Consider the following 144179-nt stretch of genomic DNA (forward strand, 5'->3'; position numbering starts at 1 on the left):
GTATGGAGGACTATGTGGTGTCCATTATACTGTATGGAGGACTATGTGGGGCCCATTATACTGTATAGAGGACTATGCGGGGCCCATTATACTGTATGGAGGACTATGTGGTGCCCATAACACTGTATGGAGGACTATACTGTCCGGTCTGCACTGTGCGCTGTGACGATTCGCCGGTTTCTGAGCTATTGTAGAATTTACAATAGATATCACTCATGTAATGTAAGAAGTGAAATCTTAGCATTGTACTATCCTTATATTTCTCTTCGGTATCTGTGCATCATGAATCGTGGTATGTGTTAAAGGGGCCCACTGAGACTCTTTCGCCCGGGGCCCACGAAAACCTGGAACCGGCCCTGACACTGCGCTTATGGCCCAGGGGAAAAATTACTTAAAGTGACTGTTCTGCGTTAGAATTCAAGTCGGCAGTCGCTCTATGTGACTGCAGACTTGTGAATCCTCACATCGTGTGCACTGCACATTGATAGGATTCTTAGGTGCCGGTGCCATGCGTGTAACCACAAGTATGCGATTTGCATAAATGCAGTCATGCTCTAACTAGACTTACACGGCCTGCAAGTGTATTGAGCGAGGCCGCACACGTCTAGTCAGAATGTGGCCGGAATTATGCAAATCACATACTAGCGCTCACATCTCCGCCCGCTTTCAGCGACGGCATCAGAGAATTCTCACAGCGTGCACTATGTGAGGATTCACAAGTCTGCAGTCACATAGAGTGACTGCAGACTTGCACCCCAAGTCTGGACAACCCCTTTAATCGTAGACAATCTTTTAACCTTACATTTGCAAAATGTATCCTTTCTTCTTCCACATTGTCACTCTGTCCGTGATGTCAAGCGCGTGTCTGGAAATCCCGCGCCTGTGCATTCCGCCTGCTGTCACTCCTCTCCAGTGTTCCACCCCTCTATGGGCATTGGCTTCATGTAGCTTCTGTGCAGGCAAGTCTGTAGTACTTCCGGTCGGAAGTTCTACAGGTATCCTAATCTTATCAAGCAAGATGAGCACTTTTCTACTTAAAGAGAATATGTCAGCAAGTTTTTGCTATGTAATCTGAGAGCAGCATGATATAGAGGCTGAGACCCTAATTCCAGCAATGTGTCACTTACTAGGCTGCTTGGTGCAGTTTTGATAAAATCCCTGTTTTCTCTGCTGGAGATGTAGCAGTTGTCAGAATGCTGAGCTTTATATAACCCTGCCCTCAACCCTGATTGGCAGTTTGCTAACAATCTAAATAGAAAACTGCCAATCAGTGTTGGGGGCGGGGTTATACTGATTAGCTGGTTTCCTGGTATGTGAAACCTAGTCCTGCAGTGCTAATCTCCTTGATAAAACACTGATTGTATTGAAACTTCAGCTAGCTGCTGAGCAAGTGACATATCACTGGAATTAGTGTCTCAGCCCCTACATCATGCTGCTCTCCGAATAAAAAAAAACAAAAACCTGCTGACAAATTCTTTTTAATATGACCACGTTTATTGCCTTTCACCGAACTACTTAACCTATGTAACCCCTTTTCTTTTTTTATTTTCATCCAGATTATGTTGGGGGGAAGAGAAGGATCTGTGCTGTTAAATTTCAACAGCTGATGCTTGTGTTTGCCAGAAATAAGTGTTCTCTGGCAGCGGTTCTCTCATAGAGGACAAAGGAGTATTTGATCGAGCATTCCTGCGCATGGTGGAGTCGGGAGAGAAAGCTGTTGATCAAGAAGACAGGAACGCTGTCGGCTGACTGTTATCCCATGTGTGTAGCCAGCTTTAGCCTATTTGAGCATCTATTGACACAATATGACGATATAAAAGACAAAAGACAGTAAAACAGTAATACAAAGGTACATTTATTTAATTAAAATAATTCTTTCATAGAGCACAATTTAGAAACTAGAATTCTTGTGTAATGGAGAAGATCATTTGGTATTTGTATTTCACATCACAAGAATAGCATTCAATCACATTGGTGTGAAGGATCTGATAAATGATGACTTGTGTCTAACAGTCTATACGTCATAGATACATTTTTGGCAAACAAACAATATTTAAAGCAGGAAGGGACATTTCTTTTTCCCATATGGGATTTACTTTTGTGCAGTCCGAGTTAAGACCCTTTTATGCGCTCCCAATTATCAGCCCATGTAAAAATACAGCCGGATACCCGACAAATGAGCAAAATAATCCTTTGTCATGGGATCAGATAGTTTATGCATCAATGGCATAAAAATCATAGTTGTCGGCAGCACAATGCCCATCTAAGTGGGGAGTGTTCTTCTGATGAAATTATGCTGTAGAGAGACAGAATGATTGTAGTAACAATTGTTCTCCCTTATACAGTTTTTGTTGGCCCATCTGAACGAGACCGTAAATGAGCATCGACTGACTTGTACAAAGTTGATCTATGCTTGTAAAAGGGCCAAAAATTTTAGGCAACCTATTTAGGAACAGGCACATGTGATAATTAAAGGACACTACTAATTTTTTGCATAAGATGTAGCAGTGCCCCCATAACAGTGACTGCAGGCACAATTACTAGATGATGTTACAATTAACACGCCTTCCTTATACATGACTGAGCTTCTATTCCTGTGCACTAGAGTGTAGTTTGTATATATATATATATATATATATATATATATATATGATCTAGTCCAGGGTTTACTGGGGGATTAACAGCAGCTGGGTTAGCTCAGCAGTGTGGAGTCTCTTGAGACTGGAGAAAGGCAGAGCTGCTGGTTAGTCTACACTGCAAAGAGAAGTATGCTGGAGACAACAAGAGGTGTTTGTTTGGTGAACACATTTAATACAAATGTGAGCTGCTGCTGGGAATATCGAGGTTGGTGACGCCTTCCTTATACATGACTGTGCTTCTTCTGTGCACTGGAGTGTAGTGTGTGTATAAATATATATATGATCTAGTCTGGGGTTTACAGGAGGGATTAACAGCAGCTGGGTTAGCCCAGCAGTGTGAAGTGTGTGGAGACTGGAGAAAGGCAGAGCTGCTGGTTAGTCTACTCTGCGAATAGAAGTGTGCAGGAGCCAACGAAAGGTGTTTGGTGAACACATTTAATAAAAATGTGAGCTGCAGCTAGGAATGTTGTGGTTGATGAGACCGCTACATTTATATTGTTTTATTCTGCCTGAAGAAAAGGACTGTTTATGTTATCCATTGATACTGAAGGAGCTGTAAAGCTAATGATGGACAATAAATTACATGCCATTTAGATGATAAAGCCCTGTGCTACATGGATCCAAGCGGCCACCCGAGAGCGTCAAACCCCTAAAATGTATAAACCTATCAGGGTATATGTCATACTTACATCACCTGTGGGGATTGAGTCACAGATGTTCTTATGTAATTTGCCAATGGTTATTTTACTAGAACCTACAGTGAAATTCACTCTGAAACATGAATCTATGAAGAATCAGTTTTCTTATTTCTGTGATGTTCTGTATTTCGTGGAGTTTTTTTTTGGAAGTGGATCCTCTCCAAAATTCTTTTCAAAAACTGCTTAAAAAAACTCTTTCAATTGTATGGGAAATCCATTTTGCTGTTCATATGAGAACTTTTTTGAGTTGTTTTCCTGAAGAGGTGGAAAAAATAAAGTGCATGTCACCTCTTTGAAGAGGATTCTGAAGGAAACGTCTCCAAATTAGGCTCTGTCCAATTAAAAGGATGTAAAGAACGCAACAGGTAAAAAAAAAACAATTCCAAAACTCTTCAAAAGGAGAACTTTTCCAAAAACTTCCCAAGCCAAAGGCCACATGGGGTATGGCGAGGAATTTTTGGAGCAGAAACACTCCAAATCTCAAAACCTTTAAGTTTCCACTTATTTTTTGTTCAGAAAAAAAAGTCACTGTGTGCACTTACCCAGAATCACGAGAATTTCATGAAGTGGTTTTGGCATAAAAAAAAATTGCGGTTTATGACCGCCTAAAAACTCTGTGTGCACATACTCTAATAATAGTGAATCCATCAGTAATTTATGACCAGATGAAAGTAGAACTTTGATGTGGTCATAAATCAGCTTAAAACAAAGTTCAAATGAAGAGAAGAATTATAATCTCTGCCACCAGAACAAGCTCACTGACAAATTCACTGTTAACTCATTCTGCAGTCCGCTATGTACTATACATAAACACAGGCTAATTTTTTTTTTTATTGAAACCCTAGCACAAAAAAGATTTCTAGCCAAAAGGTGTCTACATCCTTCAATTCAAATCCATACACACAGTTAGAAAACAAGGGTGCCCAACTTTTTTTTTAGCCAGAGGGACTCGAGGTCAGATGGAAATGCTTGAAGGAGTGGTCAATAATATTTCGACACAACAGGGAGAAATGATTACAACTTTTGTATTGTTTTTTTTTTTTTTTGCAGTCAAAAAGTTTTGATGAAAAACGTGCAACTTTTTGAGATTTTAAAACAAACTTTTTAAAAGTGGGCAGGGCTAGCTATACAAATAGTCCAACTGGTAATGGTGCCCGGGTAGGATGCCACTCCTTGGGACAAACAGAAAAGAAGACCTCACCCTTATGAATCTTCCTTTTAGGATTTGGAAATTGCAAACTTTTTAAAAAGTTGCAAAAACCTCACTCCAGTAGCGTGTGAAGTAGAAACTGAAGAAGGAGCTCTAGATGGAAAAGTTAGATTTATAGATGCATTTACCGTAATTGATATAATTTTGATAAATTTGGAGCATAAAAAAAGGCAACGCGGCAACAAACACAACTGACTTAAAACTTCCCGTTGTGATAAATTCTGCATGAATATTTCGCTTTCAGTTAAAGTTAATATACGAACTCCCAAATCCTTCAATTCTCATGTGTTCTATACAGTAAATGTATTAAATATTTTGCCTTAAAAATCCAATTTTACCAGATTAAATGACGGCAGCTTCTACTCCTTTCTAAGGATCCTTATATGAATTATTGCAAATTTACTAGAAACGCCGGTCACATTATCCTTAGCTATGAGCTTGAATCAACGAACATTATCAGCAATGTATCAAGCACTTTCCTAGTGAATCTTCTTAGCCTGCACTTAGTAGGAGAGGATACATGAATAATGTAAAATTGTAAAAACTAAATGCTAACATAAGTAAAGAAAAGTGATGACTGAAATGGCCAAATATTCTAATAATTCCCAAGGGGCACGTGAAAAGAACATTTAGATGATAAGTAATTCAGTAGTATTGAGTATTCCCTGCACTAGTCAGAATGCTACGACCAATGATTAAAGATCTCAATCTCTACGGTCCTGTTCACATCACTTTATACAACCTCTATTGGAGGTATACATTGAGCGGACTCTACATACTGTATACTTTCAATGAAAAACTACAACCTATTCCCCTATATAACAAAAAAATTGTGCACAGTCTTCGGTTAGTTGTGCAATCTCTTGTAGGGTAGTAGCCAAGAAAATACTTAAAAATAAAAGCAAAAATGGAGGCAAAACACAACGGGTCCAAGAGAAAAAAATGTGGCGTTTTGGGTACCCATCTAGGTGCAAGGTTTAAGTTTCCCAACCGAAACCTTTATCAAGCTTCAGTTGGGAAACTGCAACATTGCACCTAGATGGGTGCACGAAACGCCACAATTTTTCACTTGGACCCTTTGAGTGTTGCCCCCGTTTTTTGCATATTCCACTATATAGGTGTATAGTTGTATATGTTGCCCATGCAGTCCCTTACCCCTTTCTATAAAAACTCATTTCTGCACAGATTTAGGCCCTGTTCACACTGCTTTTATAAGTTTGGGGGTTCCATCTGAATCCTCGAAACATGAGATTCAGACAGAATCCCGTAGAAAGCAGTTATACAACTAGACTTCTAAGGCTATGTTCACACACATTGAGTTTTTCAGCGTATTTTGCTGCAGATTTTTGTGCAAATTTTCAGCTGAGCTTTTCCAGTAACAGCAAAGTCTACGAGAGACCGGAATTCTCTGTTCACACATCAAGTTTTTTTTTTTTCTGCATATTTTGTGCTTTGGTTGGGTTTTTGGAAAATAGAGCATGTCACTTCTTTCAGCGTTTTTTATCACCCATAGGAAGTAATGGGTGGAGAGAAAAGAAAACGCACCAAAAAACGCAGGCAATTTTTTTCAGCGTTTTTGATGGCAAAATAGAATGGGGTTCTTTTTCTTTCACATAACTTTATGTACATGCATAAATAGAGACAGAAGGAGAGTGAAAAAAAAATGCTGGAAAAACGCATCAAAAAAACGCATTAAAACCCTGCGTTTTTGAATCAGCTGATTTCCTGCCAGAGATCAGTTTTGCTGCAGATTTCTGACGTAAAAAAAAACACAACATGTGGGAACATAGCCTAAAAGTAAGGAATTGGGAATGGGGCTACTGACTCCAACATGTGGAAAGTCATTTAATGAGGATGTAATTAATTTCAACACCATGTTGGCGTCTTCTTTAAAGTCAGTCACCTCATTCCCACTTTTCTCACTTCTGGAAATAGTTATCTTTGGGATGGGTTCGGCGTTGCAGTTCAGTAATTTCGACTTAAATGGCAATACCACACAAGAGGCGCTGGTTTATGAATAAACAGCCATGATGTTCTAATTCGGCACAAAATGTTTAAAGACCAAACTTGATGGTTTTATTTTCGGCAGATCGCCATGATCCTCGCTTACTAAATCTAACTTGCTTTTTAGTATTTGTATATTATCTGATAATCTTTTTTTCTTACTAATGGTTAAGTTGCTTGAAAATGATAATTGATTAAATCCTGCACACGACGGATCTTCTCGTACGAGTGCTATCCATGGTTTTCACGGACAGCACTCGTACCAATGATAATCTATGGAGCTGTTCACATGTCCATCTTTTTCCTCAAATGTCCCCGGTCAGATATAATTTTTTATGATCTGATAATAAATAATGGTGCTAATGTAAAGTACAAAAAAGCGCTAGCAAACTGTAGGAATGTAACCTTTTGTATTTTCTTTATTAATAGGGTATATGTAAAATATGTTTTGCATTTTATTCATCTTCCTTGTTATATACATGATTGTGTTGTAAATGACAAAAAGCTTGTTTAATATAACTGAACTCGATTTAAAAAAAAAAAAAAAAAGAAATCTGGCATAAAACATTTTGAAAAGAAGCAAAATTTTTGCTCAATGAGAGGTTGCGCAGAAATGTTGCGCCTTTTTATGATTCAGGAGCCTCTGACTTCGCCCGGCCCACTCATCAAGACTGGCGTGAATAATGCCTGTGTAGATGAATTGGGGCCCTAGTGTGTGATCAACAAAGGTACTAATGCCTCTGCTGACGTATGTAGGCTGCAAATACACAGAGAAAGACAAGAATCACACGCACAAACAATGAAGTATAGTGTATTGTTGAACGGTCATAATTGAAGCCCTTACCCTGCATAACATTTAGGAGATAATTAGAAATCATTTGTGGTACAGTTAATTGAAACAATATTAATCCAATAGCCTTCTGTGCACTGCAAGAAAAAAAGATAGCAATATATATAAGTTATAGAAATAGTAACTGTGTTAGTGCTTATAATAAAAGAAAAGGTGTAATAGAACAAGGTGTAGTAGGACAAGGGGTAATAGGACAAGGGTAATAGGGCAAAGGGTAATAGGACAAGGAGTAATAGGACAAGGGGTAATAGGACAAGGTGTAGTCGGACAAGGGGCAATAGGACAAGGGGTAATAGGACAAGGTGTAAAAGACAAAGGGTAATAGGGCAAGGTGTAGTAGGACAAGGTGTAGTAGGACAAGGTGTAATAGGACAAGGGGTAATAGGACAAGGTGTAATAGGACAAGGGGTAATAGGACAAGGTGTAATAGGACAAGGGGTAATAGGACAAGGGGTAATAGGACAAGGGGTAATAGGACAAGGAGTAATAGGACAAGGTGTAAAAGACAAAGGGTAATAGGACAAGGTGTAGTAGGACAAGGTGTAGTAGGACAAGGTGTAATAGGACAAGGGGTAATAGGACAAGGAGTAATAGGACAAGGAGTAATAGGACAAGGGGTAATAGGACAAAGTGTAGTAGGACAAGGGGCAACAGGACAAGGGGTAATAGGACAAGGTGTAAAAGACAAAGGGTAATAGGACAAGGTGTAGTAGGACAAGGTGTAATAGGACAAGGGGTAATAGGACAAGGTGTAGTAGGACAAGGTGTAATAGGACAAGGGGTAATAGGACAAGGTGTAATAGGACAAGGGGTAATAGGACAAGGTGTAATATGACAAGGTTTAATAGGACAAGGTGTAATAGGCTATGAACATCTCGAACATAAAATAAATTTTTAGAAGTATTTACGTGCTTAACACCATCGGTTTGTAGCCTTAGTTGACGCAAATGTAGAAATGTAAAGTGACAAGTAATGGAACGTCTGGTCTGAGGTCAGTAAACAAGTGCCGAGAGACTAGGTGAAATAATTTAGAAGGGGCGATTCAGGTCTGAAATGTGTAAATAAGGGGGTCTAGTTTGGGATCTGTATTTAAGGTGGCTTTGAGACTGTATCTAATGCGAGTCTAACCAAAATTCTGTAGGTCTAGTCGGATCTCTATACTATTATTTAAAGCATCCAGTGTGTTATCATTGCAGGATGGGGCCTATGCAAAAACGTTGTGAGTCTCCCTGATGTCATTTCTCAAAAGTTGGGAAGTATTTGATATGCAGCCTAGGTGACTGGTTCCTCTGCTTCCATTTCCTCCTACAGCTTGTGTAAGTTCCCTCCCTGAAAACATCCGTGCTTTCCTCCCTCTCCACTCTCCAATTTGGCTTATACCTCTTCCTACCCTTCCCTGCTGCCATCTATAACACTGAGAGAAGGTAGAGTGGAGCAAAGAAGAAAAGATTCAGCAAGACAGTCAGCTATGTAAAACAGTTATGCAAACTCTACAGCAGCAAAATGGCGGGAAATTTTTGAACAATATTATCTAGAAAGTTGTTGAGCTTTGCATTTAGGCAGAAAATGAACATTAATGAAAAAAAAGACAGTGAAAATGTGAAGATAGCCATAATAATAATAATAATAATAATAATAATAATAAGTGAGTTAGAACATAGTACTATGCAGAAACCAATAGTGAGTGGTATAACATCAATATAGTTTATAGTCAGGTGTGCTCTAGGACCTAAAAAAGGTGCACAAAGCAACGCAAATACACCACTCCGATTCCAACATGAATTCCTTCCAAACAGACAGAAATCGGGGAATGCAGCTTTTCTGAGGATAAGGCAAGTAACATCAAAGATGACAGTATTGCAGCTGTATGACAGTATTACATGATGGTGAAGCAATAATACAGCCAATACGGATAAAACTGGCACCAGTGAAAAAAGTTAAAAGTAGAAATAAAATATTATCTCAGTAAAAAAAAAAAAATAATTATATATATATATATGTATGCAAATAAGAGCTAGGGATGCACCGCCTTATGTGTTCCGAACTCTCAAAACTCCTTAGTCACAGGAAATAGGACTATATGACCAGCCATGTTCCTGAGATTAAGGACTCCTGCAAGTTTGAAACGCCTGAATCGGTCATATGTATCTCTAGCTCTTTTATATACTGTATTTCTGAATGACAAGACGCACTGTTTAATAAGAAAAACTCTAAAAAGTGTGTGTGTCTTCTAATCCGGAGGCAGCTTCCTATGATAGAGGAGAATGATGACACTGCATCCTTCCCTATCACTTTAAACAACTGCCCTCTCTCCTTCTGCCCCACACTGATCTATGTGATCGGTGCATGGCAGGAGAGGAAGTTTGTTTCTATATGTGCATATGTAGCAGGGCTGAGTGTGTCTGTAAGTGATGAAGCAGAGCTGTGTGGGTCTATATATGCATATGTAGCAGAGCTGTGTGTATGTATATTTCCATATATAGCAGTGCTGTGTGTGTATGTATATGTTCATATGTAGCAGAGCTTTGTGTGTCTATATGTGCATATGTAGCAGAGCTGTGTGTGTCCATATGTGCATATATAGCAGAGCTGTGTGTATATGTTTTCATATGTAGCAGACCTGTATGTGTCTATATGTGCGTATGTAGCAAAGCTGTGTGTGTGTATATATATGTGCATATGTAGCAGAGCGTTGTGTGTATGTATATGTGCATATGTAGCAGAGCTTTGTGTCCATATGTGCATATGAAGCAGAGCTGTGTGTGTATAATACACACTGCAGACAAACACTAACAAAAGATCTATTAAATCCCTATTTTACCCAAGCGCATTACAATATGTGATAATGACCCCTTTACTTTGCGCCGCCAGGGAAGTTTTAATTAATAGTTAATTTTTTTTTTCCTATTTTCTGCTGTCTAATCCTGGGATGCATTTTATAGTCCAAAATATACAGTATATATTTTGACTGCGATGGAAATAAAGAAATACTATTTTTAACTTTTTCAACTGGTGCCGGATTGCGTTTCCCTCCCCCACTATTTCGCCATTACTCAAAGAGACCGGCCTGGAGTACTCCGAGCATCGGTGAAAAATAAGTATTTCTCTACATAGCGGCGAGACAAAATTACTTTTATACGTGTTTTAGTCCACGACCGATGAACCAGAGCCATGTAAAGCTCCTCCTATTAGCCGTCATCCCAGGTAGTTCTTCTGATGAATAGGCATGATGACAGGATTATAATGTGACGCAGGCCTGACACCGCCATGCCGAGCCTACTAATCAGAATAGGAGCCATAATTATTTATTTTTTGTACACTGCCACAACCAAAGCAGCCGAGCTGCTACACAAAATGCCATTAGTTGCGATAGACTTCAGAGTTGCTGATGTGCTACTACGAAGGTCAGACCGGTCACAAATGCCCTTAAAGGGAACCGGTCGGGTCAAGATATTCCATGTAAAGCGGAGCAAGTTTAGCATCCAGAACGCTACGTCCTGCTCTTTTCCAGTCCTCAGGTGCAGCACGGAGAGATCACGGCTGTCCTCCAATTGTGGATTAATGTCCCCGCTAAGCGAGACGTCAATCCGCTGAGCAGTGGGAAGGATTGGAGAACAGCCGTGGACTCTCTGTGCTGCCCAGATCCCTCCACACTGCACCGATGACTGGGAAGGAGCAAGACATAGCGTAATTATAACATTTAGGAGAATCACCCGCGTAAAAAAAAATATAATGTTTTACACTTTCCCCTTAATTTTCATTTGCAATATTTGTACTTCAATCTGATTTGCAGTATTATATAATATAATATTAAAGATCTTTTCAGTAATTCTCTTTTCCCACAAACTTTATATAGAATGATGACGTAGACGCCTCCTTCCATAGCCGGAGAGATCACCTTAAAAATATATATATATATATATATCGAGCGTATAAGGATCACAAGAGAAGCCCTAGATTCTATCCGCCAGGGACCTTTCTATGTCCGCGTCTTCTTCGTCAGCACCCCTATATCCATCCCGGAAGACTCGAATAGGTTTGAGGGATCCAGAGATCAGGTCAGATTTTATTTCAGGGCTTCTTCATCTTCTGGGGAATGGTTTCCGGCAGGAGTCTCTGATGAAGATGCCACCTAAAACATAAAAAAGGTCAAAATAAAAAGTAACGTCATATTCCGTCTTCTGCATAAGAGACACACGTCGCATTGTAGCAGAGATAACTCTGTTTCCAGTACGTTAAATGTGTATTTCCATCTCCAAGATCCTATCCCAATATGTAGTAGATGTAACAATAATAATACTAGCAAATAACTCCAATTAGAAATGTAGTATAGTTCTTATGATTAGCTATGTCGCTTACCTCATGCAGGGCATTGCAGTAGCTTAGGTATCCATGGTTATGACCACTAAAAGCTGTCTAACTGTTACTATATGAGTGGACATAAACCATAGATACCCAAGCTACTGCAATGCCCTGCACATGGGGTGAGTGACATAGCAAATCAGAAGAACTATACTATATTTCTAATTGGAGGTATTTGCTAATATTATTATTACACCTACTGATTTGGTTGCATTTACCACGATGGGTACACGCAAATCCTTCTTAATTGCTGCTGTCAAATTAATTATAATAATGTGTGCACACAGTGAGAGAATCAAAACACTTGAATCTAGTCAGACCAAATGCAGAAGTTCTTCTAATTTATGGAGGAAGTACATAACATTTATAGCAAGTCTCTTGGAGTATTTCCAAGGGGGCGTAATCTTTAATACAATTGGTTAGCTGCAATTATTGCCTTTTATGATCACAAGCAGAATATAAAGTAAGTTCCTTAAAAGTCACATAGCATAGGTGTGGTACAGGAGGCCAGTGCCATTTTGGATATTTCCATATAATATTGATATCCATAACACTACTACATATTGGGATAGGATCTTGGAGATGGGAATACTCCTTTAAGGCCCCATACACATTCATCGAGGGAGATAACTGTCGGCTGAATGATTGTTAAGCCAACAGCTACAGTTGTGCTCAAAAGTTTACATACTCCGGCAGAATTTTTCCTTTCTTGGCCTTGTTTCAGAGAATATGAATGATAACAAAAAAACTTTTTCTCCCCTCATGGTTATTGGTTGGGTGAAGCCATTTATTGTCAAACTACAGTGTTTTCTCTTTTTAAATCTTAATGACAACCAAAAACATCCAAATGACCCTGATCAAAAGTTCACATACCCCAGTTCTTCATACCCTGTATTGCCCCCTCTAACATCAATGACAGCTTGAAGTCCTTTGTGGTAGTTTTGGATGAGGTTCTTTATTTTCTCAGATGGTAAAGCTGCCCATTCTTCTTGGCAAAAAGCCTCCAGTTCCTGTAAATTCCTGGGCTATCTAGCATGAACTGCGCACTTGAGATCTCCCCAGAGTGGCTCAATGATATTGAGGTCCGGAGACTGAGATGGCCACTCCAGAACCTTCACTTTGTTCTGCTGTAGCCAATGACAGGTCGACTTGGCCTTGAGTTTTGGATCGCTGTCATGTTGGAATGTCCAAGTAGGTCCCATGCGCAGATTCCAGGCTGATGAGTGCAAATTTGCGTCCAGTATTTGCTGATAACGTGCTGCATTCATCCTTTCTTCAACTTTTACCAAGTTTCCTGTGCCTTTGTAGCTCATACATCCCCAAAACATCAGCGATCCACCTCTGTGCTTAATTGTAGGAATGGTGATCCTTACATCATAGTCCTAAGTTCTGAATTTCAGCTGATGTTATTTATGGGTTTTTCTTTGCATCCCGAACAATTTTCCTTTCAGTTGTGGCCGAAATTTTTGTTGGTCTACCTGACCATGGTTTGGTTTTTACAGAGCGCCTGATTTTCCGTTTGCTAATCACAGTTTGAACGCTGCTGACTGGCATTATCAATTCCTTGGATATTTTTTTGTATCCCTTTCCTGTGTTATACAATTATACAATTTAACTACCTTTTCCCGTAAATCCGGTGACAATTCTTTGGCTTTCCCCATGACTCACAATCCAGAAACGTCTTTGGCTGGATTAAGGATGCAAGAGTCTGTCTGGATCCCAGAAACTCACTCAGCTTTTATGCACACACACTGATTACAAGCAAACAGGTCATAGGTGAGGATGTTACATTTAGTAGCCATTTAAACCTATTTGTGTCAAATTCTGTGCATGTTATCAGGTCAATATCACCAGGGTATGTGAACTTTTGATCAGGGTCATTTGGATGTTTTTGGTTGTCATCAAGACTTAAAAAGAGAAAACACAGTAGTTTAACAATAAATGGCTTCAACCAACCAATAACCATGAGTGGAGAAAAAGTTTTTTTGTTATCATTCATATTCTGTGAAACAAGGCCAAGAAAGGAAAAATTCTGCCCGGGTATGTAAACATTTGAGCACAACTGTATCTCTCCTGACTCCCCCATACACAGGAGCGCTTGGCTTATCTTATGCTCCTGTGTTCTCCAAGATAGGGCTTCTGCCAGACTCTTCTGGCGGCGGCTTATGTTCCGGAGTAAAAAAAAGGATCAGCCATAGGAAATCTAACATGCCAGGTCTTCCTTTGCCCCCAACATAATCTGTCGGAGAGTGTGTGCACAAGGTCCTACACAAGATCCTCTGACACAAATTTCAGACTCGAAACACGTGGTTTTACTATAAAGAGCAGCGGGACAGCAATGCAGTTTGTTGCCACTTTTTTCAAGTGTAAAAACTACATAGAAAAAAATGCATTGCACCCAGCCAAATCAGATCTCATACTATGCACTGATGAGTGGCAATACTCTGAAACACTGTGTCTGCAAATTGAGATTCTTATTGGGCTTTTATCCTAGGTCATATGGCAAGACTCATTAAAGGGTTGATAGTGACTTGTAGGATCGCTGCTTCCAACAGGTGGCGCTATAGAGTTCAAGTCCTCTTCCCCTCTGAAGAAGCAATTTGCATTGCAAAACCTTGGTAATTTGCAGTAACACTAGTCCTGTTTTCAAATGGTTTTTGTCTGTGGTCAAAATAGTCAAATGTAAATCTACCCTTGTAATGCTTTTGTAGAAATTAAAGCCTCATTCAAACATCAGTGATTTTTCCCCTGCAGAAAAAAAAAGAGTCCAATTTTCATCAGTATTTGGTCAGTGTTGACCATCAGAGTTTTATCAGTGATTTTCTCACATAAAAATAAATTAATTGCAAAGTTTCTCCCACCCATCACAATGTAAAAAAAGGAGAGTACACAGATGACAAACGGATGCGTGACGGCCTAAAGGCACAAGCTCACTACTTACCAAGACACCGGCACAGAAGCAGAACAAGCAGATAACAGCAACTACCAGAGCTAAAAAGATATATTCGAAGATCAGGATTCCAAAGGCAAATTTGTAAACGAGATCGTTACAGCGTCTTGGATTTTCTTGGTAAATTCTGAACACCCAGACGCTGCCTGAGAACAAAGAGCAAAAATGCATAAGAGGGAGAAATACAGCCCCTGGCAAAAATTATGGAATCGCTGGGCTCGGAGGATGTTCATTCAGTTGTTTAATGTTGTTGAAAAAAAGCATATCACAGACATGGCACAAAACTAAAGTCATTTCAAATGGCAACTTTATGGCTTTAAGAAACACTAAAAGAAATCAAGATTAAAAATGTGTTACTCAGTAAGGGTAATTTTTTTCAGAGGGGAAAAATTATGGAATCACTCAATTCTGAGGAAAAAATTATGGAATCATCCTGTAAATTTTCATTTCCAAAACTAACACCTGCATCAAATTAGATCTGCTTGTTAGTCTGCATCTAAAAAAGAGTGATCACACCTTGGAGAGCTGTTGCACCAAGTGGACTGACATGAATCGTGGCTCCAACACGAGCGATGTCAATTGAAACAAAGGAGAGGATTATCAAACTCTTAAAAGAAGGTAAATCATCACGCAATGTTGCAAAAGATGTTGGTTGTTCACATTCAGTTGTGTCTAAAATCTGGACCAAATACAAACAACATGGGAAGGTTGTTAAAGGCAAACATACTGGTAGACCAAGGAAGACATCAAAGCGTCAAGACCGGAAACTTAAAGCAATATGTCTCCAAAACAGGAAATGCACAACAAAACAAATGAGGAACGAATGGGAGGAAACTGGAGTCAATGTCTGTGACCAAACTGTAAGAAACCGCCTAAAGGAAATGGGATTTACATACAGAAAAGCTAAACATAAGCCATCATTAACACATAAACAGAAAAAAACAAGGTTACAATGGGCTAAGGAAAAGCATTCGTGGACTGTGGGCGACTGGATGAAAGTCATATTCAGTGATGAATCGCAAATCTGCATTGTGCAAGGTGATGATGCTGGAACTTTTGTTTGGTGCCGTTCCAATGAGATTTATATAGATGACTGCATGAAGAGAACATGCAAATTTCCACAGTTATTGATGATATGGGGCTGCATGTCAGGTAAAGACACTGGGGAGATGGCTGTCATTACATCTTCAATAAATGCCCAAGTTTACATTGATATTTTGGACAGTTTTATTATCCCATCAATTGAAAGGATGTTTGGGGATGATGACATCATTTTTCAAGATGATAATGCATCCTGCCATAGAGAAAAAACTGTGAAAACATTCCTTGAAAGAAGACACATAAGGTCAATGTCATGGCCTGCAAATAGTCCGGATCTCAATCCAATTAAAAATCTTTGGCGGAAGTTGAAGAAAATGGTCCATGACAAGGCTCCAACCTGCAAAGCTGATCTGGCAACAGCAATCAGAGAAAGTTGGAGCCAGATTGATGAAGAGTACTGTTTGTCACTCATTAAGTCCATGCCTCAGAGACTGCAAGCTGTTATTAAAGCCAGAGGTGGTGCAACAAAATACTAGTGATGTATTGGAGTGTTCTTTTGTGTGTTTGTTTTTCATGATTCCATATTTTTTTCCTCAGAATTGAGTGATTCCATAATTTTTTCCCTCTGCTTGGTCTGAAAAAAAATTACCCTTACTGAATACCACATTTTTAATCTTGATTTCTTTTAGTGTTTCTTAAAGCCCTAAAGTTGCCATTTGAAATGACTTTAGTTTTGTGCCATGTCTGTGATCTGCTTTTTTTCAACAACATTAAACAACTGAATGAACATCCTCCGAGCCCAGTGATTCCATAATTTTTGCCAGAGGTTGTATATATTCAAGGTGCTTTTATGAAACAACTGACAGTTCAAAACATACCAGACACAGACATATACATACCAGTAAAACAACAAATAAAGGGGTAAATGGCACATTGGAAACCACAGGCTTGTGTGGTGCACAGAGGTGTGAGAAACACGACTTCTCTACAGATTCTGGATGACATTAATTTGTACTAAAAGAACCTGTATACTGTTTTAGGTCTCCTTCATACGTCCGTATAAAACACGTACGCGAAAAAAAGTATCGGTGTCATCAGTGTTTTCCATCAGTGGGTCATCAGTTTTTTAGCATCCATGTGTTATGCACGTGTCCATTTTTACCATCCCCATGTCAGTGTTTTGCATCAGTTCTTCGCATCCGTGTGTCATCAGTGTCTTGCATCCGTGTATCATCAGTGCTTTGCATCCGTGTGTCATCAGTGTTTTGCATCCGTGTGTCATCAGTGTTTTGCATCCGTGTGTCATGAGTGTTTTGCATCCGAGTGTCATCAGTGTTTTGCATCCGTGTGTCATCAGTGTTTTGCATCCGTGTATCATCAGTGTTTTGTATCCGTGTGTCATCAGTGTTTTGCATCCGTGTATCATCAGTGTTTTGTATCCGTGTGTCATCAGTGTTTTGCATCAGTGTGTCATCAGTGTTTTGTATCCGTGTGTCATCAGTGTTTTGCATCCGTGTGTCATCAGTGTTTTGCATCCGTGTGTCATCAGTGTTTTGCATCCGTGTGTCATCAGTGTTTTGCATCAATGTGTCATCAGTGTTTTGCATCAGTGTGTCATCAGTGTTTTGCATCCGTGTGTCATCAGTGTTTTGCATCCGTGTGTCATTAGTGTCTTGCATCAGTGTGTCATCAGTGTTTTGCATCCGTGTGTCATCAGTGTTTTGCATCCGTGTGTCATCAGTGTTTTGCATCCGTGTGTCATCAGTGTTTTGCATCCGTGTGTCATCAGTGTTTTGCATCCGTGTGTCACCCGTGCTTTGCATCCGTGTGTCATCAGTGTTTTGCATCCGTGTGTCATCAGTGTTTTGCATCCGTGTGTCATCAGTGTTTTGCATCCGTGTGTCATCAGTGTTTTGCATCCGTGTGTCATCAGTGTTTTGCATCAGTGTGTCATCAGTGTTTTGCATCCGTGTGTCATCAGTGTTTTGCATCAGTGTGTCATCAGTGTTTTGCTTCCGTGTGTCATCAGTGTTTTGCATCCGTGTGTCATCAGTGTTTTGCATCAGTGTTTTGCATCCGTGTGTCATCAGTGTTTTGCATCCGTGTGTCATCAGTGTTTTGCATCCGTGTGTCATCAGTGTTTTGCATCCGTGTGTCATCAGTGTTTTGCATCCGTGTGTCATCAGTGTTTTGCATCCATGTATCATCAGTGCTTTGCATCCGTGTGTCATCAGTGTTTTGCATCCGTGTGTCATCAGTGTTTTGCATCCGTGTGTCATCAGTGTTTTGCATCCGTGTGTCATTAGTGTCTTGCATCAGTGTGTCATCAGTGTTTTGCATCCGTGTGTCATCAGTGTTTTGCATCCGTGTGTCATCAGTGTTTTGCATCCGTGTGTCATCAGTGTTTTGCATCCGTGTGTCATCAGTGTTTTGCATCCGTGTGTCATCAGTGTCTTGCATCAGTGTGTCATCAGTGTCTTGCATCAATGTGTCATCAGTGTTTTGCATCCGTGTGTCATCAGTGTTTTGCATCCGTGTGTCATCAGTGTCTTGCATCAGAGTGTCATCAGTGTTTTGCATCAGTGTGTCATCAGTGTTTTGCATCCGTGTATCATCAGTGTTTTGCATCAGTGTGTCATCAGTGTTTTGCATCCGTGTGTTATCATTTTTTTGCATCAGTGTGTCATCAGTGTTTTGCATCCGTGTGTCATCAGTGTTTTGCATCCGTGTGTCATCAGTGCTTTGCATCCGTGTGTCATCAGTGTTTTGCATCCGTGTGTCATCAGTGTTTTGCATCCGTGTGTCATCAGTGTTTTGCATCAGTGTGTCATCAGTGTTTTGCATCCGTGTATCATCAGTGTTTTGCATCAGTGTGTCATCAGTGTTTTGCATCCGTGTGTTATCATTTTTTTGCATCAGTGTGTCATCAGTGTTTTGCATCCGTGTGTCATCAGTGTTTTGCATCCGTGTGTCATCAGTGTTTTGCATCCGTGTGTCATCAGTGTTTTGCATCCGTGTGTCATCAGTGTTTTGCATCCGTGTGTCATCAGTGTTTTGCATCAGTGTGTCATCAGTGTTTTGCATCCGTGTGTCATCAGTGTTTTGCATCAGTGTGTCATCAGTGTTTTGCTTCCGTGTGTCATCAGTGTTTTGCATCCGTGTGTCATCAGTGTTTTGCATCAGTGTTTTGCATCCGTGTGTCATCAGTGTTTTGCATCCGTGTGTCATCAGTGTTTTGCATCCGTGTGTCATCAGTGTTTTGCATCCGTGTGTCATCAGTGTTTTGCATCCATGTATCATCAGTGCTTTGCATCCGTGTGTCATCAGTGTTTTGCATCCGTGTGTCATCAGTGTTTTGCATCCGTGTGTCATCAGTGTTTTGCATCCGTGTGTCATTAGTGTCTTGCATCAGTGTGTCATCAGTGTTTTGCATCCGTGTGTCATCAGTGTTTTGCATCCGTGTGTCATCAGTGTTTTGCATCCGTGTGTCATCAGTGTTTTGCATCCGTGTGTCATCAGTGTTTTGCATCCGTGTGTCATCAGTGTCTTGCATCAGTGTGTCATCAGTGTCTTGCATCAATGTGTCATCAGTGTTTTGCATCCGTGTGTCATCAGTGTTTTGCATCCGTGTGTCATCAGTGTCTTGCATCAGAGTGTCATCAGTGTTTTGCATCAGTGTGTCATCAGTGTTTTGCATCCGTGTATCATCAGTGTTTTGCATCAGTGTGTCATCAGTGTTTTGCATCCGTGTGTTATCATTTTTTTGCATCAGTGTGTCATCAGTGTTTTGCATCCGTGTGTCATCAGTGTTTTGCATCCGTGTGTCATCAGTGCTTTGCATCCGTGTGTCATCAGTGTTTTGCATCCGTGTGTCATCAGTGTTTTGCATCCGTGTGTCATCAGTGTTTTGCATCAGTGTGTCATCAGTGTTTTGCATCCGTGTGTCATCAGTGTTTCGCATCCGTGTGTCATCAGTGCTTTGCATCCGTGTGTCATCAGTGTTTTGCATCCGTGTGTCATCAGTGTTTTGCATCCGTGTGTCATCAGTGTTTTGCATCAGTGTGTCATCAGTGTTTTGCATCCGTGTGTCATCAGTGTCTTGCATCAGTGTGTCATCAGTGTTTTGCATCAATGTGTCATCAGTGTTTTGCATCCGTGTGTCATCAGTGTTTTGCATTCGTGTGTCATCAGTGTCTTGCATCAGTGTGTCATCAGTGTTTTGCATCCGTGTGTCATCAGTGTTTTGCATCAGTGTGTCATCAGTGTTTTGCATCAGTGTGTCATCAGTGTTTTGCATCAGTGTGTCATCAGTGTTTTGCATCTGTGTATCATCAGTGCTTTGCATCCGTGTGTCATCAGTGTTTCGCATCCGTGTGTCATCAGTGTTTTGCATCCGTGTGTCATCAGTGTTTTGCATCCGTGTGTCATCAGTGTCTTGCATCAGTGTGTCATCAGTGTTTTGCATCAATGTGTCATCAGTGTTTTGCATCAGTGTGTCATCAGTGTATTGCATCAGTGTGTCATTGGAGTGTCCGTTTTTACCATCCGTGTTTTGCATCAGATTTTTGCATGTGTGTGTCACCCGTGCGACTAGTTTTTACCATCCGTGTGTCATCCATGTTTTGCATCAGTGTTTTGCATCAGTGTGTCATCAGTGTTTTGCATACATGTGTCATCAGTGTTTTGCATCCATGTATCATCAGTGTTTTGCATCAGTGTGTCATCAGTGTCTTGCATCAGTGTGTCATCAGTGTTTTGCATCCGTGTGTCATCAGTGTTTTGTATCCGTGTGTCATCAGTGTTTTGTATCCGTGTGTCATCAGTGTTTTGTATCCGTGTGTCATCAGTGTTTTGCATCCGTGTGTCATCAGTGTTTTGTATCCGTGTGTCATCAGTGTTTTGTATCCGTGTGTCATCAGTGTTTTGTATCCGTGTGTCATCAGTGTTTTGCATCCGTGTGTCATCAGTGTTTTGCATCCGTGTGTCATCAGTGTTTTGCATCCGTGTGTCATCAGTGTTTTGCATCCGTGTGTCATCAGTGTTTTGCATCCGTGTGTCATCAGTGTTTTGCATCCGTGTGTCATCAGTGTTTTGTATTCGTGTGTCATCAGTGTTTTGCATCCGTGTGTCGTCAGTGTTTTGCATCCGTGTGTCATCAGTGTTTTGTATCCGTATGTCATCAGTGCTTTGCATCCGTGTGTCATCAGTGTTTTGCATCCGTGTGTCATCAGTGTTTTGCATCCGTGTGTCATCAGTGTTTTGCATCAGTGTTTTGCATCCGTGTGTCATCAGTGTTTTGCATCCGTGTGTCATCAGTGTTTTGCATCCGTGTGTCATCAGTGTTTTGCATCCGTGTGTCATCAGTGTTTTGCATCCGTGTGTCATCAGTGTTTTGCATCCGTGTATCATCAGTGCTTTGCATCCGTGTGTCATCAGTGTTTTGCATCCGTGTGACATCAGTGTTTTGCATCCGTGTGTCATTAGTGTCTTGCATCAGTGTGTCATCAGTGTTTTGCATCCGTGTGTCATCAGTGTTTTGCATCCGTGTGTCATCAGTGTTTTGCATCCGTGTGTCATCAGTGTTTTGCATCCGTGTGTCATCAGTGTTTTGCATCCGTGTGTCATCAGTGTTTTGCATCCGTGTGTCATCAGTGTCTTGCATCAGTGTGTCATCAGTGTTTTGCATCAATGTGTCATCAGTGTTTTGCATCCGTGTGTCATCAGTGTTTTGCATCCGTGTGTCATCAGTGTCTTGCATCAGTGTGTCATCAGTGTTTTGCATCAGTGTGTCATCAGTGTTTTGCATCCATGTGTCATCAGTGTTTTGCATCCGTGTGTCATCAGTGTTTTGCATCCGTGTGTCATCAGTGTTTTGCATCCGTGTGTCATCAGTGTTTTGTATCCGTGTGTCATCAGTGTTTTGCATCCGTGTGTCATCAGTGTTTTGCATCCGTGTGTCATCAGTGTTTTGTATCCGTGTGTCATCAGTGCTTTGCATCCGTGTGTCATCAGTGTTTTGCATCCGTGTGTCATCAGTGTTTTGCATCCGTGTGTCATCAGTGTTTTGCATCAGTGTTTTGCATCCGTGTGTCATCAGTGTTTTGCATCCGTGTGTCATCAGTGTTTTGCATCCGTGTGTCATCAGTGTTTTGCATCCGTGTGTCATCAGTGTTTTGCATCCGTGTATCATCAGTGCTTTGCATCCGTGTGTCATCAGTGTTTTGCATCCGTGTGACATCAGTGTTTTGCATCCGTGTGTCATCAGTGTTTTGCATCCGTGTGTCATTAGTGTCTTGCATCAGTGTGTCATCAGTGTTTTGCATCCGTGTGTCATCAGTGTTTTGCATCCGTGTGTCATCAGTGTTTTGCATCCGTGTGTCATCAGTGTTTTGCATCCGTGTGTCATCAGTGTTTTGCATCCGTGTGTCATCAGTGTCTTGCATCAGTGTGTCATCAGTGTTTTGCATCAATGTGTCATCAGTGTTTTGCATCCGTGTGTCATCAGTGTTTTGCATCCGTGTGTCATCAGTGTCTTGCATCAGTGTGTCATCAGTGTTTTGCATCAGTGTGTCATCAGTGTTTTGCATCCATGTGTCATCAGTGTTTTGCATCAGTGTGTCATCAGTGTTTTGCATCCGTGTGTTATCATTTTTTTGCATCCGTGTGTCATCAGTGTTTTGCATCCGTGTGTCATCAGTGTTTTGCATCCGTGTGTCATCAGTGCTTTGCATCCGTGTGTCATCAGTGTTTTGCATCCGTGTGTCATCAGTGTTTTGCATCCGTGTGTCATCAGTGTTTTGCATCCGTGTGTCATCAGTGTTTTGCATCCGAGTGTCATCAGTGTTTTGCATCCGTGTGTCATCAGTGTTTTGCATCCGTGTGTCACCCGTGTTTTGCATCCGTGTGTCATCAGTGTTTTGCATCCGTGTGTCATCAGTGTTTTGCATCCGTGTGTCATCAGTGTTTTGCATCCGTGTGTCATCAGTGTTTTGCATCAGTGTGTCAACAGTGTTTTGCATCCGTGTGTCATCAGTGTTTTGCATCAGTGTGTCATCAGTGTTTTGCATCCGTGTGTCATCAGTGTTTTGCATCCGTGTGTCATCAGTGTTTTGCATCAGTGTTTTGCATCCGTGTGTCATCAGTGTTTTGCATCCGTGTGTCATCAGTGTTTTGCATCCGTGTGTCATCAGTGTTTTGCATCCGTGTGTCATCAGTGTTTTGCATCCGTGTGTCATCAGTGTTTTGCATCCGTGTATCATCAGTGCTTTGCATCCGTGTGTCATCAGTGTTTTGCATCCGTGTGTCATCAGTGTTTTGCATCCGTGTGTCATCAGTGTTTTGCATCCGTGTGTCATCAGTGTCTTGCATCAGTGTGTCATCAGTGTTTTGCATCCGTGTGTCATCAGTGTTTTGCATCCGTGTGTCATCAGTGTTTTGCATCCGTGTGTCATCAGTGTTTTGCATCCGTGTGTCATCAGTGTCTTGCATCAGTGTGTCATCAGTGTTTTGCATCAGTGTGTCATCAGTGTTTTGCATCCGTGTGTCATCAGTGTTTTGCATCAGTGTGTCATCAGTGTTTTGCATCCGTGTGTTATCATTTTTTTGCATCAGTGTGTCATCAGTGTTTTGCATCCGTGTGTCATCAGTGTTTTGCATCCGTGTGTCATCAGTGCTTTGCATCCGTGTGTCATCAGTGTTTTGCATCCGTGTGTCATCAGTGTTTTGCATCCGTGTGTCATCAGTGTTTTGCATCCGTGTGTCATCAGTGTTTCGCATCCGTGTGTCATCAGTGCTTTGCATCCGTGTGTCATCAGTGCTTTGCATCCGTGTGTCATCAGTGTTTTGCATCCGTGTGTCATGAGTGTTTTGCATCCGTGTGTCATGAGTGTTTTGCATCCGAGTGTCATCAGTGTTTTGCATCCGTGTGTCATCAGTGTTTTGCATCCGTGTGTCATCAGTGTTTTGCATCCGTGTGTCATCAGTGTTTTGCATCCGTGTGTCATCAGTGTTTTGCATCCGTGTGTCATCAGTGTTTTGCATCAGTGTGTCATCAGTGTTTTGCATCAGTGTGTCATCAGTGTTTTGCATCAGTGTGTCATCAGTGTTTTGCATCCGTGTGTCATCAGTGTTTTGCATCCGTGTGTCATCAGTGTTTTGCATCCGTGTGTCATCAGTGTTTTGCATCAGTGTGTCATCAGTGTTTTGCATCCGTGTGTCATCAGTGTTTTGCATCCGTGTGCCAGTGTTTTGCATCAGTGTGTCATCAGTGTTTTGCATCCGTGTGTCATCAGTGTTTTGCATCCGTGTGTCATCAGTGTTTTGCATCCGTGTGTCATCAGTGTTTTGCATCAGTGTGTCATCAGTGTTTTGCATCCGTGTGTCATCAGTGTTTTGCATCCGTGTGTCATCAGTGTTTTGCATCAGTGTGTCATCAGTGTTTTGCATCCGTGTGTCATCAGTGTCTTGCATCAGTGTGTCATCAGTGTTTTGCATCAATGTGTCATCAGTGTTTTGCATCCGTGTGTCATCAGTGTCTTGCATCAGTGTGTCATCAGTGTTTTGCATCAGTGTGTCATCAGTGTTTTGCATCCGTGTGTCATCAGTGTTTTGCATCAGTGTGTCATCAGTGTTTTGCATCCGTGTGTCATCATTTTTTTGCATCCGTGTGTCATCAGTGTTTTGCATCCGTGTGTCATCAGTGCTTTGCAACCGTGTGTCATCAGTGTTTTGCATCCGTGTGTCATCAGTGTTTTGCATCCGTGTGTCATGAGTGTTTTGCATCCGAGTGTCATCAGTGTTTTGCATCCGTGTGTCATCAGTGTTTTGCATCCGTGTGTCATAAGTGTTTTGCATCCGAGTGTCATCAGTGTTTTGCATCCGTGTGTCACCAGTGTTTTGCATCCGTGTGTCACCCGTGTTTTGCATCCGTGTGTCACCCGTGTTTTGCATCCGTGTGTCATCAGTGTTTTGCATCCGTGTGTCATCAGTGTTTTGCATCCGTGTGTCATCAGTGTTTTGCATCCGTGTGTCATCAGTGTTTTGCATCCGTGTGTCATCAGTGTTTTGCATCCGTGTGTCATCAGTGTTTTGCATCAGTGTGTCATCAGTGTTTTGCATCCGTGTGTCATCAGTGTCTTGCATCAGTGTGTCATCAGTGTTTTGCATCAATGTGTCATCAGTGTTTTGCATCCGTGTGTCATCAGTGTTTTGCATCCGTGTGTCATCAGTGTTTTGCATCAGTGTGTCATCAGTGTTTTGCATCCGTGTGTCATCAGTGTCTTGCATCAGTGTGTCATCAGTGTTTTGCATCAATGTGTCATCAGTGTTTTGCATCCGTGTGTCATCAGTGTTTTGCATCTGTGACACCCCAGGGGTCTGGTTGCCACAGTGATAGAGATATTACGTCTGAGAGCAGGTGGGAGGTCTCTTGGTCAGGGATCCTATGCATGCCACACCTCCTGCCCAGTCCTGGGAGGGGAAGATCTTCCCCTATATAAACCTAGGGCTGAGGCAGGGTTAGTGAGTAGAGAAGAAGTAGAGACAGAGAAGCAGATATAGGAAAAGAACATCAGGAGCTCTGTGGGAACAGTGCTACAAGGAGTCAGGGGCTGGCAGCTGCAGAGCTCGCCCTGACTGAGAAGTATCACCTGACCCGGAGTCCGAGGCTGTGGGGACTAATCTCTACCCAGCAGCAGAAACCGACCGGCAGGGGATTGCAGGTCCTCTGGCCCAGAAACCCGAAGGCACGGTCACACGCGTGGGACCAGCACCGCCATCGTGGAGCGGAAGCCATTAGAAGGCCCCGAGTCACCGGTCATACGGGTGAGCACCACACGGTACACTCAGGGACGTGGGCTACTTTTACCCGCCTCTAGCAAGGTAGCCAGAAGAGTACAGTTAGTTGGGAAGGCCTACAACTCTGCCTGGCCAGGGGAGATCCCATCTGCTCAAGGACTGACCAGGCCCCGATTGCTAGCAAGTACTCCGGGAGGGTCTATCTTTGACACCAGTAAAGACCCTGAACTACACCGCATCGTCTCTGAGTGGTTCCTGCTACCCCCATCATCCACGTCGGCTGCCCGGAGGCCATACCCCTCCCGTTGGGGGTTATACCATCCACGCTGCACCATCCTTCCACCGGCCTCAGCGGTCTGCCCTGCAGCGGCAGCTCCATAGCTGCATTCAACGGGTGGCGTAGTCATCCACCATCTACTGCTAATAGACTGCCACTTAGTCTGACTCCCTGGGCACGGACCGGGTCACCGCCACGAGACTACTACCCCCATCTGATTCGGCTCCGGGTAGGCTCCCGCGTGCGCAACGCTGCGCGACTCAGGCCCAGGGGCGCGTCAACTTTTGGCGTAGTCGGCAGGATTTCGTGCCCGCAACCACCGGGTACTGCGTGCCTGAAAAAGAGACTTTTAAAACTTACCATCCGTGAAGATTCCCGCCATCCGGCGCCATCTTCAGCCTTCTTCCCGCCATCCGTGAGGTTTTCCCGCCATCCGGCGCCATCTTCAGCCTTCTTCCCGCCATCCGTGGAGTTTTCCCGCCGTTGGCCGCCATCTTGAAGACGCCAACGGGAAGAAGAGGGGCGTGGACTCCGAAAGCGCGCGAGAACTGAAGCCCCGCCTCACGTCCGGACGTTGCGTAAGGTCCTGGAAGGAGCCCAGCAGACGCCGACGTCACAGGAGCGCGACGGAAGGTCCTCAACCCTGACGATCCACTGCGGAGCCGCGGCCTACGGAAGAGGATCATCGCAAGGTAGGCCACGGTCCACTAGGGGGGAGAAGGATGTCGGATACGGAGGAGAGCTTCACCGCTTCAACCCCCGCCAGCGCCACCGCTGTTGCGGTCATGCCTTTCACCATGCCCTATATCCCGGGGGCAGCCTGGCTACCCCAGTACTCAGGGGAGTCCCATACCCTGCATGACTTTAGAGAAAAGCTGGATAGCCTCTTCCAGGTGTACCCCCTCACAGAGGAGCAAAAAGTGAGCATCCTGGTGGCCCAACTAACCGGGGCAGCCCAAAGGGAGGTAAAGTCCTGGCCACCTGGGGGGAGGACTGTCGCGGGGATACTAACCCGGCTGAGGGACACCTTTGATACCCGCACCTCAGCCGAGATCAAGCTTAGATTCTACGGGTGCAAACAGCGGGCACATGAGAGTATAAGGGACTATGCCCTGAACCTACAAGAGGCCCTGAGAGCCATTAAGCAGACCGACCCTGACGGCGTGGGAGACGAGGACAGGCTGTTGACTGAACAATTTATAGAGGGTTTATATTGCAATGCCCACCGAACCCAGTTGCGGGCAATGGCCTTACAGGACCCTCATCTGGGATTTGCACAGTTCAAGGACAGAGCCATCCGGGTGCTTCGAGAACCGGCACCCGGTGGCGTTGTGACCCACAGACGCCCCACTACCACTTACCACCAGGAGGCGGCGCCCTTGTCGGCAGGGCCTGTGGGAGCTGATGCGCAGGCTTTGAACAATGACCCGGCTCCAGACCTGCACCATCAGGTCCAAGAGCTAGCTAAAAGCGTTGCTGCGCTAACCCGAACTGTGCAGTCTTTACAGGTTTCCACTCCAGGGAAGATCCAGCTGGCATCCGGACCGGAGGACATCCCGTGGCGTCGACCAAGGAGGACCCCACCGGCCAGAGGAAGACCCAGCGACCGATACAACGAGGACGGACGACCCATCTGCCGCCGCTGCAATCAACCCGGACATATGGCAAGGTACTGTCCTTTAAACTGGCACAACCTGGGGTAGAGGGCCAACCCCCAGGAAAAAGATCACCAGGCCCATCGAACTGGCGCGACAAATATGTGGGAGGACGTCCAGTCTTACCCGTGGTACTGGATGGCATTCCTATGAGTGCCCTGCTGGACACCGGGTCACAGGTCACCACCATCCCGTACGTGCTCTTCAAGCAGTACTGGAATGACTCGGATATCACCCGCTACCCTGACGACGACTTGAGTATCATCGCCAGCAATGGTCAGCCCGTGCCACAGATTGGATTTAAAGAGGTGACCATTAAAATCGGTAGAGTCGAATTGGCGGCACAGGGACTGATCATTGTAGACATTGACAAACACGAGAGTCACCCAAAGATAACTCTAGGAACTAATGTAATTGAAAATTGTCTTGCAGAGGTGATTTTCCTTTTACAGCAGGTTGCCAAGAACGCCAGCTCCGGCCAGCAGCGAGTGCTCCAGAAAGAGATCCGGGCACTGATGCGACGGCAACAGCTAGAACTCTCCGGTGGTGAGATTGGTAGCGTGCGAATGTGTGACCCTTTCCCTATTGCCATGCCCCCAAAAAGTGAAATGATGATTTGGTGCCAGGCAGCTATTGGTCTGAGAGATAGAGATTACCAGGCAATGGTAGAACCAGTTTACTCAGACAGTAGGCCCACCATTTTGACAGCACGGGGGGTGGTCAATGTACGCCATGGGAGGGTGCCCGTTCGCATAATAAATATCGGGAAGAGGGAAGTGTACCTGCCCCGGTATGCCACGCTAGCCAAATTGTATACCATCAATCAAGATTCCATACAGTCCGTAGAACCCTTGCCTCCATCTTCCCCGGAGGAAGGTAACGGCTCTAAGAAAACGATGGAGGACTGGTGTCAGCAACTACATTTGGGTACTGACTCCACTCCCTCACACCAGAAACAGGGAGTCTATCGGGTGGTTCAAGAGTACGAGAGAGTGTTTAGTAAACACCCGTTAGACTTCGGGCGAGTCAAGGGGGTAGAACACCACATCCCCACGGGAGACCATCCTCCCATAAAAGAGAGGTATCGACCCGTACCCCCTGCACACTACCAACACGCCAAGGGGATGCTTAGAGACATGAAGGAGGCTGGGGTGATCAGGGATAGCTGTAGCCCCTGGGCAGCTCCACTAGTCTTAGTCAAAAAGAAAGACAACACCATGAGGATGTGTGTAGATTACCGGAAAATCAACCGTATCACACACAAGGATGCGTACCCCTTACCAAGGATAGAGGAGTCTTTGGCTGCTTTAAGATCTGCTAACTTCTTCTCTACCTTGGATCTCACTAGTGGGTACTGGCAGGTTCCTGTAGCAAAGGCGGACCGGGAGAAGACCGCATTCACCACCCCGATGGGACTTAGCGAGTTTACCTGCATGCCGTTCGGACTCTGCAACGCACCAGGAACCTTCCAACGATTAATGGAGTGCTGTCTGGGCCACAGAAACTTCGAGACGGTCTTGTTGTACCTGGACGATGTCATCGTATATTCCAAGACGTATGAGGACCACCTGAAACACCTGGCGGAAGTGTTCGAAGCTCTGGCAAGCTACGGCCTAAAGGTGAAACCCTCCAAGTGCCACCTCCTGAAACCAAAGGTGCAGTACCTGGGACACGTGGTGAGCGCTGACGGAGTGGCTCCCGACCCTGATAAGATCACCGCAATTAAGGAATGGCCAAGTCCCTCCAGTGTAAAAGAAGTGCGGCAGTTCCTCGGGTTGGTAGGCTATTACCGCAGATTCATCCCCGGTTTCACCAAAAAGGCAGCTCCTATGCAGGACCTCCTGATAGGCCAGTCCCGGAAGGCCAAGAACCAGAAGCCACCCTTCAGATGGGAGAAGTTAGAAGAAGAGTCCTTCCGCCAGCTGAAGATGGCCCTCACGGGGGATGAAATCCTGGCGTACCCTGATTACAGCCAGCCCTTTATCCTCTACACCGACGCAAGTAACATCGGGCTAGGAGCCGTGCTGTCCCAGATCCAGCAGGGGAAAGAACGAGTAATCGCTTACGCCAGCCGAAAACTGCGACCCACCGAGAGAAACCCTGAGAATTACAGCTCATTTAAGCTAGAGTTCCTGGCAGTGGTGTGGGCAGTCACCGAACGCTTTAAGCACTACCTCGCTTCTTCCCGGTTCATCGTGTACACGGATAACAACCCGTTGACACACCTGGACACGGCAAGACTCGGTGCCCTAGAGCAGAGATGGATGGCCTGTCTGTCCAACTACGAGTTCACAATCAAATACCGGGCAGGACGCTCTAATACCAACGCGGACGCCCTGTCCAGGATGCCAAACCTACCGGACGTAGGAGAAGATCCAGAGGGACTGGAAGAAGTTGAACTCCCCGCGTTCCACCGTCATGGGACTATCCAGTATTCCCATCGGGTAAAGAGTAAGCAAGCCGCTACGTTTAACCCCTTGCCTCACTACAACTGGGAGGAAACGCAAGACAGTGACCCTGCCGTCCGACTGGTGAAGGAGATGCTGACTCGGCCAGAGGCTCGCCTTGACCCAGACGCTCCGGAGGAAGCCAAGCAACTATGGGCTGAGAAGAGTCGACTGTTCCTTTACAAGGGGAAGTTGTGCCGCAGAATGGTTAACTCCCGGACGCATGAACTAATCTGGCAAGTAGTGGTGCCACGAAGAGACGCAGCCATGGTGATGGAGGCATACCACGACGGGGCTGGACACTTCGGATGGAAGAAGCTGGAGTTCCTGCTGCGCGAGCGGTTTCACTGGGTAGGCATGAGGGGAACCATCGAGAGGTGGTGCAGAGACTGTGGCCCGTGCAACCTAAGAAGGAAGGACCGTGCCAGCCAGAAGACTCCCCTGCAGTCCATCGTCACCCGGCAGCCGTTGGAACTGGTAGCCTTGGATCATGTAAAACTGACCCCAAGCAGAAGTGGCTACGTCTACGCACTAACCATCGTGGATCACTACTCCCGGTTCTTGGTTGTCGTCCCCGTCAAGGACTTAAAAGCTCGAACAGCAGCTAGAGCCTTCCAGCAGCATTTCTGCCGTCCACACGGGTAACCGGACCAAGTGTTGACAGACCAGGGACCTGCCTTTGAAGCGGAGGTCTTCCAAGAATTCTGCACTCTGTATGGCTGCCGGAAGATAAGGACAACACCCTATCATCCGCAAACTAATGGACTTTGTGAGAAAATGAACCAGGTGGTAATGGATCTTCTGAAAACGTTGCCCCTGGAAGAACGCAGTCTGTGGCCTGAGAAGCTGCCCGATCTGGTGGACCTATACAACCACATCCCGGTAGGTTCCACCAACTGTACCCCGGCTTACCTAATGAGGGCGAGACCTGGTAAGTTACCTGTTGACCTGGAAATGGGAGTCCTGACACCCGAGGACACTTCACCAGAAGCAGACTGGGACACAGAGAGGCAGCAGCAGTACCGGAGAGTACAGGAGAGTGTGGAGCGAAGTCTCTGTCAGGCTAGGGAAAGACAAGAGAAAACTTACAACCAGTATGCTCCCGCTGTTCCCCTGGTACCCGGAGAGCAGGTCTTGAAGAGAAAAAGACGGCTCCACAAGTTGGACGACCAGTGGGAGAAGGACCCGTACACCGTACTGCCCTCAAGCCACGACAACCCAAAGGTCTGTACCATCAGTAAAGACGGAGGGGAAACCACGACCATTGTATCCCGGGATCACCTGAAGAAGTGTCCCGAACAGCTACGGAACCCTGAAGAGGAACAAGAAGACCCTCGACCCGTAGAGGAAAGGGAAGACATGGTTAGTACTGTGCTCGGAGACTTCCCTCGGTCTTGGACTCAAGTCAATGGCGCAGTTGTGGTACCCGTACTCACCTTCCTCCAACCAGCATCCCAAGCACCTACGGAGCGACAGGTAGAGCTGGAAGAGCAGCCGGTCCAGGAGGCAGAAGACTCCACACAAGCAGAACAGGAGGATCAACCCTCTGCTTATAGTGAGCCTGCCGTACCCCTAGTGAGCCAAGGAGCCGGTAGACAGCTGCCCAGTTTACCCTTGACAGCTCCTACACCCTGTAGTTCAGGGCTAGACAGTCAGCTCCGTAGGTCCACTAGGGCCACTAGAGGCCAGTTACCCTCACGTTGGAGGATTTGAAGTGTATAAATTGTTTTATTTGTGGTTACCTGTTTTTCTTGTTGCTTGTGTATAATTATGTGTTTCTAGTTGTTTATAGGAGTCTTTGGTGGATTTACCGGGAATCCTGTGTACATAGTTAGAGCGTAACCCAGGACGGACTAAAGACTGTTAAGGACTCGGGGTAGTATAGACCCCTACCTGGTTACGTCTCCCTGTTTTGGTGAAATGGACACCTTGCTTTTCTTCAAAAACTGCACCCGGTTGCGGACACGCCGTGACCATCTTTATATGTTTTTCTTATTGTACTATTATTGTTTATACCTTGTTATGTTTTTCCAAAAATATGTTTAGTCCCGGAGTACTAAATTTCACTAGGGGGGAATGTGACACCCCAGGGGCCTGGTTGCCACAGTGATAGAGATATTACGTCTGAGAGCAGGTGTGAGGTCTCTTGGTCAGGGATCCTATGCATGCCACACCTCCTGCCCAGTCCTGGGAGGGGAAGAACTTCCCCTATATAAACCTAGGGCTGAGGCAGGGTTAGTGAGTAGAGAAGAAGTAGAGACAGAGAAGCAGATATAGGAAAAGAACATCAGGAGCTCTGTGGGAACAGTGCTACAAGGAGTCAGGGGGTGGCAGCTGCAGAGCTCGCCCTGACTGAGAAGTATCGCCGGACCCGGAGTCCGAGGCTGTGGGGACTAATCTCTACCCAGCAGCAGAAACCGACCGGCAGGGGATTGCAGGTCCTCTGGCCCAGAAACCCAAAGGCACGGTCACACGCGTGGGACCAGCACCGCCATCGTGGAGCGGAAGCCATTAGAAGGCCCCGAGTCACCGGCCATACGGGTGAGCACCACACGGTACACTCAGGGACGTGGGCTACTTTTACCCGCCTCTAGCAAGGTAGCCAGAAGAGTACAGTTAGTTGGGAAGGCCTACAACTCTGCCTGGCCAGGGGAGATCCCATCTGCTCAAGGACTGACCAGGCCCCGATTGCTAGCAAGTACTCCGGGAGGGTCTATCTTTGTCACCAGTAAAGACCCTGAACTACACCGCATCGTCTCTGAGTGGTTCCTGCTACCCCCATCATCCACGTCGGCTGCCCTGAGGCCATACCCCTCCCGTTGGGGGTTATACCATCCACGCTGCACCATCCTTCCACCGGCCTCACGGTCTGCCCTGCAGCGGCAGCTCCATAGCTGCATTCAACGGGTGGCGTAGTCATCCACCATCTACTGCTAATAGACTGCCACTTAGTCTGACTCCCTGGGCACGGACCGGGTCACCGCCACGAGACTACTACCCCCATCTGATCCGGCTCCCACGTGCGCAACGCTGCGCGACTCAGGCCCAGGGGCGCGTCACATCCGTGTGTCATCAGTGTCTTGCATCAGTGTGTCATCAGTGTTTTGCATCAGTGTGTCATCAGTGTTTTGCATCCGTGTGTCATCAGTGTTTTGCATCAGTGTGTCATCAGTGTTTTGCATCCATGTGTCATCATTTTTTTGCATCCGTGTGTCATCAGTGTTTTGCATCCGTGTGTCATCAGTGTTTTGCATCAGTTCTTCGCATCCGTGTGTCAGCAGTGTTTCGCATCCGTGTGTCATCAGTGTTTCGCATCCGTGTGTCATCCGTGTTTTGCATCCGTGTATCATCAGTGCTTTGCATCCGTGTGTCATCAGTGTTTTGCATCCGTGTGTCATGAGTGTTTTGCATCCGTGTGTCATGAGTGCTTTGCATCCGAGTGTCATCAGTGTTTTGCATCCGTGTGTCATCAGTGTTTTGCATCCGTGTGTCATCAGTGTTTTGCATCCGTGTGTCATCAGTGTTTTGCATCAGTGTGTCATCAGTGTTTTGCATCAGTGTGTCATCAGTGTTTTGCATCCATGAGTCATCAGTGTTTTGCATCCATGAGTCATCAGTGTTTTGCATCAGTGTGTCATCAGTGTTTTGCATCAATGTGTCATCAGTGTTTTGCATCAGTGTGTCATCAGTGTTTTGTATCAGTGTGTCATTGGAATGTCCGTTTTTACCATCCGTGTTTTGCATCAGTTTTTTGCATCTGTATGTCACCCGTGCGACTAGTTTTTACCATCCGTGTGTCATCCATGTTTTGCATCAGTGTTTTGCATCCGTGTGTCATCAGTGTTTTGCATCCGTGTGTCATCAGTGTTTTGCATCCGTGTGTCATCAGTGTTTTGCATCAGTGTGTCATCAGTGTTTTGCATCAGTGTGTCATCAGTGTTTTGCATCCGTGTGTCATCAGTGTTTTGCATCAGTGTATTGCATCAATGTGTCATCAGTGTTTTGCATCAGTGTGTCATCAGTGTTTTGCATCCATGTGTCATCAGTGTTTTGCATCAATGTGTCATCAGTGTTTTGCATCAGTGTGTCATCAGTGTTTTGCATCCGTGTGTCATCAGTGTTTTGCATCCGTGTGTCATCAGTGTTTTGCATCAGTGTGTCATCAGTGTTTTGCATCAGTGTGTCATCAGTGTTTTGCATCCGTGTGTCATCAGTGTTTTGCATCCGTGTGTCATCAGTGTTTTGCATCCGTGTGTCATCAGTGTTTTGCATCCGTGTGTCATCAGTGTTTTGCATCAGTGTGTCATCAGTGTTTTGCATCCGTGTGTCATCAGTGTTTTGCATCAGTGTTTTGCATCAATGTGTCATCAGTGTTTTGCATCAGTGTGTCATCAGTGTTTTGCATCAATGTGTCATCAGTGTTTTGCATCAGTGTGTCATCAGTGTTTTGCATCCGTGTGTCATCAGTGTTTTGCATCAGTGTGTCATCAGTGTTTTGCATCAGTGTGTCATCAGTGTTTTGCATCCGTGTGTCATGAGTGTTTTGCATCCGTGTGTCATGAGTGTTTTGCATCCGTGTGTCATGAGTGTTTTGCATCCGTGTGTCATGAGTGTTTTGCATCCATGAGTCATCAGTGTTTTGCATCAGTGTGTCATCAGTGTTTTGCATCAATGTGTCATCAGTGTTTTGCATCAGTGTGTCATCAGTGTTTTGTATCAGTGTGTCATTGGAATGTCCGTTTTTACCATCCGTGTTTTGCATCAGTTTTTTGCATCTGTGTGTCACCCGTGCGACTAGTTTTTACCATCCGTGTGTCATCCATGTTTTGCATCAGTGTTTTGCATCCGTGTGTCATCAGTGTTTTGCATCCGTGTGTCATCAGTGTTTTGCATCCGTGTGTCATCAGTGTTTTGCATCAGTGTGTCATCAGTGTTTTGCATCAGTGTGTCATCAGTGTTTTGCATCCGTGTGTCATCAGTGTTTTGCATCAGTGTATTGCATCAATGTGTCATCAGTGTTTTGCATCAGTGTGTCATCAGTGTTTTGCATCCATGTGTCATCAGTGTTTTGCATCAATGTGTCATCAGTGTTTTGCATCAGTGTGTCATCAGTGTTTTGCATCCGTGTGTCATCAGTGTTTTGCATCCGTGTGTCATCAGTGTTTTGCATCAGTGTGTCATCAGTGTTTTGCATCAGTGTGTCATCAGTGTTTTGCATCCGTGTGTCATCAGTGTTTTGCATCCGTGTGTCATCAGTGTTTTGCATCCGTGTGTCATCAGTGTTTTGCATCCGTGTGTCATCAGTGTTTTGCATCAGTGTGTCATCAGTGTTTTGCATCCGTGTGTCATCAGTGTTTTGCATCAGTGTTTTGCATCAATGTGTCATCAGTGTTTTGCATCAGTGTGTCATCAGTGTTTTGCATCCGTGTGTCATCAGTGTTTTGCATCAGTGTGTCATCAGTGTTTTGCATCAGTGTGTCATCAGTGTTTTGCATCCGTGTGTCATGAGTGTTTTGCATCCGTGTGTCATGAGTGTTTTGCATCCGTGTGTCATGAGTGTTTTGCATCCGTGTGTCATGAGTGTTTTGCATCCGTGTGTCATCAGTGTTTTGCATCAGTGTGTCATCAGTGTTTTGCATCAGTGTGTCATCAGTGTTTTGCATCCGTGTATCATCAGTGCTTTGCATCCGTGTGTCATCAGTGTTTTGCATCCGTGTGTCATCAGTGTTTTGCATCCGTGTGTCATCAGTGTCTTGCATCAGTGTTTTGCATCAGTGTGTCATCAGTGTTTTGCATCCGTGTGTCATCAGTGTTTTGCATCAGTGTGTCATCAGTGTTTTGCATCAATGTGTCATCAGTGTTTTGCATCAGTGTGTCATCAGTGTTTTGCATCAGTGTGTCATTGGAGTGTCCGTTTTTACCATCCGTGTTTTGCATCAGTTTTTTGCATGTGTGTGTCACCCGTGCAACTAGTTTTTACCATCCGTGTGTCATCCATGTTTTGCATCAGTGTTTTGCATCAGTGTGTCATCAGTGTTTTGCATACATGTGTCATCAGTGTTTTGCATACGTGTGTCATCAGTGTTTTGCATCCGTGTGTCATCAGTGTTTTGCATCAGTGTTTTGCATCAATGTGTCATCAGTGTTTTGCATCAGTGTGTCATCAGTGTTTTGCATCCATGTGTCATCAGTGTTTTGCATCAATGTGTCATCAGTGTTTTGCATCAGTGTGTCATCAGTGTTTTGCATCAGTGTGTCATCAGTGTTTTGCATCCGTGTGTCATCAGTGTTTTGCATCAGTGTGTCATCAGTGTTTTGCATCAGTGTGTCATCAGTGTTTTGCATCCGTGTGTCATCAGTGTTTTGCATCCGTGTGTCATGAGTGTTTTGCATCCGTGTGTCATGAGTGTTTTGCATCCGTGTGTCATGAGTGTTTTGCATCCGTGTGTCATCAGTGTTTTGCATCAGTGTGTCATCAGTGTTTTGCATCAGTGTGTCATCAGTGTTTTGCATCCGTGTGTCATCAGTGCTTTGCATCCGTGTGTCATCAGTGTTTTGCATCCGTGTGTCATCAGTGTTTTGCATCCGTGTGTCATCAGTGTCTTGCATCAGTGTTTTGCATCAGTGTGTCATCAGTGTTTTGCATCCGTGTGTCATCAGTGTTTTGCATCACTGTGTCATCAGTGTTTTGCATCAATGTGTCATCAGTGTTTTGCATCAGTGTGTCATCAGTGTTTTGCATCAGTGTGTCATTGGAGTGTCCGTTTTTACCATCCGTGTTTTGCATCAGTTTTTTGCATGTGTGTGTCACCCGTGCGACTAGTTTTTACCATCCGTGTGTCATCCATGTTTTGCATCAGTGTTTTGCATCAGTGTGTCATCAGTGTTTTGCATACGTGTCATCAGTGTTTTGCATCCGAGTGTCATCAGTGTTTTGCATCCGTGTGTCATCAGTGCTTTGCATCCGTGTGTCATCAGTGTTTTGCATCCGTGTGTCATCAGTGTTTTGCATCCGTGTGTCATCAGTGTTTTGCATCCGTGTGTCATGAGTGTTTTGCATCCGAGAGTCATCAGTGTTTTGCATCCGTGTGTCATCAGTGTTTTGCATCCGTGTGTCATCAGTGTTTTGCATCCGTGTGTCACCCGTGTTTTGCATCCGTGTATCATCAGTGTTTTGCATCAATGTGTCATCAGTGTTTTGCATCAGTGTGTCATCAGTGTTTTGCATCAATGTGTCATCAGTGTTTTGCATCAGTGTGTCATCAGTGTTTTGCATCCGTGTGTCATCAGTGTTTTGCATCCGTGTGTCATCAGTGTTTTGCATCAGTGTGTCATCAGTGTTTTATCAGTGTTTTGCATCCGTGTGTCATCAGTGTTTTGCATCAGTGTGTCATCAGTGTTTTGCATCCGTGTGTCATCAGTGTTTTGCATCCGTGTGTCATCAGTGTTTTGCATCAGTGTGTCATCAGTGTTTTGCATCCGTGTGTCATCAGTGTTTTGCATCAGTGTTTTGCATCAATGTGTCATCAGTGTTTTGCATCAGTGTGTCATCAGTGTTTTGCATCCATGTGTCATCAGTGTTTTGCATCAATGTGTCATCAGTGTTTTGCATCCGTGTGTCATGAGTGTTTTGCATCCGTGTGTCATGAGTGTTTTGCATCCGTGTGTCATGAGTGTTTTGCATCCGTGTGTCATCAGTGTTTTGCATCCGTGTGTCATCAGTGTTTTGCATCAGTGTGTCATCAGTGTTTTGCATCCGTGTATCATCAGTGCTTTGCATCCGTGTGTCATCAGTGTTTTGCATCCGTGTGTCATCAGTGTTTTGCATCCGTGTGTCATCAGTGTTTTGCATCCGTGTGTCATCAGTGTCTTGCATCAGTGTTTTGCATCAGTGTGTCATCAGTGTTTTGCATCCGTGTGTCATCAGTGTTTTGCATCAGTGTGTCATTGGAGTGTCCGTTTTTACCATCCGTGTTTTGCATCAGTTTTTTGCATGTGTGTGTCATCCGTGCGACTAGTTTTTACCATCCGTGTGTCATCCATGTTTTGCATCAGTGTTTTGCATCAGTGTGTCATCAGTGTTTTGCATACATGTGTCATCAGTGTTTTGCATACGTGTGTCATCAGTGTTTTGCATCCGAGTGTCATCAGTGTTTTGCATCCGTGTGTCATCAGTGCTTTGCATCCATGTGTCATCAGTGTTTTGCATCCGTGTGTCATCAGTGTTTTGCATCCGTGTGTCATCAGTGTTTTGCATCCGTGTGTCATGAGTGTTTTGCATCCGAGAGTCATCAGTGTTTTGCATCCGTGTGTCATCAGTGTTTTGCATCCGTGTGTCATCAGTGTTTTGCATCCGTGTGTCACCCGTGTTTTGCATCCGTGTATCATCAGTGTTTTGCATCCGTGTGTCATCAGTGTTTTGCATCCGTGTGTCATCAGTGTTTTGTATCCGTGTGTCATCAGTGTTTTGCATCCGTGTGTCATCAGTGTTTTGCATCAGTGTGTCATAAGTGTTTTGCATCCGTGTGTCATCAGTGTTTTGCATCCGTGTGTCATCAGTGTTTGCATCCGTGTGTCATCAGTGTTTTGCATCCGTGTGTCATCAGTGCTTTGCATCCGTGTGTCATCAGTGTTTTGCATCAGTGTGTCATCAGTGTTTTGCATCCGTGTGTCATCAGTGTTTTGCATCCGTGTGTCATCAGTGTTTTGCATCAGTGTGTCATCAGTGTTTTGCATCCGTGTGTCATCAGTGTCTTGCATCAGTGTGTCATCAGTGTTTTGCATCAATGTGTCATCAGTGTTTTGCATCCGTGTGTCATCAGTGTTTTGCATCCGTGTGTCATCAGTGTTTTGCATCCGTGTGTCATCAGTGTTTTGCATCCGAGTGTCATCAGTGTTTTGCATCAGTGTGTCATCAGTGTTTTGCATCCGTGTGTCATCAGTGTTTTGCATCCGTGTGTCATCAGTGTTTTGCATCCGTGTGTCATCAGTGTCTTGCATCCGTGTGTCATCAGTGTTTTTCATCCGTGTGTCATCAGTGTTTTGCATCCGTGTGTCATCAGTGTTTTGCATCAGTGTGTCATCAGTGTTTTGCATCCGTGTGTCATCAGTGCTTTGCATCCGTGTGTCATCAGTGTTTTGCATCAGTGTGTCATCAGTGTTTTGCATCCGTGTGTCATCAGTGTTTTGCATCCGTGTGTCATCAGTGTTTTGCATCAGTGTGTCATCAGTGTTTTGCATCCGTGTGTCATCAGTGTTTTGCATCCGTGTGTCATCAGTGTTTTGCATCAGTGTGTCATCAGTGTTTTGCATCCGTGTGTCATCAGTGTCTTGCATCAGTGTGTCATCAGTGTTTTGCATCCGTGTGTCATCAGTGTTTTGCATCCGTGTGTCATCAGTGTTTTGCATCCGTGTGTCATCAGTGTCTTGCATCAGTGTGTCATCAGTGTTTTGCATCCGTGTGTCATCAGTGTTTTGCATCCGTGTGTCATCAGTGTTTTGCATCCGTGTGTCATCAGTGTCTTGCATCCGTGTGTCATCAGTGTTTTTCATCCGTGTGTCATCAGTGTTTTGCATCCGTGTGTCATCAGTGTTTTGCATCAGTGTGTCATCAGTGTTTTGCATCCGTGTGTCATCAGTGTTTTGCATCCGTGTGTCATCATTTTTTTGCATCCGTGTGTCATCAGTGTTTTGCATCAGTGTGTCATCAGTGTTTTGCATCCGTGTGTCATCAGTGTTTTGCATCAGTGTTTTGCATCAATGTGTCATCAGTGTTTTGCATCAGTGTGTCATCAGTGTTTTGCATCCATGTGTCATCAGTGTTTTGCATCAATGTGTCATCAGTGTTTTGCATCAGTGTGTCATCAGTGTTTTGCATCCGTGTGTCATCAGTGTTTTGCATCAGTGTGTCATCAGTGTTTTGCATCAGTGTGTCATCAGTGTTTTGCATCCGTGTGGCATGAGTGTTTTGCATCCGTGTGTCATGAGTGTTTTGCATCCGTGTGTCATGAGTGTTTTGCATCCGTGTGTCATGAGTGTTTTGCATCCGTGTGTCATCAGTGTTTTGCATCAGTGTGTCATCAGTGTTTTGCATCCGTGTATCATCAGTGCTTTGCATCCGTGTGTCATCAGTGTTTTGCATCCGTGTGTCATCAGTGTTTTGCATCCGTGTGTCATCAGTGTTTTGCATCCGTGTGTCATCAGTGTCTTGCATCAGTGTTTTGCATCAGTGTGTCATCAGTGTTTTGCATCCGTGTGTCATCAGTGTTTTGCATCAGTGTGTCATTGGAGTGTCCGTTTTTACCATCCGAGTTTTGCATCAGTTTTTTGCATGTGTGTGTCACCCGTGCGACTAGTTTTTACCATCCGTGTGTCATCCATGTTTTGCATCAGTGTTTTGCATCAGTGTGTCATCAGTGTTTTGCATACATGTGTCATCAGTGTTTTGCATACGTGTGTCATCAGTGTTTTGCATCCGTGTGTCATCAGTGTTTTGCATCCGTGTGTCATCAGTGTTTTGCATCCGTGTGTCATGAGTGTTTTGCATCCGAGAGTCATCAGTGTTTTGCATCCGTGTGTCATCAGTGTTTTGCATCCGTGTGTCATCAGTGTTTTGCATCCGTGTGTCACCCGTGTTTTGCATCCGTGTATCATCAGTGTTTTGCATCCGTGTGTCATCAGTGTTTTGCATCCGTGTGTCATCAGTGTTTTGCATCCGTGTGTCATCAGTGTTTTGCATCCGTGTGTCATCAGTGTTTTGCATCAGTGTGTCATAAGTGTTTTGCATCCGTGTGTCATCAGTGTTTTGCATCCGTGTGTCATCAGTATTTGCATCCGTGTGTCATCAGTGTTTTGCATCCGTGTGTCATCAGTGTTTTGCATCCGTGTGTCATCAGTGTTTTGCATCCGTGTGTCATCAGTGTTTTGCATCCGTGTGTCATCAGTGTTTTGCATCAGTGTGTCATCAGTGTTTTGCATCCGTGTGTCATCAGTGTCTTGCATCAGTGTGTCATCAGTGTTTTGCATCAATGTGTCATCAGTGTTTTGCATCCGTGTGTCATCAGTGTTTTGCATCCGTGTGTCATCAGTGTTTTGCATCCGTGTGTCATCAGTGTCTTGCATCAGTGTGTCATCAGTGTTTTGCATCAGTGTGTCATCAGTGTTTTGCATCCGTGCGTCATCAGTGTTTTGCATCCGTGCGTCATCATTTTTTTGCATCCGTGTGTCATCAGTGTTTTGCATCCGTGTGTCATCAGTGTTTTGCATCCGTGTGTCATCAGTGTTTTGCATCCGAGTGTCATCAGTGTTTTGCATCAGTGTGTCATCAGTGTTTTGCATCCGTGTGTCATCAGTGTTTTGCATCCGTGTGTCATCAGTGTTTTGCATCCGTGTGTCATCAGTGTTTTGCATCCGTGTGTCATCAGTGTCTTGCATCCGTGTGTCATCAGTGTTTTTCATCCGTGTGTCATCAGTGTTTTGCATCCGTGTGTCATCAGTGTTTTGCATCAGTGTGTCATCAGTGTTTTGCATCCGTGTGTCATCAGTGCTTTGCATCCGTGTGTCATCAGTGTTTTGCATCCGTGTGTAATCAGTGTTTTGCATCCGTGTGTCATCAGTGTTTTGCATCCGTGTGTCATCAGTGTTTTGCATCAGTGTGTCATCAGTGTTTTGCATCCGTGTGTCATCAGTGTTTTGCATCCGTGTGTCATCAGTGTTTTGCATCAGTGTGTCATCAGTGTTTTGCATCCGTGTGTCATCAGTGTCTTGCATCAGTGTGTCATCAGTGTTTTGCATCCGTGTGTCATCAGTGTTTTGCATCCGTGTGTCATCAGTGTTTTGCATCCGTGTGTCATCAGTGTCTTGCATCAGTGTGTCATCAGTGTTTTGCATCCGTGTGTCATCAGTGTTTTGCATCCGTGTGTCATCAGTGTTTTGCATCCGTGTGTCATCAGTGTCTTGCATCCGTGTGTCATCAGTGTTTTTCATCCGTGTGTCATCATTTTTTTGCATCCGTGTGTCATCAGTGTTTTGCATCCGTGTGTCATCAGTGCTTTGCATCCGTGTGTCATCAGTGTTTTGCATCCGTGTGTCATCAGTGTTTTGCATCCGTGTGTCATCAGTGTTTTGCATCCGAGTGTCATCAGTGTTTTGCATCCGTGTGTCATCAGTGTTTTGCATCCGTGTGTCATCAGTGTTTTGCATCCGTGTGTCATCAGTGTTTTGCATCCGTGTGTCATCACTGCTTTGCATCCGTGTGTCATCAGTGTTTTGCATCCGTGTGTCATCAGTGTTTTGCATCCGTGTGTCATCAGTGGTTTGCATCCGTGTGTCATCAGTGGTTTGCATCCGTGTGTCATCAGTGGTTTGCATCAGTGTGTCATCAGTGTTTTGCATCCGTGTGTCATCAGTGTTTTGCATCCGTGTGTCATCAGTGTTTTGCATCCGTGTGTCATCAGTGTTTTGCATCCGTGTGTCATCAGTGCTTTGCATCCGTGTGTCATCAGTGTTTTGCATCCGTGTGTCATCAGTGTTTTGCATCCGTGTGTCATCAGTGTTTTGCATCAGTGTGTCATAAGTGTTTTGCATCCGTGTGTCATCAGTGTTTTGCATCCGTGTGTCATCAGTGTTTGCATCCGTGTGTCATCAGTGTTTTGCATCCGTGTGTCATCAGTGCTTTGCATCCGTGTGTCATCAGTGTTTTGCATCAGTGTGTCATCAGTGTTTTGCATCCGTGTGTCATCAGTGTTTTGCATCCGTGTGTCATCAGTGTTTTGCATCAGTGTGTCATCAGTGTTTTGCATCCGTGTGTCATCAGTGTCTTGCATCAGTGTGTCATCAGTGTTTTGCATCAATGTGTCATCAGTGTTTTGCATCCGTGTGTCATCAGTGTTTTGCATCCGTGTGTCATCAGTGTTTTGCATCCGTGTGTCATCAGTGTCTTGCATCAGTGTGTCATCAGTGTTTTGCATCAGTGTGTCATCAGTGTTTTGCATCCGTGCGTCATCAGTGTTTTGCATCCGTGCGTCATCATTTTTTTGCATCCGTGTGTCATCAGTGTTTTGCATCCGTGTGTCATCAGTGTTTTGCATCCGTGTGTCATCAGTGTTTTGCATCCGAGTGTCATCAGTGTTTTGCATCAGTGTGTCATCAGTGTTTTGCATCCGTGTGTCATCAGTGTTTTGCATCCGTGTGTCATCAGTGTTTTGCATCCGTGTGTCATCAGTGTTTTGCATCCGTGTGTCATCAGTGTCTTGCATCCGTGTGTCATCAGTGTTTTTCATCCGTGTGTCATCAGTGTTTTGCATCCGTGTGTCATCAGTGTTTTGCATCAGTGTGTCATCAGTGTTTTGCATCCGTGTGTCATCAGTGCTTTGCATCCGTGTGTCATCAGTGTTTTGCATCAGTGTGTCATCAGTGTTTTGCATCCGTGTGTCATCAGTGTTTTGCATCCGTGTGTCATCAGTGTTTTGCATCAGTGTGTCATCAGTGTTTTGCATCCGTGTGTCATCAGTGTTTTGCATCCGTGTGTCATCAGTGTTTTGCATCAGTGTGTCATCAGTGTTTTGCATCCGTGTGTCATCAGTGTCTTGCATCAGTGTGTCATCAGTGTTTTGCATCCGTGTGTCATCAGTGTTTTGCATCCGTGTGTCATCAGTGTTTTGCATCCGTGTGTCATCAGTGTCTTGCATCAGTGTGTCATCAGTGTTTTGCATCCGTGTGTCATCAGTGTTTTGCATCCGTGTGTCATCAGTGTTTTGCATCCGTGTGTCATCAGTGTCTTGCATCCGTGTGTCATCAGTGTTTTTCATCCGTGTGTCATCAGTGTTTTGCATCCGTGTGTCATCAGTGTTTTGCATCAGTGTGTCATCAGTGTTTTGCATCCGTGTGTCATCAGTGTTTTGCATCCGTGTGTCATCATTTTTTTGCATCCGTGTGTCATCAGTGTTTTGCATCAGTGTGTCATCAGTGTTTTGCATCCGTGTGTCATCAGTGTTTTGCATCAGTGTTTTGCATCAATGTGTCATCAGTGTTTTGCATCAGTGTGTCATCAGTGTTTTGCATCCATGTGTCATCAGTGTTTTGCATCAATGTGTCATCAGTGTTTTGCATCAGTGTGTCATCAGTGTTTTGCATCCGTGTGTCATCAGTGTTTTGCATCAGTGTGTCATCAGTGTTTTGCATCAGTGTGTCATCAGTGTTTTGCATCCGTGTGTCATGAGTGTTTTGCATCCGTGTGTCATGAGTGTTTTGTATCCGTGTGTCATCAGTGTTTTGCATCCGTGTGTCATCAGTGTTTTGCATCAGTGTGTCATCATTGTTTGGCATCCATGTGTCATCAGTGTTTTGCATCAGTTTTTTGCATCTGTGTGTCACCCGTGCGACTAGTTTTTACCATCCATGTGTCATCCATGTTTTGCATCAGTGTTTTGCATCAGTGTGTCATCAGTGTTTTGCATACATGTGTCATCAGTGTTTTGCATCAATGTGTCATCAGTGTTTTGCATCAGTGTTTTGCATTAGTGTGTCATCAGTGTTTTGCATCAGTGTGTCATCAGAGTGTCCGTTTTTACCATCCATGTTTTGCATCAGTGTTTTGCATCAGTGTGTCATCAGTGTTTTGCATACATGTGTCATCAGTGTTTTGCATCAATGTGTCATCAGTGTTTTGCATCAGTGTGTCATCAGCGTTTTGCATCAGTGTGTCATCAGTGTTTTGCATCAATGTGTCATCAGTGTTTTGCATCAGTGTGTCATCAGTGTTTTGCATCAGTGTGTCATCAGTATTTTGCATCAGTGTTTCGCATCAATGTGTCATCAGTGTTTTGCATCAGTGTGTCATCAGTGTTTTGCATCAGTGTTTTGCATCAGTGTGTCATCAGTGTTTTGCATCAGTGTGTCATCAGAGTGTCCGTTTTTACCATCCCTGTTTTGCATCAGTTTTTTGCATCCGTGTGTCATCAGTGTTTTGCATCAGTGTGTCATCAGTGTTTTGCATCAGTGTGTCATCAGTGTTTTGCATCAGTGTGTCATCAGTGTTTTGCATCCGAGTGTCATCAGTGTTTTGCATCCGTGTATCATCAGAGTTTTGCATCCGTGTGTCATCAGTGTTTTGCATCCGTGTATCATCAGTGTTTTGTATCCGTGTGTCATCAGTGTTTTGCATCAGTGTGTCATCAGTGTTTTGCATCCGTGTGTCATCAGTGTTTTGTATCCGTGTGTCATCAGTGTTTTGCATCAGTGTGTCATCAGTGTTTTGTATCCGTGTGTCATCAGTGTTTTGCATCAGTGTGTCACCAGTGTTTTGCATCAGTGTGTCCTCAGTGTTTTGCATTAGTTTGTCATCAGTGTTTTGCATCAGTGTGTCATCAGAGTGTCCGTTTTTACCATCCTTGTTTTGCATCAGTTTTTTGCATCTGTGTGTCACCCGTGCGACTAGTTTTTACCATCCATGTGTCATCCATGTTTTGCATCAGTGTTTTGCATCAGTGTGTCATCAGTGTTTTGCATACATGTGTCATCAGTGTTTTGCATCAATGTGTCATCAGTGTTTTGCATCAGTGTGTCATCAGCGTTTTTCATCAGTGTGTTGTCATCAGTGTTTTGCATCCATGTGTCATCATTTTTTTGCATCAGTGTGTCATCAGTGTTTTATATCCGTGTCATCAGTGTTTTGCATCCGTGTGTCATCAGTGTTTTGCATCCGTGTGTCATCAGTGTTTTGCATCCGTGTGTCATGAGTGTTTTGCATCCGTGTGTCATGAGTGTTTTGCATCCGAGTGTCATCAGTGTTTTGCATCCGTGTGTCATCAGTGTTTTGCATCCGTGTGTCATCAGTGTTTTGCATCCATGTATCATCAGTGTTTTGTATCCGTGTGTCATCAGTGTTTTGCATCCGTGTGTCATCAGTGTTTTGCATCCGTGTGTCATCAGTGTTTTGCATCCGTGTATCATCAGTGTTTTGCATCCATGTGTCATCAGTGTTTTGCATCCGTGTATCATCAGTGTTTTGCATCCGTGTATCATCAGTGTTTTGTATCCGTGTGTCATCAGTGTTTTGCATCAGTGTGTCATCATTGTTTGGCATCCATGTGTCATCAGTGTTTTGCATCAGTGTGTCATCAGTGTTTTGCATCAGTTTTTTGCATCTGTGTGTCACCCGTGCGACTAGTTTTTACCATCCATGTGTCATCCATGTTTTGCATCAGTGTTTTGCATCAGTGTTTTGCATACATGTGTCATCAGTGTTTTGCATCAATGTGTCATCAGTGTTTTGCATCAGTGTGTCATCAGTGTTTTGCATCAGTGTGTCATCAGTGTTTTGCATCAGTGTTTTGCATCAGTGTTTTGCATCAGTGTTTTGCATCAATGTGTCATCAGTGTTTTGCATCAGTGTTTTGCATCAGTGTGTCATGAGTGTTTTGTATCCGTGTGTCATCAGTGTTTTGCATCAATGTGTCATCAGTGTTTTGCATCAGTGTGTCATCAGTGTTTTGCATCAGTGTTTTGCATCAGTGTGTCATGAGTGTTTTGTATCCGTGTGTCATCAGTGTTTTGCATCAATGTGTCATCAGTGTTTTGCATCAGTGTGTCATCAGTGTTTTGCATCAGTGTGTCATCAGTGTTTTGCATCAGTGTTTTGCATCAATGTGTCATCAGTGTTTTGCATCAGTGTTTTGCATCAGTGTGTCATCAGTGTTTTGCATCAGTGTGTCATCAGTGTTTTGCATCAATGTGTCATCAGTGTTTTGCATCTGTGTTTTGCATCAATGTGTCATCAGTGTTTTGCATCAGTGTTTTGCATCAGTGTGTCATCAGTGTTTTGCATCAGTGTGTCATCAGTGTTTTGCATCAATGTGTCATCAGTGTTTTGCATCAGTGTTTTGCATCAGTGTGTCATCAGTGTTTTGCATCAGTGTTTTGCATCAGTGTGTCATCAGTGTTTTGTATCCGTGTGTCATCAGTGTTTTGCATCAGTGTTTTGCATCAGTGTGTCCTCAGTGTTTTGCATTAGTTTGTCATCAGTGTTTTGCATCAGTGTGTCATCAGAGTGTCCGTTTTTACCATCCGTGTTTTGCATCAGTTTTTTGCATCTGTGTGTCACCCGTGCGACTAGTTTTTACCATCCGTGTGTCATCCATGTTTTGCATCAGTGTTTTGCATCAGTGTGTCATCAGTGTTTTGCATACATGTGTCATCAGTGTTTTGCATCAATGTGTCATCAGTGTTTTGCATCAGTGTGCCATCAGTGTTTTGCATCAGTGTGTCATCAGTGTTATGCATCAGTGTTTTGCATCAGTGTGCCATCAGTGTTTTGCATCAGTGTTTTGCATCAATGTGTCATCAGTGTTTTGCATCAGTGTGCCATCAGTGTTTTGCATCAGTGTGTCATCAGTGTTTTGCATCAGTGTTTTGCATCAGTGTGTCATCAGTGTTTTGCATCAGTGTTTTGCATCAATGTGTCATCAGTGTTTTGCATCAGTGTTTTGCATCAGTGTGTCATCAGTGTTTTGCATCAGTGTGTCATCAGTGTTTTGCATCAGTGTGTCATCAGTGTGTCATGAGTGCTTTGTATCCGTGTGTCATCAGTGTTTTGCATCAGTGTGTCATCAGTGTTTTGCATACATGTGTCATCAGTGTTTTGCATCAGTGTTTTGCATCAGTGTTTTGCATCAATGTGTCATCAGTGTTTTGCATTAGTGTGTCATGAGTGTTTTGTATCCGTGTGTCATCAGTGTTTTGCATCAGTGTGTCATCAGTGTTTTGCATACATGTGTCATCAGTGTTTTGCATCAATGTGTCATCAGTGTTTTGCATCAGTGTGTCATCAGTGTTTTGCATCAGTGTGTCATCAGTGTTTTGCATCAGTGTTTTGCATCAATGTGTCATCAGTGTTTTGCATCAGTGTGTCATCAGTGTTTTGCATTAGTGTGTCATCAGTGTTTTGCATCAGTGTGTCATCAGTGTTTTGCATCAGTGTGTCATCAGTGTTTTGCATCAATGTGTCATCAGTGTTTTGCATCAGTGTGTCATCAGTGTTTTGAATCAGTGTTTTGCATCAGTGTGTCATCAGTGTTTTGCATCAGTGTGTCATCAGTGTTTTGCATCAGTGTGTCATCAGTGTTTTGCATCAATGTGTCATCAGTGTTTTGCATCAGTGTGTCATCAGTGTTTTGAATCAGTGTTTTGCATCAGTGTGTCATCAGTGTTTTGCATCAGTGTGTCATTGGAGTGTCCGTTTTTACCATCCCTGTTTTGCATCAGTTTTTTGCATCCGTGTGTCATCAGTGTTTTGCATCAGTGTTTTGCATCCGTGTGTCATCAGTGTTTTGCATCCGAGTGTCATCAGTGTTTTGCATCCGTGTGTCATCAGTGTTTTGCATCAGTGTGTCATCAGTGTTTTGCATCCGTGTGTCATCAGTGTTTTGTATCTGTGTGTCATCAGTGTTTTGCATCAGTGTGTCATCAGTGTTTTGTATCCGTGTGTCATCAGTGTTTTGCATCCGTGTGTCATCAGTGTTTTGCATCAGTGTGTCATCAGTGTTTTGCATCAGTGTTTTGCATCAATGTGTCATCAGTGTTTTGCATCAGTGTTTTGCATCAGTGTGTCATCAGTGTTTTGCATTAGTGTGTCATCAGTGTTTTGCATCAGTGTGTCATCAGTGTTTTGCATCAATGTGTCATCAGTGTTTTGCATCAGTGTTTTGCATCAGTGTGTCATCAGTGTTTTGCATCAGTGTGTCATTGGAGTGTCCGTTTTTACCATCCCTGTTTTGCATCAGTTTTTTGCATCCGTGTGTCATCAGTGTTTTGCATCCGTGTGTCATCAGTGTTTTGCATCCGAGTGTCATCAGTGTTTTGCATCCGTGTGTCATCAGTGTTTTGCATCAGTGTGTCATCAGTGTTTTGCATCCGTGTGTCATCAGTGTTTTGTATCCGTGTGTCATCAGTGTTTTGCATCAGTGTGTCATCAGTGTTTTGTATCCGTGTGTCATCAGTGTTTTGCATACATGTGTCATCAGTGTTTTGCATCAATGTGTCATCAGTGTTTTGCATCCGTGTGTCATCAGTGTTTTGCATCAGTGTGTCATCAGTGTTTTGCATCAGTGTGTCATCAGTGTTTTGTATCCGTGTGTCATCAGTGTTTTGCATCCGTGTGTCATCAGTGTTTTGCATCAGTGTGTCATCAGTGTTTTGCATCCGTGTGTCATCAGTGTTTTGCATCCATGTGTCATCAGTGTTTTGCATCAATGTGTCATCAGTGTTTTGCATCCGTGTGTCATCAGTGTTTTGCATCCGTGTGTCATCAGTGTTTTGCATCAGTGTGTCATCAGTGTTTTGCATCCATGTGTCATCAGTGTTTTGCATCAGTGTGTCATCAGTGTTTTGCATCCGTGTATCATCAGTGTTTTGTATCCGTGTGTCATCAGTGTTTTGCATCAGTGTGTCATCAGTGTTTTGCATCCGTGTGTCATCAGTGTTTTGTATCCGTGTGTCATCAGTGTTTTGCATCAGTGTGTCATCAGTGTTTGTATCCGTGTGTCATCAGTGTTTTGCATCAGTGTGTCATCAGTGTTTTGCATCAGTGTGTCATCAGTGTTTTGCATTAGTGTGTCATCCATGTTTTGCATCAGTGTGTCATCAGTGTTTTGCATACATGTGTCATCAGTGTTTTGCATCAATGTGTCATCAGTGTTTTGCATCAGTGTGTCATCAGTGTTTTGCATCAGTGTGTCATCAGTGTTTTGCATCAGTGCTTTGCATCAATGTGTCATCAGTGTTTTGCATCAGTGTTTTGCATCAGTGTGTCATCAGTGTTTTGCATCAATGTGTCATCAGTGTTTTGCATCAGTGTGTCATCAGTGTTTTGCATCAGTGTGTCATCAGTGTTTTGCATCAGTGTGTCATCAGTGTGTCATGAGTGTTTTGTATCCGTGTGTCATCAGTGTTTTGCATCAGTGTGTCATCAGTGTTTTGCATCAGTGTTTTGCATCAATGTGTCATCAGTGTTTTGCATCAGTGTGTCATCAGTGTTTTGCATCAGTGTGTCATCAGTGTTTTGCATCAGTGTTTTGCATCAGTGTGTCATCAGTGTTTTGCATCAGTGTGTCATTGGAGTGTCCGTTTTTACCATCCCTGTTTTGCATCAGTTTTTTGCATCCGTGTGTCATCAGTGTTTTGCATCAGTGTTTTGCATCCGTGTGTCATCAGTGTTTTGCATCCGAGTGTCATCAGTGTTTTGCATCAGTGTGTCATCAGTGTTTTGCATCAGTGTGTCATCAGTGTTTTGCATCCGTGTGTCATCAGTGTTTTGTATCCGTGTGTCATCAGTGTTTTGCATCCGTGTGTCATCAGTGTTTTGCATCAGTGTTTTGCATCAATGTGTCATCAGTGTTTTGCATCAGTGTGTCATCAGTGTTTTGCATCAGTGTTTTGCATCAATGTGTCATCAGTGTTTTGCATCAGTGTGTCATCAGTGTTTTGCATCAGTGTTTTGCATCAATGTGTCATCAGTGTTTTGCATAAGTGTTTTGCATCCGAGTGTCATCAGTGTTTTGCATCAGTGTGTCATCAGTGTTTTGCATCAGTGTGTCATCAGTGTTTTGCATCCGTGTGTCATCAGTGTTTTGTATCCGTGTGTCATCAGTGTTTTGCATCCGTGTGTCATCAGTGTTTTGCATCAGTGTTTTGCATCAATGTGTCATCAGTGTTTTGCATCAGTGTTTTGCATCCGTGTGTCATCAGTGTTTTGCATCAGTGTGTCATCAGTGTTTTGCATCCGTGTGTCATCAGTGTTTTGCATCAGTGTGTCATCAGTGTTTTGCATCAGTGTGTCATCAGTGTTTTGTATCCGTGTGTCATCAGTGTTTTGCATCCGTGTGTCATCAGTGTTTTGCATCAGTGTTTTGCATCAATGTGTCATCAGTGTTTTGCATCAGTGTTTTGCATCAGTGTGTCATCAGTGTTTTGCATCAGTGTTTTGCATCAATGTGTCATCAGTGTTTTGCATCAGTGTGTCATCAGTGTTTTGCATCAGTGTTTTGCATCAATGTGTCATCAGTGTTTTGCATCAGCGTTTTGCATCAGTGTGTCATGAGTGTTTTGTATCCTTGTGTCATCAGTGTTTTGCATCAGTGTGTCATCAGTGTTTTGCATCAATGTGTCATCAGTGTTTTGCATCAGTGTGTCATCAGTGTTTTGCATCAGTGTTTTGCATCAGTGTGTCATGAGTGTTTTGTATCCGTGTGTCATCAGTGTTTTGCATCAATGTGTCATCAGTGTTTTGCATCAGTGTGTCATCAGTGTTTTGCATCAGTGTGTCATCAGTGTTTTGCATCAGTGTGTCATCAGTGTTTTGCATCAGTGTTTTGCATCAATGTGTCATCAGTGTTTTGCATCAGTGTTTTGCATCAGTGTGTCATCAGTGTTTTGCATTAGTGTGTCATCAGTGTTTTGCATCAGTGTGTCATCAGTGTTTTGCATCAATGTGTCATCAGTGTTTTGCATCAGTGTTTTGCATCAGTGTGTCATCAGTGTTTTGCATCAGTGTTTTGCATCAGTGTGTCATCAGTGTTTTGCATCAGTGTGTCATTGGAGTGTCCGTTTTTACCATCCCTGTTTTGCATCAGTTTTTTGCATCCGTGTGTCATCAGTGTTTTGCATCAGTGTTTTGCATCCGTGTGTCATCAGTGTTTTGCATCCGAGTGTCATCAGTGTTTTGCATCAGTGTGTCATCAGTGTTTTGCATCAGTGTGTCATCAGTGTTTTGCATCCGTGTGTCATCAGTGTTTTGTATCCGTGTGTCATCAGTGTTTTGCATCCGTGTGTCATCAGTGTTTTGCATCAGTGTTTTGCATCAATGTGTCATCAGTGTTTTGCATCAGTGTGTCATCAGTGTTTTGCATCAGTGTTTTGCATCAATGTGTCATCAGTGTTTTGCATCAGTGTTTTGCATCAGTGTGTCATCAGTGTTTTGCATCAGTGTTTTGCATCAGTGTTTTGCATCCGAGTGTCATCAGTGTTTTGCATCAGTGTGTCATCAGTGTTTTGCATCAGTGTGTCATCAGTGTTTTGCATCCGTGTGTCATCAGTGTTTTGCATCAGTGTTTTGCATCAATGTGTCATCAGTGTTTTGCATCAGTGTTTTGCATCAGTGTGTCATCAGTGTTTTGCATCAGTGTTTTGCATCAATGTGTCATCAGTGTTTTGCATCAGTGTTTTGCATCAGTGTGTCATCAGTGTTTTGCATCAGTGTGTCATTGGAGTGTCCGTTTTTACCATCCCTGTTTTGCATCAGTTTTTTGCATCCGTGTGTCACCCGTGCGACTATATTTTACCATCAGTGTGTCATCAGTTTTTTGCATCTGTGTGTCCGTTTTCGCCATTAGTTTATTGTTACTGTGTCCGTTTTTACCATCAGTGTTTTTTCCCATATGGATAAAGAAAGAAAAAACAAATCTTCTCTTATACTTTGCGATGTTAAACACGGACGGCACACGGACCGTACACTGATGCCATCCATGTGCTTTACGTGTTTGTCACGGACCCATAGACTTGTGTTGGTCCTCGTCATCTGTGATGCCGGAAATAAAATGGACATGTCTCTGTGAGTTTTGTACGGACATGTGGCGGCCCCATAGGTTATAATGGGTACATGTGATATCAGTAAAAAAAACACAGTACTGGAAACACGGACACATGAAGGGGCCTAAAAGCACAAAAATGATTTTATACCTCTATATAAGTTACACATTTTTTAAAACTGAAGTCAGATTAAAATTTATGAAATCTTCCTTCTAAGGCCTCATTCACATATGAGAAAATCGGACGGATTATTTTGATCAGACTATTTCAATACTTCTGTCCAATGGGTGCAGATTGTATACAACTGTATGTTAAATACTTTAAGTTTAAGAAAACAAACTGTGCTTTGTTCACCAGTCCCTGGTCCAGAACTCAGTGACTACTATTGTCTGCAGCATTGATGTCATATCGACAGCGCTGCAGCCAGACAGTGTCGGACCCTCTACCCCCCTGATCTGACAGTGATAAATTAAGCATTTTGCTAGTAAAGCTATTCTCTTTTCTAAGAAACGCCATGAAATATACCTGCAATAAACCAACAAAAGGAGAAAATGCCCAGCACACTTTCTATGGAATAGGCCAACTTTTCAGCGACGATCTTCAGCGGGATAAGTGCAAAAGCCAATAAGTGAAAAACCCCCGCCACGATCAGGTAGATTGGGATTTTGGGCTCGATCGGACAGTTGTCGACGTGCATGGATCCTGTAGAGAAGAAAAGAAATCATTGCAATGGACGCGTTTCATGTTTATAGCCAATAAAAAAGATATTCTAATGTATCTGTATGGTCACCCGTCTTACCTATAATAACCATGGCAATGCTGAGCACCGTCCAGAGCAACACAGAGAAGATCTGTGAGCCTGAAAGAAAACACAAGATACTTCAGAAGGTATACCTCCAATTAGAAATGTAGTATAGTTCTTCTGATTAGCTGTGTCGCTTACTCCATGTGCAGGGCATTGTAGTAGCTTAGATATCCAAGGTTACAACCTCTAACTACTAACTGTCACTATATGAGTGGTCGCAACCATGGATACCTAAGCTGCTGCAAAGCCCTGCACATGGGGTAAGCGACATAGTGAATCTGAAGGACTGTACTACATTTTTAATTGGAGGTATTAGCTAATATTATTATTATTACATCTACTACATATTGGCATAGGATCTTGGAGATGGGAATACCCCTTTAAGTGTACAGTAGGTTTACATTTTTTTAGGCACAGATATATAAACTGCGGGTTTTCTTGCTCATTGGTAAATGCTGATTGTGCTGACATCTAGTGTCAGATAAGGAAACTGCATTAAAGGGGTTGTCTGCATTTTCCATTTCGAGCTTTAACCCTTCGATTAAGCGTCACAATGACATGATCAAAGAGAGTTCCTCCTCGGGGTCCTCAGGTTTCTTATCGACGCTATTGAGGTCTGGGGGAGCTCTCTGTAGTGCACAGCCCTGGGGAGTGCTTGACCAGCCCCCTCCAACTCTCCGCCAAACTCTGCTCACTTTTAAAAACTTTAATGTGTAAACTGTAAAAACCAATGCGTAAAAATTCCAAAAGTTGCAGAATTTTTGAGCAACTAGGATTTAGGGCTCAGGCAGACGCCCATGCAAATCGGTCCGATCTCGGACAGCACTGCACAGGCTGGCTGCGGGTCTCCGCATGGCAGCTTCATATATTTCTATGAGACAATGACGCTCGGATCGGGAGAGCCGTGGCCAGTCCGTGCATTGTTTCCCGAGATCGGACCAATTTGCGCGGACGTCTGCCTGAGCCCTAAATCCTAGTTGCGCAAAAATTCTGCAACTTTTGGCATTTTTACAAATTGGTTTTTAAAGTTTACACATGAGTCCTTGTATTAACATTTTGCAAAGGTTCAAAGTTTTACACCAGATTTTTGGCAAAAAACTGTTTGATGAACTGGGAGCAAAGTCTTTATTTAGGAGAAAAATCTAAACAATAAAAAGGGAGTTTTGGATAAAGAAATAATAAAAACTAAAATTAATACACATAATGTATATAATTAAATCAATTAATTTAATATAAAATATATATATTTTTTTATTATAAACACATATAAGATAAAATAATCTCCCCCTTGTATTGGTATTATTTATTTAGGTCAGTAATACACAATTTGTTTTATAAATGATATATAAAAAATATGATTAAAAAATATAAATAAATTATCTATCTATCTAGATAGATAGATAGATATCGATAATGTATGCACAGAGGATTTTTTTTACTTTGTGCTTCTACCTCCTAAATTAAATGCTAATGTATCATAAGGTACTGAAAATCTAAAGTGGAACATATCCCCTAAAAAACAAGGACCCATAATGTCAAGTTGATGCAAAAAAAAAATCAGAATGTAAAGGCAAAAATAAAATAAAAAGTTGGTTCACACCTTAAAGGAACCTGTCAAGTAAAAAAAAATGTTAATATAGAGTTAATCTGCAAGTTAATAATGTTCTGAAGCTGGGAGGATGCCGCACTGAGAGCCCCGCTGCCGAGAAGGAAATTAACTTTATTCCTCCCAACAGCTTGTAAATGGTATATCCCGTGCACCAGTCTGTGGTCCGTGCAGACTTGGTGCAACCCGCCACAAAATTGTAAAAATTGCAAATGATCCAGGAATCTCCTTAAAAAAATACTTTATTGATACCAGTGTACACAGAAGAAAAAATGACATATGACGTTTCAGCCACACAGGGCCTTTATCAAGCCATTAATACACACCATTTTTAATGGCTTGATAAAGGCCGTGTGTGGCCGAAACATTGCATGTACATTTTTCTTGTGCTTACACTGATATCAAAGTTATTTTTTTGTGCCTTGAATTCCTGGATCGTTTTTATTCCTCCCAGCAGCCAGCGGCGTTTGCTGTTATCAGTCCTGCAAAAATCACAAGATGGGGAGTCAAAATATTAAGATTATAGTATAAAGTTAAGAACAAGCGTGTGACAGTTCTGAATTGTGTCACAGTTGCACATACAGGTCTGCAGAAGGACGATGCTGCTCAAGTAGAGCTGTCACTCGAGCAGGAGCGCGCACCTCCCCCAGCAACAAGGAAGTGAAGAGGCTGAGGGAGCTGTGTGCTCCTGAAGACACATGTTGCAACTAACCCTTTAAAATAGGTAATAAATATAAAATTGATGGGGGGTCCCACTCTCAGCACTCCCCCACTTCCAAACAGTTATTTAAAGGGGTACAGCTGCTGCTAAGTAGACAGCACGCAGGTACACAGAGCAAAGTAAGCAATGAAGAGGCCAAGGCGCTCAGAAAGCACAGCTGATCAGTGGAGGTGGTAAGGACAGGCAACCAATTAAGATCATTGAAACTCCTTATAAAGAAGTTTCAAGCCTTCACGGCCTGTGGACTCACCATGGGGATGGGATTTTATTTTCAAAGTATAGTATTTGGGAGCACAAAGCAGGTACAGGCACAAATGAAAGCACAATACTGGAAGCAAGCAGTTTCTAAACAGTACAGTATGCAGCAAGATAAGCACACCAGTTTTACCCCATAAAAATACTGTACTATATAATATATTGACAAGCAGTAAATAATTATTACATGCATATAGAAAAATAGCAATAGGTACAGTTTAGGAAAAGGTTGTGTAACACAGGTCGGAGAGGACTGTGATATTTTGTTAGCTTGTGTCATGCGCTGTTAGCAGCATCTCTGTATATAATACTTGGGCGGTTTAGTTAGGTTATATGCAGAAGTAGAGTATTTGGATGCAGAAATTTCTGCACCATATCTGCATCTCTTGGCAGGAAAAACGCAGTGGAAAAACGTGCGTTTTTGGACAGTAATGAATGCTATAGATATAGATATACAGACTGCCAGGATTCCTGTTGTCCTTCTACAGTTTGACCACTAGTGGCTGCTATTGTTCACCTTAATCATTGTGCTGCAATTCCATTCCATACCACTGGAGGCTGCTGCTGTGTTCTGCAATTGCCCTTTATTAAGATGGCAGATTCTGAACCTCACAGAGAAAAAACAGCCTTACCAACACCAGATCAAATTACCAATGCACAAGCAGGATGCGGCAGACCCCCATGATAAAGGCGGGGGCAGCACAGGTGCGAAATACTAATGTGAAAGCCACTGCCTCCATGAAATGGCAGGTATGTAAGTGGAGCTGCCCCGATGAAGCCCCTGAGATGGCGATACACGTGGGCCCCATGTAGACCCACCCGTCTAATACTCTGTTCCCCACATGTTTTTTTACCTCGTCGGTCCTGACTTGTACCTGACGGGCTTATTTGAGTAACCTTGACCTGGACACACTAGGTCTTGCATCATAGTTCATCTCTTAGCCTGCTCTTACTGCTACATGTTATTACATTCTCATATGAGACTATGCATTTTGGCTAAGCTATCTCTGGTACTTGCTTACCCCCTCCCAGGGACGCCTGGGCTTGGGTTTATATAAGTGTATATGTACTACCCTCATTAGCTACTTACATAGCAAGAGTCTCCTTAATATTGTGGTTACATTTTGATACTATGGTTGTCTACTGTTCATGGTTATATAGTACAGACCAAAAGTTTGGACACACCTTCTCATTTAAAGATTTTTCTGTATTTTCATGACTATGAAAATTGTACATTCACACTGAAGGCATCAAAACTATGAATTAACACATGTGGAATTATATACTTAACAAAAAAGTGTGAAACAACTGAAAATATGTCTTATATTCTAGGTTCTTCAAAGTAGCCACCTTTAGCTTTGATGACTGCTTTGCACACTCTTGGCATTCTCTTGATGAGCTTCAAGAGGTAGTCACCGGAAATGGTCTTCCAACAATCTTGAAGGAGTTCCCAGAGATGCTTAGCACTTGTTGGCCCTTTTGCCTTCACTCTGCGGTCCAGCTCACCCCAAACCATCTCGATTGGGTTCAGGTCTGGTGACTGTGGAGGCCAGGTCATCTGGCGGAGCACCCCATCACTCTCCTTCTTGGTCAAATAGCCCTTACACAGCCTGGAAGTGTGTTTGGGGTCATTGTCCTGTTGAAAAATAAATGATGGTCCAACTAAACGCAAACCGGATGGAATAGCATGCCACTGCAAGATGCTGTGGTAGCCATGCTGGTTCAGTATGCCTTCAATTTTGAATAAATCCCCAACAGTGTCACCAGCAAAACACCCCCACACCATCACACCTCCTCCTCCATGCTTCACGGTGGGAACCAGGCATGTAGAGTCCATCTGTTCACCTTTTCTGCATCGCACAAAGACACGTGGTTGGAACCAAAGATCTCAAATTTGGACTCATCAGACCAAAGCACAGATTTCCACTGGTCTAATGTCCATTCCTTGTGTTCTTTAGCCCAAACAAGTCTCTTCTGCTTGTTGCCTGTCCTTAGCAGTGGTTTCCTAGCAGCTATTTTACCATGAAGGCCTGCTGCACAAAGTCTCCTCTTAACAGTTGTTGTAGAGATGTGTCTGCTGCTAGAACTCTGTGTGGCATTGACCTGGTCTCTAATCTGAGCTGCTGTTAACCTGCGATTTCTGAGGCTGGTGACTCGGATGAACTTATCCTCAGAAGCGGAGGTGACTCTTGGTCTTCCTTTCCTGGGGCGGTCCTCATGTGAGCCAGTTTCTTTGTAGCACTTGATGGTTTTTGCAACTGCATTTGGGGACACTTGGGGAAGTCCATGAGAGCCATATAATGCTTTATTCTGGGGTACAGTGTTATATCGTTATCAATAACGTTTGTCAAAGATAACCAAACACATGGTGTTTCTAGGATAATTTTCTGACTGTATTTATATATTTTTTTACCCCTGAGACTGATCTTCTTTGTTATGTGGGCCTCTTCCCTTCCAAAAACGCTATAAAAACACAGGTGAAAAAACGCGGCAAAAATGCGTCTTTTTCCTGCCAAGAGATGCAAATACTCAACGTGTGCACATAGCTTTTATGTATTTAGTTGGAGACCACATTAGCACTGAGCTGAGGGTACAGAATAGGAAAGTACACTTGCAGTATTTCTATTTATTTAATGGCTTTTATTTTACTTATGTGGTCAAAAATAAAAAAAATTCTATGTAAAAACAAAAAAAAATATATACTGTATATCAGCATATTTCTTGTAAAAATTGGAGAGGATACTTTCTGCTGGCATTTGTGTCAACTTTTTAAGAAAAGGCAGCAATATCCAAAATGTTGCAGAGGTGCCATTACTACCATGATTCAGATTGTTGTAAAAAAACTAAATAAATATAGGAATAGATCCTCTCTAATGTTCTTGTCAGATTGAAATCAAACTATGATGGGAAGGATTAGTGAAACATTTACAATGAACAGATTAAGCACACCAAACATTTTTTTTTAACTTACCCTTACATTGCATTTTTAGGGAAAAATTAGATGTACCATGACTTCCTACTGAAAAAATCAAAATAAACACTTTAAAATCATTGTATTTCTAGCTGGCGTTCCAACACAAGGGCTTTGCTCCTTTAAGTGGATTGTGTTAGCAGAATGCAAACTATCGCAAGAAATATTTTCCTTAGGTAGGAACATATTTGTTCTGAGAGCTTCCTGTTATTTTAGGGAGGAAATATTCACATGGAGACAAGGGTCATTATTGTTCAAACGGTTTCACACCTAATGTGTTAGGTCGATTTTTAGAAAGTTCAAATTCTTTCCATTTCAAGCAACGAATTTTCAATAATTCTTTAAAAGGGGCGTTGTCAAGTTTAAAAGTTCATTCTTAAAGGGGTGTTCTAAAGTTAAAAAGTTATCCCCTATCCAAATGATAGATAACTTTCCGATCGATGGAGGTCCAACTGCCGTGGCTCCCACCGATCTTGAGAACCTGAGCTCTTGAAAGACCCGGCTGAATGGAGCCGGGGTCAGTCAAGCACACACCGCTCCATTTATTCTAATAGTAGAACTGAAGATCAACCAAGAGCTGTGCTTGACAATCTCTGGGGCCCACATTACTTATAGGAGCACTGGCGATCAACCAAGAGCTGTGCTTGGCAATCTCCGGCGCCCACATTACTTATAGGATCACTGAAGATCAACCAAGAGCTGTGTTTGGCAATCTCCGGCGCCCACATTACTTATAGGATCACTGAAGATCAACCAAGAGCTGTGCTTGGCAATCTCCGGCGCCCACATTACTTATAAGAGCACTGAAGATCAACCAAGAGCTGTGCTTGACAATGTCCGGCGCCCACATTACTTATAGGAGCACTGAAGATAAACCAAGAGCTGTGCTTGACAATCTCCGATTCCCACATTACTTAAAGGATCACTGAAGATCAGCCAAGCGCTCTACTTGGCAATCTCCGGCGCCCACATTACTGATAGGAGCACTGAAGATTAACCAAGAGCTGTGCTTGGCAATCTCCGGCACCCACATTACTTATAGGAGAACTGACGATCAACCAAGAGCTGTGCTTGACAATCTCCAGCGCCCACATTACTTATAGGAGAACTGAAGATCAACCAAGAGCTGTGCTTGACAATCTCCGATTCCCACATTACTTATAGGATCACTGAAGATCAGCCAAGCGCTCTACTTGGCAATCTCCGGCGCCCACATTAAGAATGAATAGAGCAGTAGTGACGTGACCGACCTCAGCTCCATTCAGCCGGAGCTCTTCAGAGCCCAAGGTTCTCGGGATCAGTGTGGGCCACGGCGGTCAAACCTCCAGAGATCGAAAAGTATTTCCCTATCCTTTGGATAGGACAGTGTTCCTCAATTCCACTTCTCAAGAGCCACCAATGGATCATGTTTTCAGGACTCCCATAGTATTGACCACATGATAATTCCATCTGTTGGTGGCTCTTGAGGACTGGAGTTGGGGAACTCTGGGATAGGAGATAACTTTTGAACTTTAGAATGAACTTTTGAACATTAGGCACAGTGTAATGTTACTAGTCTATAGTATAATATGTACCAGTCACACATTATCCAGTATATACCATTTTCTGCATTTGTCAGGTCATCAGCTTCATTTTGACCAGACCTGCATGAAAGTTCAAAATGCTGATATAAACCAAATGGCCACAGACATGACAATACAAAGTCCTACACGAGATTGATCCAGAGTTGAATGGCATCATCATATTCCATTACTAAAAGTACCAACAATATTAAGAACGCCCTTCGTTTCAGCTTTGTTTTAAGCTTTTGGAAGAGAGGAACCAGGGAATATGAGGTATACAGGCTCCTCCAGGACAAAGACGTTCAAAAGTGCTCAGCTCAGACTTATAAGACCAGTCAACTTTTTAGACAGAGGAGTAAACAACACTTGGAGGATGTCATAATGTTTCAATGGTTTCAAAGGTATAAAAGTTAAGGTTAGACAAAGAACATATAAAACTGCAGGTTGCAGGAGGAAGACTACAATTGCTCTGGCTTCCCTGGACATGGAGGTTGAGTAGAATATACTTTTATTGTTACTGTCTTATTGATGATATCTTTAGATAAATTGTACATCTTAAGCCTTTTTATTCAGTGCCGATTTGTATGGTCTTTACAAGGGGGAGTAGTTGAGTTAATCCCTTTCCTGAAAATACTGATCTACTTAAGGGCAGGTGTAGATGACCGTTTTCTCCAGATCCAAGAAATCCAGTTTAATTATGCTGATGAGACTGATCAGAGTGGGATCCGATTGTCTCGGAGGTCGAGAGAAAAAAAAAGAAGTTTCTCCACTTTCTCTATAATTTCAGTCCGAGAAAGCTGGACGATTATACGGTCGTCTGCACGAGTCCTAACACTGCAAAAATTTCACAGCGGAAAAACTTTTCATTCTACCAGGTAAATACAAATTACTTTTGAGGACATGTCACAAAACCTACAGTACAGACCAAAAGTTTGGACACACCACATTTATAGATTTTTCTGTATTTTCATGATTATGAAAATTGTACATTCACACTGAAGGCATCAAAACTATGAATTAACACATGTGGAATTATATACTTAACAAAAAAGTGTGAAACAACTGAAAATATGTCTTATATTCTAGGTTCTTCAAAGTAGCCACCTTTTGCTTTGATGACTGCTTTGCACACTCTTGGCATTCTCTTGATGAGCTTCAAGAGGTAGTCACCGGAAATGGTCTTCCAACAATCTTGAGGAGTTCCCAGAGATGCTTAGCACTTGTTGGCCCTTTTGCTTTCACTCTGCGGTCCAGCTCACCCCAAAACATCTCGATTGGGTTCAGGTCTGGTGACTGTGGAGGCCAGGTCATCGGGCGTAGCACCCCATCACTCTCCTTCTTGGTCAAATAGCCCTTACACAGCCTGGAGGTGTGTTTGGGGTCATTGTCCTGTTGAAAAATAAATGATGGTCCAACTAAACGCAAACCGGATGGAATAGCATGCCGCTGCAAGATGCTGTGGTAGCCATGCTGGTTCAGTATGCCTTCAGTTTTGAATAAATCCCCAACAGTGTCACCAGCAAAGCCCCTCCACACCATCACACCTCCTCCTCCATGCTTCACGGTGGGAACCAGGCATGTAGAGTCCATCCGTTCACCTTTTCTGCGTCGCACAAAGACACGGTGGTTGGAACCAAAGATCTCAAATTTGGACTCATCAGACCAAAGCACAGATTTCCACTGGTCTAATGTCCATTCCTTGTGTTCTTTAGCCCAAACAAGTCTCTTCTGCTTGTTGCCAGTCCTTAGCAGTGGTTTCCTAGCAGCTATTTTACCATGAAGCCCTGCTGCACAAAGTCTCCTCTTAACAGTTGTTGTAGAGATGTGTCTGCTGCTAGAACTCTGTGTGGCATTGACCTCTTCTCTAATCTGAGCTGCTGTTAACCTGCGATTTCTGAGGCTTGTGACTCGGATAAACTTATCCTCAGAAGCAGAGGTGACTCTTGGTCTTCCTTTCCTGGGGCGGTCCTCGTGTGTGCCAGTTTCTTTGTAGCGCTTGATGGTTTTTGAAACTGCACTTGGGGACACTTTCAAAGTTTTCCCAATTTTTCGGACTGACTGACCTTCATTTCTTAAAGTAATGATGGCCACTCGTTTTTCTTTACTTAGCTGCTTTTTTCTTGCCATAATACAAATTCTAACAGTCTATTCAGTAGGACTATCAGCTGTGTATCCACCAGACTTCTGCGCAACACAACTGATGGTCCCAACCCCATTTATAAGGCAAGAAATCCCACTTATTAATTCTGACAGGGCACACCTGTGAAGTGAAAACTATTTCCGGTGACTACCTCTTGAAGCTCATCAAGAGAATGCCAAGAGTGTGCAAAGCAGTCATCAAAGCAAAAGGTGGCTACTTTGAAGAACCTAGAATATAAGACATATTTTCAGTTGTTTCACACTTTTTTGTTAAGTATATAATTCCACATGTGTTAATTCATAGTTTTGATGCCTTCAGTGTGAATGTACAATTTTCATAGTCATGAAAATACAGAAAAATCTTTAAATGAGAAGGTGTGTCCAAACTTTTGGTCTGTACTGTATATCTTCCCTCTGAAGAGCACAAAATCTAAATCCCAATATTCTCAAAACAGCACATAATTGGTATGCTGAGCCTCAGTAGAGAAGTTTTTATGCTGGCCAGATGCCAAAAAAAAAGAGGTGCACATAGCTAATTGGGAATTTTCATCCGCTGCAGCATGAATGACAACTTTAGCAAGAGATTATAACTTCCCAACATTATCGAGATCACTATAGTTATACAAGTTTTACTTTTAGCATTTTTTAGTTGGGTGAAATCAACCACTCTAAACCCCTTGGGGCTTCATGGTGGAAAATGTAAGTGTCATGGATAGCTTGTCTTTAAGGCTCTACAATGAACAACTACATCAGAAGGATCTCAGGGACACAGCTTCAACAGCAGGAACCAAGAGGGTTTCTCATCGTTATCATAAAGGGGTAAAGTTGCAAAGTGTTTGCAAAACAAACAACTTTGCAAATTACTTGTTATTAAAAATCCATGCTATTCTCAAGAATTGTAAATTTATTGTATACTGCTTGTTGCTGTAGCGTCGGCGTCCCTGCCTCCTGCTAGGCAGGGACGCCGTTCCCCTCACCTCTCTGCTCCGTGCCCGGCGGCTTCCTCCCGCTCTGCTGGCAGCGCGCGCTGCTTCCCGGCCTCTGTGCTTAGGGCGCGCGCGCGCTCCCCCTCTCTTAAAGGGGCCGCGCGCGCCGTCGTAAGGAGTCCCCGGCCTTATGGCCGGAGGACCTCACCATATATAAGGCACCTCCTCCAAAATGGAGGTGCCCGAGCAATGTTGTTGCAAAGCCTTTCAACTCTGCTTCAGCCCTCAGGTCCCGTTACCAGATACCTGCCAGTTACCTGCCAGATCTCTGCTTGATACCTACCTGATTCCTGTCTATCTGCTTGCAATCCTGCGGTCCGACAGTCTGCCTTCCAACACCTGCCAGTCTGTCTATGGATCTGCCCGCCCGCTCACCTGGGAGTGCTCACCTGCTACCTGCCTGCTAGCCTACCTGGAGGCTCTACCGTCACTTGCCGTGACCACCTGCCTGTCCAGAGACTCCTGCCCCGCTCACCTGGGAGCACTCACCTGCTACCTGCCTGCTAGCCTACCTGGAGGCTCTGCCGTCACTTGCCGTGACCACCTGCCTGACCAGAGACTCTTGCCCGCTCACCTGGGAGCGCTCACCTGCTACCTGCCTGCTAGCCTATCTAGTGACTCTTTCCCTGCTGTCACTTGCTGTGACCACCTGCCTGTCTAGAGACTCTTATCCTGCTGTCACTTGCCGTGACCACCCGCCTGTCAAGAGACTGTCCCCGTCACTTGCCGTGACCTCCTGCCCTTCTACCCAGAGACTGTCCCTGTCACTTGCCGTGACTACCTGCCCGCCTTCCCTGGGAGCCACCCGCTTCCTTACAAGGACTGCCCCTTTGTATAGTGGCTCAGAGGTTACACCTCCCAGACCAGTTACAGTTTGCTCAGGCCATGGAACCCGGTGGCACCCAAGCTCTCTCGCTCTCGGACCTATGTCATGAACTTTCCCGTCAGAGGTCACAACAGGACTCCATCCTGAGTCACCTGCGTAGTGTTAACTCCCGCCTGGACACATTGACTGCCTCATCGGGAGCGGCCTCCACTCGCACACTTACTACCCCGGCGCCGCCGCTGCCCATCAATACCATGGCATCTCTTCCCGGTCCCCGCCTCTCCGCCCCGCCTCGTTTTGGCGGAGATCCCGGCCAGGCACGGGGCTTCATTAACCAGTGCACTCTGCACTCCGAACTGTTGGCACCCCAGTTTTCCACCGACCGAGCCAAAGTAGCCTTCATCATGTCCCATCTCACGGGGGAGGTGCTGGCTTGGCTAAATCCTCTATGGGAGAAAGGAGACCCCCTGGTGTCCAACCTGCCAGCCTTTCTCACGGCTTTCCGGAAAGTCTTTGACGAACCAGGATGGAAGACCTCATCCGCCTCATCCCTGCTACGCCTCCGCCAAGGAAGTCTCACCGTGGGCCAATATGCCATACGGTTCCGTACCCTTGCTTCGGAGCTGGCCTGGGATAACGACGCCCTGGTGTCCGTCTTCTGGGAGGGTCTGTCCGGCCGTATTAAAGATGAACTCGCCGGTCGGGACATTCCTACCACTCTCGACGACTTAATAACACTTGCTACCTGGATTGACATCCGGTTCCAGGAGCGCACCAAAGAGGTCACCCGTGAGAGGAGGTTTCCACGCCTTGCCCCTACCTTCCAGAAACCCGTCACTTCCTCCGTTACTCCCCAGGCGCACTCACCCGAGCCTATGCAGGTCGACCAGACCAAGATGGTCAAAATCCGTCAAGAATTACGCCGTGCCGAGGGGAGCTGCTTCTACTGTGGCAGTAAGGAGCACCGGATCCGTTCCTGCCCGGAGAGGTCGGGAAATGCCTGTGTCTAGGATCGCTCAGAGATGTCGTCCTAGACAAGAGTAAACCCTCTCCATCTCTGATGCTGTCGGTCTCTCTCATCTGCGGGGAGAACCGTTATTTTGAACTGGCTCAACTTGACTCTGGAGCTGCCGGAAATCTCATTTCTCAGTCCCTGGTAGAGAAACACCGCATTCCCACCAAACCTCTGGCTGTACCCTTATCTGTCGCCGCCGTGGATGGGGGCCTCTTACCACATCCCATGCAACTCATCACCGAATCCTTAACTCTGCAGGTGGGAATGCTGCACTCTGAGAGCATCTTCTTCCATGTTCTGCCTGGACTCTCTCACGCCCTCTTGCTAGGCCTACCTTGGCTTCAGAAACATGCACCCGTGCTTGATTGGCAGACCGGAGAAGTCCTTCGCTGGGGACAGGACTGCCATAAGACTTGTTTAGTTCCCGTTCATCCTGCCCGTCCTTCTCCTACCCCAGCCAATCTACCTGGCCTACCGGTTCCCTATTGGTCTTATGCGGACGTCTTTAATAAAAAAGAAGCAGAAACATTACCCCCTCATAGACCATATGACTGCCCAATCGACCTGATACCCGGCGCTACTCCTCCCCGTGGGCGTATTTACCCTTTGTCCGCTGCTGAGACCCGGTCCATGTCTGAATATATTGAGGAGAATCTGGCCCGGGGATTTATCCGGAAATCTACCTCCCCGGCGGGAGCAGGCTTCTTCTTCGTCAAAAAGAAGGACGGCTCAATCCGTCCCTGTATAGACTATAGAGGCCTTAACCAGATCACGGTGAAAAATAAATACCCCCTTCCGCTCATTCCTGAATTATTTGACCGTCTAAGGGGGGCTAGAATCTTCACCAAGCTGGACCTCCGTGGGGTGTATAACCTGGTCCGTATCCGTCAGGGGGATGAATGGAAGATGGCATTCAACACCCGGGACGGGCACTATGAATACCTTGTAATGCCCTTCGGTCTCTGTAACGCTCCCGCCGTCTTTCAAGAGTTGGTCAATGACATCTTCCGTGACCTTCTCTACTCCTGCGTGGTGGTGTACCTGGACGACATCTTGGTCTTCTCTCCGGATCTCCACACTCACCGGAAGGACGTTCGTCAGGTCCTACTCAGGCTCAGGCAGAACCACCTCTATGCTAAATATGAGAAGTGCCTCTTTGAGCAGACCTCGCTTCCGTTTCTGGGCTACATAATCTCTCAGACCGGCCTACGAATGGATCCTGAGAAACTGTCCGCCATCCAGAAATGGCCCCGACCAGAGGGGTTGAAAGCTATTCAGCGGTTCCTGGGCTTCGCCAACTACTACCGCCTCTTCATTCCGCACTTCTCTTCCCGGACTGCCCCTATCTCGGCGCTCACCCGTAAGGGCGCTAATCCCAGAGAATGGCCGCCCGAAGCAGAGGAGGCCTTCCTTTCCTTAAAACAAGCTTTTTCCTTCGCCCCTGTGCTGCATCGTCCGGACGGCAACAAACAATTCTTCCTAGAAGTCGACGCTTTCTCCTCCGGAGCCGGAGCGGTACTTACCCAAAAGTCGTCTTCCGGAAGAATGGTAACCTGCGGCTTCTTCTCCAAACTCTTCTCCTCTTCTGAGCGCAATTATTCTATAGGAGACCGAGAACTGTTGGCCATTAAGCTGGCACTGGAGGAGTGGCGTTACCTGCTCGAGGGGGCTCTTCACCCGGTAATAATTTACACGGACCACAAGAACTTGGCTTACCTCCAGAGTGCCCAGAGACTTAACCCGCATCAAGCCCGGTGGTCCTTGTTCTTCGCCCGCTTTAATTTCATTCTTCATTTTCGCCCGGCTGACAAAAACATCAAAGCTGATGCCTTGTCCCGATCCTTTTTGGTCTTTGATCTTGAGGAGGAGCCTAAACACATCATCGACCCCGCCAAAGTAATGCAGGTGGCCCCCGTGAATCTAAATCGTCTTCCACCCGGTAAGACGTTCGTAACTGTACCTGATTGTGAGAAGGTCCTACACTGGGGACACTCGTCCAAGCTAGCTGGCCATGCTGGTCAGAAAAAGACCCTCCAGCTTATTACCCGGCATTACTGGTGGCCTACCCTGCACAAGGACGTAATAGACTTTGTTTCAGCCTGTGTGTCCTGCGCCCGCAACAAGGTTCCGAGACATCTGCCAGCCGGCCGTCTCCTTCCTCTTCCTGTACCTGCTGCCCCGTGGCAGCATATAGCTATGGACTTTATAACGGACCTCCCTGTCTCTGCCGGTTGTACGGTCATTTGGGTGGTCGCTGACCGCTTTTCCAAAATGGCTCACTTTATTCCCCTGCCGGGTCTCCCGTCTGCATCAGAGTTAGCTAAAGACTTTATCCATCATGTCTTCCGTCTTCATGGTCTTCCTCTCCACATCGTATCCGACCGAGGGGTTCAGTTCACCTCTCGCTTTTGGCGAGCCATGTGTAAATTGCTGGGGGTCACCTTGGACTTTTCTTCTGCTTATCACCCACAGTCCAATGGCCAAGTAGAACGGATCAACCAAATTTTAACCAGTTACCTCCGGCACTTTGTTAATGCTCACCATTCAGACTGGGTGGATCTTTTACCGTGTGCCGAATTTTCCTACAATAATCACGAGAGCAAATCTTCCTCCAAATCCCCGTTTTTTGTAGTCTTCGGTCAGCATCCTCGGATCCCGTTTCCCGTCTCAACCTCGGTGGACAATCCGGCTGCGGAATCTCTCGTTAACGAATTATCCTCCATTTGGGAAAGTACCAGATCCGCACTTCTTCAGTCATCCGAGCGGATGAAAAAACAGGCTGACAAAAGATGTCTGGATCCACCACAATTCCGTCCTGGAGATAAGGTCTGGCTCTCGTCCAAATATGTCCGGCTCAAGATTCCTTCCTACAAGTTAGGGCCTCGGTTCATCGGTCCATTGGAAGTTATCAAACAAATCAACCCGGTGGCCTATAAATTGAAACTCCCGGCCAATTTGCGGATTCCTAACTCCTTCCATGTATCTCTACTCAAACCCGTGGTACTTAACTCTTTTTCCAAGTCTACAGGTACGCCTCCTGCTCCGGTTTCCGCTGAAAACGAGTTTGAGGTAGAGAACATTCTGGCCACCAAAAGGGTAAGAGGAAAGTCCTTTTTTCTAGTGGATTGGAAGGGGTTTGGTCCTGAGGAGAGAACATGGGAGCCCCGGGAGAACATCCATGCCCCTCTCATCCTTGATAAATTTATCTCTGGCCTAAAAAAGGGGGGGCCTAAAGGGGGGGGTACTGTAGAGTCGGCGTCCCTGCCTCCTGCTAGGCAGGGACGCCGTTCCCCTCACCTCTCCGCTCCGTGCCCGGCGGCTTCCTCCCGCTCTGCTGGCAGCGCGCGCTGCTTCCCGGCCTCTGTGCTTAGGGCGCGCGCTCCCCCTCTCTTAAAGGGGCCGCGCGCGCCGTCCTAAGGAGTCCCCGGCCAATGGCCGGAGGACCTCACCATATATAAGGCACCTCCTCCAAAATGGAGGTGCCCGAGCAATGTTGTTGCAAAGCCTTTCAACTCTGCTTCAGCCCTCAGGTCCCGTTACCAGATACCTGCCAGTTACCTGCCAGATCTCTGCTTGATACCTACCTGATTCCTGTCTATCTGCTTGCATTCCTGCGGTCCGACAGTCTGCCTTCCAACACCTGTCAGTCTGTCTATGGATCTGCCCGCCCGCTCACCTGGGAGCGCTCACCTGCTACCTGCCTGCTAGCCTACCTGGAGGCTCTACCGTCACTTGCCGTGACCACCTGCCTGTCCAGAGACTCCTGCCTGCTCACCTGGGAGCGCTCACCTGCTACCTGCCTGCTAGCCTACCTGGAGGCTCTGCCGTCACTTGCCGTGACCACCTGCCTGTCCAGAGACTCTTGCCCGCTCACCTGGGAGCGCTCACCTGCTACCTGCCTGCTAGCCTACCTGGAGGCTCTGCCGTCACTTGCCGTGACCACTTGCCTGTCCAGAGTCTCTTGCCCGCTCACCTGGGAGCGCTCACCTGCTACCTGCCAGCTAGCCTATCTGGAGGCTCTGCCGTCACTTGCCGTGACCACCTGTCTGTCCAGAGACTCTTGCCCGCTCACCTGGGAGCGATCACCTGCTACCTGCCTGCTAGCCTATCTAGAGACTCTTTCCCTGCTGTCACTTGCCGTGACCACCTGCCTGTCTAGAGACTCTTATCCTGCTGTCACTTGCCGTGATCACCCGCCTGTCAAGAGACTGTCCCCGTCACTTGCCGTGACCTCCCGCCCCTCTACCCAGAGACTGTCCCTGTCACTTGCCGTGACTACCTGCCCGCCTTCCCTGGGAGCCACCCGCTTCCTTACAAGGACTGCCCCTTTGTATAGTTGCTCAGAGGTTACACCTCCCAGACCCGTTACAGTTGCCTAGGATACCAGCCACCTCTGTCATCTATCAGTGGTAGCCAGTTTCCTCGGCAAGGAGTGCACTATTGCAGGCTCTTTTCTAAGTTAAAAGTACGCCATGACGCTTCCCAGATCGCTGGATCCAGCCATGGGAAAGGTCAAAGTTCAGGAAAGCACAGCCTCTTGGTAAGGAAGGCGGGAGGCCAAAGGGCGGTGCGCTTGTGAATATAGGATCATGAGAGCAACTTGTTAAAACAAATCCTTATTTAACAGTTGGTATCAGGGATGTGGAGCTGGAGTCGGAGTCGTGGAGTCAGAGTCTGTGTCCATTTTGGTGGAGTCGGAGTCAGAATCAGAGTCGGTATAAAATGGACCGACTCTGACTCCTAAAATATATAATAAATTGGGTTCAGTAGTTCAATGCAGTTTGTGGGGAATATTTTTTCATAAGAATTTGGGAAAGTTATGAAATGTCCTATACATGTCTGTCCTATTCCTGATCTAAGGGTCTAGACTTTTAGCTGAGATGAATCTGTGCCGCAGTTTATGTACATGATAAGTAGTGAAGCTCCTCCTCTACAGATAAGGGGGAAAAAAACAAACACACAGAGAAGGAATGCCTGCACTCATCTCAGAACTGCTGGAGTGAACAGGAAAGCAGGATTAAGAACAAAAAAGAACGGGTTCTTGCTATTATGTTGGAGATGGAATGATACAGTCCTGTTCCCATAATGGAGGAACAAACAGATATTACTACAGAAGAACAGCAAAATTATTCTTTACAATTAGATGATCTTGTTGAAGCTGCTTCACACCTCTTTCCTATTCATCACACGCGCTGTGTTGTGCACGCGCTGCAGCTGGCAATAAGAGATAGCCTGCAAGAAGGATATGCTGCAACTCTGATTAGCAAAGTGAGGAAATTGGCTATTGCTGCCAGAAACCCTAAATTGATTCCATCTTGAAGAGACGTGCTGGGAAAGGGGCAATTGTTCACTTCTTCTCAAAGAAGTAGAAGAGTTCAATCATTCATCTAAACTGACTGTGCACGAGGCAATTCCTTTATACCCTGAAATTGTTAAGAGATGTTGCCCATGTGGTTACTGCTTTGCCACCAACCCAAGTAAGTGTAGAGAGGTTGTCCTCTAGCCTTACAATAATTAGGTCAGATTTGAGGTCATATATGAAGGAGGACCTGATGGAGGCGATACTATTTCTCAGAACAAATTCATAGACTGCACAAATGTTATTCAGTACGTTTTGGTTGAAAACAGTTTTTTTTCCCACTTACTGCATAGTGTATAATAAATTGTAAATATGCAAAAAAGTTTTTTTATTCTAAAGTTGTATTCCAATAATATATTTTATGTTCTATCTAAATAGTTGATTATTGTATCATAATTAGTGTTGAGCATTCCGATACTGAAATGTCGGGTATCGACCGATATTCGCGGTATCGGAGATCCGATACTGAGTTCCGATACTTTTAGAATATCGAATACCGGAATCGGAAGTTCCCATAATGCCTGCGCTCTGCAGTGTCTCTGAAGGATGACAAGCTGGATGGCTAAGAATAATGTAGCATGTATTACATGAAAAGCTGGCAATTCAGCACTTGAGCAGGAGAATTCTCCCACGCTGGGATGGCATTCTGATGACAGGCTGGATCGCAGCTGAGCGCTGCCATCCAGCTTGTCATCCTTCAGAGACACTGCAGAGCGCAAGCTTACAGTCACGCCCATTCCAGCTGAAGCCAATGTCTTCTGCAATAAAAGTAAAATGACGTGCATGAGGTGAGCTGAGTTCATTGTACGTGACCTCGGCTCATCTTTATGCCGTCACAGCCAGACACTGAGGAGCGCAAGCATGCCTGCGCTTCTCAGTGTCTGCGGCATGGCAAGCTAGATGGCAGCTTTCGGCTGCGATCCAGCCTGTCATGTGAATGTAGCAGAGCTGGAGCCGTCCTGGGAACCATGGAAAGGTAAGGATGATGTTGGTTTATTATTTTACTTTTATTGCAGAAGACATTGGCTTCAGCTGGAATGGGCGTGATGGTAAGTATGGCTTAATTTAGAACAATAAAGAATTGTGTTTTTATTTCAATTAAATGACTTTATTCTGAGTGTTTGTGTTTTTTTTTAACTTTGACTATGGGGTTAGTAATGGGGGTGTCTTAGAGACGCCTCTCCATTACTAACCTGGGCTTGATGTCAGCTGGCATTATAAGCTGACATCAACTCCAGCCCTATTACCCCACTGCTACCGCTACAGGGCAGTGGGAAGAGCGAGGCTAAGTGCCAGAATTGGCGCATCCTATGCCTAGCCTTTGCTAGCTATTAAAATAGGGGGGACCCCATGTCATTTTTTGGGGGGGATCCCCCATTTTAATAGCTAGTAAAGGCTAGGTATTCAGCTGGGGGCTGATATTAGTAGCCTGGGAAGCTCTGTGGGTATTACCCCCTTCCCAGGCTTCAAACATCAACCGTCTGCTTAACCTCTGCTAGAGACTAAAATTACGGGGGAACCCCACGCCAATTTTTTTAAAATAAATCCTTTATTTTAACACTAAATGACAAGTACAGTAATCAACACTGTCACTGTACTTCTTATATATGTGACTGACATGTTTCTATGTATCTAATCTATGTGTGATGCTCTATTCTTTCTGTTATAAATTGTCGGGTACCGCTGCTGAATTGCCGGCCGGCTTTTTTAAAGAGACTGTGCATGAAAACACTATTATTTTTTTTAATAAATCCTTTAACACTATATGACAAGTACAGTAATCAACACTGTCACTGTACTTCTTATATATGTGACTTACATATTTCCATCTATCTAATCTATGTGTGATGCTCTATTCTTTCTGTTCTAAATTGTCGGGTACCGGTGTATGCCGCTGCTGAATTGCCGGCTTTTCATGTAATACATTCTACATTATTCTTAGTTGTTTTCCTTCATGTAGAATTAACCTACAAGGAAATAAAGGGTTTATTTTCATTCCGATATTTGTGTCCCATTGACTTGCATTGGTTTCCGGTATCGGAATCGGCGATATCCGATATTTTTTGGGTATCGGTCCGAACCAATGCGATCCGATATTTCCCGATATCGGAAGGTATCGCTCAACACTAATCATAATCATGATTAAAATCCTGATGTTACCAATTTACTACAGTAAATTTATCACTTAAACTTAAACATGAGCCATGTATGAGGGAGTCGGAGTTGGAGTGAAGGAAATTGAGGAGTCGGAGTTGGAGTCGGAGGTTTGGCTTACCGACTCCACATTCCTGGTTGGTATTAGAGAAACAATGGATCCCGGCGGTTCAACCCTCCCGTATGGTAAGGTGAATAATCACCATGGCATCTAAACAGCTTGACAAAGAAAGAGTGTTCTGATGAGTTGCAGTAGCAACCGGAGTCCTAACAAATGCCCCCCAGTCTATTTGACATTAGTATCTGCATATTAGGGCAGTATAAATCGGAACACAGTGCCCGGACTGGCCGGCGGTTCTCCCCACCTGAGTGTGACCGCTTCACATATTTCTATGCAGCTGTCATGCTCGGGTGGGTAGAGCTGCCAGCCAGTCCGTGCACTGTGGTCCGATCTCATTCCAATTTATACAGCTGTATGACTGCGCCCTTAGAATGGTAATAGCTATTGGAGAATCGTCTTGCAGCTTTTTACAAGAGAGATCAGAGATCCAATATTTAATTAGAATTATGTACTGAAAACACTACTGTTTGGTTGAATGCCTAGTTCCTGTGAGAAGCGCTAATATAAGGCAGGGCTGTAGTAAACTTGGATTACTGTCTATTCTTAGGATAGGAATTCATATAACATTATTATACTCACCCGACGTGGCTGTAATTTCCCCCATCTTAGCGTCTCCTGAAATACAGAAAAGGACGTTTAACACTACAGCAACGGCAGAAGAAATGATAGAAGATATTTGTCTTCATTATTTTGTTAAAATTAAAAATAGTTTTAGAATTCTAAAATACAAAGCTGACGGCTTCCACAATCCCCGAGGAAACATTCTTGAAAAATGTCAGATGAACACACCTTGGTTCTCTCCACAGTTCAGCTGGTGGAGCAGAAGGGTGCGACACATCAGGGAGTAGTCTATATACGTACACAAGAGGAGGAAGAAGGAGGGGAATAAAACAAAATACAGGAACAGGGCAATATTATGCCAGAGGCTGGAAACTTTTTTTTTGTATTACTTTGGAGTTCACGTTCACATGGTCAGTATTTGTAAGCCAAAACCAGGGGTGGGTGATAAATACAGAAGTGGTGACGTGTTTCTATTATACTTCTCCTCTGATTGTTTCACTCCTAGTTTTGGCTTACAAATACTGATGTAAAATACTGACCAAATACTGAACGTGTGAACGTGGCCTTAACAAAAACATACTTGAAGGGAGTTTCCCTTACTTTAAGGGCTCGCTCACAGGAGCGTATAACTCGGACGAGTGCTATCCGATGTTTAATCTGACAGCACTCTGACCAATTTTATTCTATGGGGCAGTGCTGATCTGTGATGGTGCGAATGGCTCTGCAAATCGGGTCACACTCACCCATTCAAGTCTATGGGTGCGTGTAAAACATAGGACTGCACTCGGATGTCACCTGAGTGCAGTCCAATTTCCATGCACACAGACAATGGAGAAGATGGAGAAGTTAAGTTCTCTGTCTTATCTGCACCTGTGCTACAATTCTCTCAGCCGAATGAATCGGATCACAGTAAAATGACACTAGGCTCAAACTCTGATCAGTCATTATCATAATTGCTTGTGTCAGCGAGCGCTAAAAGTTAGTGTGTATGGGCAGTGTATGGGGACAGTTTTAGAATGTTAAACTGGCCACATCATATAATAGTGGCTGCAAAACGTAAAGAAAAAAAAAATTTTATTCTTTACTTTCTTCTCTCTGTTGCAGAGATATTTGTTTGTAAAGTTTAGGTTATGATTTATGTTAAGTCCAAAAGGGCGTTATCAGAGATTAATTTCTGGGGGAGTTTCCTTTTTCCCTTGCATGACACCGACCAATGATAAGCAGGAGGCATAGTACAGAGGAAAAATCATAAAACGTTTTTATTTTTACATTTTCTTCTCTCTGTTGCGGAGATATTAGTTTGTAAAGTTTAGGTTATAATTTATTTTAAGTTCAATAGATACTTTTTAGGGAGCGATTCCTTTTTCCCCTGCATGACACTGATCAATCATAAACAGGAGGCATCATACATAGGAAAAAGAGAACAAGCCCCAAGATAAACTTAGAGCAGGCTTTCCGCTGTGTAAGACATTAATAATAGACAGCCCTTCTCTCAGCCCTGATCTCAGCTACTATGTAGGATAGAACTGAGCTGAGTGTGATTACAAACACTTCCAGCTTCCATCTCACAGCAGTCAGTGTGGGTGAGGGGAAGTTCAGCTAAACTGAGTGTGATTACAAACACATTTTCAGCTCATCTCTCACAGCCCTGCCAGCTCAGCTGTACTCCCCTCTCCCCATACTGACTGCCTGAGATGAAAGCTGGAAGTGGAGCACATGGGAAATGTTAAAATATTTTTGGGTTCAAAAAATTGTGGTTTAAAACCCAACATAAATGCACCACATAAACACAACCTATGGAAGACATCAGATGATTTTCAAGGAATTTCAGTAACTTTTGCATTTTTCCATCAGCATAGCTGTAGGGCTTTTTATTTTAGCGGAATACGTTGTAGTTTTTATTGCCACCATTGAATAAATTATATACTGTACAGAAAAATCTGGAAAAAAAAATTGTGGGGTGAAATGGAAAAAAAAAAGTAGGAACTTGTTTTTGTAAAGCAAACAGCAGTTTTTATTGAGAAAATATAAATTTTGGGGTATGAATTTTTTATCCCTTTTTTTTCGTGGGAAGGTGAAATAATTGCAATTCTGGACGTTTTTACATATTTTTCTAAGCCATTCTCTGTGTAGGATAAATAACATAATATTTTATAATTCAGATTTTTACAGATGCAGTGATTTTTTAGGGGGTCGATTGCACGAATGGGCACACCGGCATTTCCCTGTCTTACCACTAGTATTCCGTTGTTGCAATTGACTTCAGTATCTACGGTAGCTGATTGAATTTCAGGGGATTAAATTTACTTTCCAGGGCCCCTGCGGATCCAGCGCATGCCACTTTCTGCGGCAGCTCTGGAAGCGGTCTCTGCTTCATTCAGATGTTACTGCACCACTGCAGCCTGTGATTGGATGCAGCGGTCAGGTGACTAGAAAAATGTTTCACCCATGATGCGCTCTTACAGTCACCTGTGCCCTCCGTATGGAACAGACACTGATGCCACAGACTTCACTTTAAGCCAATGCTAGCAGAAATTGGCAGAATGCTTATTCCTCTGCCTATCTTAGGATATACATGCATGCTCAGCCAGGCATGCATGTTTATAATAGATATAGGTGAAATAACGCTGGCCGATCAAGTCAGGGACCACAGCGATCACATTTTGGTGACCAATCTAAATGTTCGGTACAAGAAAAGTTGTCAAAAGTAAGTCCCCCCATAACATTACTTTCTACTCTGCAGCTATCAACGGGCAAAGTTTACCCTAAAATGAGAGGGGAACGGCGTAAACCATAGTCTGCATGTGAATTCCCACCTGTAGTTATGCCTGTTGTTGCTTCAGAATTATAAAATATCATGCAGAATGTTCATAGCACCAAGGCACAAATCACTAGCTGACGGCCAGAAAAGTGCTTACAGTAGTCTGCATACTCTGCTGCTTTCATAGGCGGCTCTCAGTACATTAAGAATGGATATATCTAAGCAATAACCTCTCCATTCACTGCAATGTGTCTCCATTGGATGGCGGGCATTCACAAACAGTTCGGACCAGTGGCATGGTTGTGCTTCTGGTCCGCGCTACGCACTCTCCGATGCCGCAGCAGCATCGGAGAAGGACAATAGACGTTAAAGTTGGCCGGATTGTGCAATCTAGAGATCCAGCCAGCTTCTAATCAGTGCTTAGAAGAGATTGCAAACCACTGTGCAACCTCAGCAAGAATAAGAAAGACACTGCATCATTGCAGCACTGCATGTTTTACTTTGAAACACTGCGGGATTTCAGAGAAATCCGGCCAAAAACTATGCATCTCGGAAGACTAGTCAGAGGTTGGTCCAAAGCGGCTTTTCACTGCCCTGCTTCCCTATAGGTCTCGTTCTATTGATGTGGTTTGGGCAGCATGAACCTACTGTCAAGATTCTCTTTAAAAAATAATTATTAAACTTATCAACATAGTAAATGAAAGTTAAAGGATTGTTCTAATGTTTCCTTTTTTAGGAGTGCGCCGGACCCTAGCCAGCTAACTTTCTGGTTGATTGTGAGAATGGGCACTTCTTCTTGAGTGACAATTCAGGCCAGCAGGATCGTCACACTACTTGGCTGGACAGTGCACACTCCCAATGATGCCATACGAGGCATGAGTGAGGCTGAGGAGAGGTGGGATTAGAAGCTAACAATCCACTCCAGCAAAAGCGGCCGGCTTCAGTGCAGAGCTTACAAGCTCACTAGGAAATAGCTTGTAAGTACTCTAGTGGCAAAAAAAAAAAATCATCTAAATGCATAGGAAAAAAATTAAAAATGGTTTTCTCAACTTTATAACCAGATAAGATTGCAAACTTCTTGGAGAAAAAGAGCAAAATTGCAATTTACTAGTTATGAAAAAATTGTCTCCTTTCTCAAGAATTGAGAGAATTTTAATTATATTGCTTACTGCACTATGATTAGGTTACCAGCCACTTCTGAGGGTAGCTGGTCTCCTAGGTAAGGAGAGCAGCACCTACAAGCTTTTTGCCATAGAGCTTGCAAGTGCTTCTCTGGAGCTGGCCGGATTGCTGGATCCTGTCAACTTCAGTGACTCTGCACTCCCCTGAAACAACACTGACACTGCTTGCAGCACAGAAGAGATGATAGATAAGTGGTTCCTCATGTCACTGTTCTGAACTGTCAATCAGGTATTAATCACCTCAAAGCAGGCGAAAAATTGGGACGTAGAAGCTCAGCACGCTTCTTAATAAACCCTTAGGCTGCGTTTGCACGTTGAGTTTTTGGTGAGTTTTTTACGCTTTCAAAAAAATGCAAGTAACCTATTTTACTTAATGGGAACAGAACATGTACAACAACAAAAACTCACCAAAAGCTCATCATGAGAACGTAGCCTCAAAGAAACAAAAAAAAAAAACAGCCCAACCCAAAAGTAAAGTGCATTTTTTTATGGAAAACAGAAAAAAAATGGACACATATTTGATTCAGCCTGATCACTAACAAACAAAACTTAAAAATGATCATGTTATTTTTGACGCAGTGTAAACTCTGTTCCAAAAAAAATAATGGCAGAATTGTTGATGTTTTGCTCATACCACCTCCGAAAAAAAGGGAAGAGTGAAGAGTGATCAAAAAGTAGTATGTATCCCACAACATGGTATTGAGGAAAACTTGTCCTGCAAAAAACAAGTCCTCAAGTAGTTACATTGTCAATAAAAATAATAAGAATGTTATGGGTCTTGTGTAATAGTGGGGAAGGACGTAGCCTTCCTGTGGCACTGAGGTAGTTAATGAAAGTGTTCCTGTAGTTAGACCTCTCTGAACTGTTGGTAGGCCAAGCTAAGGGGTTAGCTTCAGTGGTCTAGTCAGTAGAGTAGAGGGGGAACTTAGTGCCCTGATCGAGCCTTGATTGTTATAGAGCTTGTTCCTGGCATAATTCCTTGTGGGCTGCAGTACCTGTAACCAACCACAAGATGCCACTGTCCTGGGTGCAGATGTCAGGTCGAGTCTGCCAGCAGTGTTACAGACAGTGATGGGGTTAATGCTGTGTGATGACAGCCCACAGAGGGTGGGTACATTAGGAAAATCTCTGCTTAGTTTCCAGAAGCAGGAATTGATGAGTAGTAAGAGATAGGACAGTGAACTGTACGGGCAGCCTGACTATATGGTGGCTGCTAGGGTAGATGGGAGCTCCATACCCTCAGACAGTGGGATCACCAGTGTAAAATCTACCTACGCAAGAGTCCTGTTAGCCGGCCGGAGAAACTCAACAGAGGTATTGAGGACCCGGGGCACTTCTAGTCTGCAGGAAGCAGAGGAAGATAAATAGGACTCTAGGCTAAGACGTGGGGGAGATATTGGATCCGGAACACTGTTGGTATTGCAGAAGAGTGTCTTGGGCTAGAGATTAGAGTCACAGAGATGCTTCACTTAAAGAGGGAACCAGGGCTGACGATGTTGCCAGCGCCTGTGAGGGAGATAATAACTAGTGTTGAGCCACCCCCGTAGTGTTCGGGTTCGGTTCGTCGAACACCCGGGATGTTCTAAGGTGTTCATCGTCGAACACCTTAGAACACTGTCGAACACCGTCGAACACCATTAAAACCAATGGCAGGCAAATAAAAACACATAGAAAACACCTTCAAAGGTGTCCAAAAGCTGACAAACTGCTCAGAAGACACTCTCTTTAAAAAAGCCGGCCGGCAATTCAGCAACGGTACCCGACAATTTAGAACAGAAAGAATAGAGCATCACACATCGATTAGATTGATAGAAACATGTCAGTCATATATATAAGAAGTACAGTGACAGTGTTGGTTACTGTACTTGTCATATAGTGTTAAAGGATTTATTAAAAAAAATAATAGTGTTTTCATGCACCGTCTCTTTAAAAAAGCCGGCCGGCAATTCAGCAGTGGTACCCGACAATTTAGAATAGAAAGAATAGAGCATCACACATAGATTAGATACATAGAAACATGTCAGTCACATATATAAGAAGTACAGTGACAGTGTTGATTACTGTACTTGTCATTTTGTGTTAAAATAAAGGATTAAAAAAAAAATTGGCGTGGGGTTCCCCGTAATTTTAGTCTCTAGCGGAAGTTAAGCAGACGGCTGGAGCAGATGTTTGAAGCCTGGGAAGGGGGTAATACCCACGGAGCTTACCAGGCTACTAATATCAGCCCCCAGCTGAATACCTAGCCTTTACTAGCTATTAAAATGGGGGACCCCAAAAAAAATGAAGTGGGGTCCCCCCTATTTTAATAGCTAGTAAAGGCTAGGCAGACAGCTGGGAGCTGATATTAATAGCCCAGGAAGGGTGCCATGAATATTGGCCTGCTCCCAGGCTAGAAACACCAGCCGTCAGCCGCCCCAGAAATGGCGCATCCATAAGACACCCCCATTACTAACCCCATAGTCAAAGTTAAAAAAAAAACACAAACACCCAGAATAAAGTCCTTTAATTGAAATAAACACACAATTCTTTAATGTTCTAAATTAAACCATACTTACCGTATCGCCCATTCCAGCTGAAGCAAACGATCTCCTGCAATAAAAATAAAATAATAAACCAGCATCATCCTTACCTTTCCATGGTTCCCAGGACGGCTTCAGCTCTGCTACATTCACATGACAGGCTGGATCGCAGCCGAAAGCTGCCATCCAGCTTGCCATGCCGCAGACACTGAGAAGCGCAGGCATTCATTGAACTCAGCTCACCTCGTGCACGTCACTGACAGCGTGGGAAAATTCTCCTGCGTTTGCCGTGAGCGCAGGAGAATTCTCTCAAGCTCACGGTAAGCGCAGGAGAATTTTCCCACGCTGTCAGTGACGTGCATGAGGTGAGCCGAGTTCATTGGACATGAACTCGGCTCATCTGGATGCCTTCACAGCCAGACACTGAGGAGCGCAAGCATGCCTGCGCTTCTCAGTGTCTGCGGCATGGCAAGCTGAATGGCAGCTTTCGGCTGCGATCCAGCCTGTCATGTGAATGTAGCAGAGCTGGAGTCGTCCTGGGAACCATGGAAAGGTAAGGATGATGTTGGTTTATTATTTTACTTTTATTGCAGGAGATCGTTGGCTTCAGCTGGAATGGGCGTGATGGTAGGTATGGTTTAAATTAGAACATTAAAAAAATGTGTTTATTTCAATTAAAGAACTTTATTCTGGGTGTTGTGGTTTTTTTAAATACTTTACTAGAAATTCATGGCGGTCATGTCTAATATTAGCGTGACCCCATGAATTTCGGGCTTAGGGCCAGCTGATAATACCAAGCTGGCCCTAACCCCTTTATTACCCAGTGAGCCACCACACCAGGGCCCTGGATGAGTTGGGTACAGCGCCAGAAGATGGCGCTTCTATGAATGCGCCATTTTCTGGGGTGGCTGCGGACTGCAATTTGCAGCGGGGTGGGGGGGCCCAGAAAGCTTGGGCCTCCCTGCGCTGCGGATTCCAGCCCCCAGCTGCCTAGCTGTACCTGGCTGGACACAAAAATAGGGCGAAGCCCCACGTATTTTTTTTTTTAATTATTTCAAGAAAATTCATGAAATAATTAAAAAAAAAAGGGCTTCCCTATATTGTTGTGTCCGGCCAGGTACAAATAGGCATCTGGGGGAAGGGGGTATGGCAAGCTGGATGGCAGCTTTCGGCTGCGATCCAGCCTGTCATGTGAATGTAGCAGAGCTGGAGCCGTCCTGGGAACCATGGAAAAGTAAGGATGATGTTGGTTTATTATTTTATTTTTATTGCAGGAGATCGTTGGCTTCAGCTGGAATGGGCGTGATGGTAAGTATGGTTTAATTTAGAACAATAAAGAATTGTGTGTTTATTTCAATTAAAGGACTTTATTCTGGGTGTTTTTGTTGTTTTTTTTAACTTTGACTATGAGGTTAGTAATGGGGGTGTCTTATAGACGCCTCTCCATTACTAACCTGGGCTTGATGTCAGCTGGCATTATAAGCTGACATCAACCCCAGCCCTATTACCTCACTGCCACCGCTACAGGGCAGTGGGAAGAGCGAGGCTAAGTGCCAGAATTGGCGCATCCTATGGATGCGCCATTTCTGGGGCGGCTGACGTCTGGAGTTTCTAGCCTGGGAGGGGGCCAATATTCATGGCACCCTTCCTGGGCTATTAATATCAGCCCCCAGCTGTCTGCCTAGCCTTTGCTAGCTATTAAAATAGGGGGGACCCCACATCATTTTTTTGGGGGGGGTCCCCCATTTTAATAGCTAGTAAAGGCTAGGTATTCAGCTGGGGGCTGATATTAGTAGCCTGGGAAGCTCCGTGGGTATTACCCCCTTCCCAGGCTTCAAACATCTGCCCCAGCTGTCTGCTTAACCTCCGCTAGAGACTAAAATTACGGGGAACCCCACGCCAATTTTTTTTCTAATAAATCCTTTATTTTAACACTAAATGACAAGTACAGTAATCAACACTATCACTGTACTTATTATATATGTGACTGACATGTTTCTATCTATCTAATCTATGTGTGATGCTCTATTCTTTCTGTTCTAAATTGTCGGGTACCGATGCTGAATTGCTGGCCGGCTTTTTTAAAGAGACGGTGCATGAAAACACTATTATTTTTTTTAATAAATCCTTTAACACTATATGACAAGTACAGTAATCAACACTGTCACTGTACTTCTTATATATGTGACTTACATATTTCCATCTATCTAATCTATGTGTGATACTCTATTCTTTCTGTTCTAAATTGTCGGGTACCGGTGTATGCCGCTGCTGAATTGCCGGCTTTTCATGTTTGACTGTGAGCACTGTTCCCATTGATTTGGGCAACCACTGTAATGCCACAACCACCATGGCTGTGGCATTACAGTGAGTGGCAGACAATCCTTGCATGATGTGAAAAAATCCATTTACGCTTTTGGTGCACGAACAGTTATCGAACATAACCTCGAACAGCCGAATTTTTTGCAAATCGTTCACGTTCGTCGAACGACTCGAACACCGCCCAAAACAGCTCGAATTTGAGATTGGCGAACAGTTCTATTCGAACACCGCTCATCTCTAATAATAACTTGTCGGCCTTATCCATTATATCTGCCTGTAAATACTGTACATATTCCTCTTCCCCAAGTAAAGTCCAAGTTATGGTTATGAACCTCTTGTCCTCTGAATTTATTGCTGCCCTGGTCCCAGAAGAGAAATGCCTGGAGACATCCGCGATCGGATGGTTAGAAGTAAGTGGAGAGCCCCACACCACATACACAGCCACACATCAGAGGGAGGACACGTATTGTCTGTAGGGTGCCAGAGCGAGAGGGGGCTACAGCTCGCCCACAACTACCTCGCTGGGGCACCTTACATTTGGAAAATACATTTTTTTAAACATGTTTTGAGAAAAAGTATCAAAAACTTATCAAGTGTTTGTTTTCTCTCATTTGTGAAAAACAAAACGTCTTGATTTCCATTAGTGCTGGATCAGATTTTCGTCAGTATTGGGTCAGGGTATCCGTTTTTTCCATTCAGGATTCATCAGTTTTACTTTTACAAAACAAAAAACAAAACGATGGAGGTTTTTCACGCGTCGTCTAGCAATCACTAGGATGACGCACTGATGCCATCAGTCTGCTGCGGAAAAATGGATGTCTGAACGAGTTCTTATTATGTCAGTTGTAACAGCGCTTTTTTCAAAAAAATAAATGTTAGAATAAACATCAATGTTCAAACAAACAAAAAGCACAAACACAAGAAAGATAATACAAATATACAACTATCATGCTGTAAACGAATGACAAATGTGGACTGTTAAACACCGATATCAGAGGCGGAGACTCTTCAGGCGGCCAATCACAGAGATGATATACCTGCTGATGGTTTATGCGCAGGCCGATCAGCGGTTGTCTACTGGCTAATGAACATTCTATGCACGGAATGTTGGTTGCCATGACCACAGTGAATGTCATCGGCAGCACATCACCTGTGTACAGGACTAGGTGCTGACCATAATGACGATTTTTAAAGGGGTTTTCCACTTTAATAAATGTTGTCCCTAAACACATCACATGAACAAATCACCGCTGCAGCCAATCGCTGAGTTCAGTGGCTCTCCGGATATAGATAGCATGAACAGCAGAGATCAGTGATTGGCTGCAGCGGTTTTGTGCGCTGTTACTTGTGACGTCACCTCTGCAGCCAAAACACAGATGGGGGTGTTTGTGGACCACATTTGTTACAGTGGAAAGCCCCTTTAAGCCAGCCTAAAAATAATTTCACCCTACAAACATCTGTAGAGTCCTCTCATCCACACCCGGGTACCATCCGCACATTAGACCGCATGAAAAGCGCATCAACATATACAGTGATGCGGATTCTATGCGGTCTAATGCAAGTCAATGGCGGCAAAAGAGCAGCGTTTCCGCAAAATTAATTGACATGCTGCGGATTTTTGACCGCAGCGTTTATGCTGCGGAAAAATCCGCATCATGGGCACAGCACATGCGGATTTCCATTGGGGAACATTGCTGCCCTTCTACCATGCGTTTTTCATGCGTTTCCACGGCGTTTACGCAACTGCAAAAATGCCGCGGAAACGCATGAAAAACGCATCGTGTGAACTCAGCCTTTAGGCTGTGTGCCCACGTAGCATTTTTCAAGCGTATATGCTGCGGAATTTCCGCAGCGTAAACGCTTGAAAAACGCATGTATATCCGCACCCCATGGTCCCCAATGGGATTCCGCAAGTTCTATGCACATGCTGCGGATTTTTCCGCAGCGTTTATGCCGCGTTCAAAAATCCGCAGCATGTCATTTAATTTTGCGTTTCCGCAAGCGGAATTGCCTTTGTCCAATGCATAAAAAACGCAAGGCAATTCCGCATGTGGAAAACGCGTGATAAACGCGCGAAAAATGCGCGATAAACGCGTGCGGAATTCCGCATGCGTTTTTCCGGGAGAGGACTTGCATTTAGGCTATGTGCCCACGTTGCATTTATGAAGCAGAAAATTTCTGCTGCATAAATGCAAGTCCTCTCCCGGAAAAACGCATGCGGAATTCCGCACGCGTTTATCGCGCATTTTTCGCGCGTTTATCACGCGTTTTCCACATGCGGAATTGCCTTGCGTTTTTTATGCATTGGACTAAGGCAATTCCGCTTGCGGAAACGCAAAATTAAATGACATGCTGCGGATTTTTGAACGCGGCATAAACGCTGCGGAAAAATCCGCAGCATGTGCATAGAAGTTGCGGAATCCCATTGGGGACCATGGGGAGCGGATTACCATGCGTTTTTCAAGCGTTTACGCTGCGGAAATTCCGCAGCATATGCGCTTGAAAAATGCTACGTGGGCACACAGCCTTATGCAGCAGAAATTTTCTGCTTCATAAATGCAACGTGGGCACATAGCCTTACTCATTCCCCAATTTTTGGCTCGTGCACAGGGGTCATCAGGGCGCATTCTGCAGATCGCAGGACATGTAAGGAGCAGCAGTGCACCAGTCTCCTATATACTCAGCTTCTGTGCATCCAGCGGAACAGTCATCACTTCTACCGGGAAAGTTTCCTCCGACCTTCAGAGCTCTGCACTGCATCACCGCCTGCACCGACCACTCCTCTGCAGGAAGTTTATCGCGACATACAGTGCAGCCATCACCTGCGACATGACTGACCCCCGCACACTGCAGCCGCGTCCTCCCTCCAGTCCCGCCGCATTACACCCCGCGCTGCCCGGATCTCACCCCACGCTACCCGGATCTCACCTTCTCCACAGTCCGGTCTGCGCGTCCTGCCCGGGATCAGCCCGTCCTGGTGCCAGTGTGAGGAGGCACGACAGCTGCAGGCCCGGCCCCTCCACTGCAGCACAAGAGGGGCGGGCGGGGGCCGAGAGTGAATTGGAAGCAGTTCAAGTTCTGTGGAGAGATAGAGCGGAATGCAGAGAGGAGCCGGGTGTGACTGCTGCTGGGGCAGAGCTTGCTGCTGCTGCTGCGGGGTGGAGAGTGAGCCACTACAAATCCCAGATCACAGGAATCCATCCAGATCACAGCCACCACAGATCACCCCCCCCCCAACCAGATCACCTTCACCACAGATTACAGTAAACCAACCAGATCACCTTCATGCCCCCTAACCAGATCACTTCCACCACAGATCACCCCCCCATCCAGATCATCTTCACCACAGATCACAGTAAGTTAACCCATCCAGATCACCTCCATCACAGATCACCCCCTATCCAAAAAAGCACCACAGATTACAGCCCCCCAAACCAGATCTCCTGCACCACAGATCATAGCCACCAGCAACCATCCAGATCACCTTCACCACAAATCACAGTAACCCATCCAGATCACCTCCACCACAGATCACCCCCCATCCAGATCACCTCCACCACAGATCACCCCCCAACCAGATCACCTCCACCCTAGATCATAGCCACCAGCAACCATCCAGATCACCTTCACCACAAATCACAGTAACCCATCCAGATCACCTCCACCACAGATCACCCCCCCATCCAGATCACCTCCACCACAGATCACCCCCCAACCAGATCACCTCCACCCTAGATCATAGCCACCAGCAACCATCCAGATCACCTTCACCACAGATCACAGTAACCTATCCAGATCACCTTCATCACATTTCACCCACCTAACCAAGTCACCACCACAGATCACAGCCCCCAAACCAGATCACCTCCACCACAGATCACAGCCACCCAAGCAGATCACCTCCATCACAGATCACAACCCCCAACCAGTTCATCTTTACCACAGATCACAGCCCTCCATCCACATCACCTTCACCCCCCCAACCAGATCACCTCCCCAACCAAAGTCCCACCACAGATCACAGTAACCCATCCAGATCACCTCCATCACAGATCACCCCCTATCCAAATCAGCACCACAGATTACAGCCCCCCAAACCAGATCACCTCCACCCTAGATCATAGCCACCAGCAACCATCCGGATCAACTTCACCACAAATCACAGTAACCCATCCAGATCACCTCCATCACAGATCATCCCCCTAACCAAATCACCACCACAGATCACTGCCCCCCCCAAACCAGGTCACCTCCTCCAAAGATCACAGCCCCCCAACCAGATCACCTCCATCACAGATCATCCCCCTAACCAAATCACCACCACAGATCACAGCCTCCCCAAACCAGGTCACCTCCTCCACAGATCACAGCCCCCCCAAACCAGGTCACCTCCTCCACAGATCACAGCCCCCCAACCCGATCACCTTCATCACATTTCACCCACCTAACCAAGTCACCACCACAGATCACAGCCCCCAAACCAGATCACCTCCATCACAGATCACCCCCCAACCAGATCACCTTCATCACATATCACAACCCCCAACCAGTTCATCTTTACCACAAATCACAGCCCTCCATCCACATCACCTTCACCCCACCACCCAGATCACCTCCCCAACCAAAGCCCCACCACAGATCACAGTCCCCCCCCCCAAACCAGACCACCTTCATCACAGATCACCCCCCTAACCAAATCACCACCACAGATCACGGCTAATAGGAAAAAATGGACCTCGCAGTTTGTTGTGCAATCTCTCTTGATTGTGCCAATACCCTACATGTAATCAGGAACTACTTTTGAGGCACATTGTAAAGCTCAGAAGGGAAGGAGCACCATATTATAGTGCAGAGTTTACTGTTATGCTTTGAGTGTGCCATGACCCACTGGGAGATCCCTTGGGGTGCCATAACAGCAGAATCCCCCATAGGTGACACCATTTTACAAACTACACCTCTCAATGAATTCATTTAGGGGTGCAGGGGTTATATTGACACCACAGGTGTGTCACATAATTTTATACCATTGGGCAGTGAAGAAAAAATAATTAAATTTTTACCACAAAAATTTTGTTTTGGCCCCAGGTTTTACATTTTCACAAGGTGAAATGGTAAAAATGGCACCAAAATTTGTCCCACAATTTCCTCTGAATGTGGCACTACTCCTTATGTGGCTGTACAGTACTGCTTAGCCACACGATGAGACTCGGGAGGGACGGAGCGCAATTTTCCTCCTGGAGCGCAGATTTTCCTAGAATAGTATGCAGACTCCATATATAGAGCCCCTAAACGCTAGAAGAGCAGAATCCCCCCTCTAGTGACCCCATTTTGGAAATGATACCCCTGTCAAACAACCCCTGTCAAACATGTGAATGCTAAATGTGGTTTAGACACACCGGCTCAGAAGGGAGGGGGGGATTTGGATTCGGGAGTGCAGAATTCGCTGAATTTCTTTTGGGGGAGAGGAGCCATTTTGCTTTTCCAGAGCATTTGTGCTACCCGTAACGTGGAAGCCCTTATATTACCGTTAACAGATGATGGACTTTAGTGGGGACTTATTTTTTTTGTTGATTGAGTTGAATCTTTTATTGGGAACATTTTACATAATATTTTAGATCACATTTATCCTGCTCTCTACGCTGAGCACTTATTTTGGGGTTTCCATCTAAAACTCTGAGTGACGTGATTCAGATGAAACCCCTGCGGGATCCATTCACTGTAATGAGGCAGCAGAGTTACTCTGGACTCCGTCTGACCTCTATTCAGCGGTGTCCTTTTTTTCAGAGGTTCACAAAACTGTAGCCGACGACACTTTTATGCACGCCTAAAAAGATGGACACCGCCAAATCACAGGCCAGACAGAGTCCGCAGTGCCTCCATCTGCCTCATTACAGGGAATCTTCCACCGGGGATTTCATCTGAATCATTTATTTCATAGATTTACACGGAAACCCCGGTGTAAGTGCTCAGCGCAGAGTGCAGGATAGATGTGAGCCGAGCCTTACTGCGATCTTTGGGAGGCAGAATGAACAAATCAGCAGCAGGTGAAGAATTGGTTTTATTTATTTTTTACGCCATTCTTAGTGCAGTATAAGTGATTAGACGACTTTATTCTTCGGGTCGGTGCGATTACAGCGATACCAGATTTATATCGGGTTTTTATGATTGACAGCTGTCACACACTAAAAGACACTTTTTATTCTAAAAACTAGTTTTTGCATCGTCATATTTTGAGAACAATAATTTTTCCATATTTTGGCCAACATAGTCATGTAAGGGCTTGTTTTTTGCGGGACGAGTTGACGATTTTATTGGTACCATTTTCGGGCACATTACATTTTTTGATCGCTTTCTATTCCGATTTTTGTGGAGGCAGAACAAAAACCAGCAATTCTTGAATTATTTATTCCATTCCGCGTGTGGTAAGACTGTTAAGGTAGCTTTATTCTTCCGGTCAGTATGATTACAGCGGTACCACACTTAAATCTTTTTTTATGTTTTGGCGCTTTTACGCAAGACAAACTTTTTTTTTAGAAAAAAAATTGTTTTTGCTTGGCTTTATTTTGAGAGCTATAACTTTTTAATTTTTCAGCTGATGGAGCTGTATGGCGGCTTGTATTTTGTGGGACAAGATGACTTTTTCAGCGGTACCATTTTTATTTCCATTCATTTTTTTGATCGTGTTTTATTCCACTTTTTTTCCAGTGATATGATGATAAAGCATAGTTTGCTACTTTTTTTATGGCGTTCACTGAAGTGGTTAACTAGTGTGACACTTTTATAGATCAGGTTGTTCCGGATGCGGCAATACCAAATGTGTGCTTTTTTTGTTTCTTTTTTTTTTATATATAAATGTGTATTTATTAGTGTAATCGTTTTTGATATTTTTAAATATTTTTTTTTTTTATATTTTTTTAAATTTTTTTTTACTTTTTTACTTAGTCCCTCTATGGGACTTTCACTTTTTTCACAAGTATAATGCATTAAAAAATGAAACTTTCTGAACTTATCAGCTGATTTATGACTATAGACCACATCAAAATTGAATGTTCAGAGATGCTAAGAGTCAGTGTTAGCCAAACAGTGCCACATTTTTAATGAAAACTATTTGCAAAAATCATTTTTAGCCCCAAATACATGCATTTGAGCAAAATAAAATGTCCTCAAAGGTCAAGAATGCTGAAACATGGCATGATTCATGAGAGACATGCGATAATTTCTCTAAAATTTGAGATGAATGCAGTCTTAGAGGATTGCTATATGTGTCCAGTTGTACTCATGCACTACTATTGAATGTAGTATTTATAATTACTTAATATGCAACTTAGCAGGATATGTTATGTATTATGCATATACAGGAAATGTCTTTATTGAGCACATACGGTTAGAACTGCTGATATAGAACATCTATTATCCACCAGTTACATGTAACAAGCAAATGCAAGTTAAATATTTAATACTCTTTGTGTAGTCGTGTGTTCTCCCCAAGTTATTTGGGTGACTCTTGCCTCTCAATATAAGCATAAGGCTGAGTTTACACATAACATTTATGATGCTTCTTATTTCAATATTTTTTAAATTGCTTAAAACCCTTTAGAATTTTTCAGATTTCTCTATAAATTTGACCTAAAACTACATCAGATTTTCACAAAAGTCCTAAAAGTAGATAAAAAAAATATCTAAGTAAAAAATATTGGGTTTGTTATTTTTTTACCATGACGAAAATGATCCAATATTAGACGTCTGTGAGTGGCAAAAGTATGTGAACCCTTGGGATTAGCAGATATTTGAAGGTGAAATTAGACTGGTGCTTTCAATCAATGGGATGACAATCAGGTGTGAGTGGGTGTCCTGTTTATATTTAAAGAACAAGGATCTATCAATGTCTGATCTTCACAATACACATTTGTGGAACTGTATCATAGCATGAACAATGGAGATTTCTGAGGACCTCAGAAGAAGAGTTTTTGATGCTCATTAGGCTGGAAAAGGTTACAAAACCACCGTCCTTAAAGAGTTTGGACTTTACGAATCCATAATCAGATAGATTGCCACATAATCTTCTTTTCTCATGATGCCATCTATTTTGTGAAGTGCACTAGTCATTCCTGCAGCAAAACAACCCCACAACATGATGCTGCCACCACCGTGTTTCACAGTTGGGATGGTGTTCTTAGGCTTCCAATCGTCTTTCTTTTTCCTCCAAACGTAATGATGGTCATTATGCCCAAAAAGTTCAATTTTAGTTTCATCAGACCACAGGACATGTCTACAAAATTTAAGGTCTTTGTTCCTGTGTGCATTTGCAAACATTAATGTGGCTTTTTTACGTTTCTTTTGGAGTAATGGCTTCTTCCTGCCAGAGTGGCCTTTCAGCCCATGTTGATGCAGTACTCGTTTCACTGCGGATATTAAACAACACAAAAAGGAAACAACAAAAGTATGGGGTTGTTGTGTCCAAGCGCATAGAAACCAAAAAATTGATGACACATAACAACAATGTATAGAAAATTAGCATAACCGTTTTATTTATAAAAGTAGGTATAGATACTGGCAAGGAGGATACCCAACAAAAGGTGGCATCTAGGGTAAGTAAATGAATAAAATATAGTATAAATGGCATATAATAATACATACAACTCCACTACTGCAATACTGAATCCAAAATGCCATGGAAAAAAACATGCAAAAGGGAAATAAGGTTACAAAAAATGGAACACCTAAATAAAGTGCTGAGTGCTAAAAATGCAGTCTGGCAGAATCACATTTAAACATCCAGAACAATAGATGCCAATAACTCTGAAGTCATATATGTAAATTACATCAGTAAAGTGCCACAGATGTGATCTAACAGGACCATAACGAGACATCCAGAATTGCATCAGCCATGGGTGCCATGTCTGTAGAGTTGGAGAGATGGTTAAACAATCAAATAGTAATAAGAACCAATACAGACTCCAGTGAGCCACCACTCATCCGACGCGCGTTTCGCCGTATGCTTTGACAAGGATATAGAGGAAGAGGACAGTATATAAAGTTTAAGCGAACCAATCCCGAAGTGAATGCCCAATCACGTGTACAGCTGTAAGCTATTACCATGCATAGTGGTAGACGGCGTCATTTCCCATGCCGGGGACGCGTCTCCTAGGAGCACGAACCTCTGGAGGGGAACCACGCCGTCTTGTGTGTCAGATTGAAGCGCACTATATGACGTAACCATAAGTGACGTTAAAAGGAGGCGTGCCCTGGAGGTAACAATGCGTTCCACTGTGAAGCGCATAGGGAACAAAGGTGAATGAAACAGGACAAGGTGTATACTTAATGTTACAGGAACCACGGGCGCATAAGAGCCGGTACGTGATATATTAAAAAGAAGTAAGAGGAATACACAGACTGTGCAGATAATGAAACCCATTATGGAGGCAAAGCTGCTAAAGAGGAATAAATGTAAATATAATGAAATCAGTAATAATCCCCAAATGGAGAAACAATTATAAAACAGTCATTAGGAAGACGGGGGATGCACAAATCAGGCCAGTCCATACCGGAATGTCAAAGTTGAATACATAATTATATAGGTATCAGGCCAGGTGCACCAAATAATAAAACTCGTGACAAAATAACTATAGTCAGTTCATTTTGAATGCATGTCGGAAGATGTAAAGGACATGCCGGACATCAGTGAACAGTCATCATGTAGATAACACAGTAGACGTAGAGAACAGGGTCAACCAGCTGAAAACCATTCGTCAGGCGAAAGAACTAGAACTAAAAGGAAAGAAAATACAGTGAAAAACCATAAAAACATGATAAAAAAGTATATATGTGTGTACAAACAGAACACGCATGCAAAACATGTAAATAGTAGGCAAATAGACAACAATAAGAAATAATAAAAAACAAGCAAAAAGCACACTGGAGGGAATTAAAGGGAGCAAAGCTGTTAGGTTCATTAAGGCTAGAAGGAGATAGGGTGCTAAGGATGTTAATCCACCGTACCTTCTTCTTGGCCAACGTATTTTTCCAATTGCCCCCACGTGTATTTATATACACCCTATTTATACCACTTACCTTCAATGTGGAAGGGTCACAGTTATGAAAAATGTTGAAATGCCGAGGCAGTGTTTTCAACTCATCAATGCTATTGCCCTCACAGGTGGCCTTTATATCCTGAACGTGTTCACTGGTTCTTCTGCGTAACTCTCTTGTGGTTAAGCCAATGTACATCTTGTTACATGGACAGCGTGCACTGTAGATAACTCCTATGATCCCACAAGAGATAATATGAGTGATATTAAAACTTTTCGTATTATCAGCATTGGTGAATTTGTCAGTAGATTCGATATTTGGACAGGCAACACACTTTGCACAAGGTCGACAACCCCATTTCGGGCCCTTTGACCCAAAGATGAATTTATTCCCCTTGGATCCTCCAAGTGACTCTTGACGAGGATATCTCTAAGATTACGTGCTTGTCTATGTGTTACGGTGGGATTCCTGGAGATATACGTGTATACAGTGCCACTGTCTGGTCCAATAAGAGAATCTGTCAGTGTCGGTTAAGGGCCTTCCACATTTCACTGCTTCCTGCATTGAAGGTGGAAATGAACCTCACTATATCTTGTCCCTCGGTTCTTTGGGGTTTATATAGGAGGTCATTTCTTCTAGAGAATTTTGCCCTCCGATATCCACGTTGGATCACATTATCATTGTATCCCCTATCACGAAATCTACCTCTCAATTCTGCAGCCTGGCGTTCAAAATTCGCCTCATTGGAACAAATACGGCGCATCCTAAGGCACTGTCCTACAGGAATGTTGTTAATCAGGTTCCTTGGATGTGAAGACTCAGCGTGCAGTAGAGAATTAACTGAAGTTGGTTTACCAAACACGTTGGTTTGAATAAACCCCTGAGGATCGACATTCAGTAACACGTCCAAAAATTCCATATTGTATCTACTGGCTTTGTATGTTAGTCTGATATTAAGATCATTATCGTTCAGTATGGAAATGAAAGAAGACAACTCTGTGTCAGAACCTTGCCAAAGAAAAAGACATCGTCGATATATCGACCCCACTATAGAACTCTGTGGATATGTGGCACTGGGTTAGTCATAAAAATCTCCCTCTCCCACAGCCCCATGAACAAGTTGGATATTGACACAAATTTACCAGCTTCCGCCATCATTTTCACAAGGTCTTTTGCTTTTGTCCTTGGGTTGATATTCACATGTCGGACCAAAGCACATTCATCGATGGGAAACAGAACCCGTCTCCTTCCTGAACAGTAGGATGGCTGGACATTCCCATCTTGTTTGTACTTGCATATAATTGTTTGTACAGATGAATGAGGCACCTTCAGGTATCTTGAAATTGTACCCAAGGATGAGTTAGACTTGTGCAAGTCCACAATTCTCTTCCTGATAATTTGGCTGATTTCTTTAGACTATCCAATGATACTACACAAAGAAGGAGTGTTTCAGTTGTGCATTAAAATACAAAAGCATGAGAAATGCCCCTAAAGGGGAGGGGTAGGAAGTAAAAGAAAAAAAGGTGTTGACAGAGAGAGGGTGGAGTAGTTAATAAAGTGGGGGAAAAAAATAAATGTTGAAGGAGAGGGGAACAGGGGGAAAAAGTTAAAACATGATCATGCAGATTGATATGTAAGATGTAGAGAAGTGTGATAGAAAGATGTGAGTGCTAAGAATTTTGAAAGGAAATGTAAAAAGTAATCAGAAAATGATGAAGAAAAAACGAAAGTGAGACAAAAAAAGATTAGAACTTGTCTCAAGGTGGGATTGATTTAGCAAAAAAAAAAGTGTTGACACAGAGAGGGTGAAGTGGTTAATAAAGTGGGGGAAAAATAAGATAAAAAGAAGAAGGGCTAATAGCCTCCCATTGCTAGGTGTCCATAGTCGGGACACCTGCTCGGCCTTCATTCACATTGAGATAATTTTTGACACAAGGTAAGGTTTTAATACTAGAGGTTTCGCCCGTCCCGGCTGGGTTCACCTTGGCGCTGGTGGGATGGCTTTTATTCTTTTTTTGATCAAAAACAGTGTTTAGTAAGAACCCAACGTTATTTATATGTGCTATTGCTTTTTACTTATTTACAGCAGGGTATATGTTCATTTTATTTTTTTATCTTAGGTTTAGTCTGTTTAAAGGCCAGTGTGAACATGTTCCTACACATTGCATGTATACTGACTTATACTCCAGTTCATTTCTTTTGATTTTGCTTTAGGAATTGATATTAGAATTTTTATTTGTTACAAGAAGCAAGCTTTATTTGCAACACCGGGATAGCCCTATATAATAAATAGATAATGATGAACCCGTCTATGGATCCTGCAATTGTAATTGCAAAATGCATCGGTTTCCATCTACTTGCAAAATTTCTGTAAAACATAGGCTATGACTGATCAATGCTTGCATTTTTCCAACTGGATCTGTTCAAAATTCTTATTGAAAACAGTGGATTAAAAGATAACATATTTCCAGATATTTTCTATATTTTCCAAACATGTCAAGCGCACATAGAAAACTACTGCTTATTGTGTCGGCGCCAGACTTTTTTTTTTTAAATTAAATAAAAAGTGTAAAAATAAATTAAAACCATATATTGCAAAACAAAAGAAAGTATTGACACATTTTTTAAATAAAATACATTTTATTTTATAGAACACATGCAAAATAATACAGTCCTACATTTATTATCCCCATAAACTTCACAACGTATCAATTACACAGAAATTTATTGCAAGTCAACGAAAAAAAATCCACGACTAATAATAAACCTGGTGCATTTTGTTTCTCCGCTTGTTCCTTGAAAATTATATTAAAAAATAAATATACTACAGTATACATGTGCCCTAAAGCTACAGCTTGTCCTACAACCAATAAGATCTTCTACTGTTGTGTTGATGCCAAAATCAAAATCTTAGTTAATGAATGAAAAAGTGAGATAAAAATCTTATATCCGTTAAAGGAGTTGTTCTTGCATACAATATTGATGACCTATCCATAGGTTATTAATATCAGATCGTTGGAGGTGCAATATTTGGCATCACTAAGGATCAGCTGTTATTAGGTTTTCTTAAAAAGGAGATGATCTGCAGTACCCAGCAGTGGCCACTACACAATACTCAATATTGACATCTGGTGGCCACCAGAGCTAATAACAGCTGATAAGTGTGTCAGACCCCCACCAATCATATATTGATGACCTATTCTAAAGATGGGTCATCGATCTTATATGCCCAGAAAGCCCCGTTAAAGTCCCCGCTGGTCTTTCCTTGCATTGCTTTAACAATGACTTGCAGTATGAGCAATTGCTGGCAGTAACTGGCTGCAGTGGTTGGGTCATCCCAGAAACAGTGGGAACAAAGACCGTGGGAACCAGGAGATCAGTGCTGGAGGGGGAATCATAGAGGTGAGTATTTGGTTTATTTTATTAACAAAACAGCATTTTTACTAATTGCAATTTTAAAGTATAATCATTACTACATAATATTTTCGACAACGCGTATAATTTCCCTTGGAAAAAAAAAATTGATGTATACTTTTGAGAAAAAAATAAATCTAAGTACTGGACACATAGCTGGGCAAATTTCTCGGCTCTGTGCATAGCGTGGAAATCTTTTAAATATTTAAAGGGGTTGTCCATGATGATGTAAAATCTGTTCACAAGCAGCAAAACATGTAAAATAGTCACATAAAATATAAACACCCTTTCACGCCTGGCCTTTCCAGCATTATTTCCCAGATGTTCTCTACTTTTTTTCTGTTCAGACATCACATACCTAATGTGCCACCTGAAGCCAATTAATGGTCTCAGTGGTCTCATGCCATATACCACTGAGACTATTGATTGGCTGCAGACGTCAGGTGGGGTATACTACCTGTGAGGTCTGCAGCCAAAGTAAATGGAAGACAAGCGAAGAGCACCGGGGACCTGGCATCGGAAATTCTGGCAGTAAAATGATAGGTATATTTTATTTCATTATTTTACATGCATTGCTGCCTGTGTGCGTTTTTTGCATTATTTAGTACAACACCTTTAAGAAATGTCTTTCCTGTTCATGTAGGGTCGTATTGCTTGAGCTGTAATCCAGCCGTCTTCACAACCACTTGCTCGGCCGGAGCTTGTAACTACATTATAAATATGTAGTTTCTGCCCAAGTGCTATATTATTCAATGTGCTTAATAGGTTACTTAAAGGGAATATGTCAGCAGGTTTTTGCTATGTAATCTGACAGCAGCATGATGTAGGGACAGAGACCCTGATTCCGGCGATGTATCACTTAGTTTAGTGGGTGCAGCAGTTGTGATACAATCACAGTTTTCTCTGCTGCAGAGCTCAGAATGCTGAACTGTGTATAACCCCGCCCACATCACTGATTGGCTACTTTCTGTGTACACTGTGCATTGATAGAAAGCTGCTGATCAGTGCTAGGGGCTTTGTTGGACCAGGAGGCACAAGACACCTAGTCCTGTAGTGATAACCTCCTGCTGATAAAACATGGATTATATTGAAACAGCAACAAGCAGCCTAATAAGTGACACATCGCTGGAATCAGAGTCTCTGCCACTACAACATAGTGTTGTCAGATTACATAGCAAAAACCTGCTGACAGATTCCCTTTAAGAATAATAAATAATGATTTATATAAACTGTGAAATAAGACAGACATTGTTTAGCGCAACATAAAAAAGACACAATAGTATCTGCATTCATTTACAGTTATACCAAAGAAAGGCATACCCGAGGAAAAGTCAATATACAATTATCAAAAATGTGAATATTTTTTTTCTTTACTCCGTATTTTTTGCTCTAAATTGTTGAATTTGGATTTTGTAGCCTTTTAAAAACACAAGTTAAATATACAGTATGCGTGTTTTTGATGTTTAAGCTTTTAATGGCAATTTTTTAATTATTTATTTTAAAAGCTATATCGAAAAGCATATGGAGGAAAGTGCTTGAAAAAGATCCCGTACTTTTAACATGCGGAGTTTTAATACACATATACACCAAAAATAACACCATTTTTATATTTTAAAGAGGAATTATCGGTTATAAAAATGTAAAAAATGATACTAGATGGCAGTTTTAATGTTTTTCACAAACTTAAACATATATATGCTGCATATATATATATTTTATTTTTTAACGCAAATCAGATTATTTCCCTCAGTGTAAGGCCTCATTCACACATCAGTTTTTCGCTTATGAGTGCTATCAGTGCTTTTCACGGATAGGACTCATACTTACGATAATGAATGGGGTCAGTCACATGTCCGTGATTTTTCGAAGACCTGGCGGTCCGCACAAAGTCTCAGAGACATGCACGATATTGATCTGTGTGTTATTGATCAAAATCGGCAATGCAGATCTATGGGTCCGTGAAAAATTTGGTTGGGACTCAGATGCCATTTTCTTGGACTGCTACGTAGTAGAAGATGGAGACATTTTCTTATTTTTTCAGATACGAGAAAACCAAATGAAAATTGTACCAAGCTCTGATAAAAAACTGACGAAACTCACTGAAAAAACTTGGTCTGTTTTTCTTATACGTTAAAAAAAACTGATGTGCAAATGACGTCTTACTGAGACACAGGTTTCAATTGTGCGACCCATTTATACTCTGGGCCATACCAACTGTGAAGGGGGAGCTGGTTCTGCACACAACTGAATGGTAGATGAAATCTTGAACTTAGATCTGGCAGGATTCAGGGTGTACCCGTCAATTCGCCCGTTTCAATGTTTTCTTGAGTTGTGGGTCTATAAAATACAAAGGGAGAATTGATGTGCCGATTTTTCTCACAAATTTGACCAAAGCAAAAAACAAACCTGGTGCAATTGTTCATCAATGCATCCAAATGGACACAAAATGCAAATCAGATGAAAATTTTCCTCAACTCCCATCACAATATTTTTAAGCCATCAGGCATCCCTGTGTATTGCCTAGTCTAGCTATAGTAGGAGGACATAGCTGCTTGTAAAGAGTTAATCAGCAACAGGAGGATATAACTGCTTATAAAGGGTTATTCTAAATCTCTCTCTGCATACACACAGCACCAACAACAACTGCAATAAAGAGGAGACTGGACAGATTTGACCTTTGCTGCTCCTGTTTGTAGTCTTCTCCTCCTTCTGTTGCTCCATAATGCACAGGATTCTTCCATTACTTCCAATATAACTTCATTCAACATGAAGACAACAGCACAGATCACAACTGAGTTTACGAGCTGCAAACTCACAATCTCGCCCTTACCCTGATATGTGAACTTGAAAGATATCTCCCAACTCAAAAGCAGCATGTCTCACAAAGTTGTTAAAGTAGTGAGACAGTGGAGACCCTTTCTCCAGTCTACCTTTCCTAATCCCTTCCCAGCATGCCAGGTGAGTGTGTATGGAGCGGCATTCAGGATCTGAGCCTGCTTCATACACTCGAACAGCAGCAGCAATCAGAGCTAGCTCCAACTGCTGCTGTTTGACTCCTTTGATGCTGCTGTCAATTGCTGAAAGTGGCATTTAAAAAGTAACTTTAGTATTTTTTCTATAGTTCAATAGTACACATGAAAATAAGAACCTTTCTAATAAATCTTAGAGAAATCTGCATCTTTCTCCTCCTGGACTGATCTTTTATTCTCAATTCACAGGTAAAATCTGTCTTGAATGAAGTTTCCCATTACTGAGACAGAAGATGACATAAAGTTCTATGGAGAACTGTAACTGTTTCAGAAGAACTTGCAGCAGAGTGACTGTGTCTGCCTCTACCTCCTTCCTCTTCTTTCTACTCCATAGAATTTTAAAGCACCAACTGCCATCTCGTATCTCTGTAATGGGAAAATCTGTCTTCACTGTGCCAAAACTTTTATCATTTAATTAAAAACAATTTTTTTTTATATATATATATATATATATATACCTAATCATATGTTTTTGAAGAAGGTTTTATATTTTGGTCTCCTTTAACTTTTTGAAGCTTGCCATAAGCTTTTTTTTAAAATCCTTTTATAACACAGAATATTTATTTATCAAAGAGAGAAAACCGAGCAGTAAAAGAAATATTAATACTGTGTTAAAAAGAAACATTAAGATCATATTCCTACTTCTCAGCATTTTTTTCACTGCTTCTTTTAATGCAGAAAATCTGCTCGATTTTAACAGTTCAAGTAAAGTGGATGTGATTTCATGACAACTCATCCTCTGTGCATTTAAAGGCGCAGTAAGGCCATGTTCACGCGTTTAGTATTTGGTCAGTATTTTACATCAGTATTTGTAAGCCAAAACCAGGAGTGGGTGATAAATACAGAAGTGGTGACGTGTTTCTATTATACTTTTCCTCTGATTGTTCCACTCCTGGTTTTGGCTTATAAATACTGATGTAAAATACTGACCAAATACTGAACGTATAAACGCGGCCTTAAAGTGTGCGTTTTATGGGTATATATTTTCCCTATAAGCTTCAATGTAGAGCCTGAAAAAAATTAAAATAAAAAACAAAATTATGTTTTTAAGTGCAGATTCCCAGAGTTTCTGCACTAAAAATATATGTAAAAAACTCAATATCAAATGTGCACCAGAAACACACACAAAAAAGCTAAAGCAAAAAGAAACAGCAACAAGGCAGTAATCACAGATATCTATTATGTATTACAATGCAGACACTTGCAAAAATAAACACTATTCCAGGCCACTATGCCATACATACTTTTTAAAAAGCAACAAAACTTTCACATTTTTTAATATTTGGCAAGAACTTTAATTACCTGCAGATCTCTGAGGTTTCCAGTCCTTATACCCCCACTGATCACTTAATAGGCCCCTGAACAGTGCACAAGTCTGTAGGATATGTTTTCTATTGAATATACTGCTTTGTGTGCGCTCAGGCAGGGGCTGTGTGCTCAGGCAGGAGCTGCGCTAGGCAGGAGCTGAGTGCGGTCAGGCAGGAGCTGGGTGTGCTCAGGCAGGAGCTGGGTGCGCTCAAGCAGAAGCTGGGTGCGCTCAGGCAGGAGCTGTGTGCGCTCAGGCAGGAGCTGTGTGCGCTCAGGCTGGAGCTGGGTGCGCTCAGGCAGGAGCTGGGTGTGCTCTGGCAAGAGCTGCGCTAGGCAGGAACTGAGTGCGGTCAGGCAGGAGCTAGGTGCGGTCAGGCAGGAGCTAGGTGCGCACAGGCAGGAGCTGGGTGTGCTCCGGCAGCAGCTGCTCTAGGCAGGAGCTGAGTGCGGTCAGGCAGGAGCTAGGTGCGGTCAGGCAGGAGCTAGGTGCGGTCAGGCAGGAGCTATGTGCGCTCAGGCAGGAGATAGTTGCGCTCAGGCAGGAGCTGGGTGCGCTCAGGCGGGAGCTGCGTGCGCTCAGGCAGGAGCTGGGTGCGCTAGGCAGGAGCTGGGTGTGCGCTCAGGCAGGAGCTGGGTGCACTGAGGCAGGTGCTGGGAGCGCTCAAGCAGGAGCTGGGTGTGATCTGGCAGGAGCTGGGTGCGTTCAGGCAGGAGCTGTGTGCGCTCAGGCAGGAGCTAGTTGCGCTCAGACAGGAGCTGGGTGCACTGAGGCAGGAGCTGGGTGTGCGATCAGGCAGAATCTGCGCTAGGCAGGAGCTAGGTGCGGTCAGGCAGGAGCTAGGTGTGCTGTGGCAGGAGCTGGGTGTGCTCCAGCAGGAGCTGCGCTAGGCTGGAGCTGTGTGCGTTCAGGCAGGAACAGGGTGCGCTCAGGCAGGAGCTGGGTGCGCTCAGGCAGGAGCCGGGTGCGCTCAGGCAGGAGATGGGTGCGCTCAAGCAGGAGCTGGGTGCGCTCAAGCAGGAGCTGCGCTAGGCAGGAGATGGGTGCGCTCAACCAGGAGCTGGGTGTGCCCCGGCAGGAGCTGCGCTAGGCAGGAGCTGAGTGCGGTCAGGCAGGAGCTGTGTGCGTTCAGGCAGGAGCTGTGCGCGCTCAGGTAGGAGCTAGTTGCGCTCAGGCAGGAGCTAGTTGCGCTCAGGCAGGAGCTGGGTGCGCTCAGGCAGGAGCTGGGTGCGCTCCGGCAGGAGCTGCGCTAGGTAGGAGCTGAGTGCGGTCAGGCAAGAGCTGTGTGCGGTCAGGCAGGAGCTAGGTGCGGTCAGACAGGAGCTGTGTGCGCTCAGGCTGGAGATAGTTGCACTCAGGCAGGAGCTAGTTGCACTCAGGTAGGAGCTGGGTGCGCTCAGGCAGGAGCTGGATGCGCTCAGGCGGGAGATGCGTGCGCTCAGGTGGGGGCTGTGTGCGCTCAGGCAGGAGCTGGGTGCGCTCAGGCAAGAGCTGCGTGCGCTCAGACAGGAGCTGGATGCACTGAGGCAGGAGCTGGGTGTGCGCTCAGGCAGGAGCTGCACTAGGCAGGAGCTGAGTGTGCTCAGGCAGGAGCTGGGTGCGCTCAAGCAGGAGTTGGGCTAGGCAGGAGCTGGGTGCGCTCAAGCAGGAGCTGGGTGTGATCTGGCAGGAGCTGGGTGCGCTCAGGCAGGAGCTGGGTGAGCGCAGGCAGGAGCTGCGTGCGCTCAGGCAGGAGCTGGGTGCGCTCAGGCAGGAGCCGGGTGCGCTCAGGCAGGAGCTGCATGCGCTCAGGCGGGAGATGGATGCGCTCAGGCAGGAGCTGCGTGCGCTCAGGCAGGAGCTGGGTGCGCTCAAGCAGGAGCTGTGCTAGGCAGGAGCTGGGTGCGCTCAAGCAGGAGCCGGGTGTGCTCCGACAGGAGCTGCGCTAGGCAGGTTCTGAGTGCGGTCAGGCAGGAGCTGGGTGCGGTCAGGCAGGAGCTGGGTGCGCTCAGGCAGGAGCTGGGTGCGCTCAGGCAGGAGCTGCGCTAGGCAGGAGCTGAGTGCGGTCAGGCAGGAGCTGGGTGTGGTCAGGCAGGAGATAGTTGCGCTCAGGCAGGAGCTGGGTGTGCTCAGGCATGAGCTGGGTGCGCTCAGGCAGGAGCTGCGCGTGCAGGCAGGAGCTGCGTGTGCTCAGGCAGGTTCTGAGTGCGGTCAGGCAGGAGCTGGGTGCGCTCAGGCAGGAGCTGGGTGAGCTCAGGCAGGAGATAGTTGCGCTCAGGCAGGAGTTGGGTGTACTCAGGCAGGAGCTGCGCGTGCTCAGGCAGGAGCTGGGTGCGCTCAGGCAGGAGCTGGGTGCGCTCAGGCAGGAGCTGGGTGCGCTCAGGCAGGAGCTGTGCGTGCTCAGGCAGGAGCTGCGCGTGCTCAGGCAGGAGCTGGGTGTGCATTTGTTTAATAAAACCCAAAATAAAGAATATCAAAACCTTGGGCACAACAGTGCACTCGTATTGCAGTGGTTGAATTAAACTGTATTTATGCTGAATCTTTACTATAAACCATTTTGTATTCAGATACTGTTTTACAAATATTTATTCAAAGTATCAATACATCAAAACAATTAAATATGCTACTAACCCTTCAGATTCGGAACAGCAGAAATAAAATATACATGACAGCCACAAAACAAGCCAATCAAATGTCATAACACCATATGCAAATAAGTAAAGGTTTGTAGCACATTTTCCTTCTTTTTCGTCAAAAATGTTAAAAATCCAAAAACTTCCTAGAAATAAAAGAAATAATTAAATCTTCGCAAATGTACATGGGATATTGAAAGTCACTGTTTGCATGGAACCAAAACTACATTGGTATGCTGCCTACCTTGGAATTTTATCAATGAAAAAAATAGTTAAAGGGTTAATCCAGGACTAAATTATGTTTTTACTATGTGCCAAAAACCTAACAGGCAGCGATACATCTGATCCACGTCAAAAGAATAGCTCTTCTTCTTCTGGGCTGCTCTGTTGATGGGGTGTGCCTGCCGACATCATGCTGATTGACAGCTGGCTCCCCGCAGCTCAGCAGTGGGGAGCATCCAACTGTCAATCAGCATGATGTCGCCAGTGTCGCCCCATCAACTGAACAGAGCGGAGGAGAAACCGCTGCTCTGTCAACTGGACATCAGCGAAAGCCACAGAATCGTCAACAGGAGCAGTCAACCACTCTGTACCGGCAGAGATCGGGGCTGAGCAGAACGGGTAGACACCTACCTGTAAGTTTTTTGGCCCACAGAAAAAAAATAATCTATTCCTGGATAACCCATTTAGCTTTTATTCACCAATGTGCAACATTTCACCTTTGTTATTTGATTTTAATTCTGCAGTCAGTTATTTGCTTTGGTAAATTTATTGTGTAGAAGCCAGGCGAGCCAACATTTTTAATTTAACCGAGCTACAAAATGCTTTTGTATAATGCATTTAAAAGGGGTTTTCCAGGACTGAAGTATCTGCAGGTTAATAGCATTGTGAAGGTGCTCGGCCGCTTTACTGAAACTGCGGCACTCGGGAGGAAATTAACTTTATTTCTCCCAAGAGCTGCCGGCTTTCAGTCATTTAAACTTGCTGGCGCAGTTACAGTCATTGCTTACTATACTGTGAATGGCAGCTGTAAGCATGCACCAGCCCTATGACTGACAGCCAGCTCTGCAGTGCATCAGTGTAGAGCCGGCTTTCAGTCATTCAGACGTTCCAACATGGGAACAGTCATTGCTCACTATACTGTGAGTGGCGGCTGTAAGCATGTTCTGGCACTATAACTGACAGCCAGCTCTGTACTGCATTATTGTAGAGCCGGCTTTCAGTCATTCAGGCATGCTAGCGCAGCTACAGTCATTGCTCACTATACTATAAGTGGCAGCTGTAAGCATGCTTCGGCACTATGACTGACAGTCAGATCAGTGCAGAATCGGCTTTCAGCCTTTGCTCACTATACTGTGAGTGGCAGCTGTAAGCATGCTCCAGCACTATGACTGACAGCCAGTTCTGCAGTGCATGAGTGTAGAGCTGGCTGTCAGTCAAAATACAAGGGTGTGCAAGCTGGCGCTCTGTAGAATCAGAAGAACGCACATGCTCTGAAGCTGGTTTTATCTGGCCAAGAGGTGAATTGCAAAGTTTCTTGTTTTTTTGAAAAGACTTTGCAATTTTACCCATTTACCAAGATGACACCACCCCTATAAGTAAAAAAAAAAAAAAGTTGTACCAAAGTTGGAAATTATTTTAAAGCTGGGTTGACACTTGCTGGAAAAATCCCCCAGTGTGTCCAGGCAGATGTTGCCATAGGTTGTGCTGCAGATTTACTTTTGGATTTCACCCCATATCTTCAAGGAATAAAATCCATAGGTGAAAATCGCATCATTTTTACAACATAATGCAGATTTGAAAATCTGCAGGATGACTGTTTTGACTCCTAGTTAGAGATGGCTGAACTGTGGAAGTTTGGGTTCTGGTACCCAACAGAACTCTAGTCCAAAGTTCGGTTTGGGAGGGTACCAGAACTTGAACCCCATTGAAATCAATGGGGACCTGAACTTTGGAGCTGGAAGATCTCTCTCTCCCTCCTTTATGCAGCAATGAAGACATTATTACAGCAATTGTCAAGTGGTATAAGTGACATACAATAAGGAGTTTATAAAAGGGAATCCGTCACCAGGTTTTTCCTACTCCATCTGAGAGCTGCATAATGTACAGACAGAGACCCTGATTTCAGTGATGTGTCACTTACTTTGCTACTTGCTGCAGTTTTGATAAAATCACTGTTTTATCAGCAGGAGATTATAACTAAAGAATTAGTAAACCTGATGCCATGTAGTCCAACCACACCGCCAACACTGGCAGCTTTCTGCCTATGCACAGTGTACACGGAAAGCTGCCAGTCAGTGGTGTGTGAGTGGTTATACAGAGCTCAGCATTCAGAGAACTGGTGGATATGCAACAGATAAAACAGTGATTTTATCAAAACTGCGGCAGTAAGTGATACATCGCTGGAATCAGGGTCTCTGCCCCTACATCATTCTGATTTCAGATGGGTGAAGAACAAACCTGGTGACAGATTCCCTTTAAGACTGGCTTTCTTTAAAAATATATAATAAGTACATACCTGCAACGAACCAGCAAAACATTAAAACAAATATCACTTTGTCTAAAATAACATTAAATAGATGCCATAAGATTCTTAGAAGTAGAATGGTGGAAATCACAATATGAGTAATTCCGGTCACCAATAGGAATATCGGTATTTTCGGCTGAATGAGGCAATCGTCTTTATATAGACCTCCTGTTAATAAGAAAATAAACTGATAAGTCTTAGAATTGATTTACTGTAGAACAATTTGTGTACATATAGCAGCTAAGAATAATCATAAACTGGATTTAAAGGGAACCTGTCGTATTTGTTAATGCTATTAACCTATACATATGGGGTTAATATGCAGGTTAATAGCTTTATGAAGGTGAAAATGCAGCAACTGGGAGGAAATGAACTTTATTCCTCCCAGGATCATTTAACAGTGATCATTTAGAAACAGACATATATATTTTATGCACAGAGGGTTGAGTATATCATTATATAGTATGTAACATCCATTCAACGTGGTTTATCCTACATGTATGCAACTTACCCATTACAATCATGGAAATGCCTAGTATGATGCAAACTGTTACAACTGATATCTGTAAATCTAGAGAAAATATATAACATTCAATAAAATGATAATAATATGTGTAAGGTTATGTTTAAAAACATCAGGATTCAGACTCTGGAATGGAGGTAAGGTACACAACATGCATGTACTATTGTCCAAATAGACAGTAAAAAAGTTACCCTTCTTCAATCAAATCCAGTAGCATTATTAAAAGATCACTTTTATTACATAATATTTTAAATGAATAATATCATATACCCAACAATGACTAAATTATTAAAGTAAAAAAGGGGGATTGAGTCCCTAATGTAATTGAAAGCACTATTTCTCAACTTTCCTATTGCTGCAATAATTATAGTGATGTTGTGTTAGCAGAACACGCCACATTACTTGTGATAGAGACAGCCATCACATTTAAAAAAAATAATAATACACAAACCCCCAGGTTTCGCCATTAATCTGGCTTCTTCAGGGGTGCATGGGCTTTTAGTGTAGATACAACATTTGTTTCTTCCCTTTTGTACACCCACTCGGTGGTAGTCGTGTTTTGTGCCATGAAATAGTCATTTCTTTTGTGAATCACGCATTAACAATTCTCTCCTTGTGACAGTACAATGGATCCCTTTTTGGTGATATGCCATTGAGCTGCCAGTGCTGGGACGCTGACATCCTCAATATGCTCCCAACCTCTTGTAGGCCACAGACCCTAAGCTCAAGATTAAAAAGCGGGTTAGGGGGTTAAGTAGTTGAAAGCGGTGTTCGCCCCGGTTTAATCCAGCCCTGGATGCCTCGTGTTATAGACACCAATGGCCACTCCTCTTCCCTTCTTCACTCCCTACAACCACAATCATTACGCCAGTGCAGAGAATTCAATGACAGCAAGAGGGACGCACCAAATACAGTGCTGCCCAGTGGCAGCCACAGAAGCCTCATAACAGTGACAGGAGCATAACCCCTTAAAAGAATATAACCAATTTTAAAAAGCATCTGTTAGCACAAAATGACTGTTCAAACCAAGCACAGGTGCTTGGTGCATCCTTGTCTTGGCTGAGAATTTCAGTGCTGCTTCCCACCTACTTGTTTTGCATTGATCTCCACCCTCCTTTTCCTTGATTGACATTCCTGGCTTTACAGCAACCAAGGAAAGATCAGAGATAGAGGCAAAACCAATAGGTGGGAAGGTGCATTGAATTGTTTGGTCACACCAGATCATATGAGAAAGCGAGTCATTACTTTTCAAGTCCACGAAGAGACTGAAAATATAAAAAATAAATTAATACTTACAGAAAATAAAATTATTGTGCATATCTTGTACATCTAAAAAAAAGAATGATCGGATTAAAAGTAATATGCGCAGTTACATAGGCTGAAAAAATTACAGAATACATCCAAAAGGCTCATTTACCGTTTACACCGGCTGAATTGCATCATTTCACGACTGCAGATTGGCCAAATGTTTGCCGATTGACAGTCGTTTAGTAACCAGGTTAGACAGTCCAGCCACACATCTGACTGTTCTATGTGCACAAACTGTCATTTTACTCGGCAGCACTTCTTGTTTGCATATGATGATGTGCTGCCGAGAATGATGATTTTTATGTGAGCTTTAATTTCATTACATCTGACAAACAAACATTTTGCTCTTTCATCAGGTGTCTGGCAGTCTGTTTACACTGCACGATTATTGGGAAATGAGCGTTCCTTGGAGCTGAAATTTATTTATTTATTCTGCTGAACTCCAATGATGTTTCGCCAACTTATGAGTCACCAGGGAATAGATATGGAGCACAAGGGTGTGTGCATGCAAGTTGTATTCTGCATGCAGAAAATCTGCAGTGAAATCCATTGTGGAATAAACAGCTACTGATTTGATTGTGGAAATGGTGTGCATTTGCCGCATTTTTCGCTAATTGAATTGCGGCATCCACAGCAAAAATTGTCTTTCCTGTGGATTTCAATTCTGCAGAGAAAGTGTGTGCACAGTGGGAGATTATACACAATGTGGATATAGCATTTATACAGTTACGCCTCATTTGGACAATATTTTTTATTGCTTACAAGATTAAATGGAACATTTTTCATCATTTTGTCATTTCCAATTTTCATCCATTTTTTGGTCAACGAGTTCGTTTTTATCATTAGTGTGCAGAATTTTTTTTAGAAAAAACACTAAATAGGTGCTAAAATCTCTTAAAATGCAAAGTTTATTAGTTTAAAAAATGAATAAAAACAAAAATATCATAAACAGAGTAACCTCAATGGAGGACCACATTCAATATGCTAACACCATTGTATGTAAAATGGCTATTAGCATATAGACACTACAGTATATTCTTGTTTGTCTTAAAGCATACATAGGACTTTGTGGTCCATGATGATCAGATATAAAGATTAATGGTATAGCATGTAAATTAAGAAAACAATAACAGTTACATATCTAGCTGAACAATGTGGCATGTGGTCCTGGCACCACAACGCGCGTTTCACCGTTGCTTCATCATGGGACAGGTCACATCATGGACTAGAAAGTCTTATGTATGCTTTAATAAATCTAAATTAGGTCTAAAGGTCCCCATACACTTGAGATGGCATTTGGTCGAATGACGCTTTGGCTGATCGTTCGGTCGATAGCCATCTTGGCCGTCTCTCCCATACACAGGTTTAGTTCAGTCAAACGCTCCTGTGCTCTCTATGAGAAAGCCGCCAATAGATAGCTCCGCTGGTGGCTTATCTCTGGGAGAACAAAGCATTTGGCAATCCAAAATCGGACATGAACGATCAACATCTTTCCTGACAATCAGTCGGCCCGTGCCCTTATACACATCAGAGTGTTGGTCAAACCCATCGATATCAAACCCATCGATATCGGCTAGTGCGGCCAACATTAGTCTAACGGTATCTCTGTTGACCCACTCAAGAATGTTTTAAGCAGGAAAACAGCACAACAAGGTAAATCCAACATAGTAAGGTGAAAGCCCCCAAAGGTTTAACTTCAGTAGCCCAAAAAAAAACAACAAAAATAATAAAAAATTAACGCAGAACTTACAAAAAATGTAAAGTACAGATAATTTATTACATCCAAGCCCAAATTAAGAGGGGTCAATGGCAATGCTCCAGGTCTTCTATATAGCCATTTTTTGTTGACCCTTCCAATACACATGCATACTTGGCTTGACGAGCATATGACGCTCTCCCTGGGCCGTGGGGTACTCGGTGCCGGGCCAATCGGCTCAGGGGATGTGGCAGTGGCAGTGACCTGGTCCGTGACCCAGTGACCCAGGGCGCTCCATAAAAGGGGATTTATAGTTTTTATAGTTTAATGTTCGTGACGCCACCTGTGGTATGTGGTTATATGGAACTGCCGCTGCGGTGCAGATCTTCTGGAGCTGATGGTGACGCAGCAGAGTTGGTTCAGCTCTCCACAGGTAGAGCTAAGCTCCAGGGCAGGATATAGTGATGTTATGAGGTAGATGTTGCTGTGCTGTGTAATGCAGGGCTGGTGATGGCGCAGGACACAGTGGGGTGCAGTTTTCAGATTTTACTCACAGTTATCACGCTGCTCCTGGTTACAACTGCCAGATTATAACCACCCACGTTGTCCTGTGTTCACCAAGGAAGGGGTTCAGCAATCCCTCAGGTAATTCAGGAGTACTTAAACGGGACCCCGTTCTTTGTGCCTCCCTCGGTTGTCTTCCTGCACTGGCTCTCACCTTCCTGCCCTGCGCCTCACAATCAGTGTCCCGAGACTGTAGCCTCGGATCTTGTCGGGCAACCTGCAGTCCCCTGGACCCTCTGTGGCCACCTTTTCGGTGATGTAATTGTGGTGGTTGGCAGCTGCACCTTGCAAGTACAGCAGCCTCCAGTTTCTAGCTGATGCTTATAGTTCTCTACTAGTTAGGGGCCGGTCCCCTCTGCGGCCATATCCCACCACATTCCTGCAAATTCGGGCACACGGGTGGTATCCGCACTTCCCGAGCCCCTAGGATCCCTTCTGTTCCTCTTGGAGCCTTCCGTGCTCCCGTCCTCTCTCTCTCTCTCTTTCCTGGGCCTCTCTTACTAGGCCCCACTCCTCTCAACTCTTGCTCCAAGCACTGGAGCCAGGAGCCTGGACCTCCTCCACTGCTCTTCTGAGCAGGACTCGACCCTTCTAGATGGTTCCTTGCTTTCTTATACTCCTCCTGAAGTGCTCCCCTAAACTACTTCCTCCACCCACACCCACTACATGGTTCCACCCTCCAGCTAGAGACCAGGGACTGTGCTCTCCCTTAGGAGCAATCTCGCCCTTCCCTCCTGAAGTGTAATGGATGCAGGTGGGTGGGTCCCGGGCAGTACTCCATCCTTACCTGAGAGTGGGGTACCACACCTCTGGGTGAGATGCAGTACCTCTGTGGCGACTGAACCCGCAGGGGCGCCACACATACATGTGCATTACATGAAGACAGGAAAAAAAGCCACTGCCAGGCAACTGATAGTTCATATTCCTTGAGACAAAAGGGATGGACCATGTTGAAATCCAAGTGTCCCATCCGTCACTCCCCAGACATCTGCAATTGGGAAGGGGGGGGGGAATCAGAAGGCCCTTGAACACATTAGATGTCATCTGCACCCACTAAATCTCTATTGTCAGCTTTAGTCTCATTTCACATCTACATCTTTGCTTCAATTCATTAAAGCTACAACAATGAAGCTACATTAAATGGAATCTGTCAGCAGGTTTTTGCCACCTAATTTGAGAACATCCCGATGTAGAGACAGAGACCCTGATTCCAGCGATGTGTCACTTACTGGGCTGCTTGCTGTAGTTTTGATAAAATCCATGTTTTTGTTTGTTTGGTTGTTTTAAACTTGTTTTGATTGAAGTTTTAAATTATAATCAAGAAAAGAAAAACAACCTGGCAAACCAGGGTTGAAATGTTCAGAGAATTACATGAAAAGTAAATGTACATAGATTGTATAAATCTATTGTAAATGGCATTTTTGAAAATATAAACAGATAAGTAACCAAACAACTAAAAAGAGGAAAAGAAAAGGAAAAAAAACAACGGAGAGATGGGGGAGAAGGAAGTGGGGAGTGGGTGATAGTCCATGGCTCCCAGCATGCTCCACTATATCAAGGCCCATTAGGTAGGCTATATGGGAGAGTCTTCAAGTAGCTAAATTTCTAGGTACCAGGTTGTATTGCAGAAATGTGTCTTGATCTGATTCTGGATGTTAGAGGGCATAATATCAATAAAATTTCCCATTTATTTAAAAAAAACATTAAAATCACTGTTTTATCTGCAGGAGATTATCACTAGAGGACAAGATGTGAGCTCAGTATAACCCCACCACTGATTGGCAGCTTTCTGCCTATGCACTGTGTACACAGAAAGCTACCAATCAGTGATGTGGGCGGGGTTATACAGGACTGAGCATTCAGAGAACTGCTAAATTTGCAGTTCAGAAAAAACAGGGATTTTACATCATGATGCTCTCAGAAGGAGTAGAAAAAAACCTGCTGACAGTTTCCCTTTAAACATATCAGCACTTCTGTTTCCTCGCACTACATGAGATTATTTAGTCACCAATGCTGTGGCAGAGAGTATAGGAGAGAATACTGCACACTGTATGAGTGGGAAGAGGCATCCTGATTTTTCTGGATACTTTTGCTGCTTTAGAACTCAGATTATCACGTGCACACAAACTACGCATTTTTGCATGGTTTCCATTGCAACCTGAAGCCACAATGTCTCAACGGAGCTAATTAATGAGATAACATATCTAGCTCTGCTTCCTTTAATATTGTTTGCATAATATATTCAATATTTTTCAATTGTAGGTTCCATTTGTAATAGTGGGGAAGGGCGTAGCCTTCCCTTGGTACTGAGATAGTTAAAGGGGAGTGTTCCTGAAGTCAGACCTCTCTGAACTGTTGGTAGACCAAGCTAAGGGGTTAGCTTTACTGGTCCAGTCAGTAGAGTAAAGGGGGAACTTAGTGCCCAGATCAAGCCAAGAGTGATATAGAGCTTGTTCCTGGCATAATTCGTTGTGGGCTGCAGTACCTGTAAACAGCCACAAGATGCCACTGTTCTGAGTGCAGATGTCAGGTGGAGTCTGCTAGCAGGGTTGCAGACAGTGATGAGTTAATGCTGTGTGATGACAGCTCACAGGGGGTGGGCACATTGGCAAAAAGCCTCAGTTTTTAGTGTCCAGAGGCCATTAAGAGACAGTACGGGGAATCGTGCGGGCAGCCTGACTATAGTGGCTGCTAGGGTAGACGGGAGCTCTACACCCTCAGACAGTGGGATCACTAATGTGCAAGTCTCCTCACGCAAGAGCAAGAGTCCTGTTAGCTGGTCGGAGAAACTCATCAGAGCGAGTGAGGACCCGAGGCACCAGGGGCGGAACTACCGCCCGTGCAGCCGGTTCATTGAACGGGGGCCCCGAGGGAGAGGGGGCCCCTCCAGCCTCCAGCAGGGCCGCCATCAGGGCATGTCTGCCCTGACTCCAATGTGGGGCCCAGCCGTTAGGGGCCCCCTTGGGGGCCCCCTCTTGTGAGTCTCTCTCCTCATGGGGCCCCCGGCCCCATGGTAAGCGCCGGGTCCGGGACATCTCAGCGCTGCGCTGCGCTCCTGCGGCAGCGCCTTCATGATTCCCCTGATTTCCGGTCATGTGACGGCGCCGTCACATGGCCGGAAGGCAGGAGAACCTGGTGTCAGCGATTTGGACGAGCGCCAGGATTCTGCAGGGATCGCATGGGGGTAAGTATAACAAGTTTTGTTTTTTTCAAAATACAATTTACTAGGAGTGGGGGGAATGGGAGGTGTGTGCGTGTGTGTGTGTGAGATAAGAGATGCACATGGGGGGGGGGGAGATGATAAAAGATGCACATGGGGTGGGGGGAGATGATAAAAGATGCACATGGGGGGGGATGATAAAAGATGCACATGGGGTGGGGGGAGATGATAAAAGATGCACATGGGGTGGGGGGGATGAGAGAGGTGCACATGTGGGGGGAGGGGGATGAGAGAGGTGCACGTGGGGGGAGGGGGATGAGAGAGGTGCACGTGGGGGGGGGATGATAAAAGATGCACATGGGGTGGGGGGGGTGAGAGAGGTGCACATGGGGGGGAGATAAGAGATGCACATGGGGGGGAGATAAGAGATGCACATGGGGGGGAGATAAGAGATGCACATGGGGGGGAGATAAGAGATGCACATGGGGGGGAGATAAGAGATGCACATGGGGGGGAGATAAGAGATGCACATGGGGGGGAGATAAGAGATGCACATGGGGGAGGGGATAAGAGATGCACATGGGGGAGGGGGATAAGAGATGCACATGGGGGGGAGATAAGAGATGCACATGGGGGGGGATGAGAGAGGTGCACATGTGGGGGAGGGGGATGAGAGATGCACATGGGGGGGATGAGAGAGGGGTACATGTGGGGGAGGGGGATGAGAGAGGGGCACATGTGGGGGAGGGGGATGAGAGAGGGGCACATGGGGGGGTGGTGAGAGCTGCACATGGGGGGGATGAGAGAGGGGCACATGTGGGGGAGGGGGATGAGAGAGGGGCACATGTGGGGGAGGGGGATGAGAGAGGGGCACATGTGGGGGAGGGGGATGAGAGAGGGGCACATGTGGGGGAGGGGGATGAGAGATGTGCACATGGGGGGGTGGTGAGAGCTGCACATGGGGGGGATGAGAGAGGGGCACATGTGGGGGAGGGGGATGAGAGAGGGGCACATGGGGGGGTGGTGAGAGCTGCTCATGGGGGGGTGAGAGCTGCACATGGGGGAATTGGGAGAAAATGAGCTGCACATGGGGGAATTAGGAGTAGGGGGATAATGAGCTGCACATAATGAATGTGGGGTGGGGGAGAGTAAATGATAAATGACGATGGGGTGGGGAGAGCACGGACATGATATAATGAATTGGGGCAGGGGGTGCATGTAAATAATGAATGCGGGGAGCAGGAAGTATAGAGTAGAGGTTCTAATTAAATTATATATTAAGTGCCTATTTACAGTTAATGGGGGCACCGTGGTGGATTACAATTTATATTTGGAATGGTAGGTTGCATAATAACTAACCATATATTGATGGTGGATGCATGTCTGTATTCAGCTGCGTAATGTAGAAGTTGGGGAATGTGCTCTAGATAACTGTGTTATTTTATGCAGAGACGAGTCCTGGCTGGAAGACGTGATGGCGGTCTGTGCTGGATGAAGGAGAAAAGCGTAGCTGAAGGATGTCACCTAGAGACGTCACCAGTGAGTCAGTGCATTACATGTACACTTACACTATATACTATGTACCGGGCTCCTGTGTATAATGTCACTGGTGATCACAGTATTACCTGTACACTATATACAGAGCTCCTGTGTATAATGTCACTGGTGATCACTGTATTACCTGTACACTGACACTATATACAGAGCTCCTGTGTATAATGTCACTGGTGATCACTGTATTAACTGTACACTGACAATATATACAGAGCTCCTGTGTATGATGTCACTGGTGATCCCTGTATTACCTGTACACTATATACAGAGCTCCTGTGTATAATGTCACTGGTGATCCCTGTATTACCTGTACACTATATACAGAGCTCCTGTGTATAATGTCACTGGTGATCACTGTATTACCTGTACACTGACACTATATACAGAGCTCCTGTGTATAATGTCACTGGTGATCACTAGATTACCTGGACACTTACATTATACATACCATGTATAGAGCTCCCATGTATTATGACACTTATGGTAATATTAGTAATGTGGTGGTAATATTAGTAATGTGGTGGTAATATGTGGTCTGGTCATGGTGTGGCAGTTTTTCTCCCTTCTGTGTGGTATTATTCGGTCACTATGTTGTGGTAATATGTGGTCTGGTGATGGTGTGGCGGTATTCCCTGTATGTGGTATTATTGGTCATTTAAAAAAAAAATGTATATGACACATTCCCTTAAAGAAAACTAAATAAAAATATATCTAGAAAGAGTATTGGATATTTTAAGAAAATTTTAATAGGTTAGAGTAGGGCCCGGCCAGAAGAGTCTACCTTATCGTGGTGGCGGCTTTAAAAATCTTTTGGCCAAAACAAAAGCTGTTGGCTATGTATGTGGCACCGTCACATGGCCGAACGTCAGGAGAGCCTGGTGGCAGCGACGTGGACGAGCGCCAGGATTCTGCAGGGATCGCATGGGGGTAAGTATAACAAGTTTTATTTTTCTTAAATACAATTAATTAACTAGGAGTGGGGGGAATGGGAGATGCACGGGGGGGGGGGGTGAGAGATGCACGGGGGGGGGATGAGAGATGCATCGGGGGGGTGACCTGCACATGGGGGGGATGAGAGCTGCACATGGGGGGGTTATGTTTACATAACTTTGTTGCCTTATGAAGCGCAGGGGGCGGGGCCCCAAAAATTTCTTGCACAGGGGCCCACTACAGTCTGTGTCCGCCCCTGCGAGGCACTTCTAGTCTGCAGGAAGCAGGAAGAAGATAAATAGGACTCCAGGCTAGGACGTGGGGGAGATATTTGATCCAGGTCACTGTTAACGTAACAGAAGAATCTCGTGGACTAGAGATAGAGTACCAAGAGATGCTTCACACAGAGAGGGAACCAGGGCTGAAGATGTTGTCAGTGCCTGTGAGAGAGATGATAGCCTGTCGGGCCTTATCCATTATATCTGCCTGTAAATACTGTATATGTGACACCCCAGGGGTCTGGTTGTCACAGTGATAGAGATATTACGTCTGAGAGCAGGTGGGAGGTCCTTTGGTCAGGGATCCTGTGCATGCCACACCTCCTGCCCAGCCTTGGGAGGGGAAGAACTTCCCCTGTATAAACCCGGGGCTGAGGCAGGGTTAGAGAGTCCAGGAAGAGTAGAGACAAGAGCAGCATAGGAAGCAGCAGAGTCACAAGGAGTCAGGGGCTGGCAGCTAAAGAGCTCGCCCTGACTAAGAAGATTCTTTACCGGACCCGGAGTCCGAGGCTGTGGGGACTAACTCCTACCCAGCAGCAGAATCCGTCAGGCAGGGGATTTCAGGTCCCCTGGCCCAGAAGCCCGAAGGCCCGGTCACACGCGTGGGACCAGCACCGCCATCGTGGAGCGGAAGCCATTAGAAGGCCCCGAGTCACCGGCCATACGGGTGAGCACCACACGGTACACTCAGGGACGTGGGCTACTTACATCAGCTTCTAGCAAGGTAGCCAGAAGAGTACAGTCAGCTTGGGAGGCCTACAACTACGCCTGGCCAGGGGAGATCCCATCTGCTCAAGGACTGACCAGGCCCCGTTCGCTAGCAAGTACTCCGGGAGGGTCTATCGTTGTTACCAGTAAAGACCCTGAACGCTACCATACCGTCTCTGAGTGGTTCCTGCTACCCCCATCATCCACGTCGGCTGCCCTGAGGCCATACCCCTCCCGTTGGGGGTTATACTATCACGCTGCACCATCCTTCCACCGGCCTCAGCGGTCTGCCCTGCAGCAGCAGCCCCCTGGCTGCATTCAACGGGTGGCGTAGTCATCAACCATTTTCTACCGCTAACAGACTGCCGTCCAGTTTGACTCCCTGGGCACGGACCGGGTCACCGCCACGAGACTACAACCCTAAACAGATCCGGCTCCGGGTAAGCTCCCGCGTGCGCAACGCAGCGCGACACAGGCCCAGGGGCGCGTCAACTTTGGCGTAGTCGGCAGGATCACGTGCCCGCAACCACCGGGTACTGCGTGCCTGAAAAGCAAAGACTGTTCAAACTTACCAGTGGTGAAGATTCCCGCCATCGGTGAAGATTCCCGCCATCCGGCGCCATCTTCAGCCTTCTTCCCGCCATCGGTGAAGTTTCCCGCCATCTTCAGCCTTCTTCCCGCCATCCGTGGAGTTTTCCCGCCATTGGACGCCATCTTGAGGACGCCGCGCGGGAAGAAGAGGGGCGTGGACTCCGAAAGCGCGCGAGAACTGAAGCCCCGCCTCACGTCCGGACGTTGCGTAAGGTCCTGGAAGGAGCCCAGCAGACGCCGACGTCACAGGAGCGCGACGGAAGGTCCTCAACCCTGACGATCCACTGCGGAGCCGCGGCCTACGGAACAGGATCATCGCAAGGTAGGCCACGGTCCACTAGGGGGGAGGAAGATGTCGGATACGGAGGGGAGCTCCACTGCCTCAACCCCCGCCAGCGCTACCGCTGTTGCAGTTATGCCCTTCACCATGCCCTATATCCCGGGAGCAGCTTGGCTACCCCAGTACTCCGGGGAGTCACATACCCTGCATGACTTTAGAGAAAAGCTGGATAGCCTCTTCCAGGTGTACCCCCTCACAGAAGAGCAAAAAGTGAGCATCCTGGTGGCCCAACTAACTGGGGCAGCCAAAAGGGAAGTAAAATCCTGGCCACCTGGGAGGAAGACTGTCGCAGGGATACTAACCCGGCTGAAGGACACCTTTGATACCCGCACCTCAGCCGAGATTAAACTTAGATTCTACGGGTGCAAGCAGCGAGCGCATGAGAGTATAAGGGACTATGCACTCAACCTACAAGAGGCCCTGAGGGCCATTAAGCAGACCGACCCTAATGGAGTGGGAAACGAGGACAGGCTGTTGACCGAACAATTTATAGAGGGTTTATATTGCAATGCCCACCGCACCCAGTTGCGGGCAATGGCCTTACAGGACCCTCATCTAGAATTTGCACAGTTCAAGGACAGAGCCATCCGGGTGCTCCGAGAACCGGCACCAGGTGGCGTTGTGACCCACAGACGCCCCACTACCACTTACTACCAGGAGGCGGCGCCCTTGTCAGCAGGGCCTGTGGGAGCTGATGCGCAGGCTTTGGACAATGACCCGGCTCCAGACCTACACCATCAGGTCCAAGAGCTAGCTAAAAGCGTTGCTGCGCTAACCCGAACTGTGCAGTCTTTACAGGTTTCCACTCCAGGGAAGATCCAGCTGGCATCCGGACCGGAGGACATCCCGTGGCGTCGACCAAGGAGGACCCCACCGGCCAGAGGAAGACCCAGTGACCGATACAGCGAGGACGGACGACCCATCTGCCGCCGCTGCAATCAACCCGGACATATGGAAAGGTACTGTTCTTTAAACGGGCACAACCTGGGGTAGAGGGCCAACCCCCAGGAAAAAGATCACCAGGCCCATCGAACTGGCGCGACAGATATGTGGGAGGACGTCCAGTCTTGCCTGTGGTACTGGATGGCATTCCCATGAGTGCCCTACTGGACACCGGGTCACAGGTCACCACCATCCCGTACGTGCTCTTCAAGCAGTACTGGAATGACTCGGATATTACCCGCTACCCTGACGACGACTTGAGTATCATCGCCAGCAATGGTCAGCCCGTGCCACAGATCGGATTTAAAGAGGTGACCATCAAAATTGGTAGAGTCGAACTGGCCGCACAGGGACTGATCATTGTAGATATTGACAAACATGAGAGTCACCCAAAAATAACTCTAGGAACTAATGTAATTGAAAATTGTCTTGCAGAGGTGATTTTCCTTTTACAGCAGGTTGCCAAGAATGCCAGCTCCGGCGAGCAGCGGGTGCTCCAGAAAGAGATCCGGGCACTGATGCAACGGCAACAAGTGGAACTCTCCGGCGGTGAGATTGGTAGCGTAAGAATGTGTGACCCTTTTCCTATTGCCATGCCCCCAAAAAGTGAAATGATGATTTGGTGCCGGGCAGCTATTGGTCTGAGAGGTAGAGATTACCAGGCAATGGTAGAACCAGTTTACTCAGACAGTAGGCCCACCATTTTGACAGCACGGGGGGTGGTCAATGTACGCCATGGGAGGGTGCCCGTTCGCATAATAAATATCGGGGAGAGGGAAGTGTACCTGCCCCGGTATGCCACGCTGGCCAAATTATATACCACTAATCAAAATTCTATACAATCTGTGGAACCCTTGCCTCCATCTCACCCGGAGGAAGGTAACGGCTCTAAGAAAGACATGGAGGACTGGTGTCAGCAACTACATCTGGGTACTGACTCCACTCCCTCACACCAGAAACAAGGAGTCTATCGGGTGGTTCAAGAGTATGAGAGAGTGTTTAGTAAACACCCGTTAGACTTCGGGCGAGTCAAGGGGGTAGAACACCGCATCCCCACGGGAGATCATCCTCCCATAAAAGAGAGGTATCGACCCGTACCCCCTGCACATTACCAACACGCCAAGGGGATGCTTAGAGACATGAAGGAGGCTGGGGTAATCCGGGATAGCTGTAGCCCCTGGGCAGCCCCACTAGTTTTAGTCAAAAAGAAAGACAACACCATGAGGATGTGTGTAGATTACCGGAAAATCAACCGTATCACACACAAGGATGCGTACCCCTTACCAAGGATAGAGGAGTCATTGGCTGCTTTAAGATCTGCTAACTTCTTCTCTACCTTGGATCTCACTAGCGGGTACTGGCAGGTTCCTGTAGCAGAGGCGGACCGGGAGAAGACCGCATTCACCACCCCGATGGGACTTAGCGAGTTCACCTGCATGCCGTTCGGACTCTGCAACGCCCCAGGAACCTTCCAACGATTAATGGAGTGCTGTCTGGGCCACAGAAACTTCGAGACGGTCCTGTTGTACCTGGACGATGTCATCGTATACTCCAAAACTTATGAGGACCACCTGAAACACCTGGCGGAGGTGTTCGAAGCTCTGGCGAGTTACGGCCTAAAGGTGAAACCCTCCAAGTGTCACCTCCTGAAACCAAAGGTGCAATACCTGGGACACGTGGTGAGCGCTGACGGAGTGGCTCCCGACCCCGATAAGATCACCGCAATCAAAGGATGGCCAAGCCCTTCCAGCGTAAAAGAAGTGCGGCAGTTCCTAGGGTTGGTAGGCTACTACCGAAGGTTTATTCCCGGTTTCACCAAAAAGGCGGCGCCTATGCAGGACCTCCTGATAGGCCAGTCCCGGAAGGCCAAGAACCAGAAGCCGCCCTTCAAATGGGAAGAGCTAGAGGAAGAGTCCTTCCGCCAGCTGAAGATGGCCCTCACGGGGGATGAAATCTTGGCGTATCCGGACTATAGCCAGCCCTTCATCCTCTACACCGACGCCAGTAACGTCGGGCTAGGAGCCGTACTGTCCCAGATTCAGCAGGGGAAAGAGCGAGTAATCGCCTATGCCAGCCGAAAACTGCGACCCACCGAAAGGAATCCCGAGAATTATAGCTCATTTAAGCTAGAGTTCCTGGCCGTGGTATGGGCAGTCACCGAGCGCTTTAAGCATTACCTCGCTTCTTCCCGGTTCACCGTATACACGGATAACAACCCGCTGACACACCTGGACACGGCAAGACTCGGTGCCCTGGAGCAGAGGTGGATGGCCCGTCTGTCCAACTACGAGTTCACAATTAAATACCGGGCAGGGCGCTCCAATACCAACGCGGACGCCCTGTCCAGGATGCCCAACCTGCCGGACGGAGGAGAAGATCCGGAGGGACTGGAAGAAGTTGAACTCCCTGCGTTCCACCGTCATGGGACTATCCAGTATTCCCACCGGGTAAGGAGTAAGCAGGCTGCTACGTTGAACCCCTTACCTCACTACAACTGGGCGGAAACGCAAGACAGCGACCCTGCCGTCCGACTGGTGAAGGAGATGCTGACTCGCCCGGAGGCTAGCCTGGAATCAGACGCTCCAGAGGAAGCCAAACAACTATGGGCAGAGAAGAGTCGACTGTTCCTTTACAAGGGGAAGTTGTGCCGCAGAATGGTTAACTCCAGGACGCATGAACTACTCTGGCAAGTAGTGGTGCCACGAAGAGACGCAGCCATGGTGATGGAGGCATACCACGACGGAGCTGGACACTTCGGGTGGAAAAAGCTGGAGTTCCTGCTGCGCGAGCGGTTCCACTGGGTAGGCATGAGGGGAACCATCGAGAAGTGGTGCAGAGACTGTGGCCCGTGCAATCTGAGAAGGAAGGACCGGGCCAGCCAGAAGACTCCCCTGCAGTCCATCGTCACCCGGCAACCGTTGGAACTGGTAGCCTTGGATCATGTAAAACTGACCCCCAGCAGAAGTGGCTACGTCTACGCGTTAACCATCGTGGATCATTACTCCCGGTTTCTGGTTGTCGTCCCCGTCAAGGACTTAACGGCTCGAACAGCAGCTAGAGCCTTCCAGCAGCACTTTTGCCGTCCACACGGGTACCCGGACCAAGTGCTGACGGACCAGGGACCTGCCTTTGAAGCGGAGGTCTTCCAGGAATTCTGCAATCTGTATGGCTGCCGGAAGATAAGGACGACACCCTACCATCCGCAAACTAATGGACTTTGTGAGAAAATGAACCAGGTGGTAATGGATCTTCTAAAAACGTTGCCCCTGGAAGAACGCAGTCTGTGGCCTGAGAAGTTGCCCGATCTGGTGGACCTATACAACCACATCCCGGTAGGTTCCACCAACTGTACCCCGGCTTACCTAATGAGGGCAAGACCAGGTAAGTTACCTGTTGACCTGGAAATGGGAGTCCTGACGCCCGAGGACACTTCACCAGAAACAGACTGGGACACAGAGAGGCAGCAGCAGTACCGGAAAGTACAGGAGAGCGTGGAGCGAAGTCTCTGTCAGGCTAGGGAAAGACAAGAGAAGACTTACAACCAGTATGCTCCCGCTGTTCCCCTGGTACCCGGAGAGCAGGTCTTGAAGAGGAAGAGACGGCTCCACAAGTTGGACGACCAGTGGGAGAAGGACCCGTACACCGTACTGCCCTCAAGCCACGAGAACCCGAAGGTCTGTACCATCAGTAAAGACGGAGGGGAAACCACAGCCATTGTATCCCGGGACCACCTGAAGAAGTGCCCCGAACAACTGAGGAACCCTGAGGAGGAACAGGAAGACCATCGACCCGTGGAAGAAAGGGAAGATATGGTTAGTACCGTGCTCGGGGACTTCCCTCGGTCTTGGACTCAAGTCAATGGTGCAGTTGTGGTACCCGTACTCACCTTCCTCCAACCATCATCCCAAGAACCTACGGAGCAACGGGTAGAGCTGGAAGAGCAGCCGGTCCAGGAGGCAGAAGACTCCACCCAAGCGGAACAGGAGAATCCACCCTCTGCTTATAGTGAGCCTGCCGTACCCCTAGTGAGACAAAGAGCCGGTAGACAGCTGCCCAGTTTACCCTTGACAGCTCCTACACCCTGTAGTTCAGGGCCAGACAGTCAGCTCCGTAGGTCCACTAGGGCCACTAGAGGCCAGATACCCGCACGTTGGAGGATCTAAATGTTTAAGTTGTTTTACAATGTTTACCTGTTTATTGTTGCTTGTGTGTAATTTTGTGTTTCTAGTTGTTTTTAGGAGTCTTCGGTGGATTTACCGGGAATCCTTTGTATATAGTTGGAGCGTAACCCAGGATGGACTAGAGACTGTTAAGGACTCGGGGTAGGACAGACCCCTACCTGGTTACGTCTCCCTGTGTTGGTGAAATGGACACCTTTGCTTTTCTTCAAAGACTGCACCCGGTTGCGGACATCCGTGACCATCTTATTGTGTTTCCTTATTGTATTTTATTGTTCTTTGATATACCTTGTTATATTTTTCTAAAAAGTGTTTAGTCCCGGAGTACTAAATTTCACTAGGGGGGAGTGTGACACCCCAGGGGTCTGGTTGTCACAGTGATAGAGATATTACGTCTGAGAGCAGGTGGGAGGTCCTTTGGTCAGGGATCCTGTGCATGCCACACCTCCTGCCCAGCCTTGGGAGGGGAAGAACTTCCCCTGTATAAACCCGGGGCTGAGGCAGGGTTAGAGAGTCCAGGAAGAGTAGAGACAAGAGCAGCATAGGAAGCAGCAGAGTCACAAGGAGTCAGGGGCTGGCAGCTAAAGAGCTCGCCCTGACTAAGAAGATTCTTTACCGGACCCGGAGTCCGAGGCTGTGGGGACTAACTCCTACCCAGCAGCAGAATCCGTCAGGCAGGGGATTTCAGGTCCCCTGGCCCAGAAGCCCGAAGGCCCGGTCACACGCGTGGGACCAGCACCGCCATCGTGGAGCGGAAGCCATTAGAAGGCCCCGATTCACCGGCCATACGGGTGAGCACCACACGGTACACTCAGGGACGTGGGCTACTTACATCAGCTTCTAGCAAGGTAGCCAGAAGAGTACAGTCAGCTTGGGAGGCCTACAACTACGCCTGGCCAGGGGAGATCCCATCTGCTCAAGGACTGACCAGGCCCCGTTCGCTAGCAAGTACTCCGGGAGGGTCTATCGTTGTTACCAGTAAAGACCCTGAACGCTACCATACCGTCTCTGAGTGGTTCCTGCTACCCCCATCATCCACGTCGGCTGCCCTGAGGCCATACCCCTCCCGTTGGGGGTTATACTATCACGCTGCACCATCCTTCCACCGGCCTCAGCGGTCTGCCCTGCAGCAGCAGCCCCCTGGCTGCATTCAACGGGTGGCGTAGTCATCAACCATTTTCTACCGCTAACAGACTGCCGTCCAGTTTGACTCCCTGGGCACGGACCGGGTCACCGCCACGAGACTACAACCCTAAACAGATCCGGCTCCGGGTAAGCTCCCGCGTGCGCAACGCAGCGCGACACAGGCCCAGGGGCGCGTCATATATATCCCTCTTCCCCAAGTAAAGTTCAAGTTCTGGTTAAGAACCTTGTGTCCTCTGAAGTTCTTGCTGCCCTGGTCCCAGAAGAGAAATGCCTGGAGACAGCCGCGATCGGATGGCTTGAAGTAAGTGAAGAGCAACACATACACAGCCACACTTCAGAGGGAGGACACGTATTGTCTGTAGGGTGCCAGAGCGAGAGGGGGCTACAGCTCGCCCACGACTACCTCGCTGGGGCACCTTACACATTCACATAAAAATCAAAGTTGGAAATTATGGAGAAAAGACTTATCACACTTCATTGGCGATTTAGATACTGAATTAGTACCAAGTAGACGGCTTCTTACCTTGCAGCATTAAAAGTCTGGATTTTGGGTTTCTTTCTGAATAGACTGAACCTACAGAATCTGTGCGATGTGGTAGGAGTGTATCTACGGTATTTCTTATAGGTTCCATAGTACTTTCTTTTTGTATACTAGGAGTTAAAAAGAAAAAAAAATGAAATAACTTGGTCCCATTGGAAATAAAACAACTTATGCTTATCAGGTAAGAACACCTTTCTAATTTGAAATATTTTTTTTTTCTTCTTTTCTCTTTTCTTTAGTAGTCGCACTCTGTTCTTAAAAAATGTTTTTTTTTTATATATTTATGATTTTCAATAAAGTTTATTTCAGTCTAAAATACTAATTTGTATCCTAGGCATAATTGAGCTTGTGATCTTGTTGTGACTATATTGCAATTGAGTTGAGTTCCTTAGTGATAACATTTGATTCCATATGAGAATAATAGTGTAATTAAATTTAAATTTATTTATTTTTTTTAATCTGCAGCATGTCACTTCTTTCAGCATTTTTACACCCATAGGAAAAAAAAATGAGAATGCATGCGTTTTTTTATAGTGTTTTCGGTTAATGAAACTAACTTTATTAAACTAACTACACATCCAACCAAAAAACAGCACTAAGGAAAGCCGCAAAAAATGTTTTTTTTAATGAGCTTCTTTACTACCAAGAGCATTTTTTGCCTTTAGAAAAAAAAACGCTGCAAAAAACGCAACGTGTGATCATAGCCCGATACTGCATTTCAATTCTCTACTGTTGCCTTTATCATGCACATCGTAAAGAGATTAGCAATTTTCCTATTGTTTGTGTTACTATCAGCCCTTTGCTATATTACTAGTCTAAAAGTTTTGCCAGAGTTGGAAGTGTCACGTTTGGCAGGAGGCTGCGAGAATGAAGGACCCTTGGCATCTAGAACAATGTTCTTATTAACCAATGTGTTTCCGCTCCTTTCAATTCCCGCGCGCAGCCTGTCGAACTTGATACTTATTACTCTTGCAAATCTATATCTGGATGATTACGGTACTTTTCTCCAGTTTTCTATGCTTATTTAGGCATTGTGCCTTTACACAGCACCTCCAGGTGAGCGCTGCCACTGATTTTACCCCCTCTCCTACCTACGGTACTGCCCTATTGTGTGCGCTTGTGTCCCCATCTAGATTTCTTCTAGTCTAGAAGATTGCCATCCTCTTTTTTTTTTGCCTCGTCGTAGGCATTAGAAATCATATTAAAATATGTCCAATAGTTGACAAATATTGGGCACTCACCTTTTTATAAATTATCCCCTCTGTTCTATGTAAAAAATAAAATATGGATGAAGCAAAGGTCTTTCTGATCGGCTAAGCGAGCAAAGTGTGAAAGCAGTTCATGACGTTGTTATTCTTTGTAGCTTGGAAGGTTGAAGAATGCAGTTTATCTGCTCCTTCTACCTTTTAGAAATTGTTCTTTTGCTGAAAATTTGACTCCCAGAAAAACAGTGCCATGGGCAGGGGCATAATTATGATAGGGGCAGTGGTTGCAATAGCACCTGGGCTCTGGAGCTTAGGGGACCAAAAAGGTCCCTTTGGCCCATATGAAAATAAAGCTGATAATTGGGGGCCCTGTTAAAGATTTTACATTTGGGCCGACAAGCTTTAAGTTACGGTACGCCATAGGGTATGTTAGGTGGATTTTCAAGTTATGTAAATAAAGCTTAAATAAAAAAAAGTTCTAGAATTTAAGACTTTGTATCTACTTAGAATGTTTAAAATATTTGTTCACAGTCTGAGAATATTGATATATAGAGACAGAAAATGGATCTGTCAGAGGCCAAGGTGTTTTTCACAGTTTGCCTACATTGCATTGGATATAAATTTATCCACTAAGCTCAGAAGTTCTAAAGGAGGAGCAGTCAAAAAAAAAAAAAAAAAAAGTCATTTTTTAAAAAAAAAATCCCTGAGCAACTGCCAGTTCTGCCACTCCTGTTTGTTTTGCGCTGCATCGCAAAGATAAACTTTTTTTTGCTTTTGGAGATCAGTATGTGAAATCTCTTGTAGTTAAACTGGGTGTTTCTTCAGAGTCTTCTCTGGCATGCTCTTATACCCCTCCTACCAATCACAGCTCAGAAGCTGATCTAACCGTCTCAGACAATGCTGAGCTGTGATTGGCAGCATCTAGGAGGGTGGGGTAAAAGTGCACGTCAAGAGAAGACTGAAGGAGCGCAGTTGGTCTTCACGTACTGCGATTCAAAAGCAACTAACATGAATATGTGACGCCCAGCTGCTCTTTGTATCACAGATCCTAGAAGAGTGCATTGATGGATTCCTCCACAAGAGGCCCCCATAAGCATCCACACATCTCCACCATCCACCTCAGACCAGCAGAGGGAGCCCGTTTGGGATATAAATAGGGAAGGTGGAGCCAGGCAGTGCAGTCTGGAGTCGACAGAGAGTTCCTGCAGTAGAGAAGCCTGAGAGAGGTCAGTCTGCAGTGGAGCACAGTCCAGACTCAGTTGTAGCTCAGTTAGAGCTTAAGGTGTGCCGGCGCCATAAGATCGGTGAAGCACGGCAAGCTGCCATTAGTGTGAGTAGCCTAGTGAGGGCCCGAGAAGGCCGAAGGCGAGTGGAGAGTTAGTACATAGGGGGCAGAGGAGCTTAACTAGCTCACCCCGAAGCAGTTACCAGACACTGGGTCCGAGCTTACCGGGATCTCTATGACCCAGTAAGGCATAACCAGAATCCCTGGAGAACTACAAGTCCCAGGATCGCTAAAGTGCAGATACGTAACAGAGCCGGGAGACACATAGGCCCCGCAAGCTGAGGAGCGTGTATTCCAAGAGAAGGCCCTACCACAAAGTCAGCCAGCGCATGACAGAGATAAAGTTAGGCCTAGCTCCAGGCAGGTCAGAAACTTACTATGCAGAGGCAAGAAACAGGAGGCCCTACACCCGCTCATTGGGGAGGATCCCGATATGCACCTTACAGTACTCCGGGATGTGCCTGATTTTCCATCAGTAAAAGGTATTGAAGTGACTACCGTGTCTGTCCCGGCTGGGTCTCACCTGTCCTGCATCCCCTTTCCATACGCTGCCCTGAGGCCTAGCTCCACCTGTGGGGAGCTATACCATCGAGCTGCCTTATCACCGGCCTCAGTGGACTGCGCTGGGCTGGTGATTCTCACCAGAAACCACAGGTGGCGTCACGAACTTTCATAAAAGTAAACAAAACAATCCCTTTTTTAAAGCTGACCCCAGGGTACGGGCCCGGGAGCTGACCACCGCAACATCCCCCAAGGCCAGGCAAAGGCCCGGGTACCAAGTCATCCCCATCCCCTGGGCTAGTCAAATATCTCTGCAATGCAGAGATGTAGCACAAAACTGAAAAGAGCAGCAGAATCAGGGGAGATCATTTTTACAATGCATTTACCCAATTTAAAAAAAAAAAAAATTTAAAGCAAGTGGCAGGTACTTTAGGCAAAAAAAAAAAAAAAAAAATATAAAAATAGCAGTAGCATTACTTTGAGCTTGTACATGAAACTTTATTAGCCGAGTAGCACTGCGCTACTTCTCCAGAAGACAAGACCAATCCTGTACCTACACAAATTTATACAGTGCTCAGGAGCATTTAGTATTTTTTTTATTAACACTATTATGGGGTAATTTAATGGCTCTCCATTTTGGATATTAATATAAATGGTTTGTCAGGAACTTAACCCCTTCACACCGTAGCCCTTTTCAGTTCATTTTTTTTTACTCCCCTTCTTCCCAGAGAGTTTTTATTTTTCAGTCAATATGGCCAAGTGAGGACTTGTTTTTTTGCGGGACGAGTTGTACTTTTGAACGTCAATATTGATTTTACCATAACGTGTACTGGAAAACAGGGGGGGGTGCAATTCCACCATATTTTTTTTTTTTACCACGTTCACTACATAGTAAAACTGACCTGCCATTATTATCCAGGTCATTATGAGTTCGTAGACAAACATGTATAGGTTTGAGTGGTTAAAACACACACAGTTCCATTGATAATAAAAAAAAAAAAAAAAAAAAAGGTTATTGCAGTAATTTTATTGGCTTGTAAGTCATGTTGCCAGGTCAATTTTACAGCACAATGAAGGCCTACTGTAAAGACTAGTCAGGAGGAAGATTTTTCAGTACATTGTCAAAATGAGTGATATTTTTCCATTAATACCAGACTCTTATAAGACTTCATACCAAGTGCTGAGAGAACATACATTTCTCTAAAGCCTGGCCACTCAACATTTCTTCGGTATCAAAGTCCCATAAAAGTGTTGAGACCCTGCTCAGTGATCCTTAGCAGCAGAGCTCCCTTCTGTCACGAAACCCGATCTGACCATGGACCACAAATGTATGGACTGTTTGCTGGTCTCCCAACCACTTCATGGGCATGCATCAGGTTAATTTTGGGCCAGGAGACCCCCGTTCAGTCTGTACTCTGACATCTGCGTGAGCCCTTACTGTGAGCCAACCAGCCGTGCCAATCTTATGATGTAAGGTGTATTATTAGTAATGATGAACCTCGTTGACCGCTAGTTCTAGAAATACGTTGCTGTCACAATAAGACTGCTGTACCATTCTGTGAGATTCTCTTGGCATAGTTTACAAGTAATACTATGACTTACTGCTTAAGTATTTATTGTAGTTACTGTATATAGGTTTGTCTTATAGGATGACATTTATTTTATTTTGTTTAAGATTAATGTCATCAGGCGACTAGGTTTTAATTTCCTACACAGCGCTGATGTGACAGCAGAAAACTCTTCAAGTTGAAAAGTGATACATTCAAGTAATCAGATTGAAATGCAACCTGAATATGGATACATTTACCCAAGGTAAACTCGTTGCAGATTTCTTTTATGTGATAAGTTTGGTGTCTTCAATGTCAAAGAGAAAAATCTTTTGGCCGTTGTGACAGTTCACATTATCCTCCCTATGCTAACTTATTTGGTATTAAGTCAGTTTTCACTTAAGAAACTTTAGGATATATTCCCCACATCAGAATAGCATCAAAATCTGCAGTGGAAATAATGTCAAGGTTTCTAAACCTTGACAAGATTTAAACAGCATTTTTTTTTTTTTTTACATGTTCCATGTTCACTTTTAGCAACCGTTTTGCAGTGCTTTGTCAGGTGGGTTCGAGGCAGAATACCCTGGAATAAGAGTGTGCACATAACCTTATTACTCCTTTGAATGGCAAAATGCATTAATATTTATAAGAGAATCATAGTTCTGCTAGAATTTGTTCAGTGTCACAACTTTTTTTTTTTTAGTTTGCCCCATGTAGTCATGAGCAGAAAACCAAAAAGATATTTCAAAAATGCTTTATTAAAAAAGAAAAAAAAAAAAGTCTAATTTCATCAAAAGGCAATTACTTATTTATGGTATCTTCACAGTCTCGTAGAAACAGATGTACTTAATCCACATTAATATTTGTGACAAATTTTGCAGCCTAAGAAAAAAAAAAAAGTGGTAAAAAAATATTAGTTTGTATCATTTAAGCAGTAATAGTTAACTTATAAATCATGTATTTAGTACACAACTCTAGAGTAAGAACAGAAACCTTTACTAATATTTTGCAAATCAAATCCAATAAGGGCTCATTCAGATGTCCATTTCTCATCCTGTATTTCACAGACAGAACATGTAACCATGATGTTTTTTGGAGGTTTTTTTTGGCATGGAAAATCTAAAGCATGTTTAATTTTTTTCCAAGAAAAACTGAAACTGAACTAATGAAGTTCTGAAACACTGATAAAGGACTTTTTTTGCATACGAGAATAATCACTTTGAATGACCCCTAATTTGGACTTGGATTTGCTGCAATTCCACACACAACCAGTGAACATGTGTGGTGCTGCTGAGCTCATACAGCCTCATTAAAAAGGCATGTCCACCAATGAATATTTGTATTTTGTTATTTTATATTGAGAAATCAGTGTAATTTTTATCCTACCATCTCCAAAGCTTATGATTTTATGACACTGGTACATAAGGGCAGATGCTATGAAAAATCACTTAAGGGGAATGCAGCACAGTGTCACAGTGTGTCCTGCTGGCCAGCCTATTCTAGTGACTAGAACAGGTGCACATCACCTGCCAATCATACAGCAACCTCACAGGTTATCGGTAGAATAAAGTAACCCATCCCGCTCATCTACCAATGCAACCATATAAGCATACCAATTATGGTAAATTTATTGAGGAATTAAAGAGGGTTGTCCTATGCCGACACAGTCCAAGGACAGCACCAATACCATGCCGCTACCCCCACCCATCCTACATTGATGACCTACCCTAAGGGTGCAGTCGTATAAATCGGACTGAGATCAGAACACAATGCAGACTGGCCGGCAGCTCTACCTACCCAACAGTGACAGCTTCATGCACTTCCATGTAGCACTCGGGAGAGCCACCGGCCAGTCCATACACTGCGTTCCGATTTATATGGCTGTCAGACAGCGCCCTAAGGATACTTCATCAATAACTCAGTCTCATAACCAATTTAAAGGTACAGAACACATCTCACCTACATGGCTGCACTATGGCTCGATCCCAACTACAAGCTGATTGGGGTCATATGCTACAGTCCCATAGATCCATGCCCTTTTCTTATCCAATTTGATATAAAAAGGTCTTTATTCTGTTGGACTCATACACATGAAACACTGTAGTAAAGTCATTGCAACTGCAACTCTGCCATGTGTACGATGTCCAAGAGTATGCAGATTTGTTGAGGATGTTTAACTGTACAGACACTTACCACGAAACTTAAGCACGATGAGCAAATGCAGAGAAATGCCAATATAAAAGCTAATATGATGTATTGAAATAGAAGGGCTCCAAAGGCAAAGTTAAAGAGAATATAATGGCAGTCCTTGGAATCATCGTGATAAATTGTGAACACCCAGATGCTTCCTAGAATGAAAAATAAATATATTTGTGATCTCAAAAATTAAACCTGATAATGTGACAGTGTATGATAAGAGTCAGCAGATAAGTCACATTTAAAAAACAAACAAAAAAAAAAAAAAAAACCTACCTAATGCAAACCAGCAGAATGAGAAGATGCACAGGAACACTTCTAGGCCAAATATCAGTTTCTGACAAGCCTTCTGGATTATCAGCAGCACAACGCCAAATAAATACACCGAGCCGGCCACGATCAGATAGATGGGAATTTTCGGATCAGTTGCGCAACGATTCATATACAAGGTTCCTGATCAGACAAGAGCGTTCGGTAAGAAGTTACAGCAGTAGTTTGTAAACGCTCATAATCCACGAGAAAGCCTTACCTATAACCACCATGGCTATGCTGAATGGTATCCAGATCACCACGCAGAAGATCCGGGAACCTGAAATTAAGAGGAAACTGTTAGCAGGCAACGAGAAAGTGTCCCAGTGAGACATCTTTTTGATATAGGATTGATTTAAAGTTTGTTTTTTTGTTTTTTTTTACATTGCAAATTAGTCTTCTAAGGGGGCTTGAACCTGTGATCGCCTATATTAAATCGTGAAATACTGTAGTAGTGCAGTGTACTGTGAAATTAAGGATTGCCCGTGAAGCCCAGTCACAGGCAGATCTCACATGGCAGAGGTGATGATTATTCTGAAGTCTTAAATGCTGCCGTCATGCTTGACAGTAGAGTTTAGGAGGTAAAACTGATGTGAACGTAGTTTGCTCCGATCGCTTCAGTTACTGTCGAGTGCCAGCTATGTAACACTAACTACCCGTCCTGCTCCTGAACCCACTGCATAAAGTGATGGCTCATGGCCGCAGTACTTGTATGGCAGCAAATTGAAGAGGATAAAGAGACAGGTGTAGTATGGAGTCTTACAGGCAATATGCCATCAAAAAGTTTGTAAATCAACTGCCTCTCAAATGTAAGAAACTTGCAAAGTAGTTTTTTCTTCTGATTTTGCACCATTTTCACAGCAAAATCCACTGCTTAAGTTTCCTTCTATTCCTTCCCCCACACTTATGGAGGTCTACAGTGCAAGGGTCATGAAGTGACAAGGAACTTCAGTTATGCATGCTGAAGTGTCGACCACTTAGTAACTGCAGCAATCAGGACACAAGTATCTGAACAGCTGCTCCATAGAAGTGTTTTTTAGCTCCCACCCAAAAAAACCCACAAAGGGTCCAATTCATTTGCATTTCTATGGTCACTTTTTTTTCAACTTGTGCTGTCAGATTTTTTTTTTTTGTGCCAAATTCGTCAAAATGGCGCACAGCCCAAAATGGTCTTTTCTATCTTTAAATTGTTTTGCAACTTATTAGCACCTGTCACAAATAATGCTTTAAAGACACTCCCGTGGGAGGAGGAGACACCAGTGGGAAGATGTAACAGATTCATGAACACACATTTATATTATGAGCTGCATTGCTCAGGTTACCAGACTGACATTAAAGATAAACACAAGTATAAGTTTAGGTAAAAAAAAAAAAAAAAATAAATAATTCTGAGAAAGAAAATATACAATCCTGAGTCTTCTCTTCTCACCTGGATTGCCTGAAAGACGTTCCACTGATGATTCTGAAACAAAGATAGGTATAAGATTTTATTAAAGAGATCCCAAAAAATCAACTTTGTTTAAAGTCCACAAACTATTTTAGAATCTTTGTCAAATATTTTGCAAGAGTTTGATTTTTTTATTATTTATTATTTATTTTTTATTTTTTTTTGGGGGGGGGGGGTACAAAATATATAACCTTAAGAAATAATCATGGTAACACGGTCTTAAGGTCCATTGAAATATTAGATTCTTCCCCTACCGGATTGTGAACGAGTGTTAAGAGAACAGGTAGTTTCTTTATAGTCTTTTTTTTTGCAGATGTAATCGCTGTTGGCGGCACATGGTCTTGTTTAGGCTGTGTTCACATGTACAGTCACATTCCTTTAGAACTGATCCAGCAGCAATCCATTGCTAGAAACGGATTTCAACTGGATCCTTTAACATTGATCCGTTACTTCACCATCCGTTTTTCTACCATTTGGAAAGGATCTGTTTTTTATTGGATGATTACTTGAAATTTCACATGTCCATGTTAAAAAAAAAAAAAAAAAAAGAAAGTTGTTGGCTGAACTCTTATCAACCGATTGCTGCTGGATCAATTCTAAAGGATAATTACTGGACATAGTAAACAGGACAGTGTCCTACCGAGAACAAGGGCAGCCTGTGTGCACTGAATGGTCCACTATCAATCGTTCAGTGTGCATCTAAAGTAGGGTTGTCCTGTGTGAACAGGCTACTAAATGAACATGCATCTAGTTGTTTAATGCTGTGCTAAACTTAGGCATGGTCATTAGGGGGTAGAGAGTAACCCAACATAAGGGTACTGAAATATAGAAGTCTTATTACAAGCATATTGTTGCAAGACCAACTGCCCAGATTTCCCCCATCCCCGAGAGGTGCACAGGGTCTGTCTGAACACTCAGACCAGAGAATGGTTTCTTTTGCTACCCACCTTGTATAATTTACGCTGCTAGTTCCCCCCCCATTCATTAGAATGTAAAAAAAAAATAAAAATAAAAAATTTTGCATGATCTATTCAGTCAAAACTGAATTATATTCACCTGGATTAATTAGAGTATGTTCGTCAACCACTGCTCCATTAGAATTTGCTGAAGGTTCTCCCATCATTGATGTTCTGCAAGGAAAAAGAAAAAAGGTTTAAATAGCAAATAGGTTTAGTTAGTTTATTGCATGTTGCTTAGTCACTGACAGAAGAGACCCCTGTGCAAGAATACATGGGCCCTTTACAGTCCAATAGACCATAGTGCACAAATTTACCTGCTTTGGTGATGGTAGTGGACCCTCTTATCTACCATTGACTTTTAGTAGCAAAAAGCAATGGTGAATGTTAACATTTCAAAATGCCTCCCATCCTTGAGATGCATACACTTTTTTTTTTAAAGTTTTGCTGTAGATTCACTTTACAGCAAAAAACATTCTCTGCTGCAGATTGTTTGGTAAAATGAATCATGACATTGAAAACTACAGCTTGCCCTGCCAAAAAAAAAACACCCACACATACCCCTACAAACTCAAGGGCTTTTTTGTCCCCCCCACCCTTTCAATGAAGAGTGGTCTACTACAAGTTTTCAGTATATGGGGGGGGGGGGGGTGTTTACTACCAAGTTAGCGTTCCAACGCCAATCGACAAGAAATCGTGGTTTCCTTAGCACTATAATGGTGTAATGCCAAGGAGATCCGGAGGGGAGAACACAGCTACATGTGTGAACACTAGTACTGGGATATTTACTCCCACAGATGAACAAAAACAAATCCAGTAACCCTATAAGTGAGTTTATATCAATAAAAGGCAGAAGAGACAAAAATGCATATAGTGTGAAGACTATGAACATCTGCAACCAATACATTAGATGTGAGCATGGAGGAACAATCAGGTTTATACATTGTTAGAGCTTTGTTTGTTCAACATGTAATGTATAATTTGTAAACCAGGCAGTGTCACCTACTATTCTTCATTATATATATATATATATATATATATATATATATATATATATATATATATATATATATATATATATATATATATTACATAAAGATCCAATGTATAAAAATGGATACAAGCCCCCACAATAAACAAGCAAGATGATGGTACATACCTTAGTGGGAAAATGTTCAGAATGTGTCTTGCTGGCCTTGCTTTATTACACAAGAACACCTGCTAAGGTTTCTCGTTAAGACAAGGAACCTGAGAGGCAAAGTTGATTCAGCTGTGTATGGGTGAGACCACCTGGGGCAAAAAAAATAACCCACTAAGGCTATGTGCCCACGATGCAGAAATGAAGCGGAAAATTTCCGCTTCATTTCTGCATGTCCTTGCCCGGAAAAACATATGCGGACCCTAAGGGTCCGTGCCCACGATGCGTTTTTCAGTCGTTTTTGCTGCCGAATTTTTGCAGCGTAAACGCTTGTAAAACGCATGGTAGTCCTTCCCCCATGTTCCCCAATGTCAATCCGCAATTTTAATGCCCATGCTGCGGAATTTTCCGCAGCGTTTTTGATGTGCAGAAAATTCCACAGCATGTCCATTATTTGCGCGTTAGAAAAACGCAAGGCAATTCCGCATGTGCAAAACGCGCGAAAAATGCGTGTCAATTTCCGCACGCATTTTTCTGGGCAAGGACATGCAGAAATTAAGCAGAAATTTTCTGCTTTATTTCTGCATCGTTGGCACATAGCCTAAGTGCAATTTTTCCACGTATGTTAAAAACAGACTGATTATTTTTTAGCAGATTTTGATCAGAATGTGGTCCGAGTGTCATCAGTGTTTCTTGTACGTAGAGAGAAAAAAAAAGTCTTTCCACCTTCTCCATTCTGACAGTCCATGAAAATCAGCCTGAACTTGAATGTCATTCGAGCACGGTCTGATTTTTTCACTGACTCATAGACTTACCTTGCTGAGTTGCAGATCAAAAGCAGTCATATCTCGCTAAGGCTATGTTCACACAATGAGTATTTGGTGAGTTTTCAATCTTGCAAATGTAAAAAAAAAATACAAGTAACCTATTTTACTTAATGGGCGCAGAAAATCTGCAACATCAAAAGCTCCTAGTGTGAACGTAGCCTTACTGTTTGAAATGTAGAAATTTTTTTGGTGCAAGTTTGCAAAAAAATGTTGAAATTTTTGTTATTTTTTTTCATTCCTGAAAAACTTAGCATGGAGGGGCATGCCAACAAAATCAAAAGTAGTGGAAAATGTGACAGAAATGTACTCCAGTCTATAACTTGATTGCATTTATTAGAGTGGTGCACAAAAGCCCAAAGATGCACCAAATTCATTAAGAGACTTAAATCTCTTAAGACCTCACTTAGACGACACAGAAAAAATATGCCTTTTTATGTGTTTTTTTTAATGAGTTTTTGGTGAGTTTTTGATGGTCCTAATATTAAGATTGGCATGATAAACGCTAGTCTTAATGAACCTGGGTTTTCGTTTTTGGTCTGTTGGTGTTGCAGAAAAAATGGATTAAAATGTAATTTCTGCAAAAAAAAATACACATTTTAAAAGTCTTTAAGGGGTGTATTTTTGTAGGGGATTTCTAATACATGGGTCCCACAGAGTTAGTTATTGACTATTTTGAGTGATCTTACTAATTATTTTAAGGGCAGAAAAAAAATAATGAGTAAAAAATTCTAAATTTTTCCAATTTTTTTTAAACTTTCAGATTTTCTTTTTAAAATATCTCAAAGCGTATGAACTTGAATTGACTAATAACATAAAGTACAATATTTTACAACTACCAAGAAGGAATAGTTTAGACATGTTTAAGAATTGTTAGTATCCCATCTGCGGGCTGCGCTTGTGCACATTGATCTGCTGGCTGTCTTCAGGAAAATGGCGCTGGTCCCGGTGTATGCTCAAATTGAATTCCTGGCGGTCTTCAGTAAAATGGCGCCAGTGGCGGCTCATGAGCAGAGATCTAAATCTATGCATGTGCCGCCACTGGCGCCATTTTACTTAAGACAGGAAGTAAATTTGCGCATGTGCCGCCACCAGCGCCATTTTCCTGAAGACTACAAGGAGATCAATGTGCGTAGATCAAGGCGACCAATATGGCCACGTGTGTACTTTACAAAATCCTAAAATCCCCTCCTATTATAAAATTGCATGACTGGTAGTTAACGTTTGCAAAATTGTGGTATAGAAAATATTTTGATCATGGTTGGGGGAATAAAGATCAACCAACATGTACATTTGATTTGCTATAGACAATTTTAAGATTAGGTATCTCCCTTGAGAGTCAATTTGTGTGTCTTCTATAACATATCGGAGTTTCTTTTTGAGCAATAAAGCCACTCCACGTGAAGAAGACGTATGAGATGCTATATAACTTTCCTCTATCCAAGGAGCTGACATTTTCCCGGGTTCATCTCCAATGTGTTTCCTGTAAAAAACACATCATCTTTTTAAATTATTTAAGATTTTTTTCCTTTTTTTAAAGATGTGTTAAGAACTGCTACGTTCCATGATACAAGTTTTAATATTTGACGGTGTGTTGTCAAGTCCCACGACTTGGGAATCATACAGTATTGTATTCTTGCTGTTGTGTTGCTACGCAATAAGGTTTGCTTTTTACAAGTTTGTCCTCCCTCACTCCCTGTCCACCTCCCTAGATCTGATGTCAGCAAACTCCTTTCTTCTTCCTCATTGTGAATATGGCAGCCAGCTTAAGAAGCCACATGTCTTGCAGCTCTGGTTCAGAATAGTCTTTTTTACCTACTGCAGCTGTCACAGCTACTATTTCTGTAATCATGCATAGCTACAAGCATTCAGCTTGAAAATAAATCTTATTCTGGAATCTTATCTTCATACGTGCCTCCTGCAGTCGAGTCAAGCTATCTGATGAAATCTCTTTGTGTGAGTACTGGTACATAAAGACTGTCATAGAAACGGTGTCTCAGGAGTGCCCTTCACTTGCAGCGTCCAGTTACATTTTTTCTGTCCTTCTCGTGGCTGATCATCTAGGCGGTGTCTTTATTTGGCATTTTCAGGATTTTCAAAGATTAAGGTTTTGTCCTGAACTTTCAATTTAGCCGTGAACAAAAGCTGGAATTTCGTCTCCCTCCCTCTCGTAGAGTAGGCAGCTGACAGTTGAAAACACTTTGCATTTTTTGAGCTACAGCATCAGTAAAGTCCTGGAAAATCAGAATTTTGTCTTCTTTGACATGCTGGTCCCTTTGTCTGTAGCCTCTCAATACTTTTTCTTTAATTTCCCAGTGAGAGTATTTGGTAATGACTGGACGTGATCTTCTACATTTGTCTGCTCTATTCGCAGTTGGTGGTCCCCATCTATTAACCCTTTCAGTCATCATTAGATTCTCTCCTAGTTGTAGGATCAGAGCCGATGGTAGATCTTTTGCTAGATATTCTGTTAGTCGCTCTTCCACTCTATTTTCAGGCATTACCATGAATGTTAGATTACTCTTTGTTCTCTATTTTCCAGGACTTCCATTATGTCTTTTAGCGTTTGTTCTGAAACTTGGCTTAGTCTCAGCTCTGCTTCTAGGTTAGCGACTGTAGTCTCAAGAGTCAGAGTTTTTATTTCTTTGGGAATTAGACCCTACCTGTACCAGAGCTGTGTTAATGGATGGATGCATGTAAAGTATCCAGAAGTTTATGAAATAGTTGGAGTAATAATTTGGACACTTCCTCTGCCACAAGAGTTGCCTGGATTGCTTCATACTCCGATGATTCTGGTGATTGTGCTTGAGGAGAAAGTTGAGGTGAGGTATTACCAGGGCAGAGTCCTCCAAACATGCCAGCCCCAGTCGCGGTCACAAGGGATAAGGAGCTTCGCTATTCATGTACTTTCAATAGAAATGGCCCGAAAGCGCCGCGCTCCACCCCCTCCAGCTTCTGCTTGTGGCTTCGGTCTCAGGCTGAGCTCAAGTTTTATGCACGAGTGACACTAGTATACTATAGAATAAATAAAATGAGGCACTGGCACATATACAAGGGTGTGAGGAAGAACGCGTGCCTCGCCCCAGCACTGTCTGCATCCTCTGTTCACTCTGGCTTCCATCTCACGGTCAGTGCCCACGCCGTGAGCTTGCTTATCTATTAATTTTCTATACTGTTGTGGACAACACAGTAAGATATTTCACTGAGCAGTGCAGCCGGCATACCAGGCTGTGTGTCTGGTGACCTTTTCTGCAATATATCTTAGTGTAAATTATTAAAAGATTGATGTCAGCTGAGCTTGGAGTGGGAACACTTTGGAAACTACTAGTTGATGGAGGGGGGATGAGGGAGGTTGGGAGACAGGGTGGTAGGGGATCACATACAGTGTGTGCGGTGAGGGGGGAATATTTGGACAAGTTCATGTTTGTTGAAGGGGTCCTGTTTATTGTGCTAAATACACAGTAAAGTAGATTTGGTACCTCCTGGGAGGGTGCTTTAACTTTACAATACCCAGCTGACTTGAGAAACCAATAGCTGCTGGAGTGGGTGAGTGTAGGAGCACAGAACCACTGTTGGGAAAGAAGATGACTGGCCTCTGAAGCAGCATTTTTCAAAGGCGCGCAAAGAAAAATTTTGTATTTTGCGGTGTCGTCTGCATCCTCAGCTAGTGGATTTAAAGAGGTTGTCAACTACTAAGCAACTCCCTCTTAAAGGGTTTATCTAGAATTGAATTCATTTTTTTACTACGGACCTAAGAGCTAACATACAGGCGCAGGGGCGTAATGATTGTAATTACAGAGGGTGCGCCGACGTCATTGGTTATTTCAGCTGAATGTGCTTCCTCAAATGCACATTCAGCTGAAATGTATTGTGGGTCGTTGTCCAATCAGAGGCTGGCAGCTGACGTCATATGTTGCCCATAGCAGGCATGCTGATGTCAGCTGCCAGCCTCTGTGACGGCTACAGAAGAGGATGCCGAGCAACGTGAGAGCAGGGGAAGGCGAGTAGAACTGTTTTTTTATTATGTGTTATAAAACAGCGGCGAAACAGGGGACATATACCAGGAAAGATTCCAAGATGGTGGGCATACATACCAGGATGGGTGACATATATACCAGGTGACATATATGTATATAGTTAAAAGGGGCCCAGGATGCAGGACATTAGTACAGGGGGAACATTTCTACATACTGCGGGGGGCAACAACATGTATAGGATTTAGAATGCTATAAGGGTTGATGCATCCAAATTTTGTACCAGTGCCCTAGTAACACCATTGGGTATTAACCCCCTCTCCTTCTGATTCCGATGGAGACTTTGGTGGAGAGGCCACTTGCTTCGACCTTTAGGGTGGTGTTTTGGAGTCTTCATGTTAAGGCCCTGGTTGTGATCTGTAGATGAGTTTTTTAGTTGTGGGCTGGGATATTCCTCATGCACTTGTGGACATTTCAGCAGGTTTTGTTAAATATCTGTCCTTCTCAGATCCACTGACTTTATGGAAAAGACAGTCGGCGAGTTCATTTCAGTAATAGGAGTGAGGAATGATAGTGCTTTGCAAAGGGTAGTCCTTTATATTTTGGTGTTACATCTTCCTGATGGGTAAGTGGTGTATTTGTACTACTGCTTACATTTTAGGAATGTATGCGAGCTTTCACGATACAGTAGGATGAATTGACATTCAGCAGTCCACCAGATGTCGCCATCAATCCAGTGAGACAAGGAGCAGAGATCAACGTTCAGTGTGGGTTTCAGCTAACCACTAGATGTCATTATAAATCTGGTGGGATAAAGTGACCGAGATTTATATTCAACAAGGTTCTCAGTAGACCGCTAGATGGTGGAATGATAGTTATGTAGGATTGCTGCTTCCAATAGGTGGCGCTATAGAGTTCAAGTCCTTTTCATCCCTAAAGAGCCAATTTGCCTTTGTGGGGCATATAACCTTAGATAGAATGCAGCCTGTATTATGATTAAAATCTGTGCATTCAAGTATTTTAATTAAAGCTCTTATCTCTTGTCGCCCTGTGGTTTATTTGCCAATCCCGGTATACTTGGCTTGCATGCCGTGTCTCAAGCCTGTTGTTACTTCTGGGCTAAGGGCTGATCCTGGACTTCTGCCACTGATTTGCCCAAAACATACACACGTATACAAGCAGCTTGCCCAAATCTCTGATTTGTTTGTACGGATCTGTTGTGGCAGAAAATGAACCCAATTAGTTAAAGAAGTTGGGAAGGTAAAAACAATAGCCCTAACATTCTCCTATTCTCACCCCTACCTAACCACAGAGGTTGGCAGCCTAATAGCGCAATTGGTGCACCGACTCAACGATGGTTAGACCTAGTAGGCCCTATAATGCGCTATAAACCATGACTGAAGGAATTCTACAACACCACCACCTTTAAATCTCAAGCAACTTTAGGAGAAAGGCAAATACCTCAATTTTCCAGTTTTACAACTGTAAGGGGGTGCAGAGCCAAAGATGTGGTTCATCAATGTTCTGTGGCACTTGTGACAAAATCTCTGATGTCCGAAACAAGTAAGGAGGACCTAGAAGATGGAGAAAGCATTTCTGGAGGGATGACCTTGAAGGGAACACTGGGTCAGGTCGTAGCAGTGGCACAGTTATCAAATATAAAAGATATGAGTGATAAGACAGGGATACAGTTGGCACCAACCAGTGAAAGAGGAAGGATGTGTGAGCAACGTAGCAGCGGAGTGACCAAAGAGTGGCTGGGGATCGAGATGAGAGGGATATCGTGGGTCAAGCACCAAAGTCCAGACTATGCCGGTAAAGACCCAAGGCTCAGACTACGCCATTCAAACGCTGAAGTCCAGTCTTCACCAGTTAAGACCCCATATCTGAACGTCGCAGGTCAAGCACCGAAGATCGAACGCTGATCTTCGTACGGGGACGGATTTCTGCCATGGTGACCAGGAGACACGAGTGAAGCCGGCTGTTATTTCCAGCGTAGACTCACAGGGTGTGAGCTGGGGCTGTGCAGCAGAAGTGACTTGTGGCCTAGCAGGAAATACCGGTGACCCCCTCTTGTGCCAGAATAATAATCCAAAACGCCAAAAGGACATATTGCAGGGACGGGCCTATCGTCGTGACTGACGCCCGTGGAAGTCAAAGCAGAAGGACATAAAAGCGCCGTTCACACTGAGATAGATAGAACAGAGAATAAGATATTGCCACTGTGATATTGTTGTTGTCGCCATTACTGTCGATATTGTGCAACTTGTTATCCTTGATCCGAGCAACAGATAAATAGGACTATCACTTCCGTGTTAGAAAAATAAATAGCTGTAGTTGGTTACTTCCGCCTCATCCTTATCTGCGTGTTGCATCCCAGTAACCTATTAACACAACATCAGTTGAAGTATCATAAATACCATATGACTAGTGTTGAGCGAGCACTAAAATGCTCGGGCATTTTTGCGGCGGCACCCCCGGCAGTCTGTAAAAAGCCTAAAAAGTGCCCAAAACGATAGTGACAGTGCTCAAAAGACATGGGGGCAGCATGGGGATCGCCCCTGGAAGCATTTCTGACCCCCAGGTCACAGCTTTCAACAACGTGGTCAGAGGTATTAAGCCACTTTTACGGGCTCACAATAAAACGTTCAAAAACGAAACTGAAACGGTTTTCCTGTGAAATATGTTAAGGAATTTCCTTTCCAGGGTAAAGACTTGTGTATAAGGTAAAATAAATAACCAAAAACAAAAATACTCCTCCACACCTTGGGCTATGTTCACAAGTAGCATTTTTAATGCGTTTTTGCACTTTTGTATTGCTTTCAACCGTGACAAATGCATTCACCGGGAAATGTCATTTTAACATTTTACAATCTTATCTGGCCATGTGCTGTGTGACACATGCATACAGTGCTGAAAAGACATGGGGACAGCATGGGGAAGACCCCTGGAAGCATCTCTGACTCCCAGGTCACTGCCTAAAAGTGTGCCCATCAGAAGTGATCCTTGACGCATCAGAAGATGCAGACTTGCACCTATCCCCATGCAAGTCCTTGTCCCAGGGCAGTGTTCAATTGTACCTCCCCCATTCCTTGCAATGCAAGCGCAAATATGCAGCCAACCACCCACCCACCTGCAGGCTGCAATACCATACTGATAGCTTTCACTTGAAATGGGGCCTTTTAGTTTGGAGGAGGCCGAAGCTGGCCACTACCTCATGGCTGCTTTGGCAGCGAGGTATCCATACGCAGTCCCCAGCCGCCCGGCGGCCGGGTGTCCATGCTCGGTCCCCAGCCGCCAGGGGGCGGCCAGGTGTCCATACTCGGTCCCCAGCTGCCCCACGGCCGGGTGTCTACACACGGCCGGGTGTCCATAAATGGTCCACTATTTCTCCTGTCACCTTCCCACACACTTTTCTTAGCCTGGCCTGCTTTAGGGTAGCATTGGACGAGCCCACCAGAGAACCAGACTCCTCCGGTGGGCCCTGGCTTCTCCATCAGGGGAGTTGAGAGTACCAAGGTGAGGAGCATGATGATAATGATAGAAGTTAGCATCTGCTTTGTTTTCTTTTAATGCAAGCATAAGTGTGCAGCCTGCCACCCACCCACCCCCAGGCTGCAATGCCATACTGCTAGCTTGCACTTGACATGGGGCCTTTTAGTTTGGAGGAGGCCGAAGCTGGCCACTACCTCATGGCTGCTTCGGCGGCCTGGTATCCATACTCAGTCCCCAGCCGGCCGGCGGCCGGGTGTCCATAAACGGTCCCCAGCCACCCCTATTTCTCCTGTCACATTCCCACACACTTTTCTTAGCCTGGCCTGCTTTAGGGCAGCATTGGACGAGCCCACCAGAGAACCAGACTCCTCCGGTGGGCCCTGGCTTCTCTATCAGGGTAGTTGAGAGTGCCAAGGTGAGGACCATGATGATGATGATACAAGTTAGCATCTGCTTTGTTTTCTTGGAATGCAAGCGCATGTATGTAGTAGCGGCTAGGCCTGAGGTGGTCAGCATCCTCCGAGGATTGCTGGATGTTTTCCTGCTACTATCCCAGTTCTATAACTCCCGTTAAAACAAAGCTTCAGGTGATAAATGATGGATGATGTGGTGGCAAAGGAGAAAGAGCAGGAGGAACAGGGACCATTCACATCAATATCAGGCCAGTCACCCACACGTCTTGTAGGATATGTTTCTGTACCAAAAGGAGCGGTTCGGCTACACAGTTATAGGGCATACAGTGAGTGCAATGCCTACCAAAAATTTAGAGGCACTCCAATGCCCCTTGGAAGTGACATGGAGGTCAGAGGGCCTTAACTAAACCATTTTTTCCATTTATAGCAACTGGGTCTCCTGTGCACTGTTGGCCTGAGCAGTGAATGGAAGGCTTTCCAAAAATTATGAGGAACTGCAATGCCCCTTGAAACAGACGTGGATTACAGCGTACTAAAAACCTTCTACCCATTATTGGGGAGTGGGTCTCCCTTAGTGTTCGCCTATGCATTGAAAAGCAAAAGCTGACTAAAATTAGGAGGAAATGCAATGCCCGTTGGAAGAGTCGTGGAGGTCACAGTAGCTTAACAAGACAGTTTGAGTGCCCCTTGGAAAGGTGGTGGAGGTCGCAGTAGCTTAACAAGACGGTTTTAATGCCCCTCGGAAGAGACGTGGAGGTCGCAGTAGCTTAACAAGACGGTTTGAATGCCCCTTGGAGAAGTGGTGGAGGTCGCAGTAGCTTAACAAGACGGTTTTAATGCCCCTTACAAGAGCCATACAGTACAGCATATTAAAAACATTATTCCCATTATTGGGGAGTGGGTCTCCCATAGTCTTTGCTTATGCCTTCCAAGCAAAATCTGCCAAAAATTAGGAGGAAATGCAATGCTCGTTCGAAGAGTCGTGGAGGTTAGAGTTAATTAAAAACAACATTTCAATGCCCCTTGGAAGAGCTGTGGAGTTCAGAGTGGTTTAACTAGACGCTTTTAATGCCCCTCGGAAGAGACATGGCGGTCCCAGTAGCTTAAGACGGTTTTAATGCCCCTCAGAAGAGACGTGGA

General features: G+C 44.4%; 1 protein-coding gene across 9 annotated transcripts; it reads right to left on the reverse strand.

Moving 5' to 3' along the window:
- Nucleotides 1-4365: 4365 nt before the first annotated feature.
- LOC141173900 (transmembrane protein 272-like) lies at nt 4366-85544 on the reverse strand. Of its 9 annotated transcripts, none has more exons than XM_073658442.1 (7): nt 85302-85544; nt 73609-73644; nt 58868-58912; nt 53309-53368; nt 53035-53211; nt 14705-14859; nt 4366-11533 (listed from the first exon to the last, which is right to left on the reverse strand). In XM_073658442.1, the coding sequence occupies exons 2-7, from the start codon at nt 73631-73633 to the stop codon at nt 11468-11470; spliced, it is 528 nt and encodes a 175-aa protein (XP_073514543.1). In that variant the 5' UTR covers nt 73634-73644; nt 85302-85544; the 3' UTR covers nt 4366-11467. The 9 variants fall into 9 exon arrangements, with proteins under 9 accessions (XP_073514543.1, XP_073514544.1, XP_073514542.1 ...); XM_073658443.1 differs by having other exon boundaries at nt 58874-58915; XM_073658441.1 differs by having other exon boundaries at nt 58868-58915.
- Between the last annotated feature and the right edge of the window lie 58635 nt (nt 85545-144179).

The sequence above is a fragment of the Phyllobates terribilis genome, unplaced genomic scaffold (genome assembly GCF_046119375.1).
Source record: "Phyllobates terribilis strain yellow unplaced genomic scaffold, ASM4611937v1 Scaffold_13__5_contigs__length_258822181, whole genome shotgun sequence".
NCBI classification, from domain to species: Eukaryota; Metazoa; Chordata; class Amphibia; order Anura; family Dendrobatidae; genus Phyllobates; species Phyllobates terribilis.

What these genes read in the sequence shown, in the direction of transcription:
- LOC141173900 (XM_073658436.1), bottom strand. Translation starts at nt 73,867, where the DNA reads ATGTGTCGCACCCTTCTGCTCCACCAGCTGAACTGTGGAGAGAACCAA. An exon ending in GGAAATTACAGCCACGTCGG is followed by an intron (nt 58,916 to 73,608) that starts GTGAGTATAATA and finishes TGATTTTTTCAG; the next exon opens with TAGGAAGTCATGGTACATCT. An exon ending in CTTTTGTTGGTTTATTGCAG is followed by an intron (nt 14,860 to 53,034) that starts GTATATTTCATG and finishes CTTTGTTCTCAG; the next exon opens with GCAGCGTCTGGGTGTTCAGA.